Here is a 144,179-nt window from a genome sequence, read left to right on the forward strand (position 1 = left end):
ATTTTGAGTAAGTAAGAAATGGAAATAAATTTTTAGAAAAAAAATTTCAATTTTCACTTTAAAGGGTTTAAAAAACTGAGATAATAAAAAAGTAAAATTTGGAAAAGTAAATTTTATAATAATTAATTGATTTTCTAAATATAATATATTTATATTAATAGAAATCTTATAAAAATATTTTTGAGCTTTTTGATTTTTGAATATGTATTAATTATAAAAGATTTTAGATAAAATTTGAAATTAAAAAAAGTAGTTTTGAGTTTAGAATATTTAATTTTTAAATAAATATTAATTATAAAAAAAAATTAGATAAGATTGGAAAGTAAAAGGGAAGTTTTGAATTTTGAAAAGAAAAGATATTTTGGAGATAAGACAAATGTGATTATAGTTTTGATAAGTAAACTGTAGTTTTAAAATTGTTTATATTGATTAAAAATATTTAAATTTCAAAATGAATAGGAAAAAATTGATAAGATATTATTGTTACAAGGAAATATATATATATATATATATATATATATATATTTAAATGTTTAAAATATCTATTCTCGAATTTTTTCCGAATTGAAAATTTTCCAGTCTAATTTTTATAGTATCGTATCGAATTCGAATTCGAACTTGGTAACTATGAATACAACAATGTATGGTTTAGAAGCCTGATATAATCTCACATGTTTACAGACAACTACTATATTGTTCACTGAGAAAATTGCCACAGAAATAATTCACCAGCTCTGCTATCATCTTCATGGAATTCATCTGAATTGAAAAATTGGTTGTCAGCGATATCATAAGGTGCCGGTGCATGAAGCAAGTCTTCGGCCATGTTTGTAAGAAATGCTGTTCAGTCACCCTTGGGAAAATCCTCGATCTGATTACTATCTGTCTCAATAACCTCTGCCTTTCCCTGCAGATCCACATACTGAAGAGAAGTTTGAGAAGTAATGGGCGGATTAACGAAGGCTGCAGCTGCTGCAGCTGCCTGTATATCTCTCGCTGTATGAGATGTGCGGCGTGGAAGATGATGGTCAGCTTCCGGAAAATGGAGAAAAGCGGAGTGGCCTCTCAAACACAGAGCGGCCAAGTCGTATGCAGGAGCCGCCATTTATGGGGTGGAGAAGGAGCCGAGCTGAGCAGATGCGAGATTTCTTTCTGGGTTTTCTTATTTCTGATACACACTTTCCCCGTCTACGTTTCTGATACACACTTTCCCCGTACACCGGATGCCGTGTTTCTCCACTTCCCCTAATATTTCTCCCGTTCTCCACCCACCTTTCATTCGATTCTGATTGCTGGACTTTACCATCTCTGTCACCTGCCTCCTCCATATTACCAACATCGGCTGGGCCGTTGCTAATTTGTTTTGTGGGTAAATCTGGAGTTGCTGGCTCGGTTTGCCCTTCTGCGTACGCTGCAACCATTGACCTCACCTCTTTGCCTGTTGGGAAGAATATGGGAAATTTTATTCAGGAGGGCGATTGCCATTTCCATTTACTAAATAGTGGAGTGAGGAGGACTTAATTTTGTGAATGAGAAGACACCAGAAATTGTTGAAGTAGAGCCTGCCAACCCCCCAAATGAGGTATTGTTGGATGTTTTAAGAAAAGCCTTTGTGGGTTTGCCTTTGTGATCTTTACTGCTGCTTAAGTGACAATGATAACGTCCAAAGGAAATCGCATGTCAATGAGTTTTTATTTCTACATGTGGATGGTTGATATCTATATTTAGAAGGCGCAGGCGCTCTGCTCTCTGTGTGTAGAAAGGACTTCTACATCTGGATTAGGAAAGTCACATGTGAAAGCGATAGCTCATTCCAGCGATCAACATCATCCGTGCATTGATATGGATATGGGAACAAGTAATATGTATCAATTGATAATCATATTTTTCACACATGGGCATAATAACAATAATTCAATGTATAGCAGTCGACGTTGTTGTTCGTGGAGGTAGCTTAGGTAGTACGGATTGATACAGTGAACCACATAACATTTATATTAATGTTCACATTTATTTAAAATATTTTAATTATATTATAAATATTTCATTAATTAAATTTATTACTAATTTAATATAAAAATTAATGTTTTAGATTTAATAATTATTTTATATATTTTATATTTAATATTTATGGATTAAGTTTATTTTTAATGATGGAAAGAAGGTTTGAAATTTTCAAATTTCAAGTTCTGATCTTGAGTGTGAATAATTCTTCCTATAAAATATAAAAATATTTTTGAAATACATAAATATAAAATAATTATTTAAAAAACATAATTTTTATTTAATGTTAATATTATTAAAAAATATTTGAAAATAAATGAATAATTAAATATATTTTATATTAATTAATAGATCACAGAAATATTACATATGGTTACAAAAAAGGCTTGCCATTTTCAGAGAGAAAAGAGAAAATGCAGGCCTGTCAAGAAAAAAGACTACTTATATAAGCTTGGTAGGACAGGAAACGTTTTGCTTAAAGAAAACCATAAACTGAAACTAAGTCAAACATAAATTAAAACAGATCACGGCCAACCACACAGAGTTGCCAGAAGCAGATTACGGCCAACCACACAGGGCTGCTAGACAATACTAGAGCAACTACAATTAGAGAAGGCCGCTTAAAGGCCCGCTAAAGCTAATGCTCAACAGACACAGAAAAACCACAAGCAGAGGACAAACCGGAACCAGCATAAGAAGATCGCCCCCAGGAATCCTATTGGTCGATTTTGTTGACTCCTAGAGAACCAGGAGCACTTGGACTAGCACCGTCATCTCCCTTGGGAACACTGCGGGACCTATGGCGTCTGATGATGGTTGTCTTGGAGTTCTCTTCAGGGATATCAATAGAGACATTAAGCCCATGGCATATAGACAGCTTGAAGAGCCGAATAAACCCTGTGAGGCTCTGAGCAAGCATTTTTAGTTCCTTCATGAGGGAGTTGAGGGTTATCTCCAGCTTGTCCAACCACGTCGAATTCTTGGCAGAGGTAAGGGAGTTCGCCTGGTAGGCATCCTTGAGAGCTGCCCCTTGCATGCTTATGGCTTTAGCGAGCATCATTTTCTTCTTCCAAGCCTCAATCTACGTTCTTAGGAACTTGGTTGCTATGGTGGTTAGGGTGCCCGGGTCCGAGAGCTAATCAACCTCCTCGTTGATGGTTTCCATGTCCATCCCTTCCCGGGCATTCTTCACCTCAACATCGAGCTCTTCAAAGAGCTGTTTACCTTTCTTGGAGACTGAGGCCTCTAAATTCTTCTGGTTCCTCTTTAAATCTCTGGTAGCAGCTACGGATATTGCGCTCAGCCATACCACAATTGCAGGTGCAGGTAATTGACAATCGAAATCCTATACACGAAATAATAAACAAAGGGTTGAGCTTTGAGGAATATCATAAGTAGGTGAAATATTTCCTAGTTTTCTGTGTATTAATAGTGAAAGACGCGGTGCGAAGGGTCGCGATCTTAACTGAAACCTCCGTCTTTTCCATGTTTCTGACAGCCTGAATCCCCAACATGTGACTGGCGACCTTCTTATTATTACGGTTGAGTACATTCAGACTGTCATGCTTGTCACTGAAGAGAAGAGGCCACGCATACTCCAATTTGTGATAGGTATGTTGACCTCTATCCTTGTGGTAGATCTTCCACCTTTTCTAGTGCGAGCCATAGGACAACCTCCAGCGGTCCCACCTCCAGGCATTAAGGATTAGGGAATAAAAATTTAGAACAAGCCACATTATTCATTGATGGTCGGTACCTTGTAAGTTGTCCTCCTCTCTTGATACGCTTGTGAGGTCTTGCCTTGATATTTTTAGGCATTTGTCCTGAAGATTGGCACATGTGATGCTCTACCAACAGGTGTCAATGTCATCATTCTGGTGGTCGACCGGGTGGTTGGCTAGGCTATCTGCCATTGCATTTTCCTATAGAACGACTCCAGTGAGAGTGGAGAGATGTTTGGCGATGAGCGCGATGACCATGGCTAGGTGCCAGTGCGTTGTTACCTTCTCAGAATGCGAGCCATTTTGCATTTTCCTCGCAGCATTAATGGCTATGAGCGAGTCTCCTTCCATTATTGCTACCCCACTCCCCAAGCGGATTAGGATTTGCAAACCCTACTCCAGAGTTGTAAATTTTGCCTCGTTGTTAGTGGCTTCACCCAGAGAATTGCTATAAATGTGAAGAATTTCAACTTTATCGTTGCATATTACACCTCCAAGGCTGGCCAGGGCAGGGTTGTCTTGAGAGGCTCCATCAAAGTTTAATTTGTGAAACCTCGGGAAAGGAGGTTGCTAGGACAGTAGAGAAGGAGCGGATTGAGGTCTCTACGCTGGAGAATTGAGGTCAGTTGTAGCACTCATGCCAAATATCTGCAAAATTCACTTGTCATTTGTCGAATGCCTATTTGCTTGTTTTGCTTTACTCCTGGTAAGGGCAGTTTCACGCATATTTTGTATAATGTTTGTTTTGATGGTATCTAGCTTCCTAGAATCCCTCTGAAAAATTGTTCTATTTCTTTCTTTCCATCTGGACCAGATTATAAAACTGGGGCTTAGCCTCCATAGGATGTTTACAGTGTCACAGCTTGAATATTTGGTTCGCTAGTTGGCTATGCTGTCTTATATGGACTCTCTATTTCTTTCTATTTGTTTGATGATTTTCTCCATCCATACCCATAATTTATTAGTCTATTCGCAATTGTTGAGGAGATGATTCATCGACTCCTCTTCCTTTTCACAAAGGGGACATCAGGATGGCCTGTTATAGACATTTTTGTGCCTTACAGCATGAAGCATGAAATGTCAATAATCTAAGGGATCCAAAGTCCCTAAACATGTTGTTCCTACCCCTAGAGGAACAAGGTCAGCAAACCACAACACTAAATATCAGTTCTCCACCTGAAAACACTCAAAAACAAGCTAATTCCAGATCATGTCAACTGCTCCACTGAGCATCTGCGCTGAATGTCAACTGCTCCACTCTGTACCTGCGCTAAATGTCAACTGTAATGAAGGCTACCTGCGCTGGGCGAGATTGGCCAAGTGGCACAGTCATTCCTCAAGGTGTCAATGCCCAGGAAGCTTCCAAAATGACACTTGGATCAGGGAATTCACCTAATGATGAGTAAGAGGATCTAGATCTCCAAGTGGAAGCAAGAACCTCCAAGTGGACTCAAGAACTGAAGAATAACTGAAGTGGGAGAGGACACTAGTCAGCTTCATGCCAGCCTCAAGCTGACTCATCCTTTCTCCAAAACTCCTATATATAGAGCTCTCTCATGAGGTCTAAGGAGGCAGGAATCTTGTGAATGTAAGGAAGTGCTGTTGGTTTGAGTATAGAACTATTGGGTGATTTGCTTGAAGGAGGTGAAGAGGAGATTTCTTTCTGCTGGGAGGTGTTGCTGGATTGGGCCTCTTATGGTTGTAACACTCTCAGAACTTTACGTCTTCCATTAATAAAGCATTTGAAGTTCTTCTATATGCATGTGTCTCAATGGCGTATTGATACTTGTATATTTGATTTATTCTAATCCTTGAATCAATTATGAATGTATGCTTCTTGTAGTTTCCCTCTCTTGTCATTTTGCAGGATCTTGGTGTAGTTGGGCCAGTGAAAGAGCAAGGAGCTGGGAGCAAGCAGCAAAGAGAGAAGATTGGATCAATCATTAGCGGAAGACAACGGTTAGTGGATCTCTTTCTCCCCTCTCTTACATCTCATAAAGAAGTAATCTCAAATAGCTTTGCATTCGGTTGTTGCTGAGGTACTATCACCCTTAGAGTGGGATAGGGTCATTCCGTATTGGATACTTTTTCCAACAACAAATTGGCAACTCCACTGGGGATCGTATCTTGTTGGTTGTTTGTATTTTTGCTATTCATTTCATAAACAAAGGGAGTACCGAATCGAACTGCATTTGGATCTTTCAAATGCAAAGTAGAGGGTAGCTACTCTAGCTCAGTTTCTGGGCAAGTTTATGATTTGAAGAGCTGATCCACAAGGACTCTAAATAGCTCTTAGTGATAGCTTTTCATCCTCCTTTTCATCCCTTAGTGTGTACTTGACTGATAGCTTCTGATTTGGCCAAAAACTGTGAATTTTTGAGCAATCTGTGACCCAGAAACCAATAGAAACGAAAGTTTCGTTCTTCAGTGCAGGCTGTGTGAAGGCTGACTGCATTTCAGCGCAGTTCCCGAAGGGGCTACCTGCGCTGAATGTCAAACTGACAGTGTACCACCTGCGCTGAACCAGTCTTGCCTTGTGCTACTGGGGTTCCCTGCTGTTTCTTGCCCTGTTTTCACCCTTGTTTTTGCAGCCTATTACCAGTCAATGTACCTATCTGTAACCAACTTTCCTTGCCACTATTCCGCCTCAGTTGTGTAAAGAAACTGTGTTTGTTCTTTGTGTATTTCTTGTATCATTTACAGTTTCCCATAACGAAAGTGAACTAGTCTTACTGTGACCTCTTAGATCTAGACCTGTGATAAGTGTCGTTTTGATCTTAAGAGTTAGTTTATTTGCTGTTCATAGCTGATTGAGCTTTTGCTTTCGTCATATGGTTTGAATTTATATATTTCTAGTGTCGAAACAAGTAAATCTTAAGGTGTCTCCTGATTTTGGACAAGCTTGTTTGCTTTCACTTGAAATTGAATTCAAAGTTATACAACAGCTTTCTTTTTGTATCGCACAAACATTAAGAAAGAGAAAAGAAATACCTGCATTTTGCATTTTGCATTTGATAAGTTTGTATGTTGATTTAGGGAAAAAGTGCATTAGTGTGTGCTCTATGATCTGTGTGAAAAGATGTTGTCTTTCTTTTCCCTCAGTAGTTAAGATTTTCAAAGTTGAAAGATTGAAAAGCTTGTTTATCATCTTAGACTGCATTTAGGAGTGTTACTATACATCTCGTGGTGATCCATAAAGGCAAACTGCTAAACAAGATCAACCTTAAAATAAATTGAATTTACATAACAACGCATTGAAACATAACGCAAACACATAGAGGTCTAAGCTAGAGACGTGTTCCGGCGTCGTTAAACGTGATATCTTAGCGTTGAGTGGTTGGGTGATTCCTCCACGGTGAAGCGATAAGTATCAATACGGACTTGTGCTCCCACGTACCGTCACGTATATATTGGGAGACCCCTTTAGGAACAAAGCCTTTATCCATAGGAAGCCGTGTCGGCCGCCCTACTGATCGCAATGCAGTGAACACAGCATTCACGAAGATCGACCACCCGTACCGTAAAACGTATTCTGTGGTTTTGCGAAAGGTTTGGCACACCCTCTGCCTAGATCTCCAGAGCAGTTTCTTTTGGCCTTTTTCAAACTCTATAACTGAAAAAGTCCAACCGAGCATTTGTCACTTCGGGCTCGTTAATACATCGAAGGAGACTAGAGTCATCTTTAGCTTTTTCTCAACTCTTAGAAAGTGAAAAAGCAAGTTGTGTCTAAAAGCGTCTAATAAAATTCATTCAATTCGGAAACACAAATTTCCCCTTTTAATATTTTGGTTGATCGAGTAATCCGCAATCATGGAAGAAAGTCAATTGAAACCCCGTCGTTCGCGGAGGCTTACGAGTCAACCGTCTTTGTCTCCGGAATCGAAAACAGTACAGACAAAGCGAACTCGTTTAACCGGTTCAAAATCTCCTATAAAAGTTAGAACAAGTGTTCCAACTGCATCTGAGGTTCCGGTTGCTCCTAACATTTCTGGAAACCCTACCTCTATAGAAGAAGTTTAACAGCCACAAAAGGACAGTAATACTGATCCTAGTCTGGGGGCAAATACTTGTATAACTGAACCAGTTCCATCTGTAACCGGTCCAGAGAGTTTTGTTCCTCAAACAACTGTCGCTGTTGAAACAACCACTTCTTCGGCACCAGAAATATTTTACGGACCTGACGGTCTTCCTCTTCCACCGGGTTTGATTATGATAGAGGAAATTGCAGAAGATCCGCAAGCAAGTACTCCAACTCATTTTGGAGTCGGGGTCACTCTCTTTCCTTCATCAGAGGTAATCCACCACAAGTGGAAGTTCCTGTAGAATCGCTAGGCAATCTATTGGATAGACTTAAAATGTCTGAACAACCGTCATCATCTAGGACTGTGTCAAACGACACAGCGACAGCAGAAGTCCCTGCCGTCACTCCGACGATGTTTGCCGGCATACCAACTGTCCCAACTAGCTCACAACAGCTAGAAGGAGTCCACCAAGGGACTATTTCGACAGTGTGGTCTGTTCTAGTTTGTTCATCCAGAGTAATACCCGGCAACTCTTATGTTGAAACTCGCCAAATTGATCCATTCGGAGGTCAATCTGGGCAATCAATTCCCTTGAGTTCGGGATTGATACCGTATGGGGGGCAATATGCCCTTTCATTACCCCCTCCGGGAGGGTACCCATACGTGAGTTCACAACAATATTCAGGTTATACTGGAATTGCATCAAGTAGTTGGGTACCTGTGCTACCTCAACAACCAAGGGTTGTATATTCTATGCAACAGTGTGTACCTATGACGAACATCCCAACCACACCGGCTATTGTAACAGTGTCACAAGCTCAAGCGATACCTGTTGCATACCAACCTCAGATTTCTCAGGTTGTAATGCAACAACCACTTGACCATGGGTCACAACCACAATCGCCAACTGGTGGGGCGACACAGGTCCAAACGGGTACAATTACCCCACACCCTGGTCCAACGGTTAGCATAGCACAACAAAACATGGCGTCACAACCATGGCTTGTGCAATACCAACAACCGCAATTCCAGCAGGTGTACCAAGGTTCTGAGCAGCAGATCTTTGCGAACAGTGGACAACCGTATATCCAAAACGGTCAAAATCAACCACTTTACAGTGGTCAAGTCCACCAACCATATCAGTCATACCAACATCAATTACATTATGCTGGTATGCAAAGGCCCACTGCTCAAGCGATTCCATCGTACCCTGGTTACGCTTCGCCTAACCTGAATCAACAGTTACCATTCGTGGCAACTTTAGAGTTACCTGATCTACACCGGTTAACCAACGATCCGATTGCTTATGCCCCTTGGTGGCCAGCGATTCCTCATAAACTTCCATCTGACATTCCTAAATTCAATGGAAATCCAGGTGAAGACCCATCGAATCACGTGATGACTTTTCATCTATGGTGTTCGTCGAACACCCTAAACGACGATTCGATAAGGCTTCGCCTTTTTCAGAGGACATTGACAGGTCCAGCGGCTAAATGGTATATTGAATTGCCCAGAGCCTCTTTCGACAATTTTAGTTCCCTAGCCACGACTTTTTTAACCCATTTTCAATTACCGATAAGGTATGAAACGGGAACACAAATATTAACCAACTTCAAGCAGACAACTGCCACCCATATATCTGATCATATACATGAGTGGCGTCGTCGTCGTAGGATGGTGAAAACATATGTTCCCGATCAGCTATTAGCTGAATGGTTTATAAAGTCGTTACTTCCGGCTATTACAGAAGATGTGGCCAAGGGGGGAGTCGTAACAGAGGAGCAAGTAATTGCTCGTGCACAGTATTTGGACTTAGTTTATACTCAGTCCGGCACACTCTACGACAAGATACCTGACACTCCTAGACCAGAGTTTTCAATTCCTCCTCCTCCTAAATCAAATAGTGACTCTCATGCCGGTGACGGCGTGATTGGCACGGCAAACACGAAATCGATAAAGGCTTCGTCAAAGAAAGCCCGTAAGAATTCGGATCAAAATGCAAAAGAAGAAATTCTTGCTTCGGAAGTAAATGCCGTATCAGAAGATAAGGGCAAAGAAACCAATCAACCAGGAAGCAAGAAAAAGCAAAACAAAGGGAAGAAGAAGAAACAGGGTGAGTCATCCCCTGGGAAAAATTCTTCAAACCCTCCTGGGAAAGGGAGACAAAATTATCCATGTCTAATATGTGATGATAAGGATCATAACACAAAGAATTGCCCATTCAAAGCTGAGTTAAAGAGGTTCTTTAAAAATTCCCAAACCTCAGCTGTGTTAACTGATCCATTTCCCAACCCAGGTCAAAATCTAGTTGATAGCAGAAATGCTTCCCCGTCGCAAGTCCTTATGTTGTCGGTTTCAAAACAGCAGAATGATGCTTTGATTTCGACAAGGAACAAAGATTATGGGAATCCTCAGCTGTCGAACGAAAAAGGTAAAGATCAACCAAGTAGTTCGACAACAACTTCGATAGAAGTTGTACCACCCATCATCCCTGAATTAACAATAAAACCGCCAAAGGGTGTAGTACACAAGTCGACATTTATTCCTCGCGCCAGAGCGGCGCATCATTATAACATAGTGGAAGATTTGGCACAATCACCATCCGCTATGTCGACTCTTGAAGTATTACAAAATTGTCCAACCCAAAGGCAGGCCTTGTTATCAGCAATTGGTGGGGTTGATCCTAAGGATTCCAATCTTGTATCCTTTGATCACAAGGGATATGATCCTCAGTTACCAGCTCAATTAGCTTTCCTTATTCAAGTGAAAGCCCTCAACAAAACTGTTCACAAAACAATAATTGATGAGGGAGCATCGACATGTATTATGTCGATGAGTTGCTGGAAAAATTTAGGATCTCCAACCTTATCGCGATCATCGACAACATTAAAAGCTTTCGACGGAAGGACTTATACCCCATACGGTATCCTTAATAACTTGAAAGTTGAACTAGGAGGAAAAACAGTAGAAATTGATGTTGAGGTCATTGATGGAAATCTTGACTATAACATCCTACTGGGTAGACCGTGGATTTATGCCATGGCGGCTGTTGTGTCAACTTATTTTAGGAAGATCGCATTCCCGTTTGAAGGAGGGATTACGATCGTCGACCAACAGAATTTCCTCCCTAATGGTTCACAAGTTACAGGAAGCATTCCCATGATCCATGAGAGCAACCATTCAATTCAAGATATCGAGTAGGATTATTGAAATACCCCACATTGATGGGAACTTTCACGCTACCACCTCCTATTAATATGGGAAATATACCGTTTGTAGCAACCTGCAACATGATATCTTCCACGAAGGTCAACATGGATCATTCAATGGTTTTGCCCCCAAGCCCTTTAGAAATATTGTAGCAATCAATGTTTCAAGCATGGGAGGCGAACCCAAATCAACGCTCGTCAAGCGTTTGGGTAGATAGGTCTAGAGAATATGGAACCCCATTAGATCCTTGGTCGAAAGTACATGGGACTGACGAAGGAATCTTACAATCAATGATGATTGAGGGGGCACCATGGAATGATCACCACCATCGTTCCATTCTTCCGGAATATGAAGAAGATACTCAAAGTGACCTTTATCACCCTTCAGTTTTTGAATTCCTAACAAATACTGTAAACACGGTGGATTCTGAGCGAAACCTATCCAATATTGAAGAGACTATAGCCATAAATATCTCGACTAAAACAAATGTTGTAGAGAATATTTATATCGGCAAAGGTTGTTCCCCTTCAGAACTGGAAATATATAACGCTCTTTTTCGCGAATTTAGAGATGTCTTTGCTTGGTCATATGATGAAATGCCAGGCATTGACTCGAGTATCGTTGAACATGAAATTAAAATGTATCCTGATGTCAAACCAGTAAGAGAACGGCTTCGACAGGTACACCCCAAGAAAGCCGCTGCCATTAAGGCCGAAGTTGAAAAACTCCTCCATGCTGGATTCATCTACCCGGTTCCTCTAACCGATTGGGTATCGAATATTGTCCCTGTTATGAAGAAACAAGGGACGATTAGAGTGTGTGTCAATTATAGGGATGTAAACCAAGCTTGTCCAAAGGACAACTACCCTACACCCTTCATTGACCAGATAATTGATGAATGCGCCGGATGTGAAATCTTTTCATTTATGGATGGATTTTCCGGGTATAATCAAATAAATATCCGCCCACAGGACCAATCAAAGGTTGCATTTATTTGTCCGTGGGGCACATTCGCTTATCGAAAATTACCCTTTGGTTTAAAGAACGCAGGGGCGACGTTTCAGAGGGCAATGAATTATGCCTTCCATGACATCAAGAACATTGTTCAACCTTATCTCGACGATCTTCCGGCTCATTCGCGAAAGCGGACTGATCATCCGCAGCATTTAAGAGCGATATTTCTGCGTTGCCGACACTACAAGATAAGACTCAATCCACACAAATGCGTGTTTTGCGTCGGTTTTGGTCGTTTACTTGGCTTTGTAGTCTCTAAGGATGGGATTCGTCTCGACCCCTGCAAGGTTCAGGCAATCATTAATTTGCCTCCACCTTCAAATTTGCTTCAGATTCAGAAACTCCAAGGGAAAGCGAACTTTCTGAGGAGGTTCATTCCAAATTATGCAGAACTTGCTAAGGGTTATACTCGTCTTTTGAAAAAGGATGTACCTTTTGTCTGGGATCAGGTGGCGCAAGCTTCCTTTGATGCTCTGAAAGATTGTCTAGTAAAAGCATCATTAATGTACGCCCCGGACTATCAAAGAGATTTTAACCTGTATCTGGCTGCAGCGGATACGACCATTGCAATGGTTTTAGTTCAAGAAGTCGATGGAATTGAACATCCTATCTATTATTTAAGTAAAAACTTAAACGATACAGAAAGTAAATATTCTTATGTTGAAAAACTAGCGCTTGCAGCTGTTCAAGCGATTCAAAGATTTCGACATTATGTCCTCTTTCGGAAAACTACCATCTTGTCAGATTGCAACCCCATGACTTATATACTGTCGCGACAGTTGTTGGGGGGCAAATATTCAAAATGGATAGCGATCCTTCAAGAGTTTGATTTGGAATTTGTGAAATCCAAATCAAAGAAAGCTCTAGTTTTCGCAGAATTATTATGCGATCTCCCATCGTCGTCCAACGATGAAACATCGGAAGAGTCAATTGTGGACGAAAGTTTGTTTCTGATATCTGTAAGCGATGAGTGGTATGGAGATATCATAGTTTATCTCCAAACCCAAAAATTCAGGCCTAAAACCTATCGCTCCGAACAAAAACGTATACGATACCAAGCAAAAGACTACATGATCGTCGGTGATACACTTTACTATCGTGGTGTCGATACAGTTCTGAGGAGGTGCCTTACCCATGAGGAGGCCGAAAAAGCCCTGAATGAGTGTCATTCAGGCGCGTGTGGGGGGCATCAATCTGGATATGCAACAGCACAAAAAATCTTACGAGCAAGATACTTCTGGCCAACCATGTTCAAAGATTGCATAACCGCAGTCAGAAGTTGCCATGCTTGTCAAATTTTTGATAGAAAAACCAGACGACCACCCGCACCTTTACAGCCCATAGTTGCTGTTGGGCCCTTCGCCAAGTGGGGCATCGATTTCATGCAATGTAACCCCACCTCGACCGGGGGGAATGGGTATATTATAGTCGCTGTTGACTATTTTACCAAATGGGCCGAGGCGATGCCTACATTGGATAACACTGGTGAAACAGCTGCCCTTTTCTTTTTCAATCATGTAGTCGCCAGGTTCGGCGTACCACAGGCTATAGTTACAGATCATGGGTCGCATTTTCGCAATCACATGATGGTCGAATTAGCTGCCAAGCTAGGGCTATCTCACGACAGCTCTACCCCATATTATCCGCAAGCCAACGGACAAGTTGAGGCAATCAACAAGGTCCTGAAGCGTATGTTGCAAAGGATGATCGGGGTTCATAAAAGAAGATGGCACCTAATCCTGTACTCAGCTTTGTGGGCTTACCGAACCTCGGTAAAGAACGCAACCGGGTTCACACCTTTTCAACTGGTGTATGGCCTGGAAGCAGTCTTGCCAATCCAGTGCGAAATTTCGTCGCTTAAACTCGCAATCGATCTTCTCCCCGGAACTTCAAAAGAAGAGGCTCGTTTCTTGGAATTAATCCAATTGGATGAAACCCGTCGTGATGCCGCTTTGGCTAACGAGGCCCATAAGAAACGAGTCAAGGCTCAGTTCGACAAAAATGTCAAACCCCGTGTCTTCTCAGAAGGTGATTTGGTCTTGCTTTATGACCAAGAATCCGATAAATTGGGAGCAGGTAAATTCAAGTCCTTATGGATGGGCCCCTATATTGTTAAAAGGGTGTTAGCAAAAGGAGCGTACGAGTTAATGGATTACGACGGAATTCCACTGGCGCAGCCCCGCAACGGGCTGTACCTCAAGCGTTACTATGCTTAAATAGTAACCTGCATGCTTTTGTTGTATTTTGTTTTCGCTAAAGTATTTGTTCTGGTCGAGTGATCCACCTTTTACATTTTTTGCAGATGTCGAACCTTCTGGAGACATGTGTTGGATATGCCGACGGAGCGAGTCGTAGTTCGAGGAACCTATCTTCCGCAGCCTGGGCCATTTTTGATCCAAGCGGCGAGTTAGTAAGTCTCAGAGGTGTGTGTATTGGGCAATCAATGAATAACATCGCTAAGTATAGCGCATTGATAGAACTACTCTCTGATGCCATCACACGTGGCATACGCCGACTAATTGTCAGGCTAGACTCACAGCTCGTAATACTACAACTCAATGGTATATATTCTGTCCGCAATCCGGCTATTTATCGCATGTTCCTAAGGGTTAAGATCTTGGAAAGACGATTTGATTCAATTCAATATCAACATATTTCAAGAAACTTAAACACATTAACCGACTCATTAGCAAACTATGTGTTAGATAGACATTTGCAACATTTATAAAAAGGACACATCATCAAAGATTGTACATATGGATCATATAACTCAAACAGAATAAAACTCGAAAATCAAAATATATAAGCTGTTTATATAAGTTCATACATAATGTTCTGTAACCAAGACAAAATTGGTCATGTGACCAAAAACTCAAAAAGATGCTAGGGGGCACCCTAGCCTAGTGGTGCTCATGATAGCACGTCACGGCCTGTGCAATCATGCGCAAGAGACGAGTCCATCGTCTAGGTACACCAGTAGTGTGTCGTTGCAGCTGTAAAGGTAACTCATCAATCCTCACATCGGGAATGCCGAGGGTAAGGCTCTCAACCTGCTCCTGCACAGCTGTAAGGGTCTCAGTATCGTCAAGGTCGCGAATAACAGCTCTCCTAGCAGGCTCCACTGCCGGAGCAACAACTGGCCGTCTCGGACGAACTGCTGGACGAACAGGCCCAATATCTGCATGCACCCAAGAGTACAATTAAAAGTCTTGATAGAATAAAGCACAGCAACATTATAAATAAGAACAGTAAACAGTAATATGGTCAAAGAGTTTACCAATGGCGCCCCACTGTTTGCCATCCGGTAGCACCAAATCCGGATCACCTCGGAAATCCATACCCACATATGGATACTCAGAAAACGCCATCTCCTGGCGCTCGAACCACCTGAAGAAGGCCTCAGTAAAAGTAATCTGAGGTTGACCAGCATGCCTAGACATGTGATCAACCCACCTCTGCATGCGTGGCTCGGTCGGAGAAGGCAAGTCGAGTATGATGTACTGAGGCTGCATCAGTGGGATTTTCTCCAAGGCGAAGGCAGTCAGAATAGAACCAAATCCAAAGTTCTTCAGCTTCCCGTCCTTTACCTTGGTCAATTGACTTTTCATCTGAACAAGTACTGCATCACACCAGTTGAATACTTTCGGTTGGAGACACTCCAAGGCGTGCTGCATATAAGATCTGTTGGCAACATGTAGAGCTGCGCTACCGGCCATCCTACCAATAGTGTACAGAATGGACCTGAGAGCTCGATCAGTAATCTCGCGGATAACAATCTTGCCGTCTCTGCTCGGCTGAGACCCTTCCCTGCAATACTGGCGGACATAATCTCTGGTGGAATCAGTCCCCCGAGCCGTACCTGACAAGGAAATGGGGGCACCTCGTCTTGACAACCCAGTCAAGAAGTACATGTCCTCTATGGTCAAGGGGATGGAATTTCCCCTAATCTGGAATACTTGGTTGACAGGATCCCAAGCATCAAGCATATACTGCAGTAAAGAAATCTGTGCTCTCATGCTAGAGATACGGAAGAACTTCAGCAGGCCATAGTTCCGCAGCGCGTTCACCGTGACCGGGTCATGGAGGGCAATCATGTCCTCCTCTTCATGTTCTCGTTCTCGCCACGTAAGGGACATTTTGTTCAAAGTTCCCTGCAAAGCAAACAAGAGAAAGAGTAAGTTCCTAATTTTGATGAAAAAATGGCGAAAAATCATCAAAAAATGACCTGAAAACTTAGTTTTTTTAGCCCAGCGCAGGCAGAGAGTGTCCCTCTCCTGCGCTGAAGTTAGGGCGATTTTGCAAAACCCCTGGGGCTCAGAAACACTGAAAAACAGGCCTAAAACTGGAAAATGAAACCATGAAAAGAAAGAGCTAGGGTTTAGCTCCTACCTGGTCCAGACGGCGCCGAAAATCGTCCGCAGAATCTCCCGGAATCAGCTGGTGAAAATCAAAGGGGAAGAGGCACCTCCAGAGCTCCAACAAACCAAATGCAAATGAAATGGTAAATGAGAGGTAAAAACACCTTTTAATGGCTTTTTACGCAGTTTAAAGTGAAATATTAGGGTTATAATCTCATTTTCATGCAAATATTATTCATTTCTAACAAAGTTTGTTGCAGCAATTAAAAATGCAGTACTATACTTGAAAAGAGAAAAGCTAGTAATGGTAAAAAATCAAAATTTGACCATATATTCGAGCAGTTTTACCGCGGAATTTATGCTCGTTAAAAAATAGAAAAGCGAGATCCGAGCAGTTTTAGCACATAGTTCATGCTCGTTAAAAAATAAACATAAGATTGAGCAAGAGTTTCCTCCAGAGTTTAAGCTCATTAAAAAATGAACCTATTCCGGTAAATAACCATTGTGATCGTAAATTTATTAGCCATAAAAAGCCTTGGTCGTGTTTGCACCCGCCACCTCCATTCCATTTGGCCAATCGTTCACCTCCATATGATTGTTTACCTATTTTGAGGAACAGCTGCGAAGAGTGATTTCACTTAGCCATCCTTGTGACACTGCCGTGATTGGAAAATTCCAACCTGTACCTGGAATCTGCTGCTATCCCTGTTTATCACTCGTTCCTCAAAAGACAAGTCTTCTTTGAGCTCTTTTCTCCTGACTCGTAAAATATGAAAAGTTTGCCGAGTTTTGGCCTTCCAGCTCGTTAAAGTGACCGGAAGAGCTATCCCTCCTCTAGATTTTAATCTTTTTGGACCTGAGGGATTATTGCACAAAAAGGTCGAGCGCTTGTTTTATTCGGCTCGTTAAAGTTATCGAAAACTCATCCCTTCTGTATTGTTTTATACTTTTTCGGACTTAAGGGATTAGATGACGAAAAAGGAATTTTGGAGTTAACTTTCTGTACCTTTTCAGACTCTCTAAAAATGAAAAGGACCGAGTTTTCCTTGTCGTTAGACTCGTTAAAATGATTAAATAGCGACAAACTTGTCTTTAGACGAGAACGAGTTTCCCTATCGCTAGGCTCGTTAAAACATAGTGATGGGCTTGCCCGAAGGGCAGGTTATAGAACAAGCATATGTTATCCTCCTCAAGCTTGACAAAAATAAAGAGGTACTGGTCAAAAATGACTGGGGAAAAATTGGGAGAACCTCAAAGCTTTAATGGTAGCAAGTCGCTCTTGAACATGACACTTTTCCTCCGTATCACATCGGGTTGGGTTGTTTCATTCACCGGTCTCATCACCATGGTCTCACCAAACCATCCACATTTGGGGTAATGCTACCGATCCATCGCATCAGTGTCGTTATATGTTCAAGAGATGTTGTTCAGAAAGAGTCAACCGTGTCCCATCCACTGCCATACATTATCCTTCATCCATCCATGATCGCCACCCTGAATCATATGTCACAGATTGTTTTCACCTCCACTAAAATCATTAGCTCCGTTCCGTGTCACTGATGTGGGATTCATTAAGGCCCTCCTTTGACGGATCGCTTCTTGTCGACTTCAGCTCATTATCCAAGAAGTTGATCTAGGAACACCCCCCTCAGTACTTTGAAGCTTGCATGCCTCAATGGCAAGTTTCTCACTTCCGGCGACAGGTATACATCAATGACCTTCGACCAGAAGATTTTGCGTGGTGTTCGACGCCAAGTCCTTTATTCACACCACGTGAATTGTACTGCAGTACCTTGAGGGTCATTATCATTATCGGTGATTCCTCTCGCGCTTGTTAACGGTTTACATCATTGACCGGTAATCAAGCGATGTCTTTCCATGTTCGACTTCAACGCAATTCTCACATGGATCGACTTGTACTTAGAGTGAAGATCGAACGAGTTTGAAGACCCCGGATCTAGTTTCATCCATCCGGGCTGCGATATATATTCCGGAAATATAAAGACATTTGACATGTACATCATTGCAGTGAATGATCATCCTACTCAAAGGATGATAATTTCAGCAGAGAATTATCAGTCTACCATCAGATGATCGTCTATTCTATGTACCAAAATGAATTTATAAAGCTTAGCATGGGAATGCCCGCCTCAGCTAGATCATGAAAGCAGAATGAAAAATAATGTATTGTATTGTATTGTATTACAGGTCACCTCTCAGCGATTGAATGAACTTCGGATCCTCCTGATAAAGCATTTCACCCGATAAACGACCTCATACTTTAGGGGGCAATTGTTATAGACATTTTTGTGCCTTACAGCATGAAGCATGAAATGTCAATAATCTAAGGGATCCAAAGTCCCTAAACATGTTGTTCCTACCCCTAGAGGAACAAGGTCAGCAAACCACAGCACTAAATATCAGTTCTCCACCTGAAAACACTCAAAAACAAGCTAATTCTGGATCATGTCAACTGCTCCACTGAGCATCTGCGCTGAATGTCAACTGCTCCACTCTGTACCTGCGCTGAATGTCAACTGTAATGAAGGCTACCTGCGCTGGGCGATATTGGCCAAGTGGCACAGTCATTCCTCAAGGTGTCAATGCCCAGGAAGCTTCCAAAATGACACTTGGATCAGGGAATTCGCCTAATGATGAGTAAGAGGATCTAGATCTCCAAGTGGAAGCAAGAACCTCCAAGTGGACTCAAGAACTGAAGAATAACTGAAGTGGGAGAGGACACTAGTCAGCTTCATGCCAGCCTCAAGCTGACTCATCCTTTCTCCAAAACTCCTATATATAGAGCTCTCTCATGAGGTCTAAGGAGGCGGGAATCTTGTGAATGTAAGGAAGTGCTGTTGGTTTGAGTATAGAACTATTGGGTGATTTGCTTGAAGGAGGTGAAGAGGAGATTTCTTTCTGCTGGGAGGTGTTGCTGGATTGGGCCTCTTATGGTTGTAACACTCTCAGAACTTTACTTCTTCCATTAATAAAGCATTTGAAGTTCTTCTATATGCATGTGTCTCAATGGCGTATTGATACTTGTATATTTGATTTATTCTAATCCTTGAATCAATTATGAATGTATGCTTCTTGTAGTTTCCCTCTCTTGTCATTTTGCAGGATCTTGGTGTAGCTGGGCCAGTGAAAGAGCAAGGAGCTGGGAGCAAGCAGCAAAGAGAGAAGATTGGATCAATCATTAGCGGAAGACAACGGTTAGTGGATCTCTTTCTCCCCTCTCTTACATCAGATAAAGAAGTAATCTCAAATAGCTTTGCATTCGGTTGTTGCTGAGGTACTATCACCCTTAGAGTGGGATAGGGTCATTCCGTATTGGATACTTTTCCCAACAACATGGCCCAATGAAGCCTTTTTTGAATAGGTTCTCCGAAGTGAGGATCTTACGATGTATTAGAATCCATACGAAATTTTTTATCTTCAGCCAGATGGTGGTTTACCAAACATTATTGTGCCAATTCACTTTCTCTTCCTCATCCTTATATTCTAAACAAAGTCTGGCTTCCTTTAGGTTGAAGGTACCTCCATTAAGTTTGCCCCATATTAGTTGATCTTCATCCTGAGAGTAATGAATCTTCCTCTTATCCAGACAAGAGTAAAGGGATAAGAGAAGGTTGCCCATTCCATCTGCCTGTGGGATAGTATTAGGACGCCAATGTCTCCATTGCTGGTTCGTGATACTCTTTGTTCAGTATTGGTTCACCCTGAGTTTTCCTTGTTCTTGTTACCTGTGCTGCAGGGGAAGCTAAACATGACTTTCAAGCTTGGGAAGTTGTTCCCAAGCATCTTCCCAAAAGAGAGTTGTGTTACCATTGCGGATTTCCCAAAAGTAGTGATTTTTTATGATGTTCCAATTGGCCCTTGCCATGTTCCAAATGGGGGATCTGGCTGGAGGGTCAATCATTCTAATTAGATCCCGAGGGCGCTAGTTTTCAACATACTTGGCTTTCCATAGCCTAGCCCAGGGTGTATGTGGTTCTTTGACCCATCTCCACCAGAGCTTGGCCCCATAGGCTTTGTTTACTATGTTCAGGTCTTGAAGCCCCAAACTACCCAGGATCTTGGGTTTACAGAGTTTTTTCCAATCTACTAGAGACCATTTCTGTTTGTCAAATTTTCCAGACCATATGAAGGTTCCTTGAATGTTTCTAATTTTTTGGAGAACACCTTTGGGAGCCAAAAGGATGGAGAGCATATACTGAGGAATGGCTTGTAGGACAGCCTTAGTCAAGACAAGCCAGCCAGCGAAGTTAAGGACCCTATTAGTCCAGTGATTACTTCATTCTTCTAGGTTGGAAAAAAGTTTCTCTCAGTGGAGATTTTTCCAGGGTTTATCAGTGAGAGGGATCCCGAGATACTTATAGGGAAGGCTTTGCCTTATCAACCCAAGGATAGCAGTAAGATTTTTGTAGATCGCTAAGTGAGTATTGAAATAGAAAATGGAGGACTTATCCAAATTAAGGTCCATACCTATTGCTTGATTGAAGAGATTAAAGATCGCTTTGAAACCTTGGGCTTCCTAAATCGTTGGAGTTCCATGGAGCATGGTATTATCCACAAATTGTTGATGAGTAGTGGCTGGGCAAGGAGGCAGGGGCTAGAGGCCCTGGATAAATTTCCTTTCCTTTGTAGTTTTAATGATGTGACTCAGGCCTTCCATCAATATGACATAAAGAAAAGGGGAAATGGGATCCCCTTGGCGAATGCGTCTAGAGGGGGCAAAGGGGAGGGTGGGAGCTCCATTGACCAGAATTGAAAAGCTAGGGGATCTGACTAAGGCTAGAATCTAGTTGATCCAATGTTGAGAAAACCTGAAGTATTCCAAAATGGATTCGAGATACTTCCAATTGACCTTATCATAGGCTTTTGAGAGATCCAACTGAATGATCATGCTCACTTTTTTCTGGGATTGAAGAATGTGAACCATTTCCTATGCTAGCAGGACATTATCCATGATCGTTTTGCCTTCCACATAGCCAGATTGCTCCTATAAGATTATCAAAGGAAAAACTGGCTTCAGTCTGTTGGCCATTACTTTGGAGATAATATTATAAAGAACATTGCACAGAGTAATTGGCCTAAATTTCGAAGGGGTACAAGCTGCCTCCTCTTTGGGAATAAGGGCGATGAAGGCGGAATTGAGGGATTTGAGGATGGAGGAAGATTTTCGAGAATCTTCCACCACCTCCCACACTTCCATCTGCACAATTTCCCAGCAAACCTTGAAGAAATCAATGGTGAGGCCATCTAAACCTGGTACCTTTCCATTAGGCATCTCTTTCACTGCTTCTTCCACCTCCTCCATGGTGACAGGGCGGTCTAAGGATTTATTCTGATCTTCAGTTATTAACCTTCGTATGGAAGAAGAGACTTCCCTAATAGCCTCTTCCCTATTAGTGTCTGGTTCTATTGCTATATGGCTAAAGTGATCAGTGAAGATGGAGGAAATGTCTTGATGAGAGTGGAGGGGAGTGCCTTGCTCATCCTTCAACCGGGTGATTTTGTTGGTGCACCTGTAATCTATAGCCGAACGATGGAAGAACTTGGTGTTTTTCTCCCCTTCTTTGAGCCATTATATGCGAGACTTTTGTCTCCATAATATTTCCTCCTGCTGGCATCTTTCATTCCATTTCTGCATGAGGACTTGCTCTATGCTAATGGAATCCTGGGTGATGTTCTCTTTGAGCCATTCTGTGTGGATCCGTGCCATTTGTTCCTCTAGGGCCTGTTTGTCTTTGAAGATATTCCCAAAGACCTCTTGGTTCCAAGACCTAAGCCGAGCTTTGAGGTGCTTTAATTTGGCTTGGAACTAGTACATTTTGGTTCCTCTGGTGTCCAATGGCTCGTGCCATCAATGTTTGATTTTAGAAATGAAGTTTGGATGGCCCAACCAAAATTTCTCAAACTTGAAAGGTCTGTTTTTTGGAGTGCCGAGGATGGCTGCGTCCAGGGTGATGGGCTAATGATCAGAGCCTCCACAGGGAATAATGTCTAATTCCACAATGACCCCCTCAAGGAGGATGGCTTCTGTTATAAGAAAACTGTCAAGTCTAGTGGCAATTTGCCTTTCTCCTTCTATTTTGTTATTCCAGGTGTGTAACCTGTTTTTGGGGAGGATATCAACAAGATTTGTTGTTCTAATGAAGCTATTGAATGCCTCTACATCTCTATTCAGAGTTCTTACCCCTCTTTTTTCTGTCAGCGAGGTAATAATGTTAAAAGATCCCCCATAGATAGCTTTCGTAGTGGAATGTCTATGTTGCATCTTGGAGAGGCGATCTAGCATCAACAGTTTATCCTCCAGTCTTTGGGGGCTATAGATATTAGTGCACAGGTATGTATTGGATTCCCCTATGATTTTCATTTCCAAGGAGATATATGATGTGGAAGCCTTTGCATTTATGGGATGGAGGGAGTGGGGATTCCAGAAAGTGGCTAGGCCTCCCTCCATTCCATTCCCTTCCACTTCCATGTATTCCATTCATTTTCCTAAATTTCTGCTTATTCCTTTCATTCTTTGGCTGGATCATTTGGTTTCCTGTTAAAAAATCATGTTAGGATTTTCATTTTTGACCTTCTTTCTCAAAATTCTTTATTTCCTTTGGCTATTTAACCCTTTAGCATTCCATGAAAGAATCTTCATAATTAACAGGGTTTAAGAGGAGAACGTGAAAGCCTTAAGGGCTTTCATCTTACCTGAGTTGAGGAGCATCTGACCTAGCTCTTGTAGTGCTTCATTGTTTGTTTGTTGGCCTCTATTTTTTCTGTGTTTGACATTGTTGTTTGTTTGATGTAGCCCTTGGGCCTTGATTCCTAGACCCTTTGTGGCTTCAAAGCCTCTTTTCTACCCTTTTAGTTCTGTGTCTTGCCTTCCTAGGATGAGAAAATTGACTTTGGCTACTTCCTCCTCTGGGATATGTTCCATTCCTTTTTGCTTCCATTGCTCTACCATGGTGTTGATATCCATGCCCTCCCTCTCTAGTATGTCACTAAGTTCCATATCCTTTGTTCCTTTTTCACTAGCAGTCATTTCTGCATCACCTTCTAAATCTTTTGCCAACTCATGACCTTGTAGGATCTATTTTATCAGATCTGGATTGGGATCTTGGGGTTCCTGTGAAGGAGCATCCTAGATTTCCTGCGTTAGGTTTGGTGCTTGTGGGATTTCAGCTAAGACTGTTCCAGACCCAAGAACTTCAAAGGCATTGACAGTACCTTTGAAGAAGGTGCCTGTTTTGGGTTGGTTTTTCTGATTGGCTCGTCGTCTCCTATTTGGACGAGAAAAACCTTCCTGATCCTTGTCTGTGTTTTCTTTGGCTTTCTCGGTTGGCTTATTCATTGGGCATTCCCTAAACGGGTGTCCATGTTTGTGACATTTTCGGCGTCAAAAAGGGATTTGTTCATAATCTATGGCTTGAAAGAAGACTTCATCTCTATATTCTAGCCATAGACCTTCATGTAGTGCACCTGAAACATCCATTTCAACACATATTCTTGCACAAGAGGTATACTTTTTTTGCAGGGTAGCCTCCGAGGCTTGGATGAAGGTTACCAGTTTGTTGCCTATTTGTTCTAGTGTTGCAGGTCTCTAGTAATCAATGGGGAGAGAGAATAGGTGAATTCAAACTGGTACGTGTGTGAATGTTTCCTATTCTGGTGCAAAGTTCGGTTTCCAGGGTCTCATATAGAGGCCTGCTAAGGCATAGAAATATGGTCGTCCATCAAAAATGTGATCCTTATCTTCCAGGTTCGCAAAGACTACAGTGGAGAACCCTTTGGCCCCCAAGTGTAACCTGACATCTCCCTTAGGCTTCCATTGTTGCTTGATCCAGAAGTAGAGGGCTTTTTCAGTAGGCCAGAAGCCCATGAACTTACAGATCACCGCATGTGTTGACATATTGTCCCTGTAAGCTTGCATTTTAGGGTTGGTGATTACAACCCGCGGACTTTCTATCGTTTTGGGCTTGCAGTGCCCCAGGTCCTCCTATTTTCTTGCCACTATGGCAGATCCCTCAGATCTGTGCCTTGCTGGGGCAAGGCCTCGGTTCCAATAGTTTTTTTGTTTCTCCCTTATGCTTCTTGTGGTTCTTGCTCAGGACTGGGGTTCCCATTGTCTTTTCCTTCTAGAATCTTGATTTCATTGGTCCATTTTTGACTTTGGGTTTCCTTGGTTTTCCCTACAGACTTTTTCTTCTTTCTTAGCTAATATTTTTCTACTTTTTCAGATCTAGAGATATTCACCCCTTCCAGTGGGGCCTTTCCTTTATCCATCATTACTTGCTTGTATGAAGGGGCCCCATTAGTCCCCGCTCACCACATTTATTGGGCCAGGGCAAGCCCTTACCTCCGAAGCGCTGCGAACAGGGCACCACCCTCTGCCAGAGTTTGTGACAGTAATCAAAATGCAGATCAAAACCCTTGCTCACGTCCTAAGCACCTATTGGTGACATTGTTCGATTGGTATGCATCTTATATTAATTAATATTATTAACCTCTAAATTAAATTTCCTTAAATAGTATTTTAAACATATATAATTTAAATTAAAACTGAGGACAATACATACCTTAGTGGTAATAATAATTAGGAAAAAATGATAATCTCCTCATTGTTTGTATAAAAGTTGGAACTATTAAAAGGTGAAATTAGCAAAATTTCATATTTCAAGGATATTTATGAAAAATAAATCAATATATTGTTAATTATTGCTAAAGTTATTCTTTTGTCAAACCCATCTTAGGTCATATAGTAAATTTTGAAATTTCGTATTTCAGATATTGTGCCATTTTCCTCCATTTAATTGTGATTACAGAAACATTTAAATTTAGAACATAAAGTGCTATTCTAATTTCTTAAATTGAAATAGTTTTTATATCATTTTATCTCTGAGCCGTAGAAAACAAATTAACGATTTTAACTCTTTGTTTTAGATATCTTTAGCATTTTATTAATGGAATTTTTTTTTTCTATTAAATAAAAAAAATTGAAAATATAGTTTTATATTTTCTTTTTTTGCTAGATAATGTGAGTTTTCAAAATCACTTGGGGATCACAGCCAGCCTAGATCCCTAGTGAGCCTAGGCCACACGGTCTTTTAGTATGGCACCTAGCCTAGGCCACACCAACCCTCAGTATAGCTGGAATTTTTCCTACTGAATTCTAAAATATATGTTTTAGGAAAATCTTTTAGGAACTTTCTATCTCTCTGTATTTTGATTTAAAGACTTGCTTTTTTTTTTGTCTTTTATCAAATAAAAAAAATAAAAGCACATTTTTCTAAATTTATGAAGAATTAGTTTTGGAATATATATACATTTAAGTAATTTTTTTTTTTGCAAAATAAGTATTATAAAAAATATTTGATAAATTTTTATAGTATTTTGATTTTTTTTAATAAAATCTTCTAGGCTCTATTTTTTTTCAAACATAAGATTTGAATATGAATAAAAACTTAACACTCTCCTAAAATAGCTCAACCTAATCCCAATCAACACATTTTATAACAATATAATATTTAATGAATTCAACCTACTTGTGATTGAGAACCACTTGGGATACCGAGAAGCGAACCTTCTTGGTATGTTATGCTATAACCAACCTCAGTCCTTGAGCTTGTAATCAATTTGTCTCATTTAAAATCCTCCATACAAATGTTCCAACTAAAAGCCAATATGGTTATAAGTAAAAGAGTTTATAATGGGCGGGTATAATCTAGTTATTTTTCAAAACATTAATTTCAATGAAAGTTTCGAAAAATAACAATTTGTTCACTAACCTGGATTATTAGATGTGTTGAATTTATTAAAATTTGGTGTAAAAAATGAAAGTAGGAATTTGAAATATATGATTTTTATATTTTTTAATTGGAGTTATTTTGGATGATGGGATAAAATGTTTGTTATCTCTTTCTGTTCAATTCCCTGTGAGTGACATGGTGATGAGAGATATTGTTGTAATGGCTATGTGCTTATGAATATTGTTGTATTAACCCTCACTCTTACCCTAGAGAGAGAGAGAAGATGATTTCCCTCGAAAATAAAAACACAATTTTTATTTATGAGACATTTGTATAACTTCAAAAGGATCATGTTTCTATGAGAGTGATATGCTACTTTTCCTTAAAAATATAATGTCAATGTTCATGTTAAGACATTGGTTTATTATTTAAGTTATAAAATTGTTATAAATAAATTTGTACGAGTATAAATAATAAGTGGTGCTTGAATCCCACCATTTTGCATATTTTTTAATATTTAAATATTGAAGCCTTCAATTTGTGAAGTCAAACATTAAAAATGAGTTTGCAATTCTAACACATATATAATGCAATGACGAATATTAAAACGTTTGAGGGAAATTTCAATAACAATGTGACCCTATATAGTTTGGAAGGTAAATTGGATATCAAATCCATGAAAAGGAAAAGAACAAGCTCATAAAACTAGACCATAGGTATAAAAAAAAAAATCTTGAACCTCATAATTTTTTATTTAAAAGTGAAGAAAGATGAGGTCAGGTTACTAATAGTCAAGGAAAAACTACAAAATCAAAATAAATTACAAATTAAAAAGCTTGTCTTATAAAAGAAAAATGGTTAGGTAAAATAATTTCATAATTCAACAGAAATATATGTTTACTTATGTTAACCTAAGCTCTAATGACCATAAATATGACATAATTAAGAAACCTATCAGCTTCTAGAAGGCCAAGATGAATTAAGCGGATAAAAGAAAATTAAGATATTATAAGGAGGTGGTCAACAATAATATATAAGGTCAAAAGTAACTCTCTTACTAATATAAAGAAGAAAATGAACACAAAAAACCAATCGGTATTTGAAGGAGACGAAGTGGGAGAAAAAATAATTGTTACGGTTTCTGAGAATGCTCTTTGCGCCGACACCGCTCTCTAGACCAGTGATCTGGGCATCAATGGAGAACACAGGATATGAGTACAAAGCCCCCACATAATACTAGAAGATGTGTAAGATGACTCCGCAGATCAGGCAATCGTTTGGCTCCTCCATGAACTAGAATATGATCCCCCAATGACAGATCGACCCCTACAATGACTACAGAGGACCTCTCCCTACCTGAAACAAGGTGATTCCTACATAATGGGACAAGGGTTTTTTGATATGGCCAACTAGATGGTAGATCAGCTTTTGCACTGGCCAGATCTAGTAGGCTATAAACGTTTTTTCTCTGTCTTCTATCGACTTCCATCTCTAAGACAAAAGGCAAAGGATAATCCTCTTAGATGGTCTGGGCAACATAGGATAGTGTTTGGGACATCCGTCTGGGCATTTTTTACTCAGATCTATCACTCACATGCCTCGCGGGGCACCTTCCTGTTTGTGATAAGGAAAAAACCATTGTATAACTCATAACATGGAGTCAGATCGATTGCCCAACCAAAATCATGACCTCTTTGTCACTATGATCTGCATCGTCGCAACGCTGAGGTGGGCAGAACCATATTCGAGGGCCTCCCTGAACTCGCAGGTGGGTATCTGACACAGGGTGACGCCAGGTACACTCATCCAGATATGCCAAAGAAAGAATCAGACAGACATTGATATGATCATATCCATTAGATCCAAACACACTGGCAACAGATCGAGCCCTTCCTCAGATAGATTCACCTACTACTGAGGCGGACTTGATACAAATATTCATTAAAATGCTGGAAGGCAGGCATATATGCTGGAGGATCCAGAAGGGGAGGCAGATCCAAGACTTAAGGCATGAAATACAGACTCACCTCGGTATACCAGCAAGCATGCAAAATTTGATCTATTTAGGACACAACCTCTAGGATAATCACACACTTCAGGATTATGGTATAGTCTCAGACTCGAATATCATAATCAATCTATGCATGTGGGGTAGAAGCTTCAAAACTAGCTCAAAGAGCATAGGCTCTTTTAAGGATGCAGTCAAAGGAAAGGAAAATGCTCAAACCAAACCAGCATCATTGCCAAAACTACCAGGGCCCTACATCATAGAACAAAAATATCTGACTCTTGTCCTCACAGTCTTAATTCCTGAGGTAAATGATTTGTATTCAGACTTTTATACCAAAGAAATCATATGTAGATTTAATGGCTTTTGGCCTAAATATGATTTTTTTCTCCAATGGATATCTGGTGCATGGTCACGAAATTGTGAAATACACTTATGCTCTAGGGGTTTTTTTTATATTCAGATTCACCACAGTACAAGAAAAGGAACATATCCTCAATAAGGGACCCTGGTTCTAGGGTAATGGAGGACTCTTCATGACCCCTTATTTCCTAGAATTTGATGCCAATATAATGTTGGTATCAAAAATGTTAGTTTAGGTTAGGTTGCACAACCTTCCATTAGACTTTTGGCATCATAATGTATTAATAGCTATAGGGAACTCCCTAAAAATGTTCCTAATGATTGATGCAGACAGACTCACAAGGGGCATATTTACTTTCGCCAAGATATGCATCAAAGTAGATCTTAGCCAAAGACTACCAGACTATATTACATTGATTCTCAATAATACACAGTGGAATCAAACATTAGATTACGAAAATATATCTTTCTAATGCCGTGGATGTCTACAAATAGGCCACCTCCACAGTGTCTATCCACAAGCTAAAAAAGACCCTAAAGGGAACAAGAAGCAACACAAAAATCCAAAAGGTTGGCAATATACAGACCCCTTGGAAGAAGAAGTAGAAAAAGCAAAATCAACAGAAAATAAAGCAGAAATGGATGAACAAAAGGTCCAGAACAACATACAAAAGGAAGAGAAAGATCCCACCAATGACTGTAACTTGAGGCCCAACAACCCTTTGCAGCAACAGGAGTCCCAAATAATAGGAATGGAAGTAAGTGGCAACAAACGAACTCATGGATCAAAAGGATTTGATTCTGACAAAGATCCCATAAATCCAAATGAAAATCAACTGACCATTGTAACATCCACTCCCAACACTGATGGTTGGCGAAAAGTGGAAAAGAAGAAAGGTAGAAAAGAATAGGATTAGCTGTAATTTTTATAGTTTTTTTATGTGTATTCTGTGAAAACAGGATCAAATCATATGCATATGCTTTTTAACATCTACAACATGTAATTTTGTCTTATAAATAAATTTACGATTTTTGCAAGAGAAAAATATAAAGAATAAAATCAACATTACCAAAATAAGGACAAACTTTCATTAGTTCTATAGTCAAACATGGTATTGGGAAATTCTTGAAATGTTACAAATTGAAAGAAATTCTCATCTTTGTAACAAGAAGAGGGTTGAAGATGAAAAACAATTTCTGTTAGATTATCCTAGGTATACCGACATTAGATCACAATTCCAAAATATTTGTTGTAATGGAGACCTTCCTAACTTCTTAACTAAAAAAATTACGATGATCCAATATTTTTCTTATAACTTTTTAAGCACATAGGTAAAATTATAAGGAAAACCATGTAATGCCTCACCGTCCTTAAGGCCAATCTAATCCTAACCATTAGGTTGTCAATTTATTTTTTTAAATCAAAGAAACCATCTAACACATAAAGAAAAAATTCAATCCTGATTTCTTTTTTTGAATTCTCTTGAATGTACATGCATCAAAAAAGAAAACAAATACCTTAGCTGTAAAATCATGGTATTGAAGTGATTTGTAAACTACCATGAATATTACACTTGACAGATCGTTACAACAGATGTGATAAAACTATATTTAAAAATCTTAAAATTTACACTATTAGGGTTTTATTCCTCTTTAGATTTTTGGATATGTAGAGTATTGTTAATTGTGTATACATGAAAATTGGAATTATGCATAAATAGAGAAAATAAAATAAAAACTCGCAAAACACGATTTGACACAAGATATGAGCTGGGAAACAAATTTAGGTGAAAACCCAATTGGAAGATGAGGTTTCTTTGCTATCTTTCTCTAAATAGAAAATGATTGTGAGTACAAAGAAGTATGGTTGTGGCCTGTGGGCTACTACACTGCGCAAATCCTCTCTATGTACTCTCCCCACTTTCCCTCTTGATGAATTTTTCTCATCTATGGAATAAGTGCACTTGAAATAATAGAACCCCATTTTCCTCATAGTGTCTTAGTGATAACATAGCATGATATACTACTACTGGTTAGCTTTGACTACCTCAACTCTTAACCAAAGTTACAATATGGACTCTTCTAGAGTCCTCTTAATCATAATCATGTGGGTAGCCAATTTTCCATGAATAATGGGGGCTGACATTGCATCCTCTCAAATTATGGTGGTGAAAATAGGAATGTCAACTTATGATTAGCATAAATTTTGCATATAGACTCTGATTGAGACAATTCTTGCATCGTTGGAAAGGTATTTCTATATATAATATGAAAAAAATGTGTGGCACTAAGGGAATTATTGTTCTTTGCTTTACATAATTTCATTAAAAAAAAATTATTGATTCATATATTTCATTCACCCCATATTAACATAACATCAATAACAAATATGTAGAAAGAACAATAACATCAACTATGGAGCAGAATAGTAAAAGCAATATTAGAAGAAAAGCATGCACAAAAACAGACACCATTATTCGGTTAGAGACTAGGGAAAAACCCCAAAAGAGGGGAAACCCTTTCAAATTCTTCTTCTTATAAGATTATCATAAAATGGTCAACAAAGAGAGAGTCCAATGTTCCAATTCACTAATCACAAGACTATCTAGCAAAACCAAACATACAATATCCAAGAGATGAACCCAACAACAATACCCATCAAAATCAAAGTTCGAAGTATGCATTCAATGATCAAGATATGTGTTCCATGGTCAACAATACCCTAAACCCTAGCCGTAGGGAATGAGTGACCATGCGTCTTCTTGCAACACTCGAGTCGAATGTAGAAACTTTTATGTGTTCAATTACAACCAAGATTTCACTGTTCCAACCCTGTGGCTATAGATCAAAAACCTTGATCTACATGTGCAAGATTGAACCCTACTATTTTGGACATGCACGAACCAATTTTCTGTGAACCAACTTCAGACTTGTGCGAGCCAATCAAAAGAAGAGAGAAGAAGAATGATTGATGATGATATACAAATGAGGTTCACTTGACTTTTATTTATATGCTTCCAAGGGTGCCCAATTTTACTTTACGCTCCACTTGTCCTCTTGAGAACATGTGGGTTTCTATATTAAAAATGCATTTCCTTAACCAAATTAAATTCTTCCAATGGATAGGAGGGGTATTTCTTGATGAGGAATATTGTCCAAAGGAGGTAAATTGTCCATGAGCTGCCAAATTAAAAGAGACAATTTTTTTCGTAAAAAAAATGTCGTTTGATGCCTCAAAATGTTATCAAAAGGATTCAGAGCCCAATTTTTTGAACTGGGCATCACAGGAAAAAATGGTATTGTGAGTTGATTCCTTCACGTTTTCCACTCTAAAAGCATCAAGGCGGATGAAAAAATATAATGATCCAATCAGATCACACCTCTCCATTTTGGGAGGCTTTGGGTCCCCAAAAGCTTCTATTGAATGAGGGGAGAAAAAATTTCCTCCACCTTCTCTCATGTCTACCGTGTAGCTTTTCCTTGAAGTTGTCCTTTCAACCCATTCTGCTAAAGGTCATGTTTCCCTTCTCTTGTAGTTATAGACCTCTTCCAAAAAATTATATATTCTGTCAACTCCACCTGAGCATTTAGTGCCAAATCCTCCACAAAAGGTAGGAATTGTTTCTCTTCATGAATCAACATGAAGGCTAATAGAAATTCAAATTCTCCACATTCACAAGTGAATAAATTTGCATGTGTGGGGTAGACTAAATTTCTGGGCATTATCTCCCAACTTTTTTTAGTATCTCAAATTGACCGTATCACCAAGCCTTGATTTTCTTACTAGGACCATGTAGCCTCTCCTTGTTAAACTATAACCATACACTATCTCCCACCTTGAATGAATTCTTTGTTCTATGTTGACCATTCCTAACCTTGTATTTTTATTGTGACTTGTGCAACTTTTCTTGTACTTGTATATGGAATTGCCAAATCTTCTCAACAATTGGTTTAGCCATCAAGGTGTGCCCTGTGAGATCCTCCCTCAATCCTCCTTACATCCCATATGAAATATCTAAAAGTGAAGGCAGAAAATATCCAAAACAAGTTTCAAATGGAGACTTACCAATAGAAGTGTGGACTACTACATGTCATGGGAGTGTTGTATATATACTAGATTTTTATACTATGTCTTCAAATGATTCTCATTATAACCCCTCAAAAACTGCACTAAAGTCTTGTTGACTACTTCCATTTTCTCATATTTTTGAGGATGAAATATTGTATACCTCTTCAAACATGTGTCCATGTTCTCCCACAATGTAGTCCAAAATGGACTTATAAATCTCATGTTCCCATCTAAAATGATTCTCCTTGGTATCCCAAAGTGCACCCAAAAATTTCCAAACAACAATATGTGTATTCTTACAAGGCATAAAAACACACATCTTGTTGAGATTCTCAACTACCACGAACATGTGGCCATGTCCCTTCTCGTTTGTTGGTAAACCTCCCACAAGGTCCATGGAAATGCTTTCCAGATGTTTAGTGGGTATAGTTAAGGGATGATATAGACCCTATTTCCTATTATTAGGCTTTCTAGTACAATAAACCATGCATCCTCTTATGAACCTAGCTACATGTTCTTACATCTTGGGCTAATACACATGCCTATGCAACTTGGCCACTATCTTCCCTACACCAAATTTCCCTGCAACCTTGGAGGCATGATCCTCTTTGATGAGCTACAAATTCTCATTTTTAGCAACACATAATTTATTCATCCTATATAATAACTTGTCATGGAGATGGTAGTGAATGATGTTGTCACCGTCATGCACATGAATCTGCTTCTACAATTGTTTAAACACCTCCTTTAAGTCTCGATCCTTCGAATATGCCTATCTATATGAATCTTGGGTGAATGGATCCATGTGCATGACAGTTCCCAAAGTTGTTATATTTGATGTGGGTGGCCTTGAAAGCATGTTGGGAATTTTTTTTGTGTTGCGCTTCTTATACTCGATCACTAAATGAAACTGGTTTCTAAACCACATACACTTGTAATGCTTGGTCTACCGTAGAATACTCTAGGCCTACAAGTATTGTAGTGGCTGGTGATCTATCTGTATTATTGTCTCCTTTCCCATCAGATAGTGCTTCCAATTCTTCACAATTTGCACTGGGGCATAAAGCTTGTCATGATAGGTAGGGTAGTTAAGAACTACCCCATAAAATGCTTAGAATGGTAGCATGCATTCCATCATCCTTGCATTAAAATCGCTCCCATAGCATACCCACTCGCATTTGTCTCCGCTTTGAAGGGTTGTTGAAATTTTGGTAATGCCATAATTGGTGCTCAATTAATCTAATCTTTTAGCTCCTTGGATACCCTTTGTTGATTCTTTTCCTATAGGAAACTCTTGCTACTTGTTGTTATTGTGTGGAGTGGTGTTTCTACTGCTAAAAATGAGGCTATGAATTTAGTGAGAATTGTGTTACCCCAATGAAACTCCTAACCTCAAAATAATTAGTAGGAACCAACCATTTTATGATGGCCTCCATCTTGGAAAGGTCCATCATCAGCTCTCCTCCACCTATCACATACCCCAGACACACTAAATATTTCTATTCAAACTCACAATTCTTAATGTTTTCTAGCAGTTGGTGCTTCTTTCATGTCTCTAAAACCTACATCAAATGTGTGATGTGCTCCTCTGAGGTAGCATTATATACCATTATATCATCCAAATAGAAAATAACAAATGAATCTATAAAAGGGCATAGTATATCATTAATTAACCTCATAAATGTAGTTGGTGCATTCCATATGCCAAATGGAATTACTAACCACTCATAAAAACCTTTCTTGGTTTTGAAAGTTTCTTTCTAGGTATCTTCTTCTTTAACTTGAACATGGTGATATCTAGACTTTAATTCTAGGTTGGTGAAAATTTTCATTTGATGCAATTGATCTAACAAATCATTTATCTTAGGCAAGGGGTACATGTTCTTGAGTGTGATTTTTTTCATCGTCTTATAATAAATACACATCCACCAAGTCCCATCCTTCCTTGCCACAATGATGATGGGTGGCCCACATGGTGATGTAATCAATCTAATGACACCCTATTCTAGTAGTTGCTACAACTATTCGTTCACCTCACTTACCTCTATAATGGATTGCCTGTATAGCCTAATGTTTGCTAATGGAAATTATGGAAATAGTTGGATCTCATGCTCCACTTCGCTCTTGGGTGGTAAGCCTTTGGTCTCCCAAAAAACATCCATATATGGCTATAAAAATTCTTTTAGTCCCTTTTTACATTTCTTAGTACACCCCTCCAAGGATTCCTTTCCTCTTATAGAATCTTCTACACACTGATGTTCTCTTAAAAATAGTAAAACATACTTCTTGCTGGAACTAATCAATTTCTTAGGTTGGTTGGCACTTATCAAAATTTTTTTGACTTGCCTTTGTGCATGTTGAAGATGTAAAATTTTCCATCCTTGACAAGTCGATACTAGTTAGTTCTCTACATCGATATTGCATCTCACATGTACATGTAGGGACTTCTAAACAAAACTACACATACATCAAGAGGAACTATATTTAGTTCTACTTCATCAATAAAATCAACACTGATGGAAAATCTAACTTTGCACTATTTTTTTACCTTCAACTCAACATCCTTATTTACCCATCCCAATGGATATAGGCTTAGATGATTATGAACTTCCTATCCTAAATTTTCAACCAGCTCTACTATACTGAGATTCTCTTGTGATCGTAAGTCAAACAAAGTATCAATCTTTTTCTTCTTGGGCCTGTATCTTTATGTGAAAGAGTTTATTCATTTATTTCTCTTCTTGTTGCTGAAGATTATTTAGATTCACTTCCTTCTGCACTTACATACACGAAATATTCTCGTCCACATCCAAGTTTCTTTCAACTTGGTTGCTCAAATCAATGGTCATATGATTATTCTTATTATCTTTTTTTTTCTTCAGGTCAAGCTAGAGATGAATCTTCCAGCACTTCTCCTCTGTATGGCCATCAATATTGCAGTGGTTGTTAGGATCTTTGCATTAGCTTTTTATGGATGATTTCTTTCTATATTTTCCCCCTTTCCACTTCTTCATCCCCTTTTTAGAAGTGTCATGTTGCTCCTTCTACTTCGATCCACTTGATTCCCCTTTCTTCAGGCCTACGTTCTCCAGGTATTGTGCCTATACACATGCCTCACCCGCTCATATGGGATTACATAATATCACTTGAGTTTGCAAATGACTGTGTAGACCCCCCAAATAATTGAGGAGTATGTTTGGGTACTTTCGTGAGTTAATCAAACTTATGGTCGTGTTTATAAACTCTAGGGTGTACTCTTGTATGATGTTCCCTGACTTTTGCTTGAAGTAATGCCAATGGATCCACTCATCCTCTATAATACCCAATAGGTTAAAAGTGTGACCTTATGAGGTGTTTTAGGTCTCCCACTTAGTCAGAAAGGATATCCTTCCAACCTCAAGGTCTTCTTGTGGTTTTCCCTCCAAGTTATGGCATCACCCTCTAATTTTAGTAGCGCACCCAGGGAAGGAATTGAAATAAATATATGATTGGATAATATCGTTACTAATAATATTTTTTCTCAACATGAATCGAAGTTGAAGAGGTAAATAAGATAAAGGTCAATCCAAAGGAGATTGTTCATAGGATCTTTGCAAATAAAAAATCCAATGCACATGCCTGATATGGGCTAGTCTCTTTCTCTTTCTAGAGTTGGAGGAAATCCATCCACAAAGATCGTGTGTGGAAAGCCAACCTTATTATCTATTTCTCTTCATTCCAACACCTATCTTCATTGATAGCTCATTAACAGTATAACCTTGCCTGCCCCACCTATCGATAAAGAATCATAGCCAACACCATAGGTGTGGTCCCCACTTGCTAAAATAAGGTTATCTCTAGGGGTGCTCTACAGGGTGTGCCCACTTTCCCAGGAAAGAAAAAGGGGGAAATAGAGAATAACCTATAGTAAATCATCTCTATACCTATATTGTCTTAAGAATCAAAGATGGTCTCCAAAGGGGCATTTTCTTTCACCTATGATGATTGTTACACTGCTTGGTTCCCCCTATTTGTACGCTAGGTAGGGAGGGGAAGGAGAGATGATGTGGTTGTATCTTTGCAAAGATAGAATGCAAGGTTATTGTAAGAAGATAAAGATAATAAGGTACAGGCCATTCAACATTTCAAACCATTTTGCTATGGATTCCTTCAAAATTGATCTACTAGCCTGTGGATATACTATGGTCAATGTGTAGAATATGAAACTATTCCAACCCTCCTTGCTTGATGAAGGAGAGCCACTTTCTCCTGATTTAGATGATCCAACACACATGAGCTTGAACGAGATGGAAGAAGACACTATGTTGGATGTGAGAGGATCAATTCCACAAGGTTAGTAAATCAAGAGTATTTTATTAATTGATTCATAAGTATGCCTCATTTCACTATCACTCATATTCTTCGCAGTGAAGTCAAGCGAAATTTGCCTCTCTTCCATATGAAGAACACGAAAACCCAAAACATAAATCAATTCAAACTCCTATCACTATGTTCTTTAGACACTTGAGCATTATTAGTTAGGGAAGCCATCCTTAAACCAATCAATCCTTCCTTGCAGTCGGGTATGGCCTTGTAATAAGATTCTAGGTCCAACCCTTCCCTTTCTTCTTTATTCAATTGAATAAAATAGTTTTTTTCTTATGGATCCAATAGGTAAGGTGGTTAGGAGCTCCTATTTATAAGTAAGTTGAGGTCTCGAATGAAAGAGAGAGAGATTGATGCCTTTAGTTGATCATTTCCATAAATAGGACCTTATCGGGCACTCTGACTGAATAATGTAGATTGAGAGATTCAGAAACGGGTTACTACTACAACTTCGAGCACAAATAATTATTTCTCTCATTAAGTAAAGTTGGAGCCCCACTAGGAATAATATTGATATTCTTGAGAACCTTTCGTCAATTTTCCGGTCATGCACCACTTGAAAGGTTTGCCAATTAGAAAAGGAGTATATCCACATGCATCAACTCTCATTCCACACCTTGCCTTATCGATCAAGAATCTATTGCACTAATCTGACACCTAAATGAATTCACAAGTATAAGGCATGACTTGTGGCCAAGGGATTTTCACAAGTTGAAGGGATTTCATATTCTGAGACATTCTCTCCTGTTGCCAAGAGGAATTACATACGTCTTTTTCTTTCACTTGCTGCCTCCAACGGTTTGTTAATCCAACAGATGGATGTAAAGAGTGATTTTCTTCATTGGGATTGACATGAGGAGATCTACATGGAGCAGCCTCCTGGTTTTCTCCAGGATCCTTCAGTAGTGTGCTAGTTTCGACGATCTCTACACGGTCTCGAACAAGCTTTCAGGGCATGGTATACAACATGGATCACTTTTTTTCTCTCTTCAGGGTTCAATCACTCCAATCAGATCCCACTATTTACACTAAAAAACAAGGAACATATATTTCTATTCTAATTTTGTACATGGATGATTTTATTCTCATAGACAGTTCCCATCCATTATTGAGATTGTTAAGAAGCCATTGATGGGCAAGTTCGATATGCCAAATCTTGGTCAGCTACACTATTTTCTTGGCCTAAAATTTCATCAATATTTAGGAGGGAACTCCATCTACCAACAGAAATATGCCCTTTATCTACATCAACACTTTGGCATGGCTAAGTGAAAACCTACGCCAACTCCTTTTTAGTCGGGTGTTACACTTTTAATTTCCCCACACCATGTGTGAATCCTTTGTTGTATCATTAATCTATTATGGGTATACTTTATTTGACTCGCACCTGACCTGGCATTTCTTTTGCAGTTGGTCTTGTCTCTCGGTTCTCCCAGCCTCCTCATCAGTTTATTTATGCTAGTACACTCCTTCCCTCCCAAAAGAGTTCAGTGTCTTCAACCAATCCCTATGACTCCTTGGATCTAGTGTAAGTAAAGTGTTCATTTATTGGCCATTCCTACAAGTGTTCACTCACTCCGGTCAAATCATAGACCATTGGTAGGTATATTTATTGGACATCTATGTATGACCAAATGGGAGAGCTTGTTGAAAAAAATTGCAAGTGAAAGAGAAAAGAGTCATAGTTCTACAAGAAATAATGAAGAAGGTGAAATGACTATTAGAGGAATTGTTGAAGAAGAAATTATTAAAATTGAAACAATTCGTAATCAAAGAAGCGAAAAAGTTTCAAAATGTTTTATTTGGATATTCTCTTCTTCTATTGATGAAAAAAAAAGACATTGAAGTTGTACAATTGATTGATGCCAACTATTAGCTATCGTAGATGACAAGAAGTCTCAATTGGAAAAATGCAAAAGTTCTATGCAAAAAAGTAGCAGTCAAGAAGCTATCAAAGAGGAGATTCAGACTCCACTACCTGATTGGGTAACTTGTGATTTGAATGAAAAGTATAGAATAACAAATCATTGTTATGTTACCAACTCACAAAATAGAAGAACAAATAGACCAACGACATCAAAATCAGCCTCTTTGAGGGGGAAACCTCCTTTACATTACACAAATAAATAATTCTTGGATGATACAAATGACAAAACCTCCTTTCTATATATAGGAGTCTAAGGGGTCATAGTATAATCAAAGCCAACATAATAATAATAATATAAGGGCAAAACAATAACAATAGTGGGCTCCTATGGGGCACAATAATAACAAAATGGGGACCATAGGGGCACAACAATAATAATAAGGGCTATAATGATAATAGTAATGGGGGAATCACTAGTATTATAGGGACCTAACATGCCCCTGTCCTTCAAAAAAGTGTTTTCCTTAATGCTTGAGTAGTTATGGATGCATTTGTATAAAATTCTCACATCCCTTGTGGAATCTTCAGTGGGTAAGTTCTTCCACTTGATGTGATACTCCGAAATTGATTGATTTCGTAGCTATCGAGTTCCTGTTTCTGTGACTGATTAAGGTTCTAATATGATGTTTTCTTCCTTGTCAAGTTCTGGCCATATTGTTTGAACTGGGAGTTTGTCACCTATAACTTCTTTAAGCATGAAACATGGACAAATGGTTGCACTCAGGAAGCTGCAAGAAGCTCTAATGTGTATGTGATAGTACTAATCTTTTGCAACACCTTGTATGGACCATAATAATTTGGTGATAATGTATCATTCTTCTTAGTTTTCTTGAGGGACATTTTTTTATATGGTTGTAGCCGTAGGAAAATCTAGTCACCTACATCAAAAATTCTTTCGCTGGGATGTTGATCTCCTTATTGTTTCATTCTATTCTGTGCTAAAGTGAGATTATCCTTTAAGGGTTAGAGAACTTGTTGTTTATGTTTGATGTGATCTTCCACTACTTGAACCTTAAAATTTTCTCTTAAATATGATGTGATGGATGATGGATGATATCCATAAAGTGCCATAAATGGGGTCATTTTTACTGCAGTATGGAAGGAAGTCTTATACCACCATTCAGCTAGAGGCAACCATTTGACCCATTGTGTCTATTTATTAGATACAAAGCAATGAAGATATCCTTCCAAACATTTGTTTATTATCTCTGTTGGCTTGTTGGGGCCTGACCCAGGTTCAATGTTAGTTAGCCAAATAAATCCCTACACTACTGGCCCTTTCGGCATTAGCACGTGGAGCACAGACCAAAGTCTCACCCCAAGCAGTATGGGGGGATGCTCGAACCAAGTTTCCGCACCCTGAGATGGTTATGATGTTGGTTTATTCCTTGTAGTGCTACCTTTGTGCAGGTTACTTAGTTCTAGGGATTGCCAGACTAGCCCTTTATTCCACCCTTCAGTACCTCCGTGAAAGGTACGATTAATATTTGCACAGCCCTAACCTACGGCTCAGGTACTTTCGCACTCCTAGGGTATCATATCGTACAGATTGCAAAACTAGTCTAAGTATCTTACTTATCTTATTAAACAATCATAGTTAGAACCACGTAGACATATATTCTTACTTGCGTTCACTTAATCAATGTAATTACATACATTCATGCATCATATAAGCATTATAAATGGAATTCATACACAATAAAAAAAATGCATTAATCAGAACAAAGACACAGAAGTTGTAGAATAATTCTCTTTATTGATATCTTTTATGTGATTACAGACTCTATCCACCTTGTACATATAGCTGCAGGGATCCGCGGACTCAGCTGCAGACTTCCACCTTAGGCCTCTGCGTGCTCAGCTGCATAGCCTCTACCTACACTATGACCCAAAAATTAGACTTCTTACTTCAGAGCTATAACTATCTGACTCCTTACTCATCACTCTCAAGTACTTAGAGCTTAACTCTTTTTATAAAATCCAATGGTCCACGGACCATGGGTAGATCTTTCACAACCGAATTTACTTTATAAAAATAAGGGTAGAAAACCCTTTATGGCTCATGACACCTTCACGCTCCGTGACCATAAAATGTAGAGAATTCTCAATTTTATTACAAAATTTGACTCAAACATGGGCTTTTAGCCCGAAAACTATCCTTAGGGGATCTTGTTCCCAACAGGCCCCCAACACAAACATCGTGACTCGCCCTCGAGTTACTTGGCAGGCATGGAGATCTTTGCTCAAAGACTTTCCAATTCGATTCATATGACTGCAACCTGAGTTGTGCACTATGCAAAAGCCTTCTTCGCATCCTCAACCATTTGCTCAGTCACTGCTCCTGAACTATCGGCCTGATGCTTTTTTTGAGTCCCTTGCAGACTCACAATCTTGCCTTCAATAGACCCTATCACCATGTAAGCCTCATCCAACCAGGGCTTCTATCGTGCCTTCAACACTGCTTCGTTCTCTAGTGCTGCATCCACCTGTTCCTTCTGCTGCTTGGCCTCATGCAGCTTTTCCAGTCTTTGTGTCAACACAATGGTTCATGTTGTGCCCTTAACCTCGACATAGTGTTGTTGTAGCTCACGCGCTTCCATATCTAGTCATTGTACATTGGAGTCCTCCTGTAAGCTTGTTAGGACCTCAAATGACTGCTCAAAAAGTTGCGTGCGGTCTACTACTGCACTGTCCACCACCGCTACTACTTCTGTGACAGCAGTCACCCGCTGCTCCTTCACTTCTGGTGGAGTTGAAGGTTGGGTCTTCAACTATAACTCTGTGATTTGCAGGTTCAACTCCAACTAAACCCTTGCCATGTTAGTACAAGTGTCACACACCCCTGTGGCTAGCTTGTGGGTGCGTACCTCGACTGGATCCTCCTTAGGAATGGACAACTTTGGGACCATTTGGCATGCCTCCTGCATAATGCACTTGCTCTGATTGGTCGCCTAGGTCTCGACAGTGATGGCAGAATCTTGTTGTAGTGCCATGTGCTCATTGTTGATCCACTATTCATTGTTAACTTGGAGGGCACGATGCTCATGGGCCCTCACCTCTGCAATCACTCGATTGTGCAAGAGGTGGAGCACTTCATGCAGGAGTTCTTCCAGATTCAACCCTACTCCCTTTAGGGCGCTGACAGTGGGCCTGTCAGCGTCATTCTCAGTGGTCAGTGTTCCATCAGGAAAAACTATCAGACTAGAGGCCTTCGCATGAAGCATCTCAACAGCTTCCGAAGTGTCGATAACAAGGCTCGTAGACACCATGCCAGCCTATGATGTGCAAGTCTACAACTCCTACAAACCTATCTGAATAACCCCCAATATTATCTGTTACTATTGATCAAATGGTTGTAGTGCCTCCATGTTGACATACTGCACCGTGTAACCGATATCGTGTACATAACGCTATGTTAGTGTGATAGGGTCCAATGATATCTTCATAGCCTTTGATTTCTTCCTACACCCTACTTTCTCTTGCTCCCTTGGGTGCTTGATGCGGGCGGACGTCTCCTATGGGTCTGCGCTGTGCTGCTCGTCTGTCTCCTCCTCTGTCTCAGGTGAAGGCGACCTTGCGCCTTTGTCAGAGCTTTGCTCTATCCAACTTGTCTACTTTGATGTCTACTGTGCGGCCTCGTGCTCTACCTGAGCCTTGTCAGCAGCCTCCTTCTTTCTCTTTTTGGCTAGCTAAGTCATCTTTAGCTTGACCTCCTCCTTCTTCCTATATGTGGCGAACTTGCTCCCTCCCACCACCAAGTTTGTTATAGCACTCCACTCTGTCAGCCATTGATCAAGTACCACATCAATGGCATCATTCATTGCCACATAAGGCAACTTGTACTGTTTCTGCACAGGGTCCTTCCGCACCTTGATAGATACATGATGGAAGTCTCCTTTAAATTTTGTGTAGCCCTATAGGTTGGTGTACACCATAGGTGACAATCGCGGTTTGTGATTGATGGCCATGCTGATGTTAATCTCCATCAAGATCTAGACGATCTTGTTGTGCATCCTTGGTCGCCCACAATGAAGTGTACTTCACTGCTTCTGAGAGGTCTGGCATGACCGAAGGGAACTGGCTCTCTTCTAGCAGCTCCCATGCTACCAGCACAATTGATAGCAAGAGCCACGCGTAGTGGAACGTGTTGCTGAGCTCCTATGCTTTGGGACAGTTTGCTAGGAACTCTCCTCGAAGGTAGTTCAACTAGTTGAATTGGACTCCTTCAGTGCACTAGGCTACTAGCGCGACGACAGGCATATACTTCTCATTGGTGTGACACTTCCTCATCACTTTTCCTGCTAAGATTTGTGTAGCTACCTTTACAGCAGGGTCACATATGCTGAATATGGCATATCCGCATGGCTTCTTTACCAGTTTAATCTTTTCTTTCATCGAATTCACGAGGGCCTTCTCACCACCTTTTCCGCCAAATATCATGGCTGGATTCTCTCTTGTGGAAGGCAATCACATTATCCTATGAATCAATGTATCCATGATGGGTATTTTCTCCTCCAACCATATATGCTCATCATGTAACAAGCACATCAGCTGCTTGATGACCAATAATGTCAGCGGGGTGTGGTTATAGTGCGACACATGAAGCAGGTTGAGAAACCCTGCGTTATCTACTCCTTCGAGCCACCTTCGCGGTTCCAATTCGGTCATTCTAGTGTTTGTATCCATGATGCGCTACAATAGTTGTTTGGTGGACAAGTGTGGGAAATTCTCGTGATCAGCCAAGTCCCACTCCTCAAGTTTCAGCAGCGGCACCCGCGCCAAGTGCAGTCCATCAAAAACAATCTCATCTGACAACAAAGGGGTTTGCAAAGGGGTCTTCCTCTCATCGATGTCCTTCAGCACCTTAGTCTTGGCCTTGCATGGAGGGACATACTTAGGCAACCGCATAATAGGGTCTGCACCCTAGGCTTCAACATCCTACACTTCAACTCCCACATCCTCATCATCCATCCAGATGTCTTCAATGTCTTCTTCATCCGACTCCAAATTTATGGCCTTGCCTTTCTCCTATGTGGTGGGTTTCAGTGGGTTTCTTCTTCATGATTCCCACACCGGTATGGCAGGTTGCATGCCATTTTTATCCTTGGTAGTCTCTTTGGTTGTCGTTAGCTTTGGTCTTAGCATTCTTGGTGACTTAGGGACCTCAGCTAGTGCCTCAGCAACATCTGGAGTAGCTACATCTGCGTCCACCTCAACTTCCGGCACTGACTCCTCTACTTCAGTATCTATAGCTTCTCTAGGTGCCGACATAATGCTTTCCAATAGTGCTCGTGATGTATCTGGTGAGTTTTTGCATGTAGGAGTCCCTTCCAAAGCCTCAAAGAATTCTTGTTTCAAGTGTGCTTGAGAGCTCAACAACTCAATTCTCAAAACACTAAGTGTTTTTTGTTGGACAACCACTGTTATTTTATACAAAATTTTGAATTCAAATCCGATCGTCCCCCCCGAATTCTGTTCATTAATGCCGCATTTCTACCATCAAATCATGAATAGTGACTCTAATGGTCACTTTCTAGCTGACCTGTGTGATTTTTCCCTCGATAATGCAGCTTCCTTTGCGTTGCTACGAACCTTGTGACACTTCCTTGCTTCGCATAATCCTCCAATCACGCAGCCCCCCACACAGGGCAGTGTAGTTTGTAGTCCTGCGCCTCCTTTCAGCTGCCTGGAGTTCTAAGACTATGTTACCTTCATTTAGTCACATGGTTGCACCACCTATGTATGGCCTCAATCGACAGCCATTCACCTTTACTGGGAAGGGTTCTCCATTCAATTTGACCAGTTGTATGCTCCTTTGTCGGTAATATCCTTAATGAAATAGGGCCCTAACCAGTGCATTATGAATTTCCTTAGAAATTGATCAAACTTATTGTCATATAACAAAACCAAGTCATTTACCTTAAAGGTGTGCAGCTTAATGTGTCGATCATCCCATGCTTTTTCGCGCTCCTTTTGGACATGTTGCTGAAATCCAGCTAGAAATCTCTCTTCCTCAAGCTCATCTAGCTATGCAAGCCTTTCCTCTAGGGCTCTGTGATCCATCATACCCATGAGGGTTGCTATGCGTAGACTAGGCACAATATATTCCATAGGCATTACTGCTTCAACACCATAGACAAGCCTAAAGGGAATCTGTCCAGTCAACTTCTTGCATGTCATCTGATAAGCCCATAGTACTGCAGGTATGCATAGGTCCCAATCACTTCCATGAGCATTGTAAAACTTGGTCAATGCATTTTCCAACACTTTATTGAATGCTTCCACCGCCCTGTTAGCCTATGGGTGATAACGCATGCTCTTTTGGTGATATACTTGAAATTCCTCCATTAGTGCACTGATCATTTCATTCAGAAAGTGCATACCATGATCACTCATCAAGATCCTTGGATAGCCAAATCACGTCAGTACGTACTCAAAGAGGAACTTTGTAGTAGTCACACATGTGCAATCTTTCACAGGCTGTGCCTCTGCCCAACGAGCCAAATACTTCGTCGTGATGATAATTTACCTCGCTCTCGTTTTTCCTTGGGGCTGAACGGTTCCCACAAAATCTATCACCCATTTCTCAAAGGGTTGTAACATCATCTGTGGATTCAGAGGCATCTCATCCCTCCACGATGGCCTGCCAATCCTTTGACACACATCACATGCTTTTCAATATGCTTTTGAATCCTGATGGAGGGTTGGCCACCACAACCCTATGCATAGAATCTTCTGCGTGGTCACTCTCCCTAGATAATGTCCTCCTGCGGTGCCCCCATGGGCATTTGCAAGGATGCCGCTTCTTTCAAACTCAGGTACATATCGTCATAATATCTCATCAAACCCCATTTTTTACAGATGCCCAGCAATGACAGAAAAGTTTGGAGTGTGCACCACTAACTCCTTCTTCTGCTGGATGGTGTATCCCTCTGGGGAAATTCCTATCGTTAGGAAGTGTATGATATCCTCAAAATGAGCATCCGCAACGCGTACTACAAATAGTTGTGCATCAGGCAATCCTACTTCCAAATTAGTGGGCTCTTCCCCTGTTTCTATGCATGATAGATGGTATGGTCTTGCATTTAGATGTCCAGGCTTCACAATAAATTCAAAATCATACTCCTAGAACAATAACAACCACTTTCAGATTCTCCGCCCCAACACAAGCTTATTGACCAAGTATTTCAGGGTAGAGTGGTCCGTATACATCTTAAAATGGCCTCCTAGCAAGTAGTGTCTAAACTTCTAGAGCACATATACCATAGCTAACCATTCACGATGGCTGGTGGAATACCTCTTCTTTGCCTTGGATAACCTTATGCTTGAAAATGTGAAGGGTGGTCCAAGTTTCCTTCGCCAGCATGTGTTAGTATTTCTCCCATCACTATACATGTCGCATCGACATGTACATGAAACTCCTTCATCCAATTCAAGAAGACTAGGATTAGCGTGGTGACCATATTTTATTTCAATACATCCAAGCTCTTCTTACAGTCTTCATTCTTGCATAATGTGACATCCTTCTTTAACAGCTTCTCCACAGGCGCGGTCATCTAGGCATAACCTTTGATAAACTTTCTGTAATATCTTTTATGTCCTAAGGTAGCGCATAACTGTTTCACACTCCTTGGAACTTCCAAGTTTAGTATCATCGCGTTCTTCATAGGGTCTACCATCAGTCCCCGTCTGCAAACAACATGACCTAGCAGGGTCCCAAAAGGACCATAAAATAGACACTTCTTCAGATTGAGCATGATCTGGTATCTTTGAAAAGTATCTAGCATGAGGCGTAAACTAGCGACATGGCATTTCACCAGCCCAAACATAGTCTAGTCATTAAAGTATGCTTCCAGGAACTTATGAATAAATTCCTTGAATGCAACATTGACTACGCGCAAGAAAATCGCAAGTGCATTCTTCAACACAAACGACATCACTGTGTATTGAAAACAACCCCAACGAGTCGCAAATGTTGTGTTTCTCTTATCCTTTGGCACGATTTTGATCTGATGGTACCTAGGCAACCCATCAGTGAAGGAATATGATTCCTAGCCACCTACATTTTCCAACACTTCATCCATCAATGGAGTCAAGAAAGGATCATGTATGCAAGCGTGATTCAACTTTCCGAGATCCACGCATATCCTTATTTCATCCTTCTACTTCTTCTCTTGTACCACCATTGGGTTTACCCAGTCAGATTCTTCCATAGGCTCAATGATGCCTGCCACATGCATCTTGTCTAGCTCTAAGCGGACCTTCTCCTTACACTTTGGATTGAGAAGGTAAGTTCTTTGCTTAACCGGATTTGCGTCAGGTTTGAATGTGATCTTCATAACACCTAGGTCTTTGATTTTCCCTTTTAGATCTGTAAACTTGGTAGGGAATAAATCCTAGTATTCAGGGAGCAATTCAATGACCTTATTGACCGTCACGTCGTCCCAGTAGTCTACAATATTCACGAATTTGGGCTCTGCCTTCGTATGAATGTTTACTTGTTTCATTTTCAGTGGCGTGGTTATACCAGGATTCTCAATATGTGGTCCTTCAACCTCATGGTGGCCTTTTATTTTAGGGATGTTAATCTTTCACGGATCCTGATCCTCTTCTTCCATGGTTACGTTATAACATTCTACCACGTGACTCAACTGAGTGGTCCAATCAGGCTGAATCAAGTCCAAAGGATCCTCCTGTATCCTAAATATTCCTGCTTTCACCTCTTGCAGCACCTCATCAGTACAGTCAAACCCCTATTCAAAGTTGAATGTCATTATGAATTGCTCGCACAAAATATCACATTCACCTGTACCATGCCAAAACTCTGTTTCTACATACCAGTTCATCGGGATGATGTCCATGGTGTGACACAGCAAGTGCACCCATTCAAGTTGGGGCTTCTCTTCATAAGGCTGAGCCCATTGGGCTAAGTGCACGTGCATATCGTCCTACCCATCATACTTGTCTATCATTCACACCTTCAGCTTCCCAAAGCATGTTCTCATCATCCTCCTACATTCACACCAATCATCAAAGCTTCCCTTGTGTGTACCCCACCATCTTGCGAGCATAGCGCGTAATGACAAGTCCAACACCTAGAAGCGCTTCTTCTCTGGTACCTCCCTCTCAAATGCATCCAAAAATATATCTACATCAATGAGGCCATCATAAGTAGGCAAATTTATTACCTCTGACCACACACAACATAGCGACCGGGTCATCATGTTACAACTCAGTGTAGTTACTTCATGTAACTGATTCTGCCAGCGCTCTAATTCTTCATCAGAGTCTGAGACGTAGGAATTATCACAATCCCATGTAATTCGTCCATCCACCGTGGGATTCACCCAATCTTGGTCTCGCGTTGTTATCTTATAGATACGATTCAGATCATCATCACTCTCATAGTTGCAGATTGGTTTAGTATAACGCGATCCTTCAGTAGGATCTAGGGTTATTATTACGTGGAGCGATTATTCTCAAATATCATTTTTCGCTTCTTTAGGTTGATTACCTCGTTCATATCAGTAGCCCAATCAATTCCCACGAGTGCAGGATAGGGGTTGTTTTCATGCACAATTTCTATTAGATCGAAGTCAGCCAGCATTCTTGCGCCTTCAATATCTACAGTCACCCCCTCCAATTGCCCCATGGGGATGATCTTCTATTGATTTTACATCCTCGACTGAATCAAAGACCATTGCAGTGCGAGTCTCCCCATCTTCTTCTAAGTCTTCATCGGTAGGACATTCGCATCTGACCCCGGGTCCAAAATAATCTGATCCATTTCACATTCTCCTATTGGCGTGGTCGGCCTCATCTCCCGTCCCATACTTGTTTTATGCTTACCAATCTTTCATACTACATGCAGCTCACCCAAAGTGTTTCCGACGCATTAGTTTATAGGCTCATGTAGCACCTTCAGAGACTTACTATCATGCAATAACTTCATACAAGTCTTGAGGAAGATTTCTCCTGATCAGGCTTATCCTTGCTCCCTGAGGTGGAGGCCTCAGTAAATCTCTTCTTCGCTTCCATGAATGTTTCACATGCACCCTCCAAATTGAATTCAGCCTCCTTTGTCGAAGCTTTTCAAACCCATGTACTGTCTTCGGGCTATTTCTGCTTGTTATCTCCTATTGTGATTCCACTTTGGAGCACTATATTCACGTTCGGATCCTTTTCACATGGCTTAGACCTCATCATTTGTAGGTTCTAAGTCGGATGAGGTGGTAACGCCCTTTGTCATGTATCCTTGCTATGAGCATGGGACAGTCTTCCATTTCATGATCAAACAGAGTGCAATACTTGCACAACAGATGTGTTGGGTTAGTGCAGTCGTAGGCATAATGTCCTGGTCCTCCGCAATTGTAGCAGATCAACTGTCCCTGACCTCTGCCAGGTCCTCCTCCACCTCAGCCTCGTCCGCGCCCTTGGAAGCCTATCTGCGCCATTCCCACGCTCTAGTTAGGGGGCCTCGTGTTTTCCTGAACTCTATAGGCTGGAGTTCTATCCATCATCAATTCATAACTTCTACAATTACACTCATCATGCCCTACCGACCTATAGAAGTTACAGAATAGTTGTTCCGGTGTCTGTACAAACTTCTGCAACAAATTATAGTTATCCATGGCATGTTTTCCTGCTACCTGACATATATCACACTATAATGTAGGCCCTGCGCTTGGTCCTGCCTATTCTTTTGGTCCTCTTCCTACAATATAGTTTGCAAAGACCGGACAATGGCCTTTGTCATGCCCTTGTCCCTTGCATTTCAGGCATCATACCTCTTCACGAACCTCTGGTCGAATTGTCTAGTCCAACTTCAAGCTTTGCATCTCAGGACAAATATTTTTCAACTACACATGGATTTGTTGAACCCTGAAATTTAGATCTTGCATCGGTGTTTCATGCAGTCTCATTGCAATCTCCAACACCTTTTCCTGAGTCGTTATCTTCTGTTGTGACAACGTAACCCTTAGGTGTGGCAGGAGCGAAGCCACAAACCATTCGCGATGTTGTCCATCTGTTAAGTTCATATTAGCTATGGGGATTTTACACTTCAATCTCTGATCTAATTCCCAAGGTTTCTTTCCTGGCTACATCGCGATTTCCTTGAACCCCACAATTGACTATGCTTCAAATTTAGGCCTACCAAATTCTTTGTTCAACGCAATATGGATGTTTGCCACTCCATCATTCAGATTATCATTAGAGTAATTCATGTACCAGGTTAGCACGCAATCCTGCAATGCAGTAACTAGTGTTGCCTTCTTCAAGTGATCATCTGTAATGACTTGAGCTTCGCATACAACTTTCACAATGAACAAGAATTGGTTAGGGTCCTCATTCCCCAAGCCTTTGAACAAAGGCAGCTTCACTGAATTTTCCATACTGAACTGCGGTGGAGGTGGAGGTGGTATGGGTGAAGGTGCAGGCGATGGTGGTGAAGTTGGAGGTGGCAGTCATGGAAATCCTTGTCTTATTAACTGAATAGTAGTTCGCGGAGAAGCCTGTGCTACTCCCTTTTCATCACCTCATGGAGGTGAAATAAATTGACTATATTTGGGACCCTTTTTCCTTCATTCCTGTAATTTTTTATGCTTCGTATAACTCCAAACATCAAGGTAGCTGCATAACCTGATTTTCACACAATAACATTTTAATCTAGGTATTCAAAGATTTCAAGTACTTATCTTGTGGTCCTTTGAAAAAGCGTTGCTCCACCTTACTGTAGCTGACTGATGTATCAACTGCGAATTCAGTCACAAATCATCCTATGACGTGATCGAGCCAATGATCGATAATGTGATCTTATCCTTAGATGCTTCCAATCTCTGTATCAACTCTGGGGTCCAAATAATAGGACCGTCAAGTTTCCACCTTCCTTGGCTATCAACTAACTTCACAATCCACTTGTATAGCTCAATCGGAAAGGAATAGAAAACGATCTCGTGGATCTATATATATATATATAGGTACCTTTCTATGCACTATTCCTTTGTTAGTCGTGAGGTTTTGTTCTCCTCCACTGTAAATTCGTGGATCTTCCTATCCAACTAGTCTCTGATCTCTTTCTTAGTTGGATTCTAGTGATAGGGCATCAGACATCTCTTATGCAGATTCTGGTCGTGGCAAAAAAACCATTTGTTGGCTTGTTCGAGCCTGACCCAAGTTCAACGTTAGTTAGCCAAAAAAATCCCTACACTACTCGCCCTTTCAACATCAACCCATGGAGCGCGGACCAAAGTCTCACTCGAAGCAGTATGGAGGGATGCTGGAACCAAGTTTCTGCACTTTGAGATGGTTGTGAGGTTGGTTTATTCCTTTTAGTCCTACCTTCATGTAGGTTACTTAGTTCTAGGGCTTTCTAGACTAGCCCTCTATTCTTCCCTTCAGTACCTCTGCGAAAAGGTGTGATTTATCTTCCCGCATCCCTAACCTCCAGCTTAGGTACTTTCGCGTTGCTATGGTAGCATACCATATAGATTTCCAAACTAGTTTAAGTATCTTACTTATCTTATTAAAAAATCACAGTTAGCACCGTGGAAACATATATTCTTACTTGAGTTCACTTGATCAATGTAAATACATACATTCACACATCATATAAGAATTATAAATGGAATTCCTACACAATACGACAAGATGCATTAATCGGAACAAAGACACAAAACTTGCAGAATACTTCACTTTATTGATATCTTTCAAGTGATTATAGACTCTATGCACCCTGTGCACACAGTTGCAGAGGTCTGCGCACTCAGTTGTAGTCTTCCACCCTAGGCCTCTATGCACTCAGCTACAAAGCCTCTACCTATGCTACGACCCAAAACTTAGATATCTTACTTTAGAGATATCACTATCTGACTCCTTACTCATCACTCTCAACTACTTAGAGCTTAGCTCTTTCGAATATCTTTTACAATCGGCTTTACTTCACAAAAATAAGGGCAGACAACCATTTATGACTCATGACACCTTTTCGCTCCGTGACCACAAAATTCAGAGACTTTTCGATTTTATTACAAAATTTGCCCCAAAAATGGGCTTTTAACACCAAAATTGTCCTTAGGGGATCCTGTTCCCAACAATCATAGTTTTCCCACCAAATTGAGGATGATAAGATGAGCTATGAGCTAACTCAGTACCAAGACAAGAAAACAATTTTGTCCAAACATTTCTAGTGAAAATGGGATCTTTGTTGGTTATAATAATATTTGGGTTTCCATGTAGCTTTTGAATTGTTTCCATAAATGCAGTAGAAATTTTATTCGCTTTAAACGGATGTGATAATGCAAAAAAATGTGCATACTTGGTAAGTTTGTCAACTACCACCATGATGACACTCTTTCCCTCACACTTGGGTAAGCCTGTGATAAAGTCCATTGAAGCCTCCTCCCAACGTTGGCTTGGAATGGATAAAGGTTGTATTAGACATGGGGTCTTAATTGTTTCAACTTTATTTTATTGCCAAACCAAAAATTTCACCACAAAATTTTGAATATCCAATTTAAGGCCATCCCAAAAAAATTCCTTCTTAACCACGTGGTAAGTTTTTAAAATTATTGAGTGCCCTCCTAAGGGAGAGGTGTGCAATTCCATAAGAATATTTTGTTTGAGTTGGGAATTCTTACATAGGTATAAGCGACCTTTTTACCATAACAAATATTTTTTCCAGCTGAATATATCAGATGTACTGGGATCTTGTTGTAACTTTTGAATGAGTTCCCACACTTCTTCGTCATTCTTCCATTCATCCCTTGCTTCGTTTAACCAATTAGGTTGGATAATAGGAATGGCACAAAACAATGCTTCCACATCCTCATCCTTTCTTGAGAGTGCATCTACCACAACATTTTGCTTCCCATTTTTGTAGATGATTTCAAAGTTATAACCCAACATCTTTGTGACCCCTTTTTGTTGCTCTTCTGAAGATAATCTTTTTTCTAAAAAGTATTTAGGACTATCATGATCATTCTTTACCATGAAGTGTATTCCTATTAGGTAGGGTCACGATTTCTTAAGTGCATGTAGTATTGCCAACATATCCTTCTCATAAATAGTGTTGTGTACATACTTTCCTGTGATTGGATGACTTTCGAAAGAAATGGCTCTTTCTTCTTGCATTAAAACAACACCAATTCCATTTCATGAGGCATTGCATTCCACAATAAAGGTTTTTGTGAAGTTTTATATAACTAAGACTGGTGCTTGGCAAATTGACTCTTTAAGATGTTCAAAGTCCTTCGTTGCTTCTGGAGTCCATGAAAATGCATCTTTCTTCAATAATGTTGTTAGAGGTGTTACTATTTTCCCATAATTCTTAACAAACTTGTGATGATACCTTGTCAAATCGAGAAATCCTCGTAGATGCTTTATGGATGTGGGGATTTTCCATTCCTTAATGGCTTTAACTTTTCTAGGGTCTACCTTCACACCTTCATGAGATACAATATGACCCAGATATTCCAAGTCTTCTACTCCAAAGAAACATTTGGAGCTTTTTGCATATAATTGTTTCTCCTCCAATAGTTTGAGCACCCTGTCAACATGTTGAACGTGATCCTTCCAAGACTTGTTGTAGATTAGTATATCATCAAAAAATATTAACACAAATTTTCTAAGGAAGGGTTTGAAAATGGAATTAATCAAAACTTGTAATGTAGAAGGTGCATTAGTAATGCCAAAATGTATGAACAAAAATTCATAATGACCCTCATGAGTTCTAAATGTTTTTTTGGAATGTCTTCAGTATTCATTTTGGTTTTATGAATCCTGAACGAAGATCCAACTTGGTGAAGTAAATTGATCCATGCAATTCATCCAAGAATTCATCAATGACAGGAATGGAAAATTTATCTTTAATAGTGAGATTTTTGAGCTCCCTATAATTCGAACACATGCACCATGAACCATCCTTATTGTGGACCAATACTACTGGAGTAGAGAGAGAACTTTGACTAGGTTGAATTATACCAACCTCTAGCATTTATGCAACCATATGTTCAATTTCACTCTTTTGGGCATAGGGATATTTGTAAGGCTCGATGTTTGGAGGTACACTTCCTGGAATCAAATGAATAACATGATCATGATCACGAATAGGTGGGAGGCCTTTGGGAGTCTCAAATACCTTGGAATAATTGTCCAAGGCTTTTTGGAGATCTGGAGAAATAGATGATTTCGATGTGGGGACCTCTAGCAAACATAATTGTGCAATTATGTCTGATTTTTCTTTATTTAGGAGCTTTATAATTCCATTAGAGATTATTATCCTTCTCGGTTTCCTTGCGATACCCCTTAATTGAATTTCCTTTCCTTCTGAAGAAAATTTCATGAAAAGTTCTTGAAAATTAAAAGCTATTGTACCTAAGGATTGTAGTCATTATACTCATAGTACAACATCAGTACCACCCATTGGAATGGAGAGTATTGGGCTATTCAATACATATTCTCTGATGGATAACTTGATATTATGGAACTTTCGAGAGAAATTTATGGTTCCTCAATTTTCAACCATAACTTGACACTCTGTTGTTGGATATAGGAAACAATTCAATTCCTTGGCTATCTTACAATGAATAAAATTATGGGTACTTCCCAAATCAATCAACACTATTACCTTTCTCTTCTTGATATGCCCTTCTATATTGATAGTTTGAGCAGCGGTAATTTCGGCCAATGCATTACAAGATATTATCGTATTCATTTCTTCTTTCTCTAGGGTTTTTTCTTGGTGTATATCCTCTTCTTTTCACATTTTTTTACCTTTTCTTCCTCCTCTTCAAAATCTATGTAAAATAATTTCTTCTCATCACACTTATGACCTTTAGTGTATTTTCTATCAGAACTGTAACAAAGCCCTTTTTCTATTTCTTCTTCCCACTGTTTTGGTGTCAACCTTGTATGTTGTGGAAGGTTAGGGGAAACAACATTTCCATATTTATAGTTGTGAGTGGTGGACTTCCTTGTTCCCATATTTTTTCTTTCCATTTTTCTTGCCAACCTGATTGCCTTCTTCAATGAACCAAGTTCCCAAAGGTGAACGTCATGTTGGATGTTATCCTTTAAAGTCCATATGAACCCATCAATCCTATTCTCCTCTGGAAAATCTTTTACCCTTATATTCAATTTTTGGAAGTCCTCAATGTGCTCCATCATTGAACCCTTTTTTTTTTACATTTATCAATTGGCTAAAAAAAGTGTTGCTTTTTGTATACTCATAATGTGCTATCATTTATTTCGTAAAAAATTCCCAAGTGACAATTTGTTTATGAGAGAAAAGCCATCGTTACCATACAAACTATTTTGGTTCCAAATATAAAGTTGCAATGCATACCTTTTGTGTGTTTTCATATTATGGAGATCAAATGATTGCTCCATCTGTAGTATCCATGTTACGGGATCCTTGCCATAAAACATTCTTATATCCATCTTTGGAACATGGTGGGTCTTCAATCCACCGTTAGAGCCTATGAAATTATTATTAACATTTATTTTGCTCTCCTCATGAGTTTTCTTTACTACCCATTTCCATTAGTAAGCATTTCTTGTAGAAAATTTGTCAAATATGTCTTCAAATCTTCCATGTTGCCTTTATGTTTTTCTTCTATACCATCCATCTTAGCTTCCACGCTTGTCTTCAAATCTTCCATGTTTCCTCTAAGTTTTTATTCTACACCATCCATATTAGCTTCCAAACCTTTCTTTAAACCATTCATCTTAGCTTCCACACCTTTCTTTAAACTATCCATTATGCTTCTGTTACTTTTTGTAAGAGTGAATTATGTTGCACTTGGTATCATTATTTTGATATATCATGTTGCATTTCTTCATCTTCTTCATGAGTCATGCTAGAGATTTCAGGTTCCTTACTAGGTGTTTCCATTTTCATTCTTCGGGGCATCAATTAATGATAATAATTCTTCACTATGCCCTTTTAATTCCTTCGAACTAATTTTTCAAACCAAAATTATGCAAAATTTAAAAAAACTACACACCATTTTTAACTTTGTAGGAGATCGATATTGAATCTATGGTATCTCTATAATTGTGGATATCCAAGGTACGAAATTGTGTTTTATGGTAGCCCTCTGAGTCCTCTTTCCAAACCCACAAGTATAATCAATATTGGGTTCTCCAAGGAAGAGTTATGCTAGACCTCCCAAGATGACCTGATTATAGACCGGTTCAGTAGAGCGAATTTGTACGAATTGCCACATGTCCCTGTTTTGACCTTAGGACATGAAACTGATACAAAGAAAACCAAAGGAATTCATCTTTCTGCAAGTTTGTACTAAATTTAAATTTGATGCTCAGAGAGAATGTTATGACGATTTTCCCCAGGTCACTTGTTTGAGATATAATTTGGGAGCGTGCAAAAACCCCAACTTCGTTGGATTTTATGTTTGAATATATAGAGAGAAAATATCTAAAATTTGGACCCGAGGTTCATTGAGATGTCGAATAAAATGGATTTCAATTTTCGCTTCTGAAACATTGTAGAAAAATGTTATAGTGAAACCTCCACAATGACCTGTTTGGTGCAGTGAAACCATAGAATCCAAAGCTCTAATACCAAATGTTATGTAACCAACTCACAAAAGAGAAGAAAATATAGATCAATGACTTGAAAATTAGCCTCTTCTATTGGGAAACCTCATTTACATTACACAAATGAATAATTCTTGGATGATACAAATGAAAAAACCTTCTTTCTATTTATATGAGTCTAAGGGGTTACAATATAATCAAAGTCAACATAACAATAATAATATAAGGGCACAACAATAACAATAGTGGGCTTCTATGGGGCACAATAATAACAATATGGGGACAATAGGGGCACAACAATAACAATAAGGGCTATAATGAAAATAGTAATGGGGGAATCACTAGTATTATAGGGACCTAATAATCATATTGCCAAAGAATTTTCTATTTTTGATTATCACATTATTGCTTTTCAAGATGCAAACTATAACATAGAGAGTAAAATATCGAAAATTGAAAAGATAAGGATGCATGGTAGAACATTTATTGATATGGAAAAAAATATTCATATTTCTGGAATTGTAGTCACATATGTTTTGACATTGCATGAAGCTATCAGGAATGTGATTGTAGTGTCTATTGAGGAATGAAATGTAAAGAACCTGGTACTGAAAGAAACAATAGAGATGCTGGAAAATGCTTTAAATTTGGGTCCTTTGTTAATCAATCCAATTGGAATATAGACCCAACAAACCCCAATTTCCACTACTAGCACATCTCATGGATCTAATGGAGCATTGTTAATGGTTAATGAAATCAAATGTCATATAGTAAGTAATATATACCATAGATTAGAAATAATTGAGCATGTATGGAAGGCAGCTTCTATTCTGCTATGGTTAGCACAACAAATCAACTCGTTTGTCAATTTTCTCATAAATAATGTTACGAAAGACAAGAATTTCATTAACAATGACTTGCTTGATTTTGGTCAAAAGCTTGAATTGTTGTCTGATTTGGAAAAGAAAAACAAATAACTGCCAAATGCTAATCGAATGAGGAAAATCAAAGATGGATGGTCCAAAAGAATCAATACATTAGAAAACATTATTTCTGAATGTAAGAGAATAAACAATAGAAGAAGTGATGCATTTCTAAAATCCATGCAAATTATTAAAGATCTATAAGGTCCATGCATTATACAGAATTCTAAATTGATTACAAAATATACATTAACATTTGAAATGGACACAAGAAAACAGTCAATGGAAGAGCAGTTTGATGATATAATTGATTTTACTCTAGAATAAATCGACAGATGGGTAGTTTACTTTGTGAGTATTAATGATAGGAAATCTACGCTAACTTCTCAGTTACAAGAGGAGGAAATGGAAATCAAAAAATAATTATTTGATCAACATGTGAGGCTGGATATTACAATGGGACCAATTAAATAATTCATTCAGGCTATGTTGGAGACATTGGGTCAAGAGGCCATGCATTTGGGAGGCATTTGATAGCCAAACAATTAGCCTATATTCTTTCACAAATTGCAAGTGTCCTTAAATATTTGCATATATATTTATTTGTTTACTAGTATTCAATAATCGTGATTTGTTAATTTCACTAATGTCACATTGTCTATTTCTTGAATGCAATTTCTTCTTTTCTTTTGTATCTCTCCTTTGCATATTGTAGTTCACATATTTACTTTTGGTGGATGCAGAAGCAGGTACATAAAGAAAAGATACCATAATAGTAGAGTGAGTGAGCTAATGAATTGAGCCATTGAGCATTTTCATTACTGATACAGGAAATTTGTGCCAAGAATCAGAGTTATTAATGCTTAACATCTAATATTCTGTGTATTTGTATTTTTCTTATTTATTTCAACTATAACTATGATGATTGAAATTTGAAACTCGATAATGTTATCGTTACTATGATTGTATTGGTTAATGTTACAGACTTATGCTTTGAGCATTTGTATTATGTTATTGATACATATATTCTAATAACATGAAACATGAGAATAGTTCATTTTTCTATGAAACATAAATAATGTTCACTGCCATCATATTTTTGAGTTTGTCCAGAGTAGGGGCAGAGCTTTTTGCAAACAATGTTTTGTGTGGAGTACAAATATTATGACGATGAAAGCTTCAAAGCTTCCTTCATATAGTGCACTTAATCCACAGTTCTGTTTATATGCCTACATATGCAAATATAACTATAAAAAAGGCCTTGAATCTACGAAGAGAACAACCTTTAATCAGTTGATTAGCAAAGTTTGTTTTGTGCAAACAAAATTGATTTTACTAAAGTGCAGAAATTGTATTCGATCTGCAAAAGGTGTTCGGTGACATTTGTTCTCATGCTCAACATTTTTTCTATTGCATAATTAAAGACTCCAAGTTTTTTCATAAAATCTATATAAAATAATGAATTAATTGATTAACACTAGGCTATGGACAACTTCCTCTGAACACATTTCTTCTGTACATGCCTCCTTCACACAACCACCTTAGAACAACCACACGCTTCCTTCACATAGCTAATACTTACAAACTTCACCTTTCAAAACCCATAGGAATCATATTGACATTAGACTATTGGAAAACAAATGTGAAAATTAGACTATTAATAGAATGAACATTAGGCGTGTTCTACTTTCGAATTTTAATATACCTTCTTGTTTTGTTAGTTAATTCAAATAGTAACAGTTTATAAGTTAAGATTAATATTTTGATGTTTTCAGAAATCATAACCAAAGCTTCAAATGTTTTTACTTTGTATTAATTTTGAGAATACACATTAATTTTAATATTCCAATGCTCTCAAAATCACGCTTTTATGTTTAATATTTTAATGCTTTGAAATAATGCAAAGTCAGATAACATTGCGAAGTTATAATTCGTATATACTGAATTGAATTTCCAAATAAACCTTGTTGACAATGTGAATCCCATTTTTCAATCCATAATAATAAAAAAAGATAAGTACCTTTATCATAATGATCAAGTTGATGAAGAGAAAAGAGAATTTTATGAAGCATTTCTTGTGCGAATAGACAATGTGTAGAACATGTGACAATGATGTATGTACGGAAGTAGAGACATAGGAATATGTACTTGCGTATTGGACGATCAATAAAGAATGTGTGTAGTTATGAAAGGTATATTAATTTAATTAATAGGAATTTCAAAAGTCAATTAATGGTTGAATGGTCTTATTGAGTACAAAAGTAACTATTCAGAGGTGGTTTTGCATATGCACAACCTATGCAGAGAACACATCCAAAAAAACTTTTATAAATTCCCAAATTGTATATCTTATATCATATGAATGTTTACAGAGAACTGAATATGTGTGGGAGAACTGATAATCTAATTGTATTTCTTTTGGTGGAGCTTTTACTATGTAGAGTACGTAGTATGTGCAGAAGAGTAGTTAGGTATTAATGAATGAAATTCAAACCTCTTCACAAAATAGAGTTACGTTTCCAAATATATCATGTATGGCAGAAGATATGCAATTGTCATTGTGTAGAGCAAGCAGTGAAAAATAAGCAATGTGGATGAAATACAAACCTCTTTGCACACATACAAAAAGATATTTGGAAATATGAATATCACCAATAATATTGTATACGTTAATTACTTACTAGAATATTAGCAATAAAATCCTTTAGTGGACGAAATAGATGGGACAAAAATGTTAACGAAATGTAGATCTCTTCACACAATAGAGTTATGTATCTAGATAGAGAGTGTACGAAAGAAGTTTTTTTGTCATCATTGTGTGAAACAAGCATGGGCATATGGATATTAATTCATGGGAGTGTTTTGTGCAAAGTGGATAATTGGGTTATTTTGGAGGCATATGTGTTTTCGGTTAATGATAAGAAATATGTAAAATGGGGTATGTGCTAGAGAATGAGGATGTTGTTGCTTTACCTTTCTTTTCCGTGGAAGAAGTAGAAAGAAAAATGAACTTAGTAATACTGAAAATAATAATGATGTATGTATGTATATCCACCATGGAGCTTTTGTTTAGAGAAAGTGTGTTTTCTGCTGTTTCGCACAATAAAATCCCTACACTCAATCAAACAAAAACAAACGACATCGATATCTTGTGTGGAGCTTTGCTTGTGTGAATATTTCACTATGCAAAAATTTCTGCACAAAGGAGTAAATGAAAATACCAACCTTTGAAACAATGAAACTTTTTCACAATGTATGACCTCCGCACAATGTCTAAAGCAAGATTAATTAATCATATTATCAATAATTAATTACTTTGAACAAAAACTATGCATTGTTTAATACTAAAATTTTAGCAATAAAATCCTTTACTAAACTATTAGCAATAATATCGTATGTCTAGTGCTTGCTTTGCTGCTATTGTGAACAACAAATATGCATTGTTTGATACTAAATTATTAGTAATAAAATCCTATCGTTCCAAGTACAAAAAACCACACATTGTAATATTTCTCTGTACAATGGACTTCTTCCGCACTTCCACACAAATGCCTAATTTGAAACATATTCAGAAATACGAACATATACATTATTTACAACTAAAATATTATTAATAATATAAGCATAAAATATGCATTTTTAATACTAAAATATATAATCAATTGAATAGCAATAATATGCATTGTTTTCAAGCAAACTATTATCAATAATCTAAGAATAAACAATATTCTTGAGTAAATATGCCTTATTTAATACAAAACTATTAGCAATATAAGCCTTTCATGCTAAGTAGGGCAGTACACATATTTAAATATTCCTCCGCACAATAGAGTTCTTCGGCACTTGCGCACATATGCCTAGTCTAAAACATATTCAGAAATATGAACATAAGCATTATTTACACTTAAAATATTTCCAATAATATCATTGCTTTTGATAATAAAAGATAGTCACAGATAGCTACACATTAGCATGCGTGGTGAAAATTTCCTATATCTTGGAAATCAACAAGCACCGGGCACGAGGGACGAACTCGTTGGTGGCCTCTACGCGGAGCAAGCCCTTCAATTACAAGGTAAAGAACTTCCTCCACAACTCTATTGATGGGTCCATCTTTGACACCATATTAATTTTCTATCCAATTTGTAGAAAATGATAACATACCAAGCTTAGAAGTTGAGCAAGGTGCTGACTTTGGATCTTTATCTACAACTTCTAGATATCAAGAAACTAGCTCTATAGTTTTGACTGTGCATAAGATGAGGTATGTATGCCAATTTTTTAAATACATGCTTGTGTTAATCACAATGGAAAATCACTAATGGTTTAGTTTTGTAGATAAATGTTTAATGTTCAAAAGTTTGAAAAAGAATTGATATTGTTCACAATTTGGCTATAGAAGTTATTCTAAATTGTTATGATTTCTTAACAGGGAAAAAGAAAATGACTATGTAAATTCATCAAGGAACACGTGGCGTTCATTTTTATTTTTTATTTTTTAAAGGAAATGCATTAAACTTAAATATTCGTAGTTCAACATTATTTTTTTTCCTATTATTATTATTATTATTATTATTACAATTTCTGCTATCTACCAGTCCAACTATCTTAAGTGTCTAATACATATGTTTAATATTCATATGCTAATGTCAAAATACCACTTACTAATTTTCATTATGCTACTTGTAGAAGCATTCACCAAGTGTTCATCACAAAATATTTTTTACATACATGTTACAAACACAAGCTAGAAGAGATGATTAAAAATATAATTCTTATCTAGGATGTGCAATATTGTTCTCGGAAGTGTAGATCGTAAGTGACTATCATTTAGTATGAAATTGAAAAACTTGTAGAATTAGTGACGACCATCTCGTAATGATGTACAAATTTTAAATACTATATGATGTGATAATACTAAAAAATGTTTGGACAAAATACATTACTATCATATAGTTCTTATTTTTGAAGTACTTCCGTGCTATGGAATTATAAACTCTTATTTTTCTTATTTCTGTATATTTGATCTAATTCATATCGTTATAGTAGAAAAAATGAATACAAGCATAACAGATACTGTTAAGGACAATCATAACTCTTCTAAGAGGCACATTTCTATTTTATTTATTGTACTTTATTATATTTGCATTACACAACACAATTGTTGTTGTTGTTGTTGTTTTTTGTTTTTGTTTCTTTTGTTTTTGCACTCCCATTGATTTAGTGGCATATTTTTTAAGTTACTATACCTAACAACATTTTTTTCAGGAAACATATGACACTTAGAGGTTCAGATTCAAGACAACAATTACAAGAAAAAAATACTTTTAACATTTCTATAATTCTTTTGTATTTGTTAAAACTAAAACCCATCTATTATTTTTGTACACTAGTAATGAACTTGCTTTATATTATTCTGTTTTCATTAGACAATTGTTACTTAGTTTCAATTATAGTGTTCTTTTAAGCAGTGGTTTTGGTTTAATATTTGCGAACGAGAAAAAGTTATCGAATTCAAATTATGCCATAATGGACATGGACAACAGTGTGGACATAACAATGAGCATTACCACAAAAACAGATATTGCAATAAACAAAACAAAATCAATGAAAACTATTGAAGAAATAAATGCAAATATGTACTTCTGTGAAAAATCAATTAACTTTGTATCAACTTTTTCCTCTTTTCTTCTCTTTTTATTCATGTCTTTGTTTTTCTATTCTTTTCTTCTTCTTTTTTTCTTAAAAAAGACAAAGAAATTATTTAAATTCGATGGTTATAATTAGGCAAAATGATGTGGAGTAAATGTCATTGTTGATTGAAGATATCAATAACAATATAAGTGGAAAAAATTTCCATGGTGTTGTCTTCATCACATATCAACATTTTTGGACAAAACAAATAAATCAAAAGAAATACTCCGTGTAGACTTAACATATAACATTTCTTGTGCCAATATCATTAGTTGAACAACATGAGTCAAATCTTATTTCAAATGCTAGTGTTTCTATTAAATATTTCAAAATTATTCCAAAGGATAAATATGATTGTGATGGTTGTGAGAAAACTATTTGTCTAAATAGTTTTAACGATGTATAACACATTTTCCTTTTTTGTGCAAAGTCCTAATTTTTTGCAAACACAACAATTACAAATATGTCACGTAATGAAAATTCCTTTCTAGTAGCCACAATCGTAGCTATTTACATTTCAGCAACGTAAACAACAAAGTGTATACATTATGGTCTAGAATTGTAGTTTCTCATGAATTTTTAATCTAAATCACAAGACACAATCCTACTCTACTGCTATGTGGAATTCGATTCAAAATTTAGAACATCAATCGCAAACATGCAAAGATAAATAATACACATGCATACAATATTTTTCCATGAGAAAGAAACTGCTAAAAACCACTTATGCTTTCTTACATTAATTTCATGAATAGAGATGTATTACAATTGCTTGCTCGGACTAAGCACAACATGTAAGTGAATAAGCTATCTCTCTGCTCACTAAGAAGGTCTGGCCCAAACGTAGTCAATTTATGCATCTACTTGAGCCACTATTTCCTTGCAAAATTATTGACGAAATTAGGCTCCTATTATTTAGGAATTTCCTCCAAAATTATTGTGCAATTCCCAAGGTTGATCATCTAACTGCAGGCAACACTTGTACACTCAAGACTAGTCTACAATTAATGTTACATGGCCTTGAAATATCCACCACAGCTAGGGAAGTCAAATTCTCTACATGCACTGGGTATTTTGGTTTGATTAAATAATTAATTGGATGATCACTGAGTTATACTGTTATTCGACTGGACAAATGACCTTCCACTAGTTCCTCCAAAAGTTAGAACTAGTTTAACTGAAATCAACTTGAAATAACTGACCTTCATTGCTACAAATTAGCAATCACACATGCTTAACTAAACTCAAACTACTCTAACTCGAATTTACTGAGCTAACTGAGTGATAAGAGCCATGTCACCTCAGTTAATTGCATCCAAGTTGTCTAATGATGTGGACATTCGAATTCTCTCAATTTGACCAAGGAAAGGTCAAATTAAGGCTTTCTTGCTGTACTTTTCAACACTCCCTCTTGACAAGAAAGGGATTATCAACCAACCCTATCCTGCACCAATGGAACTCAAACTTTCATTTTGACAAATATTTTGTCAAAATGTCAACATCTCCTTCCTCTATTAGAATGTATTGTAGCAACATTATCCACCTATGCACACAACCCTATAAATCATGATTCCAAAAATCTATATTCTTGGACCGATCAAGAAACAAGAGATTCTCTAAGAGCTTAATGCAGCTTTCATAATCACAATAGATCACCATTGGATCCATCATCTGACCAAACAGTCCCACAAGTATCTTTCTCATTCGGATCACCTCACATGTTTCTTGAATTGCAGTCGTGTATTCTTCTTTTGTCGAGTTGAGCACCATAGATATTTTCTTCTTGTTGTATAAGGAAACCTATATGGAACCAACAGTAAAAATTCCACCTAATGTACCCTTTCAATCAGATGGAATTCGTGCCAAATATGCATTTGTGAAGCCACATAACTTCACCCCCTTTGTCTGTCTATACCATAGTCCATATTAATTAGTGCCTTTGAGGTACTGTAGAACATGCTTAGTTGCCTTCAAAAATAATTTGGTCAACCTAAACATAGCTTGCTCAGTTGATTGAATACATAGCACATATCTAGTCATGTGTTCGCAATATACATTACTGAATGCTCTAGCTGCCAATAAATGGTAGCATTCACCTCTTCACTTGAAGTGGCATCCTCCTTCCTTTAGTTGGTTGCTAGAGGGGTCTCCATGGCTTTATAGCTCTCCACGTGAAATCTTTTTAGTATCTCATTTTCATACTTTCCTTGAGACGCAAATTTTTCACCATCATCTTTCCATACTTCCAACCCGAGGAAGGAGTGCGTGAGACCCATGTCCTTCATTTCAAATTCCCTTGCAAGGTCTTCCTTGCAAGATCTGATTATCTTCTCATAACTAGTTAAAATCAAATAATCAACATATAAGACAATAATATGCAATTTAACATCTACCAAGATATGATATATGTTTGCATCCGCTTCACTTTCAGTGAATCCCAAATTGGTGAGATAATTGTTATTAGGCCCCTATAATACTAGTGATTCCACGATTACTATTGTTATTGTATCCCTTATTGTTATTATTGTGTCCCTATTGTCCCCATATTTTTATTAGTATGCCCCATAGAAATCCACTATTTTTATTTTTGTGCCCTTATGTTATTACTGTTATGTCATCTTTATTATATTGTGACACCTTAGACTCCTATATATAGAAGGGAGGTTTAGTCATTTGTATCATCCAAGAACTGTTCATTTTTGTAATGTAAAGGAGGATGTCTCCTTGAAGAGGCTGAATTATAAGGTGTTTATCTCTCTTTTCTATCTTCTTGTGAGCTGGTTTCATAACATTTGGTATGAGAACTTTGGATTCTAGGGTTTCTCTGCTCCAAACAAGTCAACATGGAATTTTCACTATAACTTTTTTTCTGTGATGTTTCAAAAGCTACAAACAAAACCCATTTTAGCCAAAATCATTCTAAACTTCATGTCCCAATTTCAGATCTTTTCTCGCTATATTTGTAGAGATATGACATGAGGAAGTTAGGGTTTTTGCAGACTCCTGAATTACATTCCAAATAGGTGACCTGGAGAAAATTGTCATAACTTTTGTTTTGAGCATCATATTGAAATTTCATAAGAAGTTTCAAAAACAAAACAGACTATATTTTCTTGCATATCTGTTTCAGGTACTAAGGTAGAAACAATGACACATGGCATGTCGTACAAGTTCGCTCTACTGAACTAGTCTATAATCGGGTCACCATAGGAGATTTGGCATAAATCTTCCTTGGATAATCCAATCTTGATCAGACTTACAGGGTTAGAAAGAGAGCTAAAAGGACTATTGCAAGACAGTATTTTAGATATTCAAGATATGTAGTTATAGAGATACAAAAGATTCAATATCGAGCTCTTGCAAGGTGAAAAAAAAGGCGTGTGGTTTTTCTAAAATTTTGGGTAAGATTGGTTTGAAAAATTAGTTTGAAGGAATTCAAAGGGAACAGTGAAGAATTATTAGCATTAATTAATACCCTGAAGAAATAAAATGGAAACACCTAGTAAGCAACCTAAAATCTCTAGCATGACTCGTGAAGAAGAGGAAGACATGCAACATGATATATCAAAATTACAAGACCAAGTACAACAAATTCCACTCTCACTAAAGGTAAATGAAGCCAAGATGAATGGAATGGAAGCTAATATGAATGACATGCAAGTTAATATGGATGGCATGGAATCTAAGATGAATGGCATGGACACTAAGTTGAATGGCATGGACGATAAGGTGGAGGAATTGAAGATAAATTTGAATAAGTTACTACAAGAACTGGTCACTAATGGTGAAATAGTAGTAAAGGAAACTCATGATGAGAAAAAAAGAAATTTTAATCATGATTTCATAGACTCTAATGTTGGATTGAAGACCCAACATGTTTCTGGAACATGGATACTATAGATCAAGCAATTTTTCAATCTCCATAATGTGAAAATCACACAAAAGGTACGTATTGCAACTTTATATTTGGAACCAAATCAGTTTGTATGGTATCGATGGCTTTTCTCTCATAAAAAATTGTCACTTCGGCAATTTTTATGGAAGAAATCATTGCACATTATGAGGATACAAAAAGCAACACCTTTTTTAGCTAATTGATAAATCTCAAACAAAAGGGTTCAATGACGGAGCACATTGAGGAATTCCAAAAATTGAACATAAGGGTAAAATATATTCCAGAGGAGAATAGGATTGATGTGTTCATAGGGACTTTAAAGGATAATATCCAACATGAGGTTTGTCTTTAGGAACCTGATTCATTGGAAAAGGCATTCAGGTTTAAGAAAGAAAAATGGAAAGCAAAACTATGGCAACGAGGAAGCCTAACACTCACAACTATAAAGATGGAAATGTTGTTGCTCCTAGCCTTCCACAACCTACAAGGTTGACACCACAACAATTGGAAGAAAAAAGAGCAAGAGGGATTTGTTACAGTTGTGATAGAAAATACACTAAAGGTCATAAGTGTGATGAGAAGAAATTATTCTACATAGATTGGGAAGAGGAGGAGGAAAAGGAACAAGAAATGTCAAAAGAAGAGGATATACTCCAAGAACAAACCCTAGATAAAGAAGAAATGAATCGGACCATATCTTGTAATGCATTGGCTAGAATTACCATGCCTCAAGCTATCAAGATAAAAGGACATATCAAGAAGAAAAAGATAATAGTGTTGATTGATTTAGGAAGTACCCATAATTTTAATCATTGTAAGATAGCAAAGGAATTGAATTGCTTCCTATATCCAGCACCAGAGTGTCAAGTGATGGTTGCAAGTGGAGGAACCATAAATTTCTCTAGAAAGTGCCACAATATCAAGCTATCCATGGGAGAATATGTATTGAATAGCCCAATTCTTTCCATTCCAATGGGTGGTGCTGATGTTGTACTAGGAGTCCAATGGCTACAATCTGTGGGTATAATAGCTTTTAATTTTCAAGAACTTTTCATGAAATTTTGCGTGGAAGGAAAGGAATTAGAATTAAGGGGTATTGCAGGGAAACCGAGAAAGATAATCAACTCTAATGGTATGACAAAGCTTCTAAAGAAGGAACAACGAGGTGTAATTGCACAGTTATGTTTGCTAAAGGTTCCCACGTCGAAATCATCTATTTCTCTAGATCTCCAAAGAGCCTTGGACAATCATTCCAAGGTATTTGAGACTCCCAAAGGTATCCCACCTATTCTTGATCATGATCATGCTATTCATTTGATTCTAGGAAGTGTTCCTCCAAGCATCAGTTCATACAGATATCCCTATACCCAAAAGAGTGAAATTGAACGTATGGTTGCAAAAAAGATAGAGGCTGGTATAATTCAATCTAGTCAAAGTTCTTTCTCTGGTCCAGTAGTATTGGTGCACAAGAAGGATGGATCATGGTGCATGTGTCCGGATTATAGGGAGCTCAACAAGCTCACTATTAAAGATAAATTTCCCATTCCTGACATTGATGAATTATTGGATGAATTGCATGGATCAATTTACTTCACCAAGTTGGATCTTCATTTGGGATATCATCAAATCATAATGAAGACTGAAGACATTCCGAAAACATCATTTAGAACTCATGAGGGTCATTATGAATTTTTGGTCATGCCTTTTGGCCTTACCAATGCACCTTCTACATTTCAAGCTTTGATGAATTCCATTTTCAAACACTTCCTTAGAAAACTTGTGTTAGTATTTTTTGATGATATAATAATCTACAAAAAGTCTTGGAGGGATCATGTTGAACATGTTGGTAGGGTGCTCAAACTATTGGAGGAGAAACAATTATATGCAAAAAGCTCCGAATGTTTCTTTGAAGTACAATAGGTAGAATATCTGGGTCATATTGTATCTCATGAAGGTGTTAAGGTAGACCCTAGCAAAATTAAAGACATTATGAATGGAAAATACCCACATCCATAAAGCATCTGTGAGGATTTCTCTGGTTGACAAGGTATTATCGCAAGTTTGTTAAGAATTATGGGAGAATAGTAGCACCTCTAACAACATTATTGAAGAATGATGCATTTTCATGGACTCCAGAAGCAACATAGGCCTTTGAACATCTTAAAGAGGCAATGTGCCAAGCACTGGCCTTAGCTATGCTGGACTTCACAAAAACATTTATTATGGAATGTGATGCTTCAAGAAAATGGAAATGGTGCTGTTTTAATGCAAGATAAAAGACCCATTTCTTTTGAAAGTCGTCCAATCAAGGGAAATTATTTACACGAAGCTATTTATGAGAAGGAAATGTTTGCAATACTACATGCACTTAAGAAATGGCAACCCTACCTAATGGGAAGACACTTCAAGGTAAAAACAGATCATGATAGTATTAAATATTCTTTAGAACAAAGATTATCCTCTGAAGAGCAAAAAAAATGGGTTACAAAGATGTTGGGTTATGACTTTGAAATCATTTAAAAAAGGGGAAGCAAAATGTTGTGGCAGATGCACTCTTAAGAAAGGATGAGGATGTGGAAGCATTGTTGTGCCCCATTTATGTTATCCAACTAGATTGGATAAAAAAAGCAAGGGAGGATTCCCAACTCAAACAAAATATTGTTATGGAATTGCACACTTCTCCCTTAGGACGGTAGTAAGGATTTTTAAAAACTTACCACAAGGTTAAGAAGGAATTTTTTGGGATGGCCTTAAATCGGATATTCAAAAGTTTGTGGAAGAGTGTTTGGTTTGCCAACAAAATAAAGTTAAAACAATTAAGACCCCAGGTCTATTACAACCTTTATCCATTCCAGGCCAATGTTGGCAGGAGGCTTCAATGGATTTGATCACAGGTTTACGCAAGTCTGAAGGAAAGAGTGTCATCATGGTGGTAGTTGACAGACTTATCAAGTATGCACACTTTTGTGCATTATCACATCCATTTAAAGATAGTACAATTTCTAACGCATTTATGGAAAAAATTCAAAAGCTACATGGAAACCCAAAGATTATTGTAAGTGACAGAGATCCCACTTTCACTAGAAATTTTTGGACAGAGTTATTTTCTTATCTCAGTACTCAGTTATCTCATAGATCATCTTATCATCCTCAATCTAATGGGCAAACTGAGATAGTAAACAAATGTTTGGAAGGATATCTTCGTTGCTTTGTATATGATAAACAAACACAATGGGTCAAATGGTGGCCTCTTGCTGAATGGTGGTATAACACTTCCTTCCATACTGTAGCAAAAATGATCCTATTTATGGCACTTTATGGATATCATCCACCATCCATCACATCATATTTAAGAGAAAATTATAAGGTTCAAGCAGTGGAACATCACATCGAGCATCAATAATAAGTTCCCCAACTCTTAAAGGATAACCTAACATTGGCGTAGAATAGAATGAAACAACATGCAGATCAACATCGCAGCGAAAGAAGTTTTGATGTAGGTGACTATGTATTCCTACAGCTACAACCATATAAATAAATGTCCCTCAAGCAAGCTAAGAAGGATAATAATTATCACCAAAGTATTATGGTCCGTACAAGGTGTTTCAAAGGATTGGTATTATGGCATACAAATTGGAGCTCCCTGTAGCTTCCTGAGTGCACCGAGTTTTCCATGTTTCATGCTTAAAGAAGGTTATAAGTGACAAGCTCCTAGTTCAAACAATATTGCCAGAACTTGATGAGGAAGGAAAAATCATATTGGAAATGGAAGCAGCCATAGAAACAAGAAATAAATAGCTACAAAATCGATTAATTTTGGAGTATCTCATCAAGTGGAAGGACTTATTCGGTGAAGATTCCACATGGAAGGATGAGAATTTTATACAGAAGCTTGCAAAACTACTCAAGCGTTGAGGACAACGCTTTTCGAAAGGAGAGTGGCATGATAGGCCCCTATAATACTAGTGATTCCCCCATTACTATTTTCATTGTATCCCTTATTGTTATTTTTGTTCCCCTATTGTCCCCATATTTTTATTAGTATGCCCCATAGAAACCCACTATTGTTATTTTTGTGACCTTATGCTATTATTGTTATGCCAGCTTTATTATATTGTGACCCCTTAAACTCCTATATATAGAAGGGAGGTTTAGTCATTTGTATCATCCAATAGTTGTTCATTTGTATAATTTAAAAGAGGTTTCCCCCTCGAAGAGGCTGAATGATAAGGCGTTTATCTCTCTTTTCTATATTTTTGTGAGCTGGTTTCATAACAACTATCGATCATAGTGTACGAAGTACAAGGTGCTTGTTTGAGATTGTACAATGCTCGCTTGAATTTTCACACATAAGACTCCAGATCAAATATCTAAAAACCTTTGGTTGCTCGATATACACATCCTCCTCAATAAATCCATTGATAAATGTTGTTTTTACATCCATATAGTGTATCTTACACCCCACCTATGCAACCAGTGCAATTATTGATTTAATGGATGAGTACCTTGATATAGGAGAAAAAGCATCCTCATAGTCAATTCCCTCAACTTGAGAGAATCCTTTGGCCACAAATATGGCCCTATTCTTCTCTATGATTTTGTCTTTTGCATGCTTTACTTTGAATATCCATCTTGAACCCACTACTAATTTATCCTCTTATCTTGGGACCACTTCCCAAACACTATTCTTTATAATGGATTCATATTCCTCCACCATTCCATAAATCCAAACATATTTCTCTAATTCTTCCTAGAAAGAGGATGGCTAAGTCTTTACAAGCTCGGTCATTAGAGCCATGTAGCAAATGTACGTCTTAGGTGATATCCTTTGGATGCACAAATTTTAAGGAGCTCCCCCATTCTCACTCGCATCATGCACAAGTCTATAAATTCCTCGGTTCTTTTTCGGCCTTCTATGGATGGTTATGATTGAGTGGGTGTCTCCACTCTCTGATCCATAATTTGTGGTGGCTCCACAAATTCCTAAGGCTCATCCTTTGCGGCTAAAAGCTCCTCTTCTATTTGTATCTAAAGCTCCCTCTCAAGAGAGCACCACATCTCTTTCTCCTAATAAAACTTTACATCCCTTCACATAACTATCATTCTGAGCGATGGAAAGTACACACAATAGTTGTGAGGAGTTTTTGTGTATTCCACAGATACTCCCAACTCAACTTTTAGTTTAAGCTTCTTCCTTGATTCTTTGGAGACATGACAGTACGCAGAGGCTCCAATAATCCCGAAGTGTGACAAATTTGGTTTTCTCCCCATGAAATATTTCCCTAGTGTGATCATACTAAGATTTTGAAAAGGACTTTGGTTTTGCAACTATATTGTTTTGTTACATACATTTTTCCACAAATGTAGTGGTAGAGTAACACCCCTCCCTTTTGTACTACAGTATTGTAAACCTAAGCTAATTTAAAGCTAGGTGTAGTATCCTCCCTTGTGTGTTAAATGTTGTAAGCCTAAGCTGAGGAAAGATAAGTTTGATACCCTCCTTTGTGCGTTAAACTATTCTACACCTAATCTGAGGAAAGCTAGGTGATATGTAATATGAAATGCAAATGTATTATTAAATAAATTAATAAAATAAATCACTTGGAGGGTGGAGCGCCAAGAGAGAGGAGACGCTTTCCAAATTGCATAAGGAATGGGATAGAGATGAATATTTCATGATAAGCTTCTAGATGGGATTCTAGATAAGCTTGGATGGATTTGGTATCCATCTGATGGATGGGAGATAAAGATCCATCGAACATAAAAGCTTTGCAGGAGATAAAGGCAAGCTTTTATGTGGAAAAGTATTGTCGGAGAAAAAGACGAGCTTTTCGAGATAAGAACTAGGAAAATGGAAAAATCAATAAAATGGGATGCCACTAATCGTAACTAAATCATGAAAGAGGGTATTAAATACCCATTGCATCGATCAATTGAGGACAGTTCATCCTTGGCAAGATCTTCGACTCGGGGGGAATCAAAGGTGATTCATGGCTGGGTGGTGGTGCTCCTCCCTCCAAGTGATATTTAGTTGGTGTTATTTGCATGAAATGGTTGTATGTTGACTCTTACTCTCTCTCTCTCTCTCTCTCTCTCTCTCTCTCTCTCTTACTCGCTCGATTATGGTTTCCAGTTTGTTTCTAAGAATATTTCCACCAGTTCTTTTATTGTTCTAGTTTTTCTAGGAGATGATTTCCCATGTTTCCTCACCATGAGAAGGTCATGAGAATTACATAGGTTTATGTAATAGTAGACTTAAAGGTGTTTTCCTCTACTCTGATGAGATTCTCTTGCTTCTTATGGATTCTATATTAATCATTACTCGTTATGAAAATAAACCAGTTAATATAGACATGTTGATGGTTGATTTCTTATCCCTACATCGATTTTCTATCGTTGAAATGGTTAACCCAAGAAGCTCAGTTGTATAGATAAGGTATTATCTCTGTCTTATATGTTCACTAGTGTTGGTGAAGATTTACCCAGACATGTTGAAAGGATGCCTACCATCATAAGTTCAATATTCAATCATGTGCATCTGAGATGTTAACAAATATACGGTTACATATAAGAGAACCAGTAAAATAATTAATGAGAAAATTGTACTAGGGCCTAAAATTAATATGGCTGAGGTAAATTTAGAAGACAAGATATGTAAGGAGGGGTAAAGGTTTAACTGTGAATGAATCCAAAATTTTAAATTTATGGGTCTTGGAGGCTAAATTCTCGGGTAGGCTAAGGAGGTTCATTACAAATTGTATTAGAGCCAAGCTTCAAACCCTGAGGCCTATGGACCAATCCACCTCCACAAAATGTTTGTGAATGGGTTTTAATAACTAAAATAACCTAAAAAATTTATAAAGGGAAATTAGGATTCTTTGTGAATAAATATTGATTCTTAGTGAATGAATTCAAATCCTAACCTGGTTACTAAGGGGTCGATAAAATATATAAAATTAATTGTATTGTATGGTCCTTATAAAATAAGGATCTCAAATTGATAATTGTGCATAGTGACTTATGCATGATGGGAGTGTGGAAGCATTGACATTCAAATCCACTCCATATAAATATTATGATGATATTAAATCACATAAAGACCGATGAGTACTATGCATCAATAGAAGAGCGGTCATTATCCAATAAGGATTTAATGATGTTAACATTTAAGTGAAGAAACCAGTCTAGTAAGGCTCCGAGATTCATTTGAAATACATTAGACCACAATCTGTCAACAATAAAAAGGATTAGAGGAACCAGTTTGTTGAATAATGTTTCTCTTCCATGCATAAAAAGGTGGTATGTTTTTGAAGGCTTATTGATCTCCCAATGTCAACAGCCCAATAAGGCCCCCTTCCTCGTACTAGGTCGTTGAGGAACTTAGGACTTTTGGAGTTTCGCACCCCAAATTACGACTCCTCCAAAAGTTATTTTTTTCACACACTCGACTTAGAGTTGGAAAATGAGATATTATTCTTTAGATGAAAGAAAATATAGAAATCTGAAAAAAACCAATATCCTCCCATATGTAAATTAGGGACCGATATATGATAGAATGGCCGCAATGCATATTTAGCTACGCAGGGATCGATAACATCTATAGTGGTTCCAAGATGTTTTTATATCATGGTGGACACACCCGTCACCAAGGACTAGGCCTACTGTTTACAACAAACCTCATGTGTGACATCCCATACTCAATTACTTCGCTATACTATTCTTCATTTGCATTCATTGTATTGCAATAATTCACTGCAATCGTAGATTAATCTGTAAATGAAACACGTTATATATGTATGCTTTCAATAATAAAAAATTGGTCCAAAAGCAGATTCTAGATCCTTTAAATATGACCCAAAATACAGAAATGTAACATTTCATGAAAGCGGGCTATGCTATCAATCACGCAAAAATGAAACTAGGCTCTCAAATTCAAACCTATAATAAAATAAAACAAAAACTGATAGGAAAGTGCAGACATTTTCAGTTGAGGTGGGTCCTCCTTACAGTGATGTTTGTTGGTATCGTTGATAGAAAGGAGGTTGTGTGCTAAAATCACCATGTGAAAGGATGAAAAGGAGAGAAGATAGGGTACTATAGGGTACTGCTTTACTTCTGAGGTGGGCATCAGTGGAATCAACCACTTGCATTAGAGCTGGGGAAAGGTTTTGTTCAGTGAAGAGTTGTTATCATGGGTATCGATGCCATTGGAGATTTTGTACGCCAATAAGTATGAAGCCTCAAATGGAATCCATCCTTCCCCTAGTTACAACCCTTCTAGTTTGGTGAATCCAAAGGTTTCAAAGGTTAAGGCAACTTATTGTTTTGGTAGCGGGACACTTCAAGGCCATATATTGGTTCCTTTTGAATTTCTGGTGAGGAGACATACTTCTCATCTAGTAGATCCAACCATTTAGTTTACATCCTTTATTATGATGGGCGTTTTTACTGGTAGGGAAATGCTGCGAATAAAATCAATCATGGCCATTATAATAGTGACCCAATAACCCCGTGTATGTTGTAATTCTTCCACTCTCTTGCTATATGCTTGACCACTAATTTAATTATTGTATTATTTGTTTGACACATGGAAGGTAAAATTGGGAAAAAATTTCGTAGAAGTCAAGATTGAGGAAACTTGTACTATCATCATGCTTCCACCCCTCTCCCAATCAGCATCCCGTCTGTGACATTTCTAGTTCCCATGGTGAAGGCTAGAAAGAGCTAAGAGCTCGTGGCCAGAGGATGCTCCAAGCAGCAAGTGAGTGACATGGAGGTCAAAGCGAACAAGGTGTTGAGGATGATCGATTAGAGCTTGGTTGTACCTCTTGCATGTAGTTTTCTGAGCTCACAGAGGACGTCAGGAACGGGATAAAGGTCTTCAAATTTTCTAGTGGAGGTGAATTCCGTAGAGGATCCAGTGAGATTTCTAGCAATCATAGATTAAGGGAAAAATCAAGGAATGGAAAGAAATCAGCAACAACTGAGCTTTTGCGTTGTGATTCTGCACAAAAAACCATAGCTGTTGTCGTTTCCATTGCACCACAAATAGATGGATATCTAAGGTGTGAGTTTTGCATGAAGGATCCCTGAAAAGTCATGAGCTTTGTTTCCCTGATAAAGAATGCTGTTTCATTTCACCACAGTTTCAGAACAAGGGAAAATACTTATCCATCAATTGGAAGAATTGGATAACGACTATCATCATGGGCGACATAGAGTTATTAGCGCTCGAATGTATCCAAGCGATCAACATACTACTTTATTTTCTAGGATAATGTTTATCTTTATGGTTAAGGTGTTCTTATCCTTCAAAAAGTAACAACTATGCATGTCCCAAGAATCGTTGTGACAAATAAGAAGTGTGGAAGGTAATATATGTATATTGCGTTGGGTGAAAATATGTGCTGGCATCCTCAATGATCCTTGCAAGGGATGAGGATGAGGTCATAAGAGTAATGTACAAGCATGGAGCAAGCGATCTTATTGAAATTATTCCTCTTGTAAAACTGTGAATCGATTCACATAATCTGTGTCGACCGGATTTAGATAGATTATGTTCATGTTCGGAAAGAGAGAAGGCGTTACAATCTTAGCCTTCTATTAGCAGGTCTTCAATTTAATACTTTTTTGAATATGTCTTGTTGAGGACCAAGTAGACTATGACGTGAATTGGATTCGGTGTCACTACCGAGTGACAGTTAAGGATTTCATTGGCATTAAATTAAAATGTTATTATACTAGGATTAGGATAGATCCCAATGCGAACGAACAAATGGCGGGGAGCTCTGACGGAGTCAGGATTTAGCAGCGAGTCTAACCGCACGTTCGAAGACCGCAGTCAAGGAACGGTTTATCACAGATCCCGCATTTGTTTCGGTGCTGGCCTCGCATCTGGGCGACAGGCCGATCACGGAGAGCGACAGGACTTAGACTAACCGCCATGGAGAATCAACAATTAACGGACCTCGTGGACTTCACCGAGGATCCGTTCGAGGGACAGACGGTTTTCAGTAACCCTAACCATGCTAAGGCTGTTTTCACTCCGCCGGTTTCTGAGGAAGTTAGGGCACAGCTATTGACCCCGGTGGTTTCGTCTGAATCCGCGAATGAAGCTATTGGTATTGAGGCTCCGCCTCTCTCTCTAGGGCAAGATCCTTGTCGAATTCCGGGGGTTCGAACTTCGGGATACTTCAGCACTCCTACTGTTAACACTCAAGTCTCTAAGCCCACGACTCAGACAAAGAACACGGACCCTCTCTCGGAGCATCCATCAGCCCCCAGATCAAAGAAGCGGAAAATTAGGTGTGTGAAGGCTACTCAGAAGGATATCTCGATTGAATTTGGGAACCCGGCAGATTTCGAGGAAACTATGAACAATGCCCGCACGATGCTGGTGGGACATGTGCGGGGGCGCTCCTTCACCTCGGACAGACTCAGGAAATGGGTACAGGAAATATGGGGAGGTCTTTTCTCGCAGCTGCCAGCGGTTCGGGTCCTCCCACGAGGATGGTTCGCCCTCAGATTCGCACAAGAGGAACACACGCACACCGTACTGGAGAAATTTTGGCATATTGAATCGGCCCCGGTTCTATTGAAGCGATGGAATCCCCTTTTCGACCCGGAAAGGGAGCAAATAGCTGCTGGGCCACTATGGGTTCGGCTGCCCGGGCTTCCGCTCCAGTTCTGGAGAGAAGATGCTTTCACCCGCATTGGTGATGCTCTGGGTTCATATCTCGACCATGATCGATCTTATTTGGACACGGGAAGACAAACGGTTGCCCGAATTCTGGTACACCTTGACACAAGGGAGGGCCTGGAGGAAAAGATCACACTGAATGCAGGGAAGCTCAAGCGGATGCAGATTCTTGATTACGAAGGAGTGCCCTTCAGATGCAATAAGTGTCACCAAGTGGGCCACTTATACAGGGACTGTCCCCTGCTAAACAGCCCTGCCAGCACTTCAAAGAATTCGCCTATAATGTCCAGAAGGAACTCTCCGTTATCATCCCCTGTCATTCTGAAGACTGCAGATCATAAGGACGACCTCAGCGCAGTGGATCAGACAATGAAGGACGCCTCCACTCCTCCCCTGACTCGGGCTCGGGCTGCTGCTGCACAGTCATCGGGAAATCACCACTCCTCTTCCTTTTCTGTATTGGAAAAGTCTATTGAATTTATAAATTCAGCTCCTGTCATCTCTGCACATTGCATTATTTCATCACCCTCCTCGACACAATCCACTGCCCCCCCTACACTTACTCGTGCTCCATCTCCCCCAAAAGAATCCACCCCCAAAAGACACCAGCCTCACTCATATTCTCTTCGCCCCCGCACATCACTTCCGGATTCTTTAGCTCCCTCGATTGGTTTGGGCATTATTTCCCCTGGGATGGGTCTCACTATCACCAGAGGCCGAAGATCGGCACTTAACAAAGCCATTATTCGCGCTAGGGCCGAAGTTGCCTCAGGCCGCCAATCCACCATTGATGGGGTCCTTAGAGCCACAAAACCCCCTCAGCAGGGGCCCCCATGAAGTTCTTCTCTTTCAATTGTAGGGGGCTGGCCAGTCACCCCAAGAAATTGGCCATCAAACGACTTTTTGAGGTCGAAAATCCTGACATCATCCTCCTCCAGGAAACCCTAGGATCAGCTGAGGATGTCTCTCGATCCCTCAGTCTCTCATCTCCCCGATGGCATTTCATTGCAGCAGATGCCAGTGGGCGATCTGGGGGTTTGGCTATTGGTTTCAACCCACTTTCCATCAGGCTGGACTCTTCCTGGGGAGGTCCTGGATTCTTGGGAGCGGACATTTTTGCGATTGAGCTTGGAATGAATCTTCGTATAGTTAATATATATGGACCATGCCATCAAAGGGAAAGTTTCTGGAGAAATCTCCTGGGATTCAGATTGATGTCCCTGGACCACATCATCATGGGGGGGGATCTAAACTTCTCTTTGGGATACAGTGAATCCTGGGGCTCTATGGCGCAGATTGACTCTATTACAGACTTCATGAGAAGACTGTTGGATCTACATGATTTGGTTGACGTCCCTATGCAGAAGCCCCTTCCAACTTGGAGAAATAGGAGAGTGGGACAAGCTGCACTTGCCCGTAGACTAGACAGATTTATTCTCAAAGGGACATTGATTCAAAAACTCCATCGTCTTAAACAATGGGTTGGATCGGGAGGCATATCTGATCACTCTCCTATCCTTATGGAGATCATGGGCCCCCTTCCAAAGCCGAAATCTCCATTCAAATTCAATCACCTCTGGCTCGAGGATCAGAGTTTCATCAACCTGGTATCCAATTTCTGGAGGACACATCCTATTGACAGAGAAGCATCATTGGCAAGAGGATTTGTCAAAAACCTAACAGAGCTCAAACACTTGACTATTGGATGGGCAAAAGAGAAGAAAATCAGAGAGGATGCTCAGCTCATTAATATAGAAGAAGAGATTCATGGCCTCCTAGATGATCAGAACCGGGCTTTTGGATCCATGGGGAACAAATCTCGGCTATTGGAGCTCGAAAATCAGAAGCACAGAATCCTGAAACTCAGAGAGGAGTCCCTGAGGCTGAGGAGTAGGGCTGTATGGCTCAAAGATGGGGATGAAAATTCCCGTTTCTTCCACAATTTCGCAAAAGGAAGAAGCCTGGCAAATACTATTTGGAATCTTCCTATGCCAGACGGAGGAGTGGCTGATTCTTTCAACAAGCTCTCACAGCTTGGCACCTCGCATTTCAGGCAACTGTACAAGAATCCGGCGGGCACAAATTTGGCAGAAATCATCAATGTGGCATCACATTTCCCTAGATATGTAATGGAGGAGGACATTGATTCTCTCACAGGACCAGTCACTATGGCAGAGTTGGAGAGCACCATCAAATGGTTTCAGAGAGAAAAAAGTCCAGGTCCGGATGGATGGACCATAGAGTTCTACTTAGCCTTTTTTGAGCTTCTTGGAGAGGACATCCTGAGGGTGGTGGAGGAAAGCAGATCGACGGGACAAATCTATGATGCAATAAACACCACTTTTATAGCGCTCATTCCCAAATCAGACTCCCCCTCATCATTTGACGATTACAGGCCTATTTCATTATGCAATGTACTTTATAAAATCATCTCCAAGATCATTGCCAATCGGATTAGGCCCATTTTATCCAAACACATCGGGCCCCAACAGTTTGCCTTCCTGGAAGACAGACAAATCCATGAAGCCATTGGATCTGCGCAGGAAGCTATACACTCCATTTGGACAAAAAGGCTTAAGTGCATCCTTCTCAAGATTGATCTCTCCAAGGCTTTTGATAGAGTTAGCTGGCTCTATATCAAAATGATACTCATCCACTTAGGCTGCCCCATCCTCTTCATCAATTGGATAATGGCATGCATCACATCCCCCTCGTTCAGCATCCTTATCAATGGAGCGGCCTCCCACTTCTTCCACTCTGAGAGAGGCCTTAGGCAGGGATGCCCCCTATCTCCCTTGCTCTTCCTCGTTGTGATGGAAGCCCTGAGCCGCCTCATCATCTCAGCCAAAAGAGCAGGTACTCTCAGGGGATTGAAGATCATAGACGAATGTTTTATCACACACCTACTGTTCGTTGATGATGTGCTGATCATGCTTGATGGAAGGATGCAGGACATCACTACATTCAACCGCATCCTAAAGCTCTTTGCACAAGCTACTGGAATGGAAGTAAACCAGGCAAAATCCTCCATCACTCTGGTTGGAACATCAGTACAGGAATCATTCACTGCATGCCAGGTATTTCCATTCACCAACCATCCTTTGGATAGAGGGCTTAATACCTGGGGTACTGGCTCAAACCAACCTCACAGAAGATTGCAGACTGGGTATGGCTGGTTGCAAAAATAGAGAAGCGGATCACTTGCTGGAGTTTTCGATATCTATCTAGAGCGGGCAGATTGACTTTGATTAAATATGTACTGGAAGCCACCCCGGTTTTTTGGATGCCTCTGGCATGGATCCCTCGAAACATATTATCAAAAATCCAGAGAATATGTAACAGATATCTATGGGGAGGAAAACAGGATAAACGCACATTTGCATGGACCAGCTGGAACTCTATTGCTCTCCCAAAAAAGTGGGGGGGATGGGGAATAAAGGATCTTCCCACATTTGCACAGGCCATGGCAGCAAAGATGGGATGGGCACTGATGACATCACACAGCCTCTGGACCTCCATTGTTTTCCACAAATACATTTGGCCCAGGAACAAGCTGGACTGGCTTAGAATGCCATCATGGAACAAGGTGGGCATATCATCTGTTTGGAAGGCTGTGCTTCACGCCCTACCCCTCATCAGGGATAACATCGTTTGGAGGATTAACAGCGGTGACTGTGCCCGTGTGGGCCTTGACCCGTGGAATGGTAGTGGGGGTCGGCACAATCTACCTAGGGATCTAATAGACTGCTTATCAGCACAGCATATATTTGTGATTGCACAGGTCGCGGACAGGGATCGCTCAGACATGTTTCACCAAGCCTGGAAGACGGCCAACCAACTACACCTCCCTGCTAGATGGCACTCGACCTGGCGCGAATATTGCACTGCCCTATCTGAATCTCATATCAGGATAACAGAAGGTCCGGATGAATTGATTTGGTTTCTTGCTGACAGTGGTAAGTACTCACCAAGGGAGGGTTATACGCAGCTTAATATTCAGAAAAAGCCTGGGGTCCTTGATAAATGGTGGAGACAGATTTGGAAGCTTGCTGCATCTCCCAGATCAAAGCTGTTCACTTGGTGTGTACTCCGGAGCAAGGTTCCCACAGGTGATTTCCTTATGAGACGCGCCATACAGGGCCCGACGTGGTGCATTCTCTGCAAATCTGACTCGGAGACCATATCTCATTTATTCCTTCACTGTCCGATGATGCAACAGATCTGGCAAAACATAAAACCCTTCATCCCATTCAATGGAGACTGGAGCGGGCCCGATCCGATCAGCTCATGGATAGATTGGACAGCGAGGCATAAGGGCACGAAACTGATCAACCTGCCTGTTATCATTCTATGGTCTTTGTGGAAAGTTCGGAACAGATGGACATTTGAGGATATAGCACCCCACTGGCCCCTCATCGAAGCTGGAATCATCTCTGCTTACAGAGAGTTACCTGAGCCGCCTCCCCCAAAAATTCGCCATCCAAATCCTCCGCCCAATATTGATCAATCCACCCCTTGGGCATACTTTGATGGAGCGGCAAATGCTCAGAGTTGTGGGGGGGGCATCATTCTGCATCATAACCTTACTCATTCCTATCACATCAAAGCTGGCTTGGGCATTGGAACCAATAATTATGCAGAGCTCATCACACTGCGGCACCTCTTGCATTTTGCACTATGTCATCATTACACTAGAATTAACATCTTTGGGGACTCGTAGACTGTTATAAATTGGTTCAATGATATCACGATTTGTCACATGCACACACTCAGAGCTATCATGGATGAAGTGCAGCGATTAAAAGATGCTTTCTCACATATCTCTGTTACACACATTTACAGGGAGCATAATATGGATGCTGACAAATTATCCAAGGAGGCAGCGGTGATGGATCGTGGCATCTGGGAGATTACGGAAGTTTTGGACCAGCAGCAACAGAAATACTACCACCGGCCATATATAGATCAGGACTACCCAACAGGGGGTCCTCACCTCGCATAAAATAAGGAAACAGCATCCACAGATCACTGATTTTGCACAGCAAACACAGAAAATTCACAAGGATTATGCTATCAGAATAGTTGCAGAAATTGAAACAACACATTTACAGACAATTGATAGAATGTATTGATGTAAATTTTGAACTTTTGTACAGATCCTACAGTGATCACAGATCCTGATATACTGATATATATGTAAATCTCTTCATATTAATGAAAGTTTTTACGGATTTTCCCAGGGGAAAGGATAGATCCCAATGCACCTAAAACCTTTTTGATCAATTGAATGTGGTTTATAAATTTCTCATTTAAATGATGTTTGCAATTTCATGGTTGGCAGTGTATATATATATATATATATATATATATATATATATATATATATATATATATATATATATATATATATATATATATATATATATATATATATATATATATATATATATATTTTCTAAGCTTTTTTTCTTGGGAGACATCGTTTGTGTTGGTGTACATTCATGGACATTGAATAAAGATCATCAATTAATTACTGAGTCTCAGAATTAGAGTCAGAGTTAAAATCTAATCAAGTTTAAAGGAAAGCATGAAACTTTCATACACTACTTGACAGAATAATAAAAGGTACATCATTTCCTCAAAGATAAAGTAACTGCAAAAATTGGGATGCAAAAAAAGGCATGATAGTGATGGATTGACTATTTTTCTGGAAACTAATATGGATGGATTCAGTGTCTTTATTAAATGAATCTAAAGTGGAATTGGCAGCTACATTTTCAGAATAATGCTATCCTTTTCGAGAATAATGTCATCATTGTGAACCATTTTAAATCTGGGTTGCTTATTTTGACTTTTTTTAATAAATTGATAAATGAATATTTGTCCTCTAGTCCAATGAGATGTCATGTCAATCTATATGTTTTAGATTTCACTTAACAATTAATTACGTGGTATGTTCACAAGGAAATTAATTGGGGCAGCAATAAATATCCATGCAACGGATCGTTTCAATTGTGGTTGCCTTCATTTCAATTTCAATTGTGTTGAGCAAGGATTGGTGGTTTGTGACTTGTAGAAATTTATACTTTTGATGCAGAATGTGTCGACATTGGAAAAAATCTTATGTATGTAATTCTTGAAAGTTAGGATATAAGATAGGTTTTGCATTTCCACCGGTATAAATGCCAAAGTGCAGATCTACTGATTTAAATAAATATGTATTCTGAGCGCTATTTGATTGTGGTCCAAAGTCAATGCTTTTGTATGTGCCTGCAACAAGAATGTGGAGTTTCATGCTCTCTCTCCGTTTGTATACATATTTACGTATTTGTATATTTCATGCAAGCTCCACATCTCTTCTAAGCTCTGTCCATCATAAGAAACACCAGCTCAATATACAAAGTCCTGTGTGCACATGGTGTTTTCATCCATTACAGATCAGATAATATGGAAATTAAAAAGAAATATTAACATAGGGCACTGTTCAATTCCTCATTAGGAAATGCACTTGTTAAATTTTTATTAAGGATATGGTTGTGTTTATATGCATGTTTGTGTTTTATTAATATTCATAATAATGGTTAGGACTACATGCAAATCCATTATAATCTTATTGAAGTCACTTGAACTATTCTTGTCCTTGCAAAGAATTAAAGCTGTGAATGAGATGAATTATTCTAAGAGGTGGATAGTATGGATGAATTCACAACTATAATTCAAGAAAATTAATACCCCTACAAGTGCTATAAATGGAATTCACTAAAAATATCATTATATAAAAGAAGAAATGTCAAACCCTAGTAAGGGGTTATGTAATGAAACAAGTTTTTGATGAACAATGTTAAGAATATAAAGAGCATGTGTCGCTATTGCATCAAATAGTAGATTTAGTGGAAGTGGCATAGTGGGTAATTGTTATCACACTCATTAGAGCTATCCTACTCATGATAGCATCTGCATGAATGATGATGTGTAAGCAGAAAAAACTTCTATTTTGAACGTATATGGATGGGTCGGACCTCTTTTAAATCATAATTGGATCATTACTATGTTCACTATGGAACATAGTATGCTTCTAATATATAGCTAGAAAAATATTTATACATTAAATCATTATGTATAATGATTTTCGTAAATAAGAAAAGTCAATTCTAGTTTATCTTAGTAGGATGATTTTCATGTAAATCTCCAAATTAGTCATATTTGAGCATGTACATTGTAGTTTCGGAAGTAAAGGTAACATACATGAAGGCATGATAGCTACCAAAGGAAAACTTGGGAAAAATTGATATTATGAGTGATGAAGAGAAATTAGAAAGTTTTTGGTTAAAAAACAACACAAACCATAACATGTAAACTATATTAGGTAAGAGATTTAAATAAGCATCGGTGAATAAAAACAAATCTCACCTAATACCTCAAAGGAGGATATATAATGGAGGAAGTCCATGGGTGTAACTAGCTTAATTGTTGTATATACATATACCTATGCTTTGTCATGGATAGTTTACATGTTGTTACCATAGTCGGTTAAGTAGTCATTAAGATGAAAATGTTGGAGAGGAACATGCCTAATATCCATGCATGTTAATAAGTTATATGAATTTACCATGAAAGCACATGTGTGTGCGGTATCATAGAATTGAAAAAGTATTTTATTTATCAAATGGTATAGTATAGTTGCATAGTAATGAGTCATATGAAACTTCCATGTAAGCACTTCCACATGAATTATTGTATTGATAGCTTCTTACATATTGATTCAGTGCTCAAAAATCATAAATATATTGGTTACCCCAATGCATATTAAAGGGGAGTATGTTCTATAGAAGGAAAGAGTATGATTGACCTCATGATAAATTGGATGTTTTGTTGCTTATACGTTGGGCATAATTATGATTTGCATAATCAATGACATGATGCTATCAATGTTTAAAAATATGCATAGCATGTAGGAATTTGGTTTTTCCTACATGCAGGGGATTGGAATTGATTGAACTATATTGAAGTTATATATTGGGATTGTTATATGCCAATAGTAAATAGGCAAGTATGCATGACTATGTTAGGAGTCATGCTAGACAAAGAAATTGAAGGTTATTAATCTTACTAACAGGAAAATCTTATAACCAAAAATGCTATAGCATGCAATAAGGAGAAAATACCTTAAAATTAAGGTTGTTCGATTTGTTGAAATTAATAACAAGTAATGAAAATGGTGGAAGATATCATTACTTGAGTGGCACACAAAAATAGACTATGATTCTGGTCAGAGATTAAACTAAGGCCATGATGCTATAAAAATAAATAATAAATGGTATAATTGCTATAAAAGTATTATACCAAAGTAAGGGATGTTGAGAGCATGTTATAGTATAAATACTATATAACTTTACATATTGTGGTCAAATTAATCCTTTGATTAATGCATATGCTTACAATGTGACTCGTTCTTCGGTTGGAAGAAAGTATGGTTAAAGGGGAAATTTAACTTAAATTGATTTCCGAGACATTTGCATCTTTGAAGGATATGTATAATAGAACCTATAAGTACCCTTGAGTGCAAACCATAGTAATTGGTGAAGTAGCACAAATGGTATGGAACCCTGGATCGATTAAATGATATTTAACAATCTATTTAAAATAGATTGATATCATAATTTGTACCAAGAAGTTTTGAGAGGATCTCCTACCAGATTGCATTGGTAAGGTGTCTAGACAACATAAGGAAATGTTGCGTGAATTAAACAAGAATTCATAAATAAATAACTCAACTTTTGGTAAAGGGTGATTGAATGTTAAGAATTAGCTAACATGTAAATACCCTGAGATCATAAACACTTAATGCAAGGAGTGTAGGATTGTAAGTAGTAAAATTTCTTTATGTATAACTATAGGGAATTATGTATGGTCAACACATTTTTGAAGCATAAATAGGGCAATAGTAAAACATACGAGGTGAATTAATGATCTCATGAATATTAAACTTCAACAACTATGAGTTAATAATCTGCTTTAGAACATTAAGCAGAAGGTATGCATGAATCCAATAATATGCAATTGAAATTGTAACCACATGACATCTAGAATTGATTTACACATGACATAAAAACTTTCTTAATTACATAGATGAACCATGAAAAATGAATGTTGGTATGATACTAACATAGTGTAAAAATATGTGGACAAATTTTATGTCATGCAGGTGATACCATGAGGATGGTATTATAGGTTGTACGACCACTAGAATATGTACAACAGTACATATGGGACCATATGATTACATATGCTACAAGGTTGAAAAACGAAATGTGTATTAGTGTGTATAACATACCTTGTGTGCAAGTATGCAATAGTCATTGAATGGATGTCTAGCCAAGTAAACAAACCTGGAGGTTACCAAGAAGAAGGAAAGTAAGTTGGTATAAGTAACTATGGTTAATCGCAGTTTGATTACGATGAATATATGTATGTAAATATATATTATGATGATAAATAATTTGTTATGATCTTGCAAGCACATTAATACTAACTGATGCATTGTAAGCAGAGAGAATGCAAGAAGAAGGTGTTCAACAAGAACACAAAGGATTGAAAGAATGCACGCAGATAAAATGCATTCTTTAGATAAAATAAATAAGAAATAGTTGCTTTAATACTATTAAATAATAGATTATGATATTTATCATAGTTAAACTTTGCATGGAGAAATTCTCACAAATGGTTTAAAAAAATGTGCGGCAGGTAGCCATGGAAGGAGAGATGCTAGGAGAACTCCTTGAGACCGATGTAGTTGGGAGCACTCCTTGTGACTAAGGTACATCAGAGGAAACAAATTGCATCACATGGCAGAACCATGAGAACTAGTGATTCAGAAATTAGCTACCTATGAACGAGAACATGATGCAGTGATACACCAAGGACGGTGTAAAAGTTAAGGGGTGGAGTATGTAACACCCCTCCCTTGTGTACTACATTATTGTAACCTAAGCTAATTTAAAGCTAGGTGTGATATCCTCCCTTGTGTGTTAAATGTTGTAAACATATGATGAGGAAAGCTAGGTTTGATACCCTCCTTTGTGGGTTAAACTATTCTACACCTAAGCTGAGGAAATCTAGATGATATGTAATACGAAAAGAAAATGTATTATTAAATAAATTAATAAAATAAATCACTTGGAGGGTGGAGCACCATGAGAGAGGAGATGCTTGCCAAATCCCATTAAGAATGGGATAAAGATGAATCTTTCATGATAAGCTTCTAGATGGGATTCTAGATAAGCTTGGATGGATTGGATATCCATCGGATGGATGGGAGATAAAGATACATCAAACATAAAAGCTTTGCGGGAGATAGAGGCAAGATTTTATGTGGAAAAGCATCGTGGGAGATAAACATGAGATTTTCCGGATAATAAATAGGCAAATGGAAAAATCCATAAAGCAAGATGTCGCTAATGGTAACTAAATCACAAAAGAGGGTATTAAATACCCAGTGCATCGATCAGTTGAGAACAATTGATCCTTGGCAAGACCTTTGGTTCGGGGGGGAATCAGAGGTGATTCATTGTTGGGTGGTGGTGCTCCTCCCTCCAAGTGAGATTTAGTTGGTGTTATTTGCATGAAATAGTTGTATGTTGATGCTTACTCTCTCTCTCTCTCTCTCTCTCTCTCTCTTGGTTATGGTTTCCAGTTTGTTTATGAGAATATTTTCACTAGTTTTGTTATTGTTCCAGTTTTTCTAGGAGATGATTTCCCAAGTTTCCATGCCATGAGAAGGTCATGTGAATTACATAAGTTTATGTAATAGTAGACTTATTGGTGCTTTCCTCTACTCTGGTGAGATTCTCTTGCATGGTATGGATTCTATATTAATCCTTACTCGTTATGAAAATAAACCATTTAATCTAGATATGATGTTGGTTGATTTATTATCCCTACATTGATTTCCTATCATTGAAATGGTTAACCCATGAAGCTCAGTTGTATAGGTAAGGTATTATATGTATCTTATATGTTCACTAGTGTTGGTGAAGATTTACCCATACATGTTGACAGGATGCCTACAATCATAAGTTCAATATTCGATCACCTGCATCTGAGATGTTAATGAATCTAAGGTTCCATATAAGAGAACCAGTAAAATAATTAATGAGAAAGATGTACTAGGGTCTAATAGTAATATGGCTGAGGTAATTTTAGAAGATAAGATATGCAAGGAGGGGTAAAGATTTAACTGTGAATGAACACAAAATTTAATTTTATGTCTCTTAGAGGCTAAATTCTCAAGTAGGCTACGGAGGTTCATTATAGGTAGGCCTTGGTCATGTAGCGTAGCTCTCTGAGCTCCAACTATGTTGTGGTTCTTTCTCTCAGCTACCCCATTTTGCGGCGGGTTGTGGGGTGATTTCATCTCTCTTCTACTACCTTCTTTTTCACATAAATCCTTGAATTCATTCAAAACATACTCACCTCCATTATTGCTCCTGAGAGTCTTCACCTTCTTGTTGGTATATTTCTCAACTAGTACCTTGAACTCTGCAAACTTTGACAATGTCTCATCTTTCTTCTGCATGAGGAAGATCCAACACTTCCTTGAGAAATCATAAACAAACATAACATAGTACTTATAACTGGTAGTGTAGGCTATCAAGAAAGTTCCACAAACATCACAGTGGATTCTTTCCAGTACTGCATATGCTTTTCTTTCTCGATCATGGAATGTGGATTTCACATAGTTCCCCAAGGTGTAAGCCTTACATACATCTTGTTTCTCAAATTCTCCTTTAGGAAGCCCAATTTTTATTTGTTGCATAATATTTAAGGTGCCATGATGCAAATGGCCATGTCTTCTGTGTCAAATTTCACCAACATCACGACTTTTCACTTTCTCTACCTTACTACTTAGTGTAGTACAATCTTCCACATCCAACTTATACATGTTCCTCATACGAAACTTGATCTGCTTCACTTGTCTAGTGGATATGTGTCTCAAGAATTCTTTCCCTTTGTTGAATATCACATCATAACCATGGTGTTCCAAAACTGTTACAGAGATGAGGTTCTTCTTTAGGCCTGGAACAAACATCACATCCTTGAGTATGAGAGGGGATCCTAACTACCTCTAAAAGGTGACTGTACCGATTCCGTTCACGTTGTACCTTTCATCATCCCTTAGCTCAATATGGATCTGCATATCTTTTTCTTACAGGTCACTAAAAAGCTTTTGACATCCTTTCATGTGGAACGAAGCACCAGAGTCCAAGTACCACATGCTTCCCATCACTATGTTGGCCACACATGCGATAAGATTGAAGTCATGCTTGAACTGCAAAGACAAGGCTTCTCCTGATGCTCCTCCTCAATTCTTCTTGCTCAAATTGTTGTGTGGACACTTCGTGGCATAATGCCCAAATTCATGACAATTGAAGCATTTTACTTTGGAAAATTATTTCTTCTTCCGCCTTAGCTAGATTTTGGTTTGGTTTGAGATTTCTTTCCCTTTACCTTCTATCCCTTTCCTACCAATGCAAATTTTTCTTCATCCTCTCCCTTAGGTGCATTCCCATCTATGGTATTCTGCCTTAATTCGTCCTATACGAAATTAGACCATAAGCATTCAAGATTTGGTATTTTTTGCCTCCCATTCATAGGATTTTTGTTGATATGCCATCTTTTGAGAAGGCCTAGAAGGGCTAGGATTACCAAGTCACCTTTTTCAACATTAACACTAACCCCACTAAGTACATCATGAACTTGTGTAAATATACTTAGATAATGGGCGATAGTGTCATTCTTTTGCATCTTGATATTTTGAAGTTTATCCTTTAGTGCTAATTTCCTATGGTCATTGTTATTCTCAAACAATTTTGTCAGTGCCTTCCACATTGAAAAAAAAAATTCTTTCCCATGGATATTTGAGACTATGTCGTCTCTCACTACCTCAAGAATTATTCTCCTCCCCTTGGCTACATCTTTCTTCCATTGGGTTAGGTTCTTCGCATCAAATTCCACTGGTTTTGGAACATACTTCTTGATCTATTCTACCAAGCCATTATCATCAAGCACTACCTCCATGTGATCCTTCAATGCAATGAAATTACAGCTCCCTTCCAAGGCATACGCTAGTCACATCCCATTGAAAATCATCTTCCCAACTTTGACGAGATCCTACTACACTAAACTGAAAATTCAAACCTCCTGAGAAACAACTTCAAAATTCTTGTTCTAATGTGAATGCTGATCTGATACCTGGTAGAAATTATGGTGTATAATTGTAACTTCTTATAAAATTTTAATCTAAATAACAAGAAACAATCCTACTCTACTTGTATACAAAATTCAATTCACAATTTAGAACATCAATAAAAAATATGCATAGAGCAATAACACACATGCACACAATATTTTTCTTGGGGAAAGCAGTTTCTAAAAACCCCTTATGCCTGCTTACTTTAATCTAATTAATAAAGATGTATTAAAATTTCTTGCTCAGACTGAGCACAACCTACAAATGAATAATCTATCTCTCTACTAATTGAGAAACTTTGACGTACACTTAATCAATTTATGCCTCTACTTAAGCCCCTATTTCCTTGCACAATTCTTAAGGAAATTAGGCCCCTATTATTTAGGAATTTCCTCCAAAATGATCATATAATTCCCAAGGTCGATCATATGACTACATGCCACACTTGTATGTTGAAGACTAGTTTACAACTAATGTTAAAAAACCTTGGAATCTCCACCATAGTTGGGAAACATGAATTCTGCATGCACTAGCTATTTTGGGTTGATTTATCTGTTAATTGGATGATCATTGAGTAAGACTATTGTCCCGTTGCACAACTGACCTTCCACTAGTTCCTCCAACAATTAGAACTAGTTTAACTGAAAACAACTTGAAATAACTGACCTTGATTGCTACAAATTAGCAATCACACATGCTTAATTGAAATCCAACTCCTCTACCCTGAATTTACTGATATCGCTGAGTGAGAAGAGCCATCTCACCTCAGTTAAATTCAACCCACTTGTTTGGTGATATGGAAATTCGATTTTTCTCAATTTCTCCAAGGAAAAATCAAATTGATATTTTCTTGCTGCATTTTTCAACATAATACAATATGTTGTGGAAATCAAAGACAAGAATGGAGAATAGGACAAAGTTAAAACATGATTTGTTTTATTTAAAATTTTTATTGTAATGAAGTTCATTGAAAAACAAATGGTACATATATGTAGGTCTGTATATTTCATTGTTCGGGGAAAAGATTATTCATCATATATTTTATGGCTTTTATGTAATGTTTTAGAAATGTTTCATATGTATCAGGTTCAAGTACACGATAAAATTTTTTCAGCATGTATTATAATTCAAAGAGATCTGCAACAAATTTTTTCCTGTGATATTGCTAAAAAATATAGTTAAAAAAAAAAGAAAAAGTTTTTTGTACATCACAGTCAATGTTCATTTGGCGGTGAATACAGGAAAAACATTTGACAATCTAAGAAAGCTACTTTCCTCGCCAAGTGGAATATGCACAGTAAGATATATCATATTGTTTAAATAGACTTGGATAAAGAACATAAAATAAGAAAACATTTGATTTCGTGTAACTAAGTTTCTATTTTCTATATTTATTATATAAGATTTTCAAGGATATCTGAAGGTGGTTACCATATACACAATTCCATTCAAAACTGTATGCGCAAAATGCATTACTCCAATCATAACTTCTTGAAATATAAATACTACTATGCTTCATTGCTCTTCTTGCAAACAACACTCTCACTTTCTTTATTTTCATCGTCTAAATTGCACCATACATGCAACTGATAGTACTGAAAAATAGTGTATTGTGAGGGGCGTCGAACTAGAAAAAATTATTACCTACACTACGAGAAATTACCCATGACAAATCCTATGCAGGAAAAATATATGCTATTGAAATGTTGAGCAACTTCGAAATACATGTCACATTTACGATATAGCATCAAAACATAGTTGTATGTATACACTGACAAGTTTCTTTGTTTACATTGTTAAGAAATTAGGAACCAACATAGTGTTCACTCATTGCATTTCCATACATCCTAACATCTCTTTCGTTTTATTTGACATTTGCGATCCAATTTTTCATTATCAATCAATATATGATACCCATGCAAATACGATTAGAAATCTACAAATGTTACTATGACATTGTACATAAACGTAATCCAATGAACTATTTTTTTTGTTCCAGCTCTATGTTTTGTATTATGCTATGTCATTTTTAATTTTTTATTTTTGGCCCTCATTATTATTTTTTGCATTGTTTTCTTGATTTATCAAATTTGCAAGTTCTATAACTACTTAGGCTCGGTGACATTACTTTATTAAGTATTTTTTTCCTATTTAAATAGTTATTCCATACAATATTTAAACAAAGATCCAACTAACTCATCATACAAAGCTCAAATGATTTTCTAAACCGATATAGCTTATAAAATATATTACATTTATACATAGATCTATAATCTAGAATAGTCTGATATGTTTCATTGCATCAACTTGATAATATTACAATACATAGCCTCTAGCATACACTAAATTTTAAAAATATATTCAAAAAATAGAAAAAAAAAACTTATAACGCTTTCTTTATTAATTAACCATTGTTTCTAGGAATTAATTATTATACTGATTATGGTATCAGAATCGAGAACTGATTCATCTCTTCATGATTTGCAATAACTCTTCTGATAATGTTCTTATATTATCTATTTCATCTTCAAGACGCATAAGCATTAGCTAAAGTTCTAGTATTTGGTGCACTAACATTAAAATATCTCTGTTAATCATTAAGATATCTTTGTTGAGCATTAAAATATCTTCGCTTCCTGCATGTACATCTTCCTATGTACCCCTACCATTCCTCCATTGAGCCATTTCTTTAGTGTTAGTAACAAATGAAAAAAATAATAGAAAAATTATAAAGCAATACCTTAAAACACTTAATAGTTTCATAACAAAATGAACATTGACAAATTGTTTTTACAAGCAACAAGCATATATATATATATATATATATATATATATATATATATATATATATATATATATATAATGTGTAAGAGGCAATAAGTCATCTAAATCATGAGTTGACATTTAAGTTCGGAAACGAAATTTAACTACTATCGATTTCAAGTACAACCATTAACTAGTAATCATTATCAATTTGGATAGTAATAATTCGCTTGATATTTAATCATAAAAGACCCTTGTAAAATTTATTACTTTAAATCATATACATTTTACTTAAATTCCAATTTGACATAGTGTGATTGACACAATTATGTTTCATGATTAATTCTCTTACATGCTATAGAAATCAATGTTGATATAGTATTTTTATTAAAATCGTAAATCACATTCTATTTTCATTAACTAACACATATCTAGTAGATTTACTATGTAGAATTTCCATCCTACTGACCAACTTTTACTTTGCAAAAGCAATTTCGGAACCTAGACACCAATTCTCCACTTGAATGTCTTTTTCCCTTTCTCACATTATGCAGATATTAAATGAACTTTGTTTACTGAAATAAGTAATGTGCCTCAATTATGTCTTACTGCCACTTCCAACTACCCAGACAGAATATACAGTAATCACGTAATCAAATATGTTATAAACACTAATGTTATACTACCCAGATAATGATTATAATATGTGATATTACATTTGATAAATGAAAACTGATACTACATGTTAGCTTTGAACTTTTTCACTGCTAAAGTCAACACTTATGTATTAGTTTCTAGAAAAATATACAAATTTTTTTGATGCGAAATACGAGCATTTGCATAATCAAAGCTTGAAAGCATCCTCCATGCAATAGACCACCACATAACCATAAAGAAATCCTATGTTGAATGATATCGAACTCATGATATTTGACAATACGTAGATACACATTACTTATAATTAAAATATTGTAAAAACAAATACGAAATATTTAATACTAAAATAATAAAAATAAAAAACATTATTTATAAGCCCCAAGGGTTGGCTCAATTGGTCAAGCCGGGGCTTCGCCAATGGGAGGTCACAGGGTCGAAACCCGAAAGCTCTTGGGGTCAGTTCAGTCAATAGGCCGAGGGGTGTGACCCCCTTTGGGTGGGGTCAACCCTAGCGTTGTTCGATCCTGGACGTAGTGGACCCACTGACCATGGGTATCCGTGAACCAGTAGTGAAAAAAAAAAAAACAAAACATTATTTATAATTAAAGTATTCTCAATAATATCGTATTGGTCCACCACTTGTCTCGATGTTATAGTAAACAACAAATGTAAATTCCTCCAATGCAAAGTCCAAATATACATAGATCTACACAATGAAAACATGAAAGATTTCTCATTACAAATAACCATAAAAACACCTTTTGCTCAATGTTCTTGTTAGCCTCACTCTCTTAAAAACAATTATAAATCCAAATAAAATAATTAATTAAATTAAATCATGAGAGTTAGTTCCTCAAACTAGGGAGTTTAGTTAGGAGGAGAGATTCTCTCCAACTAGTTCTCCTAAGTTAGTGTGTAGTTGAGAAATTGTCTCAACCAAGTGAGTCTAAGATAGACGCACTATCTTAAGACCACTTGCTCATCTATTTAAATGTATTATTAAATTATATGAATTATAGAGAGAAATACATGAGCATGAGGGACCACATGATGGCTCTGTACCTTTTCCGCCAATATTTTGTGTCTGTTTTTATGTGTGTTTTCTGTAATCTATTTGAGTTAATTTCATTTTTCAATATGTGGTAACAGAGCAAGGTAAAGATTAAGTGTGGCAGTCAAGAGGAGTGTGTAGAGTGTGTGGAATGAATAGAAGGGCCAAGGATGGCACGCCCATCTGAATGGTGTAAATCAAGCCCAGGAAGGAGCGAGACCTTCAGTAGATAAAATGCACAAATCAGGCCCAGGAAGGAGCGAGACCTTCAGTAGATAAAATGCGCCCAGCAGAAGGTAGTACGAAATCTGAAATCAGAGCAGTTTTGTTTGCATCAAGAAGCTGTGCAGGGGAATCCCCATCTCTTTGGTGTGGATGTTTCAGATGCTCCTCATAGATTTTGGTTGCCATGGCATTTGTTGTCGCCTGTCCTAGCATGTTTTCAGAATTTATGCCATTAGATACTCCATTAATAGAACCATGATTGACATCCCTTCTTTGTTGTTGAACATGTCTCTGTTGCAGTAATTGATTTTGTTGCAACTGCCGTTGTTGGTGTTGTTGTTCCCTTGCTTTCATTTGTTGCGTCTCTATGTATGAAGTTGCGACTTCCGAATGTTTTTCATTTGTCCTCGCAATAAATATATCCCAAAAAACAGACCACCATTCGAATAGAAATCCTCCCGGAGCTTAGGAAATTGTGGAAAGTAGATAATTATTGAGAGTGATCGAAGAAGCATGTAAAAGAGAGGATTTTTTTTATACCTGCTGCCATTATGTGAAGTTTGATCGTATATCAACCTGTCTGGAGTCACTTGTGTGGGAATGTTGTGCAGTAATGTTATTGCAGTGTGGAACTATGATGAACAAGTTGAAGCAACATTGAGATTTGTGCATGGAAATTATAGGTTGGAGAAGTCCTGTGCATGAGCATACCTGCGCAAGGATGATATCATAGTATTGTAATGAGTATTCGTGGAGTAAAGCTATGGAGAATTAAAAATTTCTGATCTAGAGCAATGAAGCTGTGGAACGTTAAAAAAAAAAATTCGGGCAAACTGTGCATGGCCTGTAGCTCGATCTCTTTCTGCAAGGTACGATGCAAGCTGGACTTCACCATATGCTGTCTTACGTGACTTCTCAAAATACATTTTTTTTTTTTAAGTTTGCTTTGAAATTTTTAAAGGAGATACGCTCATTTTTAAAGTGACTCCATTCACATTTTAATTCACCTTTTTAAAAGAATTTCATAAAATTCTATTCAATGGGAGTTTAAAAGAAATTATTGGAGTGATAAGGTGTGTTTTTATTTTGAGTGACAAGTTACTGGAATAATAAAGGTATATTTTTTAAATGAGTGATTTTTAGGAGAGATAAGGAGTGGATAAAATTATTTATTTGGAATAAAGAAATAAGGAGTATATTTTGTAATTTTGGAGTTATAAATATTTTTGTATTTGGAGTGATAAGTGAATTCTTTTTTAGCAAAAAATAAATCATGTACTTCAAAGTAATATTTTATTTTGAGAGATTGAGTCAGTGCAAGTAATTTTTGAAGAGAAGTTGCTTCAAGCATTTGTGAGCTTGACATTCTCATTGCTTCAGAAGTTGAAAAATGATGTACTCCAATCATTAATAAATACATATCATTTTTGTGGTAATTGTGTCCTAGATCTGCACGAAATTGGATAAGGGGATCTTAGGTACACGAAGAGTATGTTGATGATGGTGCATGCTTCATGTTGTTGCTTTTTGATATGTGTCTAGTTTTGGCACATAAATGATCTCATTTAACACACATAAATTTCAATGCAAGAAAGCACAACACTTGTAGCAAAATGGCTTCAAGGAAGGATAATTAAACTCAACACATGCATCTGTGCAACTACAACTCATAATCAAAGATTGTCAATATAAAAATTCTACCTAAACAACCAAATTCACTTAATCAAGTTAAAGCATTTCAACGCAAATTCTACATCAACATTCTTGAAAACAAATTTAAGAACTTGTAAATCAAATTCCAATTGCATTGAATTGTAAGGGTGCATTCTCGTTGAAATCGACACCCATGTTTTGATTTGATCAGAAGTCAAGCGTGTAATTCTCTTCAACTTAGTCAAATTAAGACAAGTGAATTTGTTGTTTTATGTGAGTCATTAAAATCATTGTAAGCTTTTTGGGTGCATTTTCGACAGTGTTCGACACCCTTCCTTTAAAGCACATCAAGTGGGTCCACGAGTTTTAACTCTAAATGAAACAAACAACAATTTCACATCTGTTGCACGCGAGCATGAGTATTCGTTCAAGCAATTTGTGTCAAAATAGTACAAAGTTCAAACCTTCAAGTGAGCCAGAGTGAAGTTGATTGCAACAACCATCAAAGAAACCAAACAAGTTCAACTCTAACACCAATCAAGCAAGTTGAGATTGACATCAAGCAAGCATAGCTATTCCTTCAAGTGAGTGTGAATTCATCAAGTAAGGTAGTGATCATTCACGCAAACACGATCAACATCAAATGAGTGTGAATTCCAGAGTTTAAGCAAGAAAGTTCTACAACTCTAGCAAGTGTTCCTAGCAAGTGCAATAAGCAACAAATCAAGCAAGCGTGCCATTCAAGTCCCATAGGAAGAGAGCCTATCATGCAAGTAACAAAATCAAGTGAAACAGTTCAAAGCATGACATCTACGACAAGAGAGACTGATTTCACGTGAGAAAGTTTAGATGGCACAACATATTTAGTTGTTAAACGTTCTTCACAGTTTGATCATCTCCAGTGATCAAGACATGTTGCACATCAGCAAAGAAACTCTTGCTGATCTTTCACAGCATCTACGACAAACACATGAAACCATTGAGTTTTTTCAACTCGAGACTCAACTTCAAAGGAAGGAATTGTAAGAAAAGAGTGATACTTTCTAGTCTTTGAACCATCTAGATGATAAGTCATTCATCCAAACAACTTCAAGTGTCAAAGTTGTTCCAGTTAAAATATCTTCCAAACCCATCATCAAGCCCTGGGAAGAAATTCACAATAACAAGAATCGATGAGGCTTAGGATATGTCACTGATGACACCAACTTACATATTCTAGATTATTCCAAGCCAATTAAGCTCATCAGTGTAGGATTTCTTGCACAACTCACCTTACCAGGTTCTGAGAAAGTTGTAGACAAAAAAAATTGCACGCAACCTAAAGTTGAAGTCCAACCGAAGTGTTCTCATTGTCAAAGAATCAGTCATATGAAAGATCACTATTTTGATCTCCATCTTTGTCACCATTGTGGCAAGCAAAATCATTCCTCAGAAAAATGTTGCAACCAACAAAAATTAGCCAGATTGAAGATACACTATGAATGGATCGATCCTTGGGAATGGTCATCCACAATCAAAATATTGTCTCAGTTCTACAACTGACTACAATCACACATAGTGCAACCAACAGTGAAACGATGATGGTACTCTCGTGCAGTTGAATGGGGGAGTACAACAGTGACACTCTCCTACACCTAAAAGGGGGAGTTCATATATATTTTGGAGAATATTGTCTCCTTTTAGCTGACAAAGGGGGGAAAATGTTAATGAAATTGACAAGTGGTTGTCAGACTGAAAGTCTCGACAACATCAGTGAAGCAATTAGTGGGAATTTTCCTTCAGTAGTGAGCATTATCAAATTTGCAAGTGGGTGATTGACCAAGTGAGTAGCTTTCGTCATAGCAAGAGAAACATTGAGTTATTTTTTCAACATCATCAGCCAGTGGGCGATCATCATCAGCAAATACGCCACTGGGCATTCATCAAATTGTGTAAGTGGACACCAGATGTTGTTTTCAAGCAAAGGATAGTTGGATCCATTTGCAGCTTGGCACGTGATGGAGTTTTCAAGCGACATTTAGAGATGAATCAGGCATGCAGCTGATTCATGTTCTCTTCAGATTTGATTTTTTTCCAGCATCCAGCATTGGTGTTTTTTTTAGGCAGTGATTTTTGAGGAGCAACTTGAGAACTTGGCAAATGGTTCCTTGTTTTTTTTTGGATTTATCATTAAGAGGGGAATGTTAGCCTCTCTCTCTTAAAAACAATTATAAATCCAAATAAAATAATTAATTAAATTAAATCATGAGAGTTAGTTCCTTAAACTAAGGAGTTTATTTAGGAGGAGAGATTCTCTCCAACTAGTTCTCCTAAGTTAGTGTGTAGTTGAGAAATTGTATCAACCAAGTGAGTCTAAGATAGATGAAATATCTTAAGACAACTTGCTAATGTATTTAAATGTATTATTAAAAATATTTGAATTAGAGAGAGAAATACATGAGCATGAGAGACCACATGATGGATCTCTGCCTTTTCCGCCAATATTTTGTGTCTGGGTTTTATGTGTGTTTTTTGTAATCTGTTTGAGTTAATTTATTTTTTCAATAGTTCTGATCACTAATGTCATTACAAGTTCTTTACATTCTAGAATGATCCAACCTTCGCTCAATTGACTAGTGATATTCAGAAATAAATAAATTTTCATAATTTATAACTGAAATATTGTGAACAAAAAATACACATTATTCAATACTAATACCATTACCAATAACATCGTACCAATAACATTATTTTAGGAAGTTGAATTCAACTCAATATTGACAAGTTCACTTCTTATTAGTGGTACCTACACAACATAATCCTTGGCATTCACATTTCCATTGTGTGGAAGTTCAATGTGCACAACTCGTTGTATCGACGTCCACACATCAATCTTTCATACAATGATTAATTTTTATAATGCTATTATATAATTACAAGGAAAATCGTAAATAAATGTACAATACTGATGCTTGTAATGATTAAACATTAATACATATTAACTATATTAACTATATTCTTTTCTATAATAATAAAGGACTATGAATTTGGAAAAAGTAATGGATCAAATGAATTTATAAGCATAATTGGTACCACCATAAAACCGTCTCAATACTTACTATAAGAGCACTGACATTTTATACTATGCAAATAAAAGGATAGGATGTATCGTAGCTACTCGCCTTAATGGAATCTAGCTCATAGAGCCTGTGCAGGAAGCATATCCACACATAGCGTACATGAAAGAAGTCATGCAAATGTCTTTGTGCAGAGAAAGTAGTGCGGAGAAAGCATGAGCTGAGACAAAAGTGTAGGCGAGATGCAGACCCCACTTAATTAGTTGTAGAGATAGGTAGATACACATCATTTATGGCTAAATTAATAACAAAAATTGTATAGGTCCACCTCTTACTTCAATGGTATTGTAATTATTTAATACTAAATTACCAAGTGCAGCGACTCGCACATTGAAAATGTTTTCTGCACAATGGACTTTCTATGCACTTCCTCGTATATGTTAATTTGCATAATTATTTCTAATTGAAATTTACTTAAATAAAAATAGTATACATTATTTAAAATTAAAAGGTTATCAATAATATGTGCATAAACAATGTTATCATTCCCACAACAAACTTGAAATCATCTTCTGCTACCAACCAAGATTTTTATCAATGTATTGCTTTTACCCAACTTTGTGTGAGAAACTTACCCTATTATGTGGAAGCGAGAAACTTTGCCTATCCTTCGGAACCTAGTTCATTGTGCAAAGCTATTTATTTTATTTTATTATTAGAAAATGGATATTCCATTACCTTTATTATTGGAAAAAGAATACATCATTACCGAGAAGAAAGCTAATAACTTTTGTGCAATAAAATTAGCCTTTTGTGTGGAAGTGAGAAACTTAGCCTATTGTGCGTAAATTATCTCACTGTGCAAAACTTATAGCCTATAATGTGGAACATCACTCATTGTGCGGAGCTTATAGCTTATTGTATGGAAATTAGTTCATTGTGCAAAGGTTAGGGCCCATTGTGTGAAACTTAGCTCATTGTGTGAAGCTATTTAATTTATTTTATTATTGGAAAACAAATAAACCATTACCTTTATTATTGGAAAATGAATACATCATTACAAGAAAACAACTAATAACTTTTATGCGAGAAAATTACCTTATTGTGCGCAAGTGATAAATTTAACCTATTGTGTGGAACTTAGCTGATTGTGCAGAGCTTACAGCCTATTACATGTCTAGATATAATGCATACATAAGAAGTTGTGCAATCATCGTTGTGTGGAGAAAGTAATGCAGAACAAGCAATGTCGATAAATACAAAACTATCTACACAAATACAAAAATGGTAACTAATTGTGAGAAAGAAGCTGTGTGGAACTAACACTAACACGAAAATGCAAGTGCGGAAAAAACTCTCAAGTAAGGGTTTAATAACGTATATATGAGAAAAAAGAGGTGGCGGTAGTGACAAAATGAAAATGTGAAAAAAACTCTCGAATAAGGATTTAATGACATATATATGATAAAATGACTAGTTGTTCAAAGAAAGATATCCAGAAACACATTGAATCCTTCCTCTACACAATACAACTCATCTGCACTTCTACACATATGCTTAATTATTTACAATTGAAATTTTATCAATAACTTTGTGGAGCTATTTATATTTTATTATTATTGGAAAATGAATATGTCATTATTTTTTTATTTTATTTTATTTTTTGAAAACAAATACATTGTTATTGAGAAAATAACTAATAACTTTTGTGCAAGAAACTTAACCTATTGTGCGAAAGTGAGAAACTTTGCCTATTGTGCAGAACCTAGCTCATTGTGCAGATCTATTTGTTTTATTTTATTATTGGAAAATGAATACGTCATTGCCTTTATTACTAGAAAAGGAATACATCATTACCGAGAAAATAACTAATAATGTTTGTGTGAGAAATGTATCCTATTATGCGGAAGTGAGAAAATTAGTCTATTGTATGAAACTTAGCTCATTGTGTAGAGATTATACCCTATTGTGTGAAACTCAACTCATTGCGCAAAGCTTATAGCCTATTGTGCGAAACTTAGTTCAATGTGTAGAGCTTAGGGCCTATTGTGCAGAACTTAGCTCATTGTAGGAAGCTATTTATTTTATTTTATTATTGGAAAATAAATACAGCATTAACTTTATTATTGGAAAATCAGTACATCATTATTGAGAAAACATCTAATAATTGTTATGCGTGAAACTTGGCCTATCGTGTGGAATTCAGCTCATTGTGCTAAGCTCATAGCCTGTTGTGCAACAATAAGAAAAGCTTTGCCTATTGTGTGGAACCTAGCTCTTTGCGTGGAGCTATTTTTTTATTTTATTATTGGAAAATGAATACGTCATTACTTTTATTATTGGAAAATGAATACAACATTACTGAGAAAACAACTAATAACTTTTGTGTGAGAAACTTATCTTATTGTGCAGAAGTGACAAACTAACATATTTTATGGAAATTAGTTCATTGTGTGGAGCTTATAGCATATTGTGTGGAACTTAGATCGTTGTTTAGAGCTTATAGCCTATTGTGTGAACTTAGTTCATTGTGCATAGCTTGGGGCATATTGTGAGGAACTTAGCTCATTGTGAAAAACTATTTATTTTATTTTTTTATTGGAAAATTAATACACCATTACCTTTATTATTTGAAGATGAATATATTATTACCAAGAAAATAACTAATAATTGTGGTGCAAGAAACTTATCCTATTGTGCAGAAGTGAGAAACTTAGCCTAATATGTGGAACTTAGCTCATTATGCGAAGCTTATAGCATATTATGTGTCAACAATATAAAGTTTTCCTATTGTGTGGAACCTAGATAATTGTGAGGAGTTATTTATTTTATTTTTTTATTGGAAAATGAATACACCATTACCTTTATTATTGGAAAACAAATACGTGATTACCGAGAAAAAAACTAATAAATTTTGTGGAAGAAACTTAGGTTATTTTGTAGAAGTGAGAAAGTTATCCTATTTTATGAAACATAGCTCATTGTGCAGAGCTTATATCCTGTTGTGTAGAACTTAAATCATTGTTCAGATTTTATAGCCTATTTGTGGAACTTACCTCACTGTGTGGACCTTATAGCCTATTGTGTGGAACTTAGCTCATTGTGCAGCACTTATATCCTATTGTGCAGAACTTAGTTCATTGAGTAGAACTTAGGGCCTATTGTGCGGAACTTAGCTCATTGTGTGGAGCTTACAACCTATTGTGTGGAACTTAGCACATTATGCAGAGCTTATAATCTATTGTGCGAAACTTAGCTCATTGTGCGGAGATATTTATTTTATCTTAGTATGGGAAACCACTATGCAAAAAAAATCAATTACATAGCGGTAAAGGGAGGGCCTATGTTTCATCGCAGTTATTACCCTTGTTTATTTAAAATTTTATTTTATTTTTAAACATTTATTTCCCCAAAAAAATATTTACATTTTTCTCAAATAATTTTAATATATATTTTTAAATAATAATAATAATAATCGAGATGATATTATGTAATGTCACTTTTAGATTTATAATCAACTTTATGTTTTGTTCTTTTTTTTTTTTTTTTTATGGTACCAATGGTCAAGGGCATAGTGTTAAATAATTGATAGTTTTAATTCCAAAAATAAAATAAAATTTAGACAAAATTTGAAAAACACTTAACAACAAGAACTTTCAAAATAAGAAAAAGAAAGATAGAGGCGTTGATTTTAAAGATTTTTTATAGTCATGATATTTGATCTTTAATACCATGGTTGAAAATGTTTGAATTCTAACCTCAAAAAAAGAGGTTGATGCTACATCACTACTTTTTCATTTCAACATGTTTTTTATTGTCTTACTAGTGATGATATTCAGTCTTTAATTCCATGATTGAAAAATGTTTAAATTTTAACCCCCAAAAAATAGGTGATGCTACATCACCACTTTTGCATTTTGACATGGTTACATATATTTCCTAATCATCATATTTGGTTTTTAATGTCATGGTTGAATTTTTCTGGAATTTAATACTAAAATGCCAATAGGGTGATGCTACATCACCATTTTTCAAGTCAACGTCATAATCAAGATTTTACACGACCTCTAAAAAAAGGAGAACTTGGTAAAGTTCTTGTTAGGTTGTTAACATTGCTTTTAAAGGAACTATATATGTATGTATGTATATAATTTATTAAATCAAAACTTAAATTCAAAGGGAAGATTAGTAACACTAATAATCCTATGAGCCTCAACGTTATGTTATGAAGGTCTAGATATGAATTAATGATGTATTATAAAATTTACCTTAGGCTACATCATACCTTACCTTAGTGTTACACAGTAATTTGTCACTGTCTTCATCCCAGTCTTCCTACCGTGTCATGAGTCCAAAATCATTCATGATCATGCTCTCTGCTATTGCCAAATGACTGACTTTACCAAAGTTTCTGCCTCATCATGTCTGTTGGCCAAATAAGCGCGCTGAAGGGTGCTCCAAAACAGTCCATAAGCGCTGCCATTGCAGAAGTACACGTGATTCCCGCGATGGTCGAATTTCATGTGTCAGCGCAACTGTTTCTTGTATTTTCCCACGATGACATGACTAGCTCGGTTATGCAATAGCGATGTCAGCACGATAGACCAATTATGTACCTGTGATGATCCTTTCTCTGGCGTGGCTGTTCCGTCATTTGTGCTACCCTCCTTGGAGATAAGCTCATCCTCCCACCTTTCATGGAGACTCCTTCTCCTATTTAAGCTCTCACCATTGCTATGAGCTACTAGTTTTGGAATTCTTAGTTTGGAGTGTTGCTGATAGTATTGTGAGCTTGTTAGATAGCTGGTGTGAGTGTGATAAGTGTGGGATTGTTTGAGAGCTTGAGGAAGGTTGTGAGGTGCCTTTTATCTTGTGTAAAACTTGTGTGTTAGAGAGACTTGTATTGGGAGATCCACTTCAAGAGTGAATGCTTGAGGAACATGCTGGCTGGATGCTCCTGAGAAGGCTTGTGACGTCAATACCTGGGTTGTAAGATTACTCTATTTCATATTTAATGCAATCAATGATGTTTTCCTACGTCTTGTATGCAATGTACTAGATAGCTCATGATTTCTTGACTTTATGAGTAAATAGTTCTTTGTTGTATCCGGTTATGTGCTTTGTTGTATTTCATTTGCTTTGTTTCAGGTTGATTACTCATTAGGAGAAGGAAGCAGAAGCTGGAGCAGTGCAACGTAACTCCATCGACCACCAGTTGAGGTAGGCCTCTAACTTGAACTATTTAAGGAAAATTGTTGTTGATTTGTCCTTGTTTGTGACTAGACCCACTCTAGGGCTAGAGGGGTTGCCTCTGTCCGCAGAGGGAACACTTTCCTGCATCACAAATTGGCGACTCCGCTGGGGAGCTGGCCTTTGTTCTTTTCTTATTCACTCTTGCCTTGAGTTTTTGTTTTGGTCTCTTTTCAAGTTTTTGGGGATTAGTTATCTGTTTTCTGTGTTTCCTGGCCCGGTCTAGGAAATGCTTTATTTTCCTAAAGATTGATTGTTTTGGTTTGGGAGTTTTTGGCTCACCTGTGGCTGTTTTTGAACATCATCATGCTTTTTAATTTAAGAGTCACGTTGTCATCGCGTCACCCTTTTTTTAATTTCTTGTCCATTGAATTATTACACCTAACAGTCACGACGGTTCTGTAAATCGGACCGTCATGGAAAAGGCGTGTACTTCCACGCTGTCATCGCTTTTTTGCTGCGTGTTGTTCTTTATCAGTGCTTTATTGCTAGTATATTACCCACACTAACTTCTGTAGGATTGAATTTTTTCAATTCTTCCTCCTGAATTCATCAGTCTTGCTAGCCCCTTATTGTTCTCACTTGTTTGATGACTTGTTTTTCACTGTTTAAAGGTTGAGGCACTCTATTGTAAGCTTTGTTAAATGAATCTTGTTTTTCTTGCTTCGTGACCTAGTTTTATTGTTTCAAGTCCTTTGGATCAGTTTTGCTTGGTTTCTTGTTTTCAAGGTTTCGTTTGCTGCTTGTTATTGGTTTGATTGAGCCTTCCCCTTTGCTTACTTTTGGTTGATTATTTGGTGATCGTTGTTGAACCAATCCTGGCATTGTTTCGATTTCTCTTCACTACCCGAACATAGATTACAATTGTTTGGATCAACCGTTTTTCCACATTTGTTTGTTTCTTATTGGTTTCTTTATATTAAAGGCATCAAAATAAAAAAGATTTCATTTCGTTTGGCATGCGAAAGTGAAAGTAAATTTTCATTTCAAGTTTCATATTGGAAAGCGAATGATTAGATCTCTCATTAGTAGTATCCGTGCATTTTAAGAATTGATGTCTGCTTGCATTGAGTTGCTGTTTGTTGCCTTGGTTTTCTTGGTTTGGGAATGATCTCTCTTCCCTCCCATAGGTAGGTGTTCATCGAAGAAAAAGGATACTTCATTCATTTTAGCTGCATCCTAGGTTTTGATATATACATACGGTAAGGCCTGGAAACTGAAACATAATCCAAGATCAACTTTAAAATGAACTGAATAAATCTAACAACGCATTGGAACATAACGCACACATTTAGAGGTCTAGGCTAGAGACGTGCTCCAGCATCGTTAAACCTAGTCACTTTTGTTTCCACTCAAGGTTGGGTGATTCCTCCTTTTCTGACTCGATAGTGGTCTAGTACGGAATTGTGCTCCCACGTACCATCGAGTATATGGGGAGACCCCACTAGGTTATCATCCTTTATCCATAGGAAGCCATGTCTACCGCCTTACAAGCCGTAACGCACCAAACACAACATTCGGGAAGATTGGCTGTCGTACGGAAAGTCCTTGGTTTTCATATGACTGCCAAGGTGTATATGCAGTTTTACGGATTTGTCTGGTAAACCTTTTTGCCTAGTTCTGCAGAGTAGTCACTTTCGTTCCTTTTTGGACTCCCTAAAAGAAAAGGTCCATCTAAGCACTTGTCACTTCAGGCTCATTAAATATTCAAAGGTGACTAGAGTCATCTTTTGTCCTTTTCTCAACTCTTTAAAAATGAAAAGGTCAAGTTTTGTTCCTGTGTCTTAAAATTTATTCGGCCACAATTCACATTTACCCGGTTAGATCTTGTTTACGTTAGCTTGAGTAGGGTCCTTTCTCGTTAGTTTTCCCAGGATCTCTTGAAGTCATCATCCTAGCAAAATCACCGATCCCATGTCCCGTCCCAAGTGACCAAGGGTCTCCTCCCTCTATTTCTCCTGAGGTACCAGTTGTGAGTGATACTCTCCCTGTTATTCCGAGTATCCAACCAATTAACTCTCGCGCTCCAGAGGATGAGACTTATTAGCTTCACTAGAATCCCATTTGGGAGCCTTCTGAAGAAGATATCCCTCCTACTCCTCTTGGTGTTTCGGTCCCACTGTCTTCTTCTGATATGGAGGACATATCCCCTCTCACAAGTGAAGAATCCATTGCGACGAGTGGTGAAATTGCCACCTCAGTGGAAACTCCACCTTTTCGTACCACCCCTCTTGGTGTTACATTGCCTTTACGCTATAAGGCGTTAAGGGATGTTATGTCTTCTAGCTCTCCCTCCACGAGTTCTATGTGGTCACACACCATCACTCCGACCTCGGAGTCCTTTATTCCTCGAATTCATAATATGCCTTTCACTTCTGTCTTGACTATTCTGACTGTTTGTGTGGCTTCTTCAACCCCCATTTTTAGTGCCGTTACTGCATCCTTAGTTATGACCGCTGCAGCTGGACCTTCTTCAAGGTCAGCTTATAGTGACCCATCGGCATCTGTACCCGGAGTTGTTAATCCTACGTTAAAGGCCCCACCTTCTTCTGGTTCCATTCCAGTAGGGGGGCATACGATCAGTATTTATAAGTTGTACAACATCTAAGCTCGCAAGGCCCATTCCATTACTACGATCCCGTAGGACATCACCTTTGTCTTACCGGATCCTTGCCATCTCAGCCTACCGTTGAGGTCTCGATTCCATTATCAGTTGCTTGGGGCACCACAACTTATCATGGAGGCCAAGCACTACCTGTGAATTCTCAAGGACCACCTTATCAAGGCCAATCGTCTTACATGCAAACCTCTCATGGGCAACAGTATTACGGGCAATCTTATCTAGGGCAACCTGGAGGCCCACAAGGGCAACCCTTCCAGGGACAACCTTCAGCCTCTGGTGGTCCATCTTTTACCTATTTTGGGAAACCTTCTTGTAATCTGGGACAACCTTACATGTAACAAGGTCAACCTGGTGTCTAGCAAGGTTATCCTTCTGGGCAAGTTGGTCAACCTCACGTTCAGCAAGGCCAACCCACTGTCCAGTATGGTCAAGCATCTAGGCAGGTCAGTCGGCCTCAAATCCAATTAGGTCAACCAACTGTCCAGTCCGCTCAGCCATCTGGTTTGTCAGGAAAACTCTCAGTTGTGCAAGGATAGCCCAACACCCAGCAAGCTCAACCTTCTTGGCAGATGGGCCAATCTCAATCTCAACTAGGTCAACCTTCTGGCCAGATGGCTCAGCCTCAGTTCTCTGAAGGACATCCTTCTGGGCTTGCTCAACCGGGCACTCAAATGATTGTTGATTCTCAAGCTCAACCTGGTTTTCAGCCCCAGGCTGGGTCCCAGATCCAATCCGGTCTTCAAATGCAGGTTGGATCTCAAACCCAACTGGCCTATCAAATGCAGCCTGCCTCTCAGGCTCAGTTTGGAGCCCAGCCACCTCATGGTTTCCAGCAATCCCAAGGGCAAATTCAATTTTCCCCGTATCAAAATTATCAACAACTGCAGGTAAGTCCTTATCATAATTACCAACAACCTTATGTTTCTCTTGCAGGTCAAGTTGGTAATCAATGGAATGCTGGGGGGAAAATCGAGGGTCAGCCATCCTATAACCCCTATGGACAAAATCCCTACGGACAAAACCCTCCAAGGCCAAATCCATCTGGACAAAATCAGTGGGGGCAACCGCTAGCTTGCTGGAACTCTAGTACTCCTTCCCACCCGCAGCCCCAGATGTCCTTCAATCCTCAGTTACCATTTTTAGCGACATTGGAATTGTCGGATGTGTCCAAACTGACAAATGATCCCATTCTTCATAATCCCTATTGGCCACCGGTTCGAACTAAGATTCCCGGTGATTGTCCCAAATCTGATGGTAAAGCTGGAGAAGATCCTCAAGCTCACATCATGACTTATCATTTATGGTGTTCATCGAATTCATGGCTTGATGATTCAATCTAGCTTCGCCTTTTTCAAAGGACTCTCACTGGATCTGCAGCTAAATGGTATATTGAGTTGTCTCACGGATCTTTTCAAGATTTTAACTCGTTGGTTATGGAATTTTTAACCCATTTTCAGTTGCCGATTCGATATGAAATGGGCACACACCTCCTGACGTCCTTAAAACAGACAACGGCCACGGATATCTCTGATCATATCCATGAATGGAGACGACGTCATTGTTTGATTAAGTTTTGGATTCCCGATCAACTTCTTACCGACTGGTTCACGACTTCATTTGTCGGTCTGATAGCACGGGATATTGCTATGGGGGTATGTGTAACTGAAGAGCAAGCTATTGCGCACGCTCAATACCTTGACTTGGTTTACTCCCAGTCTGGTACACTGTATGATTATTTGCCTGATGCCCCGAGACCAAGAACTTCCAAAGCCCTGCCAACACCATCTGTTGACGGTATGATTGTTTCCATTAATTCGCCTTGAAAGAAAACTTCCGAGAACACTGGGAAGCAAAAGTCGAGTGCTCCGAACGAAAATACTTCTAAGGTTGTATCCAGTTCTGGTAATACTTCCGAGGTTAACGCCGTCCAGTCCACCACGACAGACAAAGCCTCGAAAGGAAAGAAGAAGGGAAAAGGAAAGAATAAAGAAGATCAATCTAAGTAGGATTCCCATAAACCCCCACCCAAGGAAGGAGCCAAACAGAAGCCCAAGTACCCTTGTCGTATCTGCGATGAAGATTACTATACCAAAGACTTCCCGAGGTGGTTTGAAGTTAGTCGTTTGTTGAAAGGTGCTTTCGGGACCCCCGCTATGCTCAAAGAACCTTTTCCCTCACAACAAACGCAAATGGTGGATGATCCATCTCAACCCTCTTCTTCCTTTGGTTCTCAAGTATTTATGGCTGGGACGATTCCCGTCCACATTAGTACTCGGGCAAAAGAATATCCATCGCCTGCCGGGAAAGAGCCTGAGGTCCCCTTTAGTGCTCCTCCATCCAGTTCTGGTCCGCTGCATATCGAGAGACCTAGCACTGAGACGCCCATCCGACCCCCTCCGAAAGGTGTACTCCAGAAATCTTCTTACAACCCTAATGATCGTGCTGCCCAGCACTATAGCATCGTTGAGGACTTAGCTTAGGCTCTGTCTGCTATGTCTGCCTTAGAAGTACTCTAGGGATGCCCCTCTCAGAGGAAGTCCTTGCTATTGGCCATTGGTGGCATAGACCCGGCTGACTCGGATCTAATTACTTTTGACCTTGAAAGCCTTATACCGAGACTGCTTCACCAAATTTCCTTCCTCATACAGGTCATTATCAATTCCAAAATGATTCATCGTATAGTCATAGATGAAGGTGCTTCAACTTGCATCATGTCTCTTGCCTGTTGGAAGGCTATTGGTTCTCCGACACTGAGCCAGTCTCCTACAACCTTGGAAGCCTTTGATGGGAGAGAGTCTCGCCCTTATGTTATACTCCAACGTTTGCCCATTTCTTTGGAAGGGAAGACAGTCAAAGTGGAAGTTGAAGTTTTTGATGCTAATCTTACCTACAACCTCCTTCTCGGACATAGCTGGACATACGCCATATGAGCCGTGGCTTCATATCTATTTTGTGTCATTCGTTTCCCTCATCAAGGGAAGATTGTCACCGTAGACCAACTGTCCTTCTTCGCCTCCTCTTCCGAAGGCAACGTGCCTTTTGTGGAGCATACCTCTACCCCATATGAGAGTGTGGGAGCTAGAATTTTTAAATATCCTGCCCTGATGGGTGTGTTTTCACTCCCACCTCCTAACGTCGCTCCTATCAATATGATTTCCGTTCGCTCTGATCCGTGGGTTCTTTCCCCCACTGATCAGGTAGAATCTTGGGGTGATGAGATGCCGTTGAGTCCTGCTGAGCTCAACTACGTCGAAATCATTGCCGCATCGACTCCCCCTTCTGAACCTACTCCTTCGAGTAGGGCTCCCAACTCGTACGCTCATTCCCCTTGGCTTGGAGATGACGCTTCTTCAGATCCTTTAAAGGAAATATTTCCTTCTGATGAAGCCATTATCAATACCATGTCTCTCGAGGAACCTCCTTCGTCTGATCATCACCATCGTTCCTCATTTCTCCCTGCCCATCAGGAAATGCTTACCTGTCTTGAGCAGTTTGCTCCTTGTCTCCCATCTCAACCACTTCAAACACCCATTCAAGTTTATCAAGTGTCTTCTGAAGGAAATATGGGAAACATCACACAGACCTAGCCCATCGACATCTCTACAAAACCAAGGATTGTCGAGCATATTCATGTTGTAGTCAGTTGCACTCCAAAGGAAATTCAGCTCTATAGTGATATTTTTCACGAATTTCGTGATGTCTTTGCTTGGTCCTACAAAGAAATGGCCAGCATTGATCCTAGCATAGTGGTGCATGAGATACCTACATATCCAGGTGTGTTATAGACATTGTTGTGCCTTATAGCATTGAGCATGAAATGTCCATAATATAAGGGATCCAAAGTCCCTAAACATGTTGTTCCTACCCCTAGAGGAAAAAGGCTAACAAACCACAACAATTCACAGAAGTTCTCCACCAGAAACTGCTCAAAAACAAGTCAATTCAGGATCAATTCAATGGCTCCACTAGCTGTCTGCACTGAATGTCAAATCCAACACTGGCTACCTGCACTGCAACGCAGGTAGAAGCACTACCAGGGTGCGTTGAGCGAGAATTGCCAAATGGCAAGTTCATTCCAAGAGGTGTCAAGACCCAGGAAGCTTCCAGAATCTTCCTCAATGACACTTGCCTCAGTGAATTCGACTAGTGATGAGTAAGAGGTTCCCAATCTCCAAGTGGAAGCAAGAACCTCCAAGTGGAATCAAGAACTGACAAAGGGAGAGGACACTAGTAAGATCTCAAGCTGACTCATCCTCTCTCCAAACATCTATATATGGACCTCTCCTCCATGAGATCTAGAGGCTGGAATTTTGTTATTGCAAAGAATTGTTGTTGGTTTGAGATTGGAATCATTGGGTGCTTAATGCTTTGAAGGGGGTGAAGATAGGAATTCCATTTGCTGGGAAGGAGATGCTGGATTGGAGCCCTCTGGGTTGTATCTCTTTCTGAACCTTGTTATTCATCAATAAAGCTATCTCGGTTTCTCCTATATACTGATGTATCTTTGATGTATGATTGCATTAGTATGTTTAGTTTATTTCTAATCCTGAACTAGTTATGAATATGAATCTATGTCTTTGTGTAGTGTTCTCTTCTTGTGATCTTGTAGAAACCTCTTGAAGCTGGGTGAGCGAGAAGGCAAGTAGCTGAGAACTCTCAAAGAGAAGAGAAACCGGATCGAGGGACAAACGGAAGACACCAGTTAGTCCATCCATCTCTCTTCATTCTTAATTCATAAAGGAAGAATACTAGAATAGCTGTCTCTGTTTGTTGCTAAGGCACTGTCACACCTTAGGTGGATAGGATCGTCCTGCATAGGCATTTTTCCCCACAACAAATTGGCGACTCCGCTGGGGAGATCTGTTTAGTCATTTTATTTGTGTCTCTATCATTGTTTGTTTCATAGACTCGATAGCAACAATCGAACTGCTTCTGCTATTCCCAGATGCAAAGTAGACAGTTGCTACTTTGATCCAATCACTGGACTTGTCTATGATCTGAACAATGGACTCACAAATGATTTGATGATCCTTTGTGATAGATCTTAGTACTCCCTCAAAGCATCCCTTTGATTGCACCTTTCTTGTTGCTTTGATTTGGCTTGAAACAGTAGATTAAATAGCAATCTGTGACCCAGAACCCAGTGAGAAACTCTCTTTTCTCCTTCAGTGCGACCCCTGTGAAGAGGTTCTGCATTTCAACGCAGGTCCCGTGAAGGCTACCTGCGCTGAATGTCAAAACCCCTGTGTTGAGGTTGCGCTGATCCAGTTAGGCCTTGTGCAGCTGGGGTTCTCTGCTCTGTTTTTCCTTGTTTTGATCTCTGATTTTTGCAGCCTGTAACCAGCATAGGTACCAGTTTGATAACTCCTTTTCTCTGCTTAAATTCCGCCTCCTTTTGTACAAAAATACTGTGAGTGTTTTTATGTGTTTGTGGCGTCATTTACAGTCTTCCTTTGCAAGAGTGAAATAGTCATCCTGTAGCCCTTGATTCAGATCTGTTGATTGTGATCTTAGGAGAGAGTTCATTGGCTGTTTGCAGTTGATTATACATTTACTTTTGCTTTTGGTTTGAGTTTGTCTCTTTTAAGTGTCAAAACAAGTATTGATTTCGAAAATCGTTAAGTGTTGTAATCTCTTCTACCCTCTCTGATTTCGAAAAAGTAAACTTGTTTGTATTTTTCATTTAAAAGCAAATTCAAAGTTGTACAAAAAGCTTTCTTTGTAGGCATCAATACTAAGAAAACGGAAAACAAACACCTGCATTGTGCATTTGCATTTTGATAGTTTGCATGTTTGATTTAGGAAAAGTGCATTAGAGTGTGTTGATTGCTCTTTGAGAAAAGATGGTGTCTTTCTCTTCCCTTAGTAGCTAGGATTTTCATGGTTGAAAAGATATATAAAGCTTGCTTATCATCTTTAGACTGCATTTAGGAATTGTATCATACATCTCGTGGTGAACCTCAAAAGGAAAACTTCTAAAAAGATCAACCTAAAATAAATTGAATGAACTTAAAAACGCTTTGCAACATAACGCACAACATAGAGGTCTAGGCTAGAGACGTGTTCCGGCATCGTAAAGCCTGGTGACTGTCGATCTCATTGATGGTGGGTGATTCCTCCTGAGGGACGATAGCGCCAGTATGGATTGTGCTCCCACGTACCATCGCGTATATATTGGGAGACCCCTATAGGCATAAAACCTTTATCCTTAGGAAGCTGTGTCGGCCGCCCTACTGATCGCAATGCACTGAACACAGCATTCAGGAAGATCGACCGCCCGTACCCTAAAAAGTATTCTGCGGTTTTGCGAAAAGTTTGGCACACCCTCTGCCTAGAACTCCAGAGCAGTTCCTTTTGGCCTTTTTCAGACTCTATAACAGAAAAAGTCCATCCGAGCATTTGTCACTTCGGGCTCGTTAAAACATCGAAGGAGACTAGATTCATCTTTAGCTTTTTCTCGACTCTTTAAAATTGAAAAAGCAAGTTGTGTCTAAAGCGTCGTTAAAAATTTATTTTAAACGGAACAATCACCCTTTATTCCTGCGTTGATCTTTAGGTTGAAAAAATGGAGCACACCAACCAAGGAATTCCCCTAGGTGGAAATCCTAGTCCCTTCTCCTCTTGGGGAGATGTTGGTGCGCCCCATATGGCCACATTGTCGCTTCCAGGGCTGACAATTGGCCTGCCGGTCTGGCTCTTTTCAACCAATGTCATTCAGAACACCACTATTCCTGAACAATCAAATCAACAGTTAGACCAGACCAGAGTTGCCAACCAGCCTTCTACTTCATCTAACTCTTCCTCTCCTCCTTCCTCTTCGCTTGACGAAACTGGTAAAACAAAAAACCAAGTTCCTAAGGAGAAGAAAGAAAAGAAAAAGAAAGAGAAGAAGAAGAAGGAGCCAAAAGCGACTGGGGGCAAATAAGTGTCGTCTGACAAAAATCCACACACAGCACTGACTAGGCCTAAATCGCCATGTGTCATATGCAAGGGAGACCACTTCCACAGAGATTGTCCCTGCATCCCTCGGATACTAAGGGACTGGTCTCCCCGTTTGCACAATTCGGTGGCGTCAACCTCTGATAGCCATGTTGACAGCTCACCGTCAACTAGTGAGAGTGAAGTCACAGGACAGAGAGGGAAAGCTAGATTTCCCTGCAAACTGTGTGAAGGCGACCATGCCATCCACCGTTGTCCCTTCTTAGACGAGGCTAAAAGAGTTTTGGAAGATCGCCCGGTTTTACCAGTGCAACTTCCTCCTGGATATCAAACACTCCTGCCAAGTCCTTCACTAGTTGAGAACCCGGCTGACCCGCCCAGGTGGTCAGCCAAAGCACCTATCATTGAAGATGAACCGTCTGAATCCATACCTGACGAAAGTCAAAAGGTTGAGGTGGCAGTTGACCCGGTTTTGCCTTCAGAGGCTCTATATTCGAATGATACCATCACAGAGGAGAATAAAGACGACACCGTCCAAATTCTCTTCATCAACACAGACTCCGACGAACAAGGGGGAAATTTGCCCATTCCTTTATCGCAGGAAGGAACTTCGTCAGAGTCATACCCGGCCGTCTATTCGGTCCCACCACCAAGCAACCTAGTTGTCTCGTTCGACTGGAACCAACTAGGCAGACCCTGTTTGCCAGCAAGCATACCATTCATAATTATCGTTCAAATATACAGAATGGTAATGGCTGGCACTATCATTGATGAGGGGGCATCTGTGAGTATCCTTTCCTCTATTGCTTGGAAAGCGCTTGGTTCGCCAGCGCTTTTGCCTGAAATGAGAAATCTATCAGGCTTTGATAAAGGAACCAGTCGACCTTTAGGGATCCTCCCCAATGTGCCCATAACATTGAAAGGGAAGACCGTTCAAATAAACGTGATGGTCGTTCAAGGACCCTTGGATTATAACCTACTCCTTGGACGAGATTATATATATTGCATGGGAGCCATCGTCTCCTCACTCTTTAGAGTAATGTGTTTTCCGCATGAAGGAAGAGTGGTCAAGCTCGTGGACCAGCTTTCATTTCCCGGATCACGCATTGCAAATAGTCATATACCATCCCTAAATGGTCTCAACCCACGGTCCGTCCTCCTGATGAGCGCGATTAATCCGGGAGGATATGACTGGAACCCAGGGGGCATGCGTCCTGGTCTGCTTCGGCAGGAAAACTTTGGGTATAGAGTAGGTTTCCGTGGGAGAATATGACTAGTCTGTACCCCATCCATCTAGGAAGAGGGGTTATTCTAGAATAAGATTCTTCTGTCAAAGTTATGTGAGTTGGCGGGCTTCGTCGCTCACCTTTGTCTATTTCGGTAGACATTGCCGAGGAAGTGTTTTGTTTGAAAGATTAACGAGACAATCTTTGGGTAACCTGAAAGAGGTAGGCCTCTCTCGGTGAAACAAATGTTTTGACGGAAATGAAGAAGAGGTAACTTTGAAATCATACTTTATGCCTGGGGGCATGCAAACCTTTTTGAGTGCAAGCAAGGGGTGGCTATTTATTTTTTAAATTTCTAGGTCCTCCCTTTAAACCTGTAGGTCTAACCCTTTAAACTCGTAGGATTAGTCGTTTCCGAACTTGCATAACGAAAGGATGCGGGGCATAGCTTTGTAAGATGAAGCTCCATAAAAAATAGAATCTTAATGAGACATTATTATCATATGACTGGGTAATCGAGCAGTTTTAGCACACAGTTCATGCTCGTTAAAAAATAAACGCAAGATCCGAGCAGTTTTAGCGCATAGTTCATGCTCGTTAAAAAATAAACATAAGATCGAGCAAGTGTTTCAATCCACGTTTAAGCTCGTTAAAAAATGAACTACCCGGTAAATAACAACAGTGAATGTAATATCATCAGCCATTAAAGCCTTGGTCGTGTTTGCACCGGCACCTCCACTTTTCCATTGGCCGATCATTCACCTCCATATGTTTGTTTACCCATTTTGAGGAACAGCTGCGAAGAGTGATTTCACTAGCCATCCTTGTGACACTGCCGTGATTGGAAAATTCCAACCTGTACCTGGAATCAGCTGCTAACCTGTTTCATCACTCGTTCCTCAAAAGACAAGTCTTCTTTAAGCTCTTTTCATCTGACTCGTAAAATATGAAAATATTGTCGAGTCCTTGGCCTTCCAGCTCGTTAAAGGGTCAGGAAGTGCTATCCCTCCTCTAGATTTTAATCTTTTTCGACCTGAGGGATTATTGCACAAAAAGATCGAGCGCTTGTTTTATTCGGCTCGTTAAAACTATCGAAAACTCATCCCTTCTGTATTGTTTTATACTTTTTCGGACCTAAGGGATTAGATGACAAAAAAGGACTTTTGGAGTTAACTTTATGTACCTTTTCAGACTCTCTAAAAATGAAAAGGACCGAGTTATCTTTGTCGTTAGACTCGTTAAAATCATTAAATAGCGACAAACTTGTCTTTAGACGAGAACGAGTTTCACTATCGCTAGGATCATTAAAACATAGCGATGGGCTTGCCCGAAGGGCAGGTTATAGAACAAGCATATGTTATCCTCCTCAAGCTTGACAAAAATAAAGAGGTACTGGTTAGCAATGACTGGGGAAAAATTGGGAGAAACTCAAGAAAACTTTGATGGTAGCAAGTCGCTCTTGAACATGACACTTTTCCTCCATACCACAATCGGGTTGGGTTGTTTCATTCACCGGTCACATCCATGGTCTCGCCATACCATCCATATTTGGGGTAATGCTACCGATCCATCGCATCAGTGTTGCCATATGTTCAAGAGAAGTCGTTCAGAAAAGTCAACCGTGTCCCATCCACTGCCGTACATTATCCTTCATCCTTTCATGACCGCCACCCTGAATCATATGTCACAGATCGTTTTCACCTCCATCAAAATCATTAGCTCCGTTTCGTGTCATTGATGTGGGATTCATTAAGGCCCTCCTTTGACGGATCGCTTCTTGTCGACATCAGCTCATTATCCAAGAAGTTGATCTAGGAACAACCCCTTCAGTACTTTGAAGCTTGCATGCCTCAATGGCAAGTTTCTCACTTCCGGCGACAGGTATACATCAATGACCTTCGACCGAAAGATTTTGCGTGGTGTTCAACGCCAAGTCCTTTATTCACACCACGTGAACTGTACTGCAGTACCTTGAGGGTCATTATCATTATCGGTGATTCCTCTCGCGCTTGTTAACAGTTTACCTCATTGACCGGTAATCAAGCGATGTCTTTCCATGTTCGACTTCAAAACATTTCTCACATGGATCGACTTGTACTTAGAGTGAAGATCGAACGAGTTTGAAGACCCCGGATCTAGTTTCGTCCATCCGGGCTGCGATATATATTCAGGAAAGATAAAGACATTGACGTGTACATCATTGCAGCAGATAATCATCCTACCCAAAGGATGATAATTTCATCAAAGTTATCAGTCTACCACCAGACGATTGTCTGTTCTATGTACAAAAAAATGAATTTATAAAGCTGAGCATGGGAATGCCCGCCTCAACTAGATCATGAAAGCAGTATGAAAAATAATGTATTGTATTGTATCTTATTACAGGTTTCCTCCCAGCATTGGATGAACTTCGGATCCCCCTGATAAAGCATTTCGCCCGATAAACGGCCTCATACTTTAGGGGGCAACTGTTATAGACATTTTTGTGCCTTACAGCATTGAGCATGAAATGTCCATAATCTAAGGGATCCAAAGTCCCTAAACATGTTGTTCCTACCCCTAGAGGAACAAGGCTAACAAACCACAGCAATTCACAGAAGTTCTCCACCAGAAACTGCTCAAAAACAAGTCAATTCAGGATCAATTCAATGGCTCCACTAGCTGTCTGCGCTGAATGTCAAAGCCAACACTGGCTACCTGCACTGTAACGCAGATAGAAGCACTACCAGGGTGCGTTGAGCGAGAATTGCCAAATGGCAAGTTCATTCCAAGAGGTGTCAAGACCCAGGAAGCTTCCAGAATCTTCCTCAATGACACTTGCCTCAGTGAATTCGACTAGTGATGAGTAAGAGGTTCCCAATCTCCAAGTGGAAGCAAGAACCTCCAAGTGGAATCAAGAACTGACAAAGGGAGAGGACACTAGTCAGATCTCAAGCTGACTCATCCTCTCTCCAAACATCTATATATGGATCTCTCCTCCATGAGATCTAAAGGCTGGAATTTTGTTATTGCAAAGAATTGATGTTGCTTTGAGATCGGAATCATTGGGTGCTTAATGCTTTGAAGGGGGTGAAGATAGGAATTCCATTTGCTGGGAAGGAGATGCTGGATTGGAGCCCTCTGGGTTGTATCTCTTTCTGAACCTTGTTATTCATCAATAAAGCTATCTTCGTTTCTCCTATATACTGATGTATCTTTGATGTATGATGGCATTAGTATGTTTAGTTTATTTCTAATCCTGAACTAGTTATGAATATGAATCTATGTCTTTGTGTAGTGTTCTCTTCTTGTGATCTTGCAGGAACCTCTTGAAGCTAGGCGAGCGAGAAGGCAAGTAGCTGGGAACTCTCAAAGAGAAGAGAAACCGGATCGAGGGACAAATGGAAGACACCGGTTAGTCCATCCATCTCTCTTCATTCTTAATTCATAAAGGAAGAATACTAGAATAGCTGTCTCTGTTTGTTGCTAAGGCACTGTCACACCTTAGGTGGATAGGATCGTCCTGCATAGGCATTTTTCCCCACAAGAAGGTGCTAAACCTGTTCGTCAACATCTACGCCCCGTGCACCCCAGAAAGGTTGCAGCCATTAAAGCGGAAGTTGAAAAGCTTCTTAAGGCTGGTTTTATTTATCCCATACCACTCACAGATTGGGTCTCCAATATCGTCCCTGTGAATAAAAATAGGGTACCATTCGAGTCTGTGTTGATTACCGTGACTTTAACCAGGCCTATCCCAAAGATAAATTCCCCACACCCTTCATTGATCAGCTCATTGATGAGTGTGCTGGGAGCGAAATGTATTCATTCATGGATAGTTTTTCTTAGTATAACCAGATCAGTATTGTGCCCGCCAATCAACACAAGACTGCCTTTATCTGTCCGTGGGGCACTTTTGCCTACAAAAAGCTCCCTTTCAGTTTGAAGAATGCCAGTGCTACCTTCCAACGTGTAATTTCCCTATGCTTTCCATGACATCCGTCACATTGTACAACCATACTTGGATGATCTACCAGCTCATTCATCCAAACACCAGAACCATCCCGCTCATCTTCGCGAAATCTTTCTCCGCTGTCGACACTACCGCATCAGGCTTAATCCTCATAAGTGTGTCTTCTGCGTTGAGTCAGGCAGACTGCTTGGATTTATCGTCTCCCGAGAGGGAATCTAGTTGGATCCCCTTAAAGTCGAGGCTATTCTGAATCTTCCTCCCCCTGCTTATTTGCAACAATTGCAGAGCTTCCAGGGCAAAGCAAATTTTTTAAGACGATTCATTCTGAACTATGCCGAAGTGGCTAAAGGTTTCACACAATTACTGAAGCGAGATACCCCTTTTCATTGGGATGCCGTCGCTCAAGAGTCCTTCAAGCGTCTCAAGGGTCTCCTTGTTTCCGCTCCATTATTGCGTCCTTCGAATTATCATCGTAACTATACTCTGTATTTGGCCACTACCGATACCACTATTGGCATGGTTCGCGTTCAAGATGACGATGATGACACTGTCATATATTATCTCAGCTGCAATCTTTTAGATACAGAAACTTGATATGGCTACGTCAAGAAGTTGGCATTCGTCGTTGTTTGTGTCATCCAACGTTTCCACCATTATTATCTTATTGCGTACTATGACCGTGGTTTCTGATTGCAATCCAATGACGTACATTCTGTCACATTAGTTGCTGGGAGGCAAGTACTCGAAGTGGATCATCATCCTCCAAGAGTTTGAATTTGAATTCACCACCGCCAATTCTAATAAATCCCTTGTCTTTTCTGAGTTACTTTGCTCTTTTCCATCTCCTACTGCGCCCTCTCGGTCAGAGGACCATATCCCGGACAAAAATTTGTTCCTAATTAGCACCATCGATCCCTGGTACAAGGATATCATTGTATATCTGTAGACGTCGTCTTTTCGTCTCGATGTTTCTAAGGATGCTCGGCGATGGATTCATCATCAGTCTCAGCCCTATCGTATCATTAGGGACACCCTGTACCATCTCGGCACCGACTCCATTCTTCGTCGATGCCTAACTTTCGAGGAATCTGAGCGAGTTTTGAATGACTACCATTCTGGCACTTTTGGTGGCCACATGTCTGGATATGCTACTGCCCAAAAAATCCTCCGCGCCAGTTATTTCTGGCTCTCCATCTTTAAGGATTGCATTCTTGCCATCCACTCTATCGCGAGTTCCAGATATACCAGCAGAAGATGCGTGCGCCTCCCGCTCCATTGCACCTTGTTGTTACCGTCGGCCCTTTTTCAAAATGGGGCATTGATTATATGACCTGTAACCCTCGCTCGGCCGGGGGGCATGGTTATATTATCGTTGCCGTCGATTACTTCACAAAATGGGCCAAGGCGATGCCCACATTAACTGAAGACGGTCACACAACAATGCAATTTTTGTTCAACCATGTTATTTCACGGTCCGGAGTCCCTCAGGCCATCGTCACTAATCACGGGAAGAATTTTTGTAATCACATGATGACCAAGCTAACAACCCAGCTAGGCTTATGGCATGATAGTTTGACTCCATACTATCCTCAGGCCAATGGCCAAGTTGAAGCCGTCAACAAGGTTCTGGTTACGATGCTTCAATGTACCGTTGGCATGCATAAGTCTAACTGGCACTTGATGTTGTTCTCCACCTTGTGGGCCTACTGAACCTCTGTGAAGGATGCCACCAGTTTCACTCCATTTCAATTAGTTTACGGACTGGAGGCTACCCTTCCAATCAAGTGCGAGATCCCTTCGTTGAAGTTGGCCGTCGAATTACTTCCCAACACTACTCCAGTAGAATAATGCCTTCTTTAACTAGAATGGTTGGACGAGATCCATCGGCTAACCTCTCTAGCTATCGAAGCACAAAAGAAGAGAGTGAAAACTCACTTCGATCATACTATCCATCCTCGTTCTTTTGTTGAGGGAGATTTAGTCCTGCTATACGATCAAGCGAATGATAAGCTGGGGGCAGGAAAACTCGAACCCATGTGGCTTGAGCCTTATATTGTAAAGAGAGTTTTGTAGAAAGGGGCCTATGAGCTAATTGATTACGAAGGGAATCCTTTCGATAAGCCCTGAAATGGGTTGTACTTGAAAAAGTATTATGCGTTAATCCCATGCACTTGGTTTGTACATACGTGTGTTTTAGCAGGTACGTCGTGAGTGTGTGTTTTCATGTTTTTGGCTTGGTGTGAAGGCGTGATTGCCACTTATTGTGTTTTTGCTTCTTGTGCAAATGTCTGGTGCACCTTACGTTGGTTTCGCTGATGGTGCCTGCCGCAGTACCCGCAACTTGTCCTCTGCGGCGTGGGTGATCTACGATCCTCATGGAAAGTTGATAGATCTTCAAGGTGTGTGTTTAGGTTGTACCACAAACAATGTCGCTGAATATAGTGCTGTGATTGAGTTATTGGTCGAGGTGATTAATCTCAGTATCCGTGCATTTCTTGTGAACCTGGACTCTCAACTTGTCGTCCACCAACTCAATGGGTGATATTCCATCAGAGACCATCACATTTTAAGGTTGTATTTACGTGTTAAATTTTTAGAGAGGAATTTTGATTTCATTACATATCAACATATTCCATGACGATTAAACACGTTAACTAATGCATTGGCTAATCATGTATTAGACAAACATTTGCATAACATATAATCAAAACATCATACAAGAAAGCATGTAAAGCACAATAATAGACCATAGGAATATATATATATATATATATATATATATATATATATATATATATATATATATATATATATATATCTATATCTATATCTATATCTATATCTATATCTATATCTATATCTATATCTATATCTATATCTATATCTATATATATATATATATATATATATATATATATATATATATATATATATATATATATATATATATATATATATATATATATATATATATATATCGTGTGGCGCACCGAGGCGCTCAAAAATAAGTGTACATGTCCAAATAGAGTCTGTGTTCTTTGTACATCTGAGACACATGTCTCTCAAAAATCACCAGCAGGAAATAAAAACCTAGGTGTCTACTGCGGTGGGTTGTGCTCCCTATAGTGCACTGCCGCTCGTGCCACCCGCCTCAATAGGCGGTGCATCCTGGGTTCCACTCCTACTGTGTGGATCTGGGATGCTCTAGGGACCTCCTCGATCCCCATGTAATCTAGAATCCCTGCTAGCAGGCCCTCAAGGTTCTAGATCACTGTCTCCATCGTATCATCTTCTAGAGGAGCCAGGGCTAGTGCTCCAACGCCCTGTGCGTCCCTCCGCGCCTCTGGAGCCAGTCCAAGGGGTCTCACTGGTCCTATATCTGCATACCATAGCATTCATCATTAGGACATGTACATGAAAAAAAAAAAAAAAACAACATAAAAATAAAAATCAAAAAATGTGATCAAGTGTCTTACCGTCGTCATGCCACTGCTCTCCAGTGGGCAGCTGCATGTCAGGATCTCCGCGGAAATCCATGCCAGCATATGGCCAATCCTCTACAAAGATCGTCTGTCGCTCCAGCCACTCTCAGAAAAATGTCCCCCACGCCATTGGTCATCCGCCACCTCCTTGTGGCATGACATGAGCCCATCTCGTGGCCCTCGTCTCACGTCACCTGGGTAAGTCCAAATCCATGTCTTGCAACTGCATTTCCGGCACCCGCTCCAGCATGAGCGGGACTAAGATGGATCCATAACCAAACTGCTTCATCTCTCCTCGACGACAGTTGGTGAGTTGCCTCTTCATGCTTGCCGCTACTGCCTCTGCCCAGTCAAACATGGTGGGATTGAGACACTCAAGGGCCAGTCGGAGATGGGTCTTTGAGGCCTCATGTTGGGCTTGGGAGCTCGCTACCCATGTCACCATGAAAAGCATAGCACGAAGGATTACATCCTCCACTATTGGGATTTCCACGTTCCCACTCCTTGACTTGTGTGCCTGTGGGCAAACTTGAGCCATCAGCATATCTAAGGTATCACCCTGGGTCGCTGCCCCTCCAGAATGGAGCTCTCACCTCGACGAGACAGCCTGGTCAAAAAATAGATGTCTGTAGAATCAAACTCGATATCCCAGCCTCGGGTGATAAATTTCCCATATATGGGATTCTAGGCCCTGATCAGTAGCTCGAGCAAGTCAGGTTGTGCCCGTAGGTGTGGAGTTAGGAAACATTTGAGCAATCTGCAGGCCCGTAATGCGTTTCAGCACCTCGCGTCGGCAAAAGCTTTTATATCGTTGTTATCATGTGCACGTTCTTGCCAGACAAATGCCATTATAGCCTGCAGGATGAGAGAAATTGAGTTAGCACTTCTTGTAGAAATTTCAACGCTGAATTTGCATAAAATCTTAAGTTTGCGGCGTCATAGCGACTGTTTTAAAAACAGACATGATGACGCGATGTAGCTAGTTCAAATTTTTTGCGATCATTGTGGAAGTACATCAGTTTTCCGCGATGATCAGGGTGCGCCTTGTGTAAAATTTTATCAGCCATCGCGGACCCGATAGGGTAAACCCGCGATGACCGACCGGTGGAACCCAGTTTTAAAACCCACCTAAGCTACCACTTGGGATGTTCAAAATGCATGAAAAAAGCATCAAAATGAAGCATAGGGAAACGTGTGTCTACCTGGAACTGGTTTTGGGATGAATGATGCACGGACGGGGCTGAATTTCGCTCGCCAACCCTAGTGTTCCAAAGTGCTCCACGATAAACTGAACAATTCTATGGTAAAAATGAATGGGTTAATTCCTTTTTATAGTGATTTTTCGCAAATTAAAAAGTTACATTTTGTAAATGTGGGTTTTTTCTCATTGTTTTACCATATGGATAGTCAAAATATGCATTTTAACTATGTTTCTATATGCATTGTTCATATTATCTCGAACGGGTTTATGTGTGATGTGTTCTTCGTGCAGGATCTTAGATAGTGGAATTACAATAGTTTCATATACACGTGATCCTGAAAAGTCGTCTTTAAGCTCTTTTCCAACTTGAAACATGAAAAGATGGCCAAGTTTCCCTCTTGACTCGTTAAAAGAAATGAGAGGCGGTCACCTTTAAGCACTTTTTTCGACTGTTTAAACATAAAAAAGATCGCTAGGCTTTTGTTGTTTCAGGCTCGTTATTGGTTACGAAATGACGTGCTTTTGACCGCTTTCCTACTTTTTCCGGTCGAAGTCACTACCTACGAAAAGTACTCCTCGATCGTAATGTTCGGGCGGTCCTTTCGAGTATTATTTTATACTTTTTCGGGTTCGAGAGACACAACTCTACGAAAAAGGACCCCCCTGGAGTTTTCTTTTTCGTGTCTTTTTCAAACTCTCTAAACATGAAAAAGACTCTGAGTTTTACCTATGTCGGACTCGTTAAACCCTGACAACATTGGACTCATCACCATGACGAGACTCAAGCTTCTCCTTCCTAGGGCTTGTTAAACTATTACTAGGTTGGACTCAACAACAGGTTTATCATTTATTGTCTATGGCAGCTAGTCGCTGTTTAACATCGACACTTTTGCTTCTTGTCAGTTTGGGACATCCATACATCGTCATTTGGTCTTCCGCGGGTTTGGGTTGTCATTCTAGCCTCATTCCAATCAATTCATGCCGTCTCCTTCGAGCCTCTGATCCATTGATGCATGAATGCTGCCACACCCCCCTCGAGAGTCGTGTCGCCGATATGTTCAAGAGTATAATCCTTCTGCAGTTTACACCCTCACCTTCTCCTCTGGTACTTTGTTTCGCCATCTACCACTTGTTCCTTATCTCGTGTCGTTGATGGGGGAAACATTATGGCCCTCCTGTAACGGGTCGTCTCCTGTCGACCTCAGCTCGTTATCCAGGAGATTGATCTAGAGATCCCCTTCGGTACCTTAGAGCATGCATGCCTCAATGGCAAGTTCTTCGCACCTGACGGTCGATTTCATCATTGGTCGTCGATTGGGTGATTCCATGAGTGTTCGACTTCAACTCCTTTTTCACACTTCGTGGATTGTGCCAGACAATACCTTGAGAGCCATTGGCATTATTGGTGGTTTCTCTCGCACTTGTTAACGGTTTTCATCATTGACCGGTAATCAAACGATTTTCTACCATGCTCGACCTCAGCACATCTATTCGCATGTTAGGATTTGTACTATGATCAGATGGGTTCAAGGCTTTGAACTCAGCTTACACATGTTCGGGCTGCATGGATTTGTTTTATGACTACATGACTCATCGATGGATGGCTGCGACCATACCTGAGTCTTCATGGATGGCTATGACCATACCTTTATTATCATCATGGTCCCATTAGCTAGGTGGCTTCATCCATACCATAGACCTATTTTATATATCATTTGGATGGCTGCGCCCATGCCTAGACTACATGTAATTCATTGTCAGAGATATCAGTTACACTTGCGTGTAGGTTCTTTCGGATGGTGTTCCAGTTCAGTCAGTTTCATAAAGCATTTCACCCCTCCAACTCTCTTGGGCTTCATACTTTAGGGGGCATCTGTTACATAGTAATTTGTCACTGTCTTCATCCCAATCTTCCTACTGTGTCATGAGTCCAAAATCATTCATGCTAATGCTCTGTGATGTTGCCAAATGACCCACTTTGCCAAAGTTTCTGCCTCATCGCGTTTGTTGGCCAAATAAGCGCACTGAAGGGCGCTCCAAAATAGTCCACAAGCGCTGCCATCGCGGAAGTACACATGATTCCCGCGATGGTCGAATTTCATGTGCCAACGCAACTGTTGCTTGTATTTTCCCACGATGACATGACTATATCCGTTATGTAATAGCGATGTTAGCGCGGCAGACCAGTTATGTACCCGCGATGATCTAGTTTAGGCGAGTTTGTTCTAACAATTGGCCTTCCAGATGACTCTAGACCTGGTTGTTGGCCTTGTTTATGTCGCCCTCCTTTCTCTAGCATGGTTGTTCCGTCATTTGTGCTACCCTCCTTAGAGATAAGCTCATCCTCCCACCTTTCATGGAGACTCCTTCTCCTATTTAAGCTCTCACCATTGCTATGAGCTGCTAGTTTTGGAATTCTTAGTCTTTGGAGTGTTGCTGATAGTATTGTGAGCTTGTTAGATAGCTGGTGTGAGTGTGACAAGTGTGGGATTGTTTGAGAGCTTGAGGAAGGTTGTGAGGTGCCTTTTATCTTGTGTAAAACATGTGAGTGAGAGAGACTTGTATTGGGAGATCCACTTCAAGAGTGAATGCTTGAGGAACATGCTTGCTGGACCCTCCTGAGAAGGCTTGTGACATCAAGACTTGGGTTGTAAGCTTACTCTATTTCATATTTAATGCAATCAATGATTTTTTCCTATGTCTTATATGCAATGTACTAGATAGCTCATGATTTCTTTACTTTATGAGTAAATAGTTCTTTGTTGTATCCGGTTACGTGCTTTGTGGTATTTCCTTTTCTTTTTTTCAGGTTGATTACTCATTAGGAGAAGGAAGAGGAAGCTGGAGCAGCGCAACAGAACTCCAACGACCACCGGTTGAGGTAGGCCTCCAACTTGAACTATTTAAGGAAAATTGTTGTTGATTTGTCTTTGTTTGTGACTAGACCCACTCTAGGGCTAGAGGGGTTGCCTCTGTCCGTAGATGGAACACTTTCCTACATCACACTTAGCAATGCTTAATAACATGATCACTATAAGATTAGACTTCAAGTGTGTTTCCTCACTCATACCATATATTCACTTCTTCTTTTCAAATTTGTGTCATTTCTTTTCAATATATAAGACAAAGAATGAAGTCATCATAGAAAAAAAAGTTAAATATCAATAAAAAAATTAAGTTAGAAGACTCAATAAATTTGACCAATGGATAAAATAGTCTAAAAGAACTATTTACAAAGAGTATGTTGAAGGATAGAAGGAGCATTAGAAACCAAAAATTCAAGCATAGACACAATTTGTGCAAGGCTCAAGGGCATCATGAAAGATCGTAATAGATAAACATCCAATCCCTAAACCCCAAGGTAGATAGGTGGATAAGACATTAATAAATATCCCAACGTTTAACCTCCTAGATAGTCAAATAATTGATAGTCAGCTGATAATGGTTGTATATTTGGAATTAAGAAAAAAAAATTAGTTGAGGGAGCTTTTCCTTTCGCTTATTTAAGAAAAATAAAAGGGGTGCTTGTTTTCACTAGAGCACATCACAATATTTGACAAAAATATGATTCTTAATAAGCTAAGAACTACCTCTTATGATTTTCATAGACAAATTTTTAGATGGGCTCTCTAAAAAGTCATTGGAAAGGGAATTCATAATTTTTGAAACTTAGAAAATATTGAAGATTCATTTCCTATTTTCTTTATTCACTTTCTCTATCTAGTTCTTATAGACCAACATGGTCTAGCGGATGTTAAAATACATTATAATCAATATATCAAGTATGTATCAAGGAAGTTTCACTTAGTGAACCTATAACATAACACATGCATTAATGGGATATTAATGAATGACCATATTTTACCAAACCCCACTTTGAATATAGTTTTCCAGCTAAAAAACACCTTATTTTCACTAGATATCCTACATATCCATTTTTGTGATGCTTTTAATAACCTTTTTTATTTTTGTCCTTATTATAGTGGTATGACACAAGTTTATATGCCTTGAATGAGGATTATGCAAAATGATGGACTTCTATTTTTATTCTTTATTCTAATTTAACCAACAAACCAATTGAATATTGATAGAGAGTATTCTAACCACATTAATTTCATTACAAAATCTAATGAGTTCAAAATAATCCAAAGCACCCAAATCATGCCTCCTATTTTTTCTAAAATATTCAAGAGAAAACCACACAAAAAGACTAATAACAAAGATGTTAGCTTTCGATTCATTCATATATTAATGCCCACTTCACTCTCCATAATGGGTAAAGAAAATGCTTTCCAGAAACTAGGCATAGATTCCTGTGACCTCTTAATTGTTTCTACCTATTCATTCCCATAGGTACATTTTTCATTGAATCGGTTAGAAACATGACTATTGTAAACTTTGAGACACAAAATAACTTAGGAGGAGAATATCTAAGGAAAACGAATGTCATTGTGAACCTTAAAGGGCATAGGCAGGTCAATACAAGTCCATGTGTATTCATCCCAACACACCCTAAATACCTAACTCTAAACCCCAAAATATCTATATACTTTTAGATATTTAAAATACCACTTTACCTCTATATATTAACAAATAATAATTGCTTTCATTTTATGTATCTATAAGACTTTGAACTCCCCACGTTCAATTCCCATAAATAATATGACCATCACTATTTTAGTGGCTTCAAGTGTTGTTGCTGATTTTGGAAAAGACATTTAGGACATAAACTTATATACTCCTCATATAAAAAAAATGTTTCGTTTACACCTTTTTTTATTATAAATATAACAATTGTAACCCTTTCATTTCAACATTTAATTTAATTTTTGATTAATTTAATTAACTATGTTGATGGAATTGTATTGTGTATGCTTACATGGATGTTTTACTATTATGAAAAAATGAACAGTTTGATGAATCTAGAAATAATGTATATGTAATCTAAATGATTTATTAATTATTATTTTGACATAACCAACTAGGGGAATGGGAGAACTTATATGGGTTACGATACCATGATTAGGAGAATGATGAGGGTCTTAGAGGAATTGTCTTGCCAAAGCCTTGCCATAAAATTTGAAATTAAAATTATGAGACTTTACCCTCATGCCCAAGAACAAATTGATTGTGAATAACTAGGTAGTAGGTAGTTGGAATAGTCACCTTCATAAATATGATTGTTAGGGTGGAAATTACAATAATTCTTCAAACTTGAATGGAAATAATAATTTGAGTATATTCCTTGGATTTTGAACTTGATCCATGGAAAATTTGGGAGACTAAGGTAAATGTAGGAATACATAGCAGCAAAATACATTGGTTATAGAAAATTTTAGAAGGAGGAAGATCCCTTTGAAAGAAAAAAAAAATGTGCTACATTCCTTCACATAGGGATTCAACTATACACATATACAGAGAGTCACCCACTTAGAGTAGATGCACATGGATGTCGGCTTAGTGAGAATTGTGAGTAAAATGTTGTTAATCCTGAGTGGAGTGACAGTTGGAGAATTTTGGATGAATAGAAAATGTTTTAAATGCACAAATATTCCCAAAAAATTGTCAATCATTTATTGGAATGATGATGGTGTGATTTCAGCTCCCTAAAAACATTCTTTTTCTTGTTAAACACTTGCAAAAGTGCATTGGACTCTAACTAGTTATAGTGGGCTATAACACCGGTAGTGAACTCCACTTCTAATGAAAAGTTGGATCTCTAGGACTGAAGTTGGTTCAAGATATTTTGATCAGTAATTGGAAAAATTGGACCAATCGATTTGGTTTCTAAAAGGACTTCACAATGATCTTCAATTTTTTTTAGGCATGGATTGTTGAATGGAATTCTTTGAAAAGGGTGTTTTGGAAAAGACTTATAGTATAGTTTATAAATTGGAATCAAATTTGTCTTACTCCCACCCCCTTATCAACTTTAAATTTTATCAACCAACACATTTATTTATTTCTCATCCCCACCATATAGGTATCCTTTTATAGATATATGGACTTTCATTTGTTATTTTGCGAGATGCCAAAGTTGATTTAATGTGCACTAGTTGAGCATGATAAGAAAGGGTGGGGAAATCACCAAGGGATTCTAGAGAAGGGAATGGATTCCCTTATTCGTTTTGCTAACCATTTGAGAAGAATGTGGAGATCATAGAGGAAATAGCTAAGTTGGGAAAATAAATCCCTAACTCTATCATATGTGTGAAGTATAGTGGATTTCACCTAGCCCAATTACCACTAAGTTGTAAGTTTTCCCCTTGTGGTATCATGGTCACGCTAGGAGGTCAGCAATTGTAAAAATTTGATGTGCATCTAAGTCTATGGTTGGGTTGGAAAGACTTCTTCTCATATTGGTTTACAACTTGAAAGTTCATATAAGTGTTTCCTCTATACATTTGACTATTCTTAATTTTCTCTTAAATAAATCTAGTAAAAGTTTATTGTTATTTCATGTTTTGATAATGAAAATTGTGTTTATATGATTATGGTATACATACATGTTCATGCAAATATGTAAAGCTATATTTTAGTTTAATATATCTTTGTAAAAGTGTATATTAATCCAATATTACATACAAAGTATAATAATAAAATTTGTGAGATATAAAATAAAATAAAAAATTAATATATTTGTATTTAATTTTAGTTATTAATGTAATTGTATACAATAAGTTATTTAAAATATGAATTTATTTAAAATTGTAAGTTATTTTTTACCAGATTGTTTAAATAGTATGAGATAGTTTGTCAATTTGGTTTTAAAGGAATAATTGTTATATTTCCTATCTAGTATCAATTAAGGTAGGTGACATGGTGAACTTTTTTGTAACGAATTTTAACCTTATTATTATAATATTTCTAATGGAAGAAAAGAAACAAGAGTTTGATTTAAAGTTAATGGTCAAATTCCTAAATGCCCTAAATATGTAATAGTGGATTTTTTAATTTTCAATATTTTTTGTTTGTTCTAAAGTGGTAAAAATCTCATAAGTTAATAGTCAATTGATAATAAAGATAGGTATTAACAATATTCATAAATGTGGGTTCATTCATCATTATTATTTAATCAAAATTATTGTTATAGTTTAGTGATCCATAAGAGGGCATAATTTTAGTCTTAGTAGTTGTCTTTGGGTCTTGCATCATTAATATGTTTTTTCACATCTAAAAAGACTAATGCTTAACTAATTATAAGTAGTTCTAATTCTTACTTCAAATCCAAAAGTCTATGGTTGGGTTGGAAAACTTCTTCTCATATTGCTTTACAACTTGAAAGCTCATATAAGTGTTTCCTCTATACATTTGACTATTATTAATTTTCTCTTAAATAAATCTAGTAAAAGTTTATTGCTATTTCATGTTTTGATAATGAAAATTGTGTTTATATGATTATGGTATACATATATGTTCATGAAAACATGTAAAGCTATATTTTAGTTTAATATATCTTTGTAAAAATGTATATTAATCCAATATTACATACAAAGTATAATAATAAAATTTGTGAGATATAAAATAAAATAAAAAATTAATATATTTGTATTTAATTTTAGTTATAAATGTAATTGTATACAATAAGTTATTTAAAATATGAATTTATTAAAATTGTAAGTTATTTTTTTACCAGATTGTTTAAATAGTTTGAGATAGTTTGTCAGTTGGGTTATAAAGGAATAATTGTTATATTTCCTATCTAGTATCAATTAAGGTAGGCGACACGGTGAACTTTGTTGTAATGAATATTAACCTTATTGTTATAATATTTCTCATGGAAAAAAAGAAACAAGAGTTTGATTTGAAGTTAATGGTCAAATTCCTAAATGCCATAAATATGTAATAGTGGATTTTTTAATTTTCAATATTTTCTGTTTGTTCTAAAGTGGTAAAAATCTCATAAGTTAATAATCAACTGATAATAAAGATAGGTATTAACAATATTCATAAATGTGGGTTGATTCATCATTATTATTTAATCAAAATTATTGTTATAGTTTAGTGTTCCATAAGAGGGCATACTTTTAGTCTTAGTAGTTGTCTTTGGATCTTGCATCATTAATATGCTTTTTCACATCTAAAAATACTAACACTTAACCAATTATAAGTAGTTCTAATTCTTACTTCAAAGCCAAAAGTCTATAGTTGGGTTGGAAAGACTTCTTCTCATTTGGTTTACAACTTGAAAGTTCATATAAGTGTTTCCTCTATACATTTGACTATTCTTAATTTTCTCTTGAATAAATCTAGTAAAAGTTTATTGCTATTTCATGTTTTGATAATGAAAATTGTGTTTATATGATTATGGTATACATACATGTTCATGCAAATATGTAAAGCTATATTTTAGTTTAATATATCTTTGTAAAAGTGTATATTAATCCAATATTACATACAAAGTATAATAATAAAATTTGTGAGATATAAAAAAAATAATTATTATATTTGTATTTAATATTAGTTATTAATGTAATTGTATACAATAAGTTATTTAAAATATGAATTTATTTAAAATTGTAAGTTATTTTTTTACCAGATTGTTTAAATAGTATGAGATAGTTTGTCAATTGGGTTATAAAGGAATAATTGTTATATTTCCTATCTAGTATCAATTAAGGTAAGTGACATGGTGAAATTTGTTCTAATGAATTTTAACCTTATTGTTATAATATTTCTCATGGAAAAAAATAAACAAGAGTTTGATTTAAAGTTAATGGTCAAATTCCTAAATGCCCTGAATATGTAATAGTGGATTTTTTAATTTTCAATATTTTTTGTTTGTTCTAAAGTGGTAAAAACTCATAGGTTAATAGTCAATTGATAATAAAGATAGGTATTAACAATATTCATAAATGTGGGTTGATTCATCATTATTATTTAATCAAAATTATTGTTATCGTTTAGTGATCCATAAGAGGGCATACTTTTAGTCTTAGTAGTTGTCTTTGGGTCTTGCATCATTAATATGTTTTTCACATCTAAAAGACTAACACTTAACCAATTATAAGCAGTTCTAATTCTTACTTCAAAGCCAAAAGACAATTTTGGTGTAAATGGTATTCAAAAAAACAAAACAAGTTTCCTTGTAGTCATTGTCCACAAAATTGTATGTCTTTTTATTAATATCTTACCATAATACCTTGTATAAAAGTACATTACTCCGATTATAATTCCACTTGTTGCTAAAATGAGATTTTGAATAATTATTTTTCATTATATATATAAAGTTATTATTTAATTTGAAAAGCCAAATTATTGTTGAATACATTTGATAAGGTAGTTATTATCAGTTGTTATTTATGAATGTAGGTTGATACATTACTGTTATCCAAGTAAATTCAGCTCATGTCAAGTAATTTGTTAGTACTTCTATTGATGCGTATGAACCTTAGGTCATTAGCATATTTTCTTATATTAAAAAAGATGAACTCATAGCTAATTAGAAATAGTTTTGTTATCTTAGATAATTAAAAGATAGTTCCTGTTTTTTTTTTATTATCTTAGATAACCAAAAGATAGTTTTAACGTAAATAATATTTGTGAAAAAACGAATTTATCTTATACAATCAACAATTTAGTTTTTTTGTAACTAGATGAATCGACAATTGGGTCAGTCTTGTATGTCTATGACACAAATCATTTCTACCACTATACCTTTCAGGCTTATGGCTTGTCTTCCTCTCCATAGACTAAGTTACAAGAGGGGGATTGAACCCTGGATCTCTTAGTTTCCACCATTTAATATCACTTCGATCACCTATTAAGCTACCCCTAAGACAAAATCATCATCAATATTAAAATCATATTTCTTTCTAATAATATCTAACTTAAATTCTAAATAAAATTATAAAATAATTCTAATTTAACTTATTTCGTAAATAAAATTTTCAATAATTTTTTCTATTATTTTAATTCAAAAAACATATATTATTGTTAGGTGCATGTGTAAAGATTCTAGAACACTTTCAAGGTGGGGTCTCCCGCTAATGCATTGCTATCGACAAGAATGATGACGATTTGAAACACATTCCTTCCACCCCCACCAAACAACTTTTCACTAGAATGATGACATTTTGAAACACAATCCTTTAATGCCCACCAAAAAAAAATTTCCAACGTAAATAAAAGACGTGCCCCAGCAAAAATTATATAATTGAAAACGGTGATGAAATTTGCGAGATAAGAGACAAATATCAAAAGTACTAATGGGTCATGGGTCTTGCTTATGATTGATTCATGCAGGTTGGAATATCAAAAGGGAGTAGTCTATAATGCGAATTTTCAGAGATTCTGATCATCCGAAAAGCACATTATTTCGACCAACCACCCAACCGGCCTTTCCCTCTCCGTCTCCGTCACCTCACCGGAATGTGAACTCTGTTACCGGACGCTAGCTCCCACCTCCATTAACCTCCCGCAGTCACTGCCAACTCCCAGCATTAACTTCACCATGCTTCATCGTGCCAGCTCTTCGCTATGCTTCACTGCACCAACCCCTTTTGAATTTTCCTCGGCGGAATTGCATCCCCTGCTACTCTGCATATACCCAGAATTTTAGTTGCATCTGCTCAAGAAGAATTACTTCGCTGTTGAGTTCCTCCGCATCTACTCAAGTCAGAATAACTACTCCGCCATCGTCTTCCTGAGATTTGAATGTCCAAATTTTCCGCCATTAAAGGTCAGGAAACTATGCATCCAAAATTTTAGTTAATTTTTAAAAATGAACGTGAGCTTTTATATTAGATTGTGAGGCGGGTCATGTGTAACACTGGCCAGATATTAACCCTGAGGCCCGTGGACTGCACAACTGCACCCAACTAACTTTCAGGGCGGTTTCTTTCATATTTTGATTAGCTACATTTCCTGCGTGCAAAAAGTTGTGTCGATAAGTGACTTTCTCATATTTATGCCAATGATTACATAATTTCTGTGTGAAAATAGCAGTTTAACCTACCTTATATTTTTCTAAAATCACGGAAATAAGCCCTATCTCCCTCAATCGCACACACATTCACAATCATGTGAAATATTTCTTTGCTTTGTCGTTTTAGATGTGCACGAGACCTCTTCATACGGTTTTTCTTGGAAGTGTTGTTGAAGGTCAATTAAAATACAGAAACCTGCATCATCAAGTAGGTACCTGATTGTTTTGCTCAGGAAGCCTGCTCTCAGCCCCTTTTTAGTGTGCATCGAAAGAAGACAATAATGTATTAATTAAATGTCACCATTGTCATTGATGTTTTTGTACTACAAACTAGAAGAATGTGGGGTGCTTACTCAATAAATAGTGTAGAATATTTTCTTTTAACATTTCACCTTATTCCTTCCATATCTATCAATGAAGGGGATCCACAACAATAGTCTACTTGTAAATGCAACTTTTTATTCTCTTTTAAAACTCCGGTTTTTAGATTCAAATTCTTAATATGTTTCCACTTTTTTTGCATACATTGAGACAACATGGAAAAGAAATGGAATATTATTATGGGCCTTGAGGTGCAAGATCCTAAAGAGAAAATCATATTTTCTAGTAAAGATTTAGTTTGGTATGAAGTATACAAGACGAACATGAATATTGACCACGTTGCAAAAATTCCTAAAATAAGAATTAATGATTTTACTCAAGGAGAGGAATCGAATCTAGATGCTCCATGTTCCTTCCAGTGTCAAAAAAGCTAAACTCCAAGCTCAAGGCCTAGTGTTGCCTTACTATGGGAACTGTAAGTATTTTAGAAAAGCCTTCTTTACATGTTGATATTAACAATGATTTATCATTTGTCATATGTGTTGACATTTCAAAATTTATTTTGTAGTTATACTTGCTCATATGGCCCAGAGGACAAGAGAGAAGAATGGAAAACCAAACCAAGGCGTTCAATTGTCAAAAAGAGGGGTTGCCAATGCCATTTTATTATAAAGGTCATGGTTCAAGATCCTGATGTTGCAATAATAACATACAACATGTATGATCATGAATATGGGCAAGGATGGCCTTGTCATGGCAAACACGACACTTTAGGTCATGATGGTCCTAAGAGGAAGCCAAGACTTTCAAGAGACATGATTTCTTATTTAGAAAGTTGTTTTTTCCTTCAAGTGCCAATTGACTCTGTTTGTAAAATGCATATTAAGAAATATGTTCACATACATCCCACAACTCAAGTTAGGCATTTTTTCTTACGCAGAAAAGATATTGTAAACATCTATAATCGTCTGACAAAAGAAAATTACCAACTGCATAGCAAAGATGAAATGAGTGTGAATCTTTGGTATGAAAAACACCATAATGATTTCTTCTTCTACTAGAAGCCCAATGGTGGAGAGATCCCTTTTATCGCTGGAATACAAACAAAACGGATGTTGGAAACTATGGTAAAGTTATCCCATAATAGCTTGATAGCCATGGACTCAACATTCAGTAAAAATAAATATGGAGTGAGTATTTTTGCAATGATAGCTTTAATGAATCATTTTGGTTATAATGATTCAATATGATTATTGACTTAAAATTAACTTCATTTTTTTTAATATGATAGTATCAGTTGTACACACTTGCGGTGTTAGATGAGCAACAAAGTGGGGTTCCAGTTGCATGGGTGGTGATGTCATGTAATACATCACAAGATATAGCGGCATGGCTAGAGCACCTCATGCATAGGTGTTTTTAGCTTCATCCTGACTGGAAGGTAAATGCCTTTATGGTTGATGATGCATTGGCTGAAATCATTGCTTTGAGGTAACATCAATTCTTATTTGACATTGCAAGTTGCATTCGTTCTAAATATTTCTCACTTAAAATGAATTAAGTTTGGCAGGAGAATCACCAGATGTGAAGTGATCTTGTGTATTTGGCATGGAAGGAGGGCATGGCTAAAGAATGTTAATCGGTTGGCCAATAATTCAGAAAAATAAAAAGAGATGTTCAATGAACTTGGTTATATCGTGAAAAATGTTTCTAATGATGAAGTGGATAATGAAATCAATGGATTTTTCCCCAAATTTGCAACCGAGGAGAAGTTTTTGGACTATTTCCACAGGAATTGGGTTGCTGGTTTAAAGATGCGTAAGTTCGCATACTATTTTTTTTAGTTCATACGCTTTGTATTTTATAACGACAAGATATATTTACTAGTTTGATTTTTACATTTAGGGATGTCAGTTAAAGGCTGCTGAGATTTTCCTCATGCAAATTAGGAGACAAATAATGTTGTGGAGTCATACCACGGTTATCTCAAGACAACATTTCTATGTGATAGACGAAATAAATGTCCTCGTAGGATGGATTGGCTATTTTATACTCTAATAAAAAATGTTGAGCCATGTTATTGATTCAAGGAAATTCTAAAAAAAAGAAGGATATTTGAACAACCACAAGAAAGAGATGCAGCTTGAATCATCAATGGAAAAGGCTAGAAGAATCCCAAATAGTGATTGCAGGCCTCATGAGAGCATATCTCATGCTTATTGGGTGAGGAGTCAAAGTAAACCTAATAAGCAATATCTTAGCATATGGAATCGCACAAATTTTATCACTTGTGATTGCCCATGGTCTATTCGTGGAAACATTTGCAAGCATGCCATAAAGGTAGATTGGTTACATTCCTCCTTAATGGATTCAGACCCTTTATTGGATCTCGATACCACACCTAATACATTGAATTCCCCTCTTGAGATAAGTATAGAGGCACCAAACCTTGATGCAGATACTAGCACAACTATTTTGGATGATGAAAATGTTGAAGACCTTAATTTGTTGAGAAAGGAGTTGTTTGGCTATCTAGACCTATTTCAGAATAGTCCTCCTTCTACTGTGAGCAAGACAAAACAATTGATTGATTTGGCTAAAAAATTTGTAGATGATGTTAATGATCTTCATATTATGGATTACGACTTCACCCTTGGGTTGGATTCTTATGAGTCATCTTTAAAGAGGAAGAAGAGTTTCCTTAGTCCTAAAAAGAAAAATAAAAGAAGCAAAAAAAATGACAGCTTGGATATTGATTTGAATGTCCCTGCATTTGAAGATGAACCATTTCAATTGCAACACCTCAACAAGCGTGGTCGTCCTTGCTCTAACAATGCATCCTCCAATGTCCCAAGTAAGTTCTATAGAGAGATTATGTGATATGTGTTTTCTCTTAACTATGTGCATTGGTTGTTGTTGATGTAGTTAATGTAGTGTTTGAATGTTTGCAGGGGTGCACCATTCAAATATTGTGCCTTCACTTGATCCGGATTTAAACAGGAACGCAACAAATTACAGAGATAACCATGTACACAAAGATGCAGCGGAAATAATACTTCATTTCATTAATGGAAAATACTGAAATATGCTTACAAACAGAAATGGAAATAAACTAGCTAGGGCGATGGTAGCTTATCTCTGAGAAGAGATGTGATGGCTACATGCCTCTGAACTGTGTTACAATGAGGCTCGAAGGCCTATTTATTGTTGAGAAACAATGGAAAACCCTTCACACCCCGAAACCTAACCCTAGAAGATGAAACGCCAAATTGTGGGCCCCGTTTGGGTAAATTGGTACATCAATTTCCCGGGGTCGTAACTTTGGCATACGATCTCCGTTTGACGCGTACGATAGCTCGTTAGAAAGATCTATCCGAGAACTACCACTTTGGGAAGGGCAACATCGGTCTATAGACCCATGTTGCCCCCAGATTTCCCAAAAAACGTCGTTTAGGGCCTCAAAACGGCTCCGGAAGTTCAGGACCCGAAAAACTGCTAAAAATAGTAAACTGTGCTACAATTAAGGAAACTGAAAATGCTGAGAAGGACAATGGTGGGGGTCCAGGTGGACTTGGCAGGTGGCCACCAATATCCACCTGGATCATTCCTCCCCCCTTAGGAAGCAATGGTCCCCATTGCGTTGAGCTCCTCCATGAGATGAGGAAACTTCTGCTGAACTTGTTCCCTGGTGAGCCACTTGCCCTGCTGAAGGAGTTGGCCTGCTTTGACAACTCGATACAGTTGGATATTCTGTTGGCGAGTGTTCTTGATCTGTGTGTCCATGATCCGATCAGTTGCAGCTTGTTCCATGCAATCTGGATTTAATTCTGTGGGTTTGAGTTGTTCTGCAATGTCGGATGTGTCTAGCAATGGTGGAAAGTATGGCCGAAGGCGGTCCACATTGAACACTGGGTGCAGGCCAAGGAATGGGGGAATGCTGAGCTCAAATGCATTGTCTCCCATAGCCTTAGTAATGGTGTAAGGACCATATCGGAGTGGTCTCAATTTCCGATAGGCTCCAGTAAGGCGTTCCTTTTGCAAATGCAACCAGACTTTGTCGCCCACCTGAAACTTGTGTGGCACCCGATGTTGATCATGTCGCTGCTTGTACTTGGCATTTGATTTCTCAAGAATGTCATGGACCTGCTGGCGAATATGTTGGATGCGCTCAATGAAGCTGGTGGCCTTATCTGTTTCGGACTGGACATGAGCTGAATTCATGTGAGTAGCTGCAAGTGGCATGGCCACATCAATGGGGCATAGTGGCTGGAATCCCAAACCCACCTGAAAAGGGCTATGGCCAGTGGAGCTGTGAAGAGCTCGGTTGTAGCTGTGCTGAACGTAGGGGAGGCTCTCGTCCCATGTGCGTGGATGCTTTGAGTTATACATGCGCAGAATGTGCACAATCATCCTATTGACAACCTCTGTCTGGCCATCAGTTTGAGGATGGAAGGCTGTGGACTTCGTGAGTTTGGTGTCCAGCATTGACCAGAGACTGGACCAAAAGGTGCTGAGAAACCGACTGTCCCGATCTGAGATGATAGACTGTGGGATCCCAAAGTGCACCCACACTCGTTCAAAGAAGAGTTTAGCAGTGGCTTCTGCTGTGATATTCTTCTTGCAGGCCATCATAATGGCCATCTTTGAGAACCTGTCGACGACCACAAAAACACAGTCATTTCCATGCTTAGTGGAAGGAAGGCCTGACATGTAATCCATGGAGATGGATTCCCAAGGTCGACTAGGGGTAGGCAACGGGGTATAGAGGCCTTGCTTCTTAATGGTCGGTTTGGCAATGGCACAGGCAGTACATGATCGGATGTACTTCCCAACATCCTGTCGAAGATTCGGCCAATAGAAATAGTTTTGCAGTACTGCCACTGTTTTCTCGACCCCGAAATGCCCAGCAGCCCGACTGTAGTGTGCTTCCCAAATCATCTTGGCACGCTCGCTTGAAGGAACACAAAGGTGACCGAGGTGGCATAATAGGGCATCCTGGAGGTGAAAATCTGCAACCTGCCGACCCTCCAAGAGTGTCTGGTATGTGTGGCCGAATTCTGGGTCGCTTTTGTAGAGAAGTGGCCAATCAGAAGTCTCGTGCCCGCAAGAGTTGAGCACGGTGGTTAGCGCCATGATCGGTGGTCGACTGAGGCAATCTGCAACATTATTGGTGCTGCCCTTTTTATACTTGATATTCAAGTGAAACTGTTGCAGGTATGTAGACCACTTCTGATGGCGATCATTCTGCAATTTCCCTTGGGTCTGTATGAACTGCAGAGGTCGGTGGTCTGTGTGGATGACCGTTTCCTTCCCCAAAATGTAATGCTTCCATTGTCGGCAGGCCTGTACAATGGAATACATCTCTTTATCATAAGTGGGGTACTTCCGGACTGTGTCTGAAAGTGTTTCACTGTGATATGCCACTGGATGTCCATGTTGAGTAAGGACTGCCCCAATAGCATAGTCAGAGGCATCTGTCTCGACCTCAAATGGTTGTTGTAAATCTGGTAACGCGAGCACTGGTGCCGTGCAGAGGCGATCCTTCAACTCCCTGAATGCCTTCTGTTGAGATTCAGACCAAAAGAATTTTGCTTTCGCCCCGCCCTTGGTGACTTGACTCAAGGGCCAAGAAATATGAGAAAATCCCAACACAAACCTGCGGTAGAAGTTGGCAAGACCTAGAAAGCTGCGGAGCTCTGTTAGAGTGGTTGGAGAGGGCCAATCCCGAATGACTTGGACCTTGGCTGGATCGACATGCACCCCCTGTTCATCAATGATGTATCCCAGATACTGAACCTCGGTCATGCCAAAAGTGCATTTCTCCAAATTGGCACATAGCTTGTGTTGCCGCAGTGTTTGGAGAACCTGTCGGATGTGGTGGAGGTGCTCTTCCCAACTCTGGCTGAAGATCAGAATGTCATCCAAGTATACTACTACAAAGGAGTTGGTGAATGGCCGCAAGATGTCATCCATTAGCCTCATAAAGGTTGCAGGAGCATTCGTCAATCCGAAAGGCATGACCAACCATTCGAAGAGGCCCTCCTTGGATTTGAAGGCAGTCTTCCACACATCTGAGGGTTCAATTGGTACCTGGTGATATCCTGACTTCAGATCGATCTTGCTGAAATATTTCGCCCCCTTTAGTTGGTCTAGGAGGTCATCAATCCGCGGGATCGGGTACCTATTACGGACAGTGATCTTGTTCAGCGCCCGATAGTCAATACAGAGTCTCCACGTCCCATCCTTCTTCTGTACCAACACTATCGGGCTCCCACAGGGCGAAGAACTCGGACGGATGTGACCTTTCTGCAGGAGCTCCTGAATCTGCCTCTTGATTTCATTGTTCTCCAGAACGGAGCGCCGATAAATTGGTCCATTGGGTAGCGGCGCACCTGGGGTCAGATCGATGGAGTGCTTGACTTGACAGTGCAGAGGAACCCCTGCCGGGGAGGTGAAGATGTCTTCGTACTCCTCCACAATCTTGTCCATCTGTAGCTGCCGTGCAGAGGGACCCCGTTTGGAGGCCGCGGCCACTGTCTTCTTCTTCCCTTGAGGGCGTATCATCAGGAAAACAAATTTCCTGGTTTTGGAAATGATCTTACTGCATTGTTTTGCAGTAATCAAAGAGATGGCGGCAGGTGGTGCTACCTCTGGTATCCTGAACAACTTATTTCCCAATGTAATAATAACAGCACGGGGCCTTGATTCATACACAGCATGTCGCTTCCACAAGTATGGTTGTCCTAGTAATACATCACAAACTTCAAGGGGAGCAATGTCACACAATACCTCATCCGTGAAGGGCTTGATGTTGTATGGAAGGCGACACTGCTGGCTCACGCGAAGATCTCGCCCTTGGTGAAGCCACCCAATGGTGTATGGTTGTGGATGTGCTGTGGTCGGTAAGCCCAACCGCTTCACGACCTCTGCCGAAATGAGGTTCTTTTGACTCCCGCTATCAACAATGAACTGTATCGGGGAGCCCTTTACCCACATCTGGGAGTGGAAGAGACGCTCCTCCTCCTCTGGATCTTCGGGTTCATTTTTCTGGATCTTTGCGGTAGCAACAGTGGCGCTGGGATCCGCATCAATGATCTGCTTCCCTTTTTCATACCCCTTATCGGGTTCTGACTCAGAGTCGGAACATGCATCTGATTCTGAAACCTTTAGCTCAGCCACCAGTGACTGCTTGGCCCGACACTCACTTGTGTTGTGAGTGGAGCTCTTATGGAACTCGCACCATTTTCCAGTGTCCTTTCTCGGCTTCGCGGCGTTGCTCTTTGCTTGCAGCTTCGGCTGGTTGTCTTGGGCTGTCCCGCCTTGGCTTTGTCCTTTGTTCTGTGGTTTAGGGGCACCTTTCCCCTGCTTTGGATTCGCAGATCCAAAGTCTCGCTTCTTTTGTTTAAACTTCTGCTCGACCTTGACGGCATACCGGTATGCTGCGCCGAGCGAGGGGATGTTTAGGAACTGTATTTCTTCCTGGATGTACTTGTGCAGGCAGCCACGGTATTTGAGTATCAAATGTTGCTCCGAATCCTTGATACCCAACTTTGTGCGAAGGGTATGGAAAAGATTGGTGAACTCCGGCACGTCTTGGTCCCTTCCCTGCCGCAGCGTGGTCCACTTTATGTATTCATCCTCATAGCTTCCGACAGGGTAGTACTGCTCCTTGATGGCATCCCGGAACGAATCCCAGGTGGGTGCGGCTGAAAATAGTGAGCCAGTACTTTCATCCTTCTGCTCGCAGTAGGTTTCCCACCAGTCCTTGACGTGGGGGGCTGCTTTGAGAAGAGCAAAAACAATCTTTTCCCGACTCGAAAATTCATGAACAGAAAAATAACCCTCTAGCAGATTTAACCATTTATCTACGGCATCGGCGTCTATCTGACCCTCGAATATGGGGATTTCAAAATTAACTTGTACCTTAAAGGGTGTGGCGTTTCCAGAGGAGCTGCTGGAAGCCGATGCGCCGCTTCTGGGTAGCCGCTGAAGGATCTGCGCAAAGCTGTCCATCATCGCGTTCCGTT

At 38.5% G+C, this 144,179-nt stretch overlaps 1 protein-coding gene and 1 pseudogene across 1 annotated transcript; both read left to right on the top strand.

Annotated features, from left to right (window-relative positions):
• Positions 1-21,763: 21,763 nt before the first annotated feature.
• Positions 21,764-75,298, top strand: LOC149166071 (UPF0548 protein At2g17695-like; annotated as a pseudogene).
• A 3,568-nt stretch (positions 75,299-78,866) lies between these two features.
• LOC149166072 (uncharacterized) lies at positions 78,867-82,300 on the top strand. The gene is made up of 3 exons (XM_089430033.1): positions 78,867-79,994; positions 80,532-80,657; positions 80,945-82,300. The coding sequence occupies exons 1-3, from the start codon at positions 78,867-78,869 to the stop codon at positions 82,298-82,300; spliced, it is 2,610 nt and encodes an 869-aa protein (XP_089286159.1).
• Positions 82,301-144,179: the final 61,879 nt, after the last annotated feature.

The sequence above is a fragment of the Pinus tabuliformis genome, chromosome 5_1 (genome assembly GCF_031772625.1).
Source record: "Pinus tabuliformis cultivar Carrire ecotype Pingquan chromosome 5_1, CPIR1, whole genome shotgun sequence".
Taxonomy (NCBI): domain Eukaryota; kingdom Viridiplantae; phylum Streptophyta; class Pinopsida; order Pinales; family Pinaceae; genus Pinus; species Pinus tabuliformis.

What these genes read in the sequence shown, in the direction of transcription:
- LOC149166072 (XM_089430033.1), top strand. Translation starts at nt 78,867, where the DNA reads ATGGCGCAGATTGACTCTATTACAGACTTCATGAGAAGACTGTTGGAT. An exon ending in GGCCTATTTCATTATGCAAT is followed by an intron (nt 79,995 to 80,531) that starts GTACTTTATAAA and finishes GGAAGGATGCAG; the next exon opens with GACATCACTACATTCAACCG. An exon ending in AATCATTCACTGCATGCCAG is followed by an intron (nt 80,658 to 80,944) that starts GTATTTCCATTC and finishes GGAGGAAAACAG; the next exon opens with GATAAACGCACATTTGCATG.